The sequence below is a fragment of the Bombina bombina genome, chromosome 5 (assembly GCF_027579735.1).
Source record: "Bombina bombina isolate aBomBom1 chromosome 5, aBomBom1.pri, whole genome shotgun sequence".
Taxonomy (NCBI): Eukaryota; Metazoa; Chordata; class Amphibia; order Anura; family Bombinatoridae; genus Bombina; species Bombina bombina.
The window spans coordinates 574394433-574538611 of NC_069503.1; the positions used below are offsets into that span (position 1 = coordinate 574394433).

The following is a 144179-nucleotide window of genomic DNA, read 5'->3' on the forward strand; positions in this document are numbered from 1 at the left end:
TTCGACAAACGTCTTCCCTGTTTGTCGTTTACTCTGGTCAGAGGAGAGGTCAAAAGGCTTCTGCTACCTCTCTTTCTTTTTGGCTTCGTAGCATAATTCGTTTAGCCTATGAGACTGCTGGACAGCAGCCTCCTGAAAGAATTACAGCTCATTCTACTAGAGCTGTGGCTTCCACTTGGGCCTTTAAGAATGAGGCCTCTGTTGAACAGATTTGCAAGGCTGCAACTTGGTCTTCGCTTCATACTTTTTCCAAATTTTACAAATTCGACACTTTTGCTTCCTCGGAGGCTATTTTTGGGAGAAAGGTTCTTCAGGCAGTGGTTCCTTCTGTATAAAGAGCCTGCCTATCCCTCCCGTCATCCGTGTACTTTTGCTTTGGTATTGGTATCCCAGAAGTAATGATGACCCGTGGACTGATCACACTTAACAGAAGAAAACATAATTTATGCTTACCTGATAAATTCCTTTCTTCTGTAGTGTGATCAGTCCACGGCCCGCCCTGTTTTTTAAGGCAGGTAAATATTTTTTAAATTATACTCCAGTCACCACTACACCCTTGGTTTCTCCTTTCTCGTTGGTCCTTGGTCGAATGACTGGGAGTGACGTAGAGGGGAGGAGCTATATGCAGCTCTGCTGGGTGAATCCTCTTGCACTTCCTGTTGGGGAGGAGTAATATCCCAGAAGTAATGATGACCCGTGGACTGATCACACTACAGAAGAAAGGAATTTATCAGGTAAGCATAAATTATGTTTTTATTCGGGTATCAGCTAAATTCCTTTTGGCAAAAGAAAAGGATATGTCTACTGATAAATGAAATTTATGCTATACTGCAGGTGGCCTGGCATTCCCCAACCTTAGATTTTATAATCTGCCAGCTTTAGTAAAGTTTGTAGTGGATTGGATAATGGAAAAGGAGTATGTAACTAGTCTAAAATTAGAATCTACGATCGTGGCACCCTATGCTTTGAAGGCAAATATTAATTGCCCTAGAAATGACATCCCCAACCAAGTGGCCACATAGTCCATTTTCAAATATCCTATTCTGGTGTGGCATTATTACTGTGGGGAGTTGCAGGTTAGCTACCAGTTATCCAGATTCTTGCCTATTACAAGCAATCCAAAACTTATGCCCGGAATCACTTCCCCAGATTTCAGACAATGGGCTGATTTAGGCCTGAAATATATAATTCAAGCTAAGGAAGCGGGTTTGAAAAAATTAAATCTTTTTGGGGCACTCTGTTGTAAAGTACACTCCATAAACATGATTTATATGCATACCTACAGCTGAGACATTACTATGATAATCTAAAGAAGAAGTACACTGCCAATTGGGAGTTAGGAAATTTGGACGCAGCAATTAATCTATACAACCAAGGGAAATATTACATTTCATTTTTATATAATATTTTGATATATGGCTTAGGTCAAAACATTTGAAGCTTTGGATTGGCAAGAGAGGCTATATTGATGTTCTCATGAAGAGAATCCCATTGTAGAATTGTAAATAGGATATATGCAACCCCATTACAGATAGGCCACTGGTACTCCAATAATATTACTACTTGCTATAAATGCAGTAACATGCAGGCAGACTTGGATCATTGTTTTTGGTCCTGCCCTAAAGTCAAACAATGTTGGGCTAAAGTTAACTTTTGGCTAAACACAGTATTTGATCAAGAAATTATACTAGTATGCCAAGATATTTTCTTTCTATGTAACTCAGACAGATATGAGAAAGCTAAATCTATTTATCCGGGCAAAACGAAATATGATTTTAGCCAATTGGAAGGCTAAGAAGGTTACTTCTTTTGTGCTATTTAAGAAGGAAATAGCAAGTTTGATAACACTAGAACATTTTTTTTCTTTCCACCTGCACTGATAGTAAGATTAAAAACTACCTGCATAAGTGGGAAAGTATAATTAAAACTTTTCCTTATTTGTTCTTTGGATGCAGGAAGGGAAACTACCAGCCAAGTGGGCAATCGATAACACGGGAGGGAGGAGGGACGAGAAGTGGTGAGAGGTTAATTTAGTTCACTTTTTTTTCCTTCTCTAAGCTCTATATATACAAAAAGTATAAAGACAAAAGCCTGCTAATTATTGTGTAGCTACATTATATATACAATGAGTGGGCCATTATCTCAATTCTCAACTCTAAGATCGAGAGTGTGTAATATTACGCTTGTGCTTTAGGCATATTCTTATAAATATAATCTCACACTTTTTGTCTATTTTTTTGTGTGCCGACCAGAACTCATAAGTAAAATTGGCAGACTAGTATTGAAGTAAACCTACCAATATATTGAATCATTATGCCAACTGTAACTTTTGAATGTGCACCTACCACTACAATAATGTATTTTCTTTTGCTGTATCTACTTTGATGTCAAAAGTCATGGGGGCCAATTTATCAATAAAAGGTGCGTGATTAGCAGCGCTAAAAAAACTTGGATTAAATATATATCTTTCTCAAATTCCAGTTTATAACTGTTTTAATATATAAAATATAAAAAAAAATCTAATAACAATCTAACATTCAATATAGGGACGTCTCCCAGTATAAACAATAGTAGCAGCACAAAGTGGTTACACAAAAATGTGGCAGCGTATGCAGATAAATTTGGCAGCTCAAATGTAAAATAACACAGTGTTGCAAAACAAATATATACAGTAAAATGTCAGTATTTGACAAATGCTATATAGCAAAATGTATCAAAAGCTCCGGTTGCAACACAGTGTTGCAATACAAATATATTCAGTAAAATGTCAGTATTTGGCAAATGCTATTTAGCAAAATGTATCAAAAGCTCAGTTTTTTTAGGGAGATTAGGTTAAACTTGCTGGCAGATTTTTTAGCGCTGCTAATCACACACCTTTTCTTGTATTACTTTTGGTTTAATTGGAGGGATTAACTGTATTAGTAGCAGGATTTATTTAGGCCTTTCGGCGCTCCTATCTTATCATTTTTTCAACTTTCAGACGATTTATCAATGTCTGACAGACATGATCCACTGTAGCGGATCATGTCCGCCAGACATCACTGAATGCAGACAGCATACGCTGTTGGCATTTAATATTGCACAAGCAGTTTTGGTGAACTGCTTGTGCAATGCCGCCCCCTGCAGATTCGCGGCTGCTAGCAGAGGGTGTCAATCAACCTGAACGTACATGATCAGGCGGATTGCTGTCTGCCGCCTCAGAGGTGACAGACGTGTTAAGGAGCAGCGGGGCCAATTGATTGCTTGGTAAATCGCCCCCTAAAGCGCTACAGATATATGTGTACAAACCATATTGTTTATTACTTGTAGTAATGATATACTTATTGGTGCTTTTTTACTTTTTCCTTATTATCTGTATATATGTTACACTTTTTGGTTGTTTTTGTGTGCTGATTAGAACTCATAAGTAAAACTGGCAGTTTAGTATCAATGTAAATTTATAAATGTACTATATCATTATGCCTGTTGTAACTCTTGAATGTGCACCTATTACTACAATGATATCTTGTTTTTGCTGTATCTATTTTCATGTTAAGAGTCTTTACAACTCTATGAATATATTTGTACAAACCCCATTGTATTATTGTTTGTAGTAATGTCTTACTTATTATTTTTTTTTTCTCTTTTGTATTTGGCTTTTTTTTTTCTTTTTCCTTATTATCTGTATATATGTTAAAACCATTATGCATGTATTTTATTATCATATTTTACTGTGTTAAGTGGTCCATTAAAAACCTATTTACAACAAGCATCAGGTGTGAAGACCATTAAAGAGACAGTCTACACCAGAATATTTATTGTTTTAAAAGATAGATAATCCCTTTATTACCCATTCCCTAGTTTTGCATAACCAACAGTTATATAAATACACCATTTACCTCTGTGATTATCTTGTATCTAAGCCTCTGAAAACTGCCCCTTATTTCAGTTCTTTTGACAGACTTGCATTTTAGCCAATCAGTGGTTACTCCTAGGAACTCCACTTGCGTGAGTACAGTGTTATCTATATGAAACACATGAACTAATACCCTCTAGTGGTGAAAAACAGTCAAATGCCCTGAGCTAAGAGGCGGCCTTTAAGGGCTTAGAAATTAGCATATGAACCTCCTAGATTTAGCTTTCAACTAAGAATATCGAGAGAACAAAGCAAAATTGGTGATAGAAGTAAATTGGAAAGTTGTTTAAAATAGCATGCCTTATCTGAATAATGAAAGTTTGTTTTGGACTTTACTGTCCCTTTAACAAACAGGGCTAGATTACAAGTGGTGCAGTATTTTTTTGCAATTGCAAAAATTCTGGTATGATTAAGTTTTTTTGTGCTAGTTGGGTTGCGCTGGTATTACAGTTCCAAAAAAAACTTACATAGTTAAAATCTTTATTACATATAAATTTTGCATAAATATGTTTAATCATGTTTTCATCTACAGTACTTGATGGTAAAGGGCTCTAATGCACTTCATCATACAAATTCATCTTTAGCAATGTATCTGTAAGTATTTCTATGTAAAAGCCATTTTCCTGCCTTTTTTTTCTAACACCCATAACAAGTGAGGCGCAAAAGATCCCCTATCTTTGAGCTCTTATAACTTTTTTGTTCATTTTTTTTTTTTTTAATAATTGTTATTAGACAGTGTTAATATGAGTGTACGTGTACCTTGTAATGTATTTTTGAAGTGTTTTGTGCAACTTTTTAATTTCGAAAACAAGTTAACCACAGCTCTGAGGTTGTGGTAAGGATTAAAGCATAAAAGGTGATTGCGCTTGCTCAAAATCTTTTGCGCCTCACTTGTAATCTAGCCCATAGATATTACACTTTATTACATTAGTTTGGAAGGTAAGAGCTGATTAAAATTAATACAATGCAATACCTTTCTTTAATTGTGAATTAAAGTATAATAAAAGTGCATTTAAATAAATAATACTAGATTACAAGTAAAAGTAATTTGAAGTTTACTATTTACATTTTATTTCGTAATATTTTTATTTAATTGATAATTTTATATTATTAAATAAAAAAATAATATATATTTATATAAAAGGATAGTAAATATTATGGGGCCAAATGATCAAGCTCTGAATGGAGTTTGATGCTCCGTGTTTCTGGCAAGCCTTCAGGCTCGCCAGAAACACAAGTTATGAAGCAGCGGTCTAAAGACTGCTGCTCCATAACCTGTCTGCCTGCTCTGAGGAGGCAGACAGACATCGCCGGTAATCAACCGGATCGAATACGATCGGGTTGATTGACACCCCCTGCTAGCGGCCGATTGGCCGTGAATCTGCAGGGGGCGGCATGGTACCAGCAGTTCACAAGAACTGCTGGTGCAATGATAAATGCCGACAGCATATGCTGTCTGTCGGCATTTATCGATGTGCGGCGGACATGATCCGCAATATCGGATCATATCCGCTCGCACCTTCTTAAATATGCCCCTATGAGTATTCTGATCAATACACTCTTTAATCAACACATTTCGTTTACAATTAAAGTATGTAAGTAAAATAATATCTTCAACTTACTTTTTGAATCATGATGCTGTAAATGCCAGTGATCTTGATACCTCTTGAAAAATACAGTACATTGTACCAACCCAATATTAATGCAAAGGCCAAAACACCATCTTGATAATCCTGTCGTATCCAGTTCCATATAATGACAAATAAAACCAAGGCACCCTGAAATATACTGAAGAGAAATATATATTGTATTAGACACAGACATCATTTTTCTTCACAACTTTTACTAGATACTTTTTCTTTATTTCTGTAATAACAGAAGTGCTTTTCTGTTACATATCACAATTCAGGACAGTTTGTTTTATTTTGTAATTTAAAATGTAAATACTTACAAAAGAAAATAAAAATAGCTGTTTGCAATGTTAAAAGGAAATTGGAAGCTCCCAGAATGAAAAAACTGTGCAACCTAGAGCAGGAAAATAGAACAAATAAAGTTATTTTGCAACTGCACCACTTAGTCCATTTCTTAGACAATTTATATGCAAAATGTATATTTAAAGGGACAGTCTCTTCCAGAATTGTTATTGTTTAAAAAAATAATCCCTTTATTACCCATTTTCCATTTTCCCCAACACAGTTATATTAATATACTTTTTACCTTGTATCTAAGCCTCTGCAGACTGCCCCTTCATCTCAGTTCTTTTGACAGACTTGCATTTTAGCCAATCAGGCTAGGGAGTGAGCATAATGTTATCTATATGGCACACATGAACTAGCATTGTCTAGCTGTGAAAATCTTTAAAAAATGCAATGGGATAACAACCTGCCTTCAAGGGCTTAGAAATTTTCATATAAGCCCACCTAGGTTTAGCTTTAAACAAAGAATACCAAGAGAACAAAACACATTTTATGATAAAAGTAAACTGGAATGTTGTTCCAAATAGCATGCTCTATCTGACTCATGACAGTTTAATTTTGACTAGACTGTTCCTTTAAGTGATGATACAAAACAAATCTCAAAAGGTGATATCATTTTGAAGATACACAGTACAAACCGCTGCACAAGATACCAAACGTATATATACAGAATATATATATATATATATATATATATATATATATATATATATATATTTCAAGCGATGGTGTAAGTGCACTCTCACCAACTTTTGCAACTTGTCAGGGTGCTGTGAGATAGTAGATAAAATGTAGCAAAGAAGCACTCACTGAACGGTTCCAACTGTGACAAAAAGTTTTAATTCAAACTAGTGACGTTTCGGGACAGTAACAGTCCCTTCCTCTGACAAACTAACAATGTGAAAATGCAGGCCTTAAATAGGCACCAAACTGCCCTCCCCACGAGTTTGACCAATCATGGTCAAAGTTACATAACGTATCTTACCCAGTGACCAATAATAATCAATAATACAAATCAAGTGTATATGGTGAATCAAGTGAATAGTGAAAAGTAATTAAAACATGAGACCCCGTGTTGCCAATAAAATGGGGGGGCAATCTCAGTCCAACCACACATATAAGTCAGCTAAATAACCTTAAAACTGTAAACAAAGCAGAAAAACAACAGTGAAACAAGGGGATCGTAATTCAACCAATCGTTATAGCCCTAGCCATGGAGATCGTAATCCCACCAATCGGCAGTGATCTAACTTATAGGAATCATAGTAGCACCAATCAGCAACAATATGACACTCCGTGTCCGATACGTCATAGCTACATGCGTTCAAGTTACGCCCACCTGTCACTGGCGATGCCTGTTACATACAGCAGCAAGGGAATATCCCATCTAGCTAACTCTCACCGGATCGCTGCTTATCAATCATAAACAAATAAAGTACAAAGGCCGCCCTTAGCTTAACAGTATTAAGTCTAACTGTGTAGCTAGTTTTGATCAGAATCCATGTTAATACTACCATCTCAGGCATCTAAGGCGTTCAAATATAGACCTGACAGTGTCTTCAAAGATCAAATCTGTCACTCTATGCGCGCCGATGCAAATCAGTGTGTGAGCCCTGTTAGCAACACACTCTATTCCACAACTAAAGTAGTGCTGTCAAAGAAATGTCGAAAACTAACCTATCAAAAGTGTGTCCACGCCCATATGGGCGTGTCAAAACATCGCTAAGTATTACCTGTATCTATGTGTCACCCTAAAAAATGGTGAGCGCACCTAGTGAGTTCTTACCATTATCGCTCATCTGGTTGTGACAAGCGATATCTATCTTATCATCGATAGCACACATTGACAGACAGGGAGAGACATGGCTATAATCAGACCAGTGTTACATCACTAATATGAATGTGCTTGTTTTTTCTCATAGCGGCACCGAAATGTGATTCTAATCCATCTCTATGTTTAAGGTTCCTGAATGCAGGCTCATATCCAGTGCATCAATCACCACCCTAAAGATAAAATTTATACTAAAATAAAATAAAAAAGTGAATAAGTCAATTCTATCATAATAAAAATAAAAGTAGAAATAAAAATAAGAATAAAAATTAGCCATTCTGCACCCATAATAGATGATATCAAAGAGGTCAGATGTATATCACTGTCAGCTCATTGTGAAGGCATCGCAGGCTTGACAACTATCTATCAATAAATATAGCGCTGATTATTAGTTCGGTGTGAGACAGACCACCCAAAATGAAGGGCAACACGGGGTGTCAACAAAGTGAGACATAAAATAAAATTAAAATCAATTCGTCCATATAATGGACAGGAAAATTACAACATGATGTTAAGAGAGCCACATATGAATTTTACATAAGGGCAATATGGGACAGAGGAATCAGCATTATCATCAGTAATATTGTGCTCATAGTCCGGTCAACTGTACTCAGGATCTAGAACTGTATAAAATAAAGAGAACTCAATATAGAAAATGAATAAATATAAAAATAAAAATAAAAATAAATAAAAATAATATGAAAAAATATATAAATAAAATAATATAAATAAAATAATAATGATAATAATAAAAAAATAAATATAAATAAATAAATATATACATATATATACGCACATACACACACATACACACATACACACACACATACATATACATAAAATAAAAATAAATATAAAAATAAAAATAAAGTAGAAATAAAAAGAAGAATAAGAGAAAAAGGATGTCAGAAAGAAAGGAATGAAAAAGCTAAAGGAAGAAAAAGAAAAAAAGAGAAGAAAAGGAAAAAAGAAACGGGGGGAAGGAGAAGAAGAGCAGAAAGAGAAAAAGACCAATTATAGATAAGATAGAAACAGCCAAATAGAGAGATACTGTGATATAGAGACAACAGTAAATATAGAGGAAAAAATAGAATAAAGAAATGGAGTTAAATAAAAACAAAAAGAAGAAGAGAAAAGAATAAAGGATAAGGACTAATGGATCATGAGCTCTCAATGAAATGGACATCAGAGTTCATATAGCCTGGACCTCAAAGTTCATAGATAACATTGCCATCCTGTGTGGGTATTGAGACCCCTGGGACTGAGGGTACCCAGTTCATAGATCCACCTTGATTCTTTGCGAAGTAGCATGTTATCTCTGTCTCCACCCCTCCGTGGGGTCGGTACATGGTCGATCAGTCGAAATCTCAGATCATTGACAGTGTGGCCTGCCTCCAAGAAGTGTCTTGCCACCGGTTGGTCTGCCTTTTTATTTCTTATGGCCAAGCGGATGCTGGACCTGTGGTTGGCCATTCTCGTCCTAGCATCGTCGGTTGTTTTGCCAATATAGAATTTCCTGCAAGGGCAATTCAAAAGATATATTACGAATTGAGTAGTGCAAGTTAGATAGTACTTGATCTCGTATGTCTTGTTGCTTTCAGGATGACGAAAGTGGGAGCCAGTGATCATCCCACTGCAAGTCACACAGCTAATACAACGGTAGCACCCTTTATTTTTCGTCCTCAGCCATGTCCGTGCACCCCCTTCAGGGTTGACATCTGCTTTGACAAGATAATCTCTCAAATTCCTTCCTCGTCGAAACCCTATCCTTGGTGCCTTCCAATTCTTAAAAGGCAGAGTGGGATCTGCTTCAATCAGCTTCCATTCTTCCTTAATGGTATGGGTTAGTGGTATGATCTCTGGTGAGTATGTAGTCACAAAAGTGAGTTGATCTCCTTGTTTAGATGGGGACTCCTCTCCTGGTTCCACCGTTGATAACACACATGATTTGATCTCTAGCAAATCCTTATGCCTATATCCTCTTTCAATAAATCGCTGTGTCATGTCCCGTAGTTGTTCTTCGCACAATATCTCATTAGTATTATTTCTGATCACCCGTTGGTACTGGGCCTTGGGGATATTGTGTATAAGGCTGGGTTGGTGGCAACTTCTAGCGTGCAGTAATGAATTTCGGTCCGTGGCTTTGCAGAACAAAGTTGTACCCAATCTCCCCTCCACTTTGAAGACCCTAACATCCAGATAGTCCACCGTGGAATGGCTGATTGTGTGGGTAAATTTAATGGGACTTTCAAGGGTATTCAGATGCTCAATCCATCGTACTAGACTATCTTCTCCATCCGACCAGACCAGGAACAGGTCGTCTATATATCGACAGTAATACCTGATATTGTCGTTATTGAAGACCTTCATGATGGATGTTTCATAGAATGCCATAAACAGATTGGCCAGCGATGGGGCCACATTCGACCCCATCGCTGTCCCTGAGATTTGTAGATAAAATGTAGAGTCGAATAGAAAGTAGTTCTCCCTCAGGCATAGTGAGAGGAGACAGGTGAGTACTTCTTCTGATGGGCCAATGTATGCTGCCTTCCTGAGTGCCTGTGTAACAGCTGTAATGCCATCTTGATGGGGGATGACCGTGTAAAGGCTAGACACGTCGAGAGTGACCAAAAGGTCTCCATCAGTGATGTCCTCCAACTTCTTGATGCCCATGATGAAGTCATTTGAATCACGTATGTATGATGGCATAGATTGAACCAAAGGCTGTAGGTAATAATCGACAAACTGTGCTAGTGGTTGGAGTAGTGAACCCCTCGCTGAGACAATAGGTCTCCCTGGGGGGTTATGAGCATTTTTATGCACCTTAGGTAGAGTATATAGCAGGGGGATTATTGGATGTTTACGGCATAAGAAATTGTAATCTTGTTGTGTGATAAGTGCCCTTTCTTGGAACTCCATTAGTATGGTGTCAATTTTCAGCTTAAGCTTCACAGTTGGATCACCCCTGAGTGGCATGTATGTCTTCTTATCAGAAAGTTGTCCAAGAATTTCTTGCTTATAGTATGTAGTGTCCAGCAGGACTATCGCCCCACCCTTATCAGCTGGACGGATCACTATTGAGGTGTCATCTTTCAAGGTTTTAAGGGCTGTCCTCTCACTCTTGGTGAGGTTGTCTCTGATCCTCATTTTTGGTCTATCCTTGATGGATTTGGTGAGGAAATGTGTAAGAGTATGGATAGTGGAGTTGTTGGAGGAGGGATCAAATGAACCCTTAGCTCTAAATGTACACTCTTGTTCTTGATCATGATTAAAAAATTCTCTAAGTCTTAAGTTCCTGCCAAATCTCTGAATGTCTATATAGGCATCAAACTCATTGATCCGCATGGATGGCACGAAGGATAGACCCTTATTCAATAAGCTCACCTCAGACTCAGTCAAAGTACGTGAACTGATGTTAATTACATTATTTTCTATATTCTCCGTTGTTGGTGGCGGCGGGCAATGCCCCCCCCCGCCTCGTGTGTGGCCTCCGCCTCTTCCTAAAAAACGGTTGGCTGTTGGATGAGCCGCCAATGGAGGTAAAGCTGCTCAACTGGCACTAGAGGTCTCCCAATCACCTCTATTGCCCCTTGAGCGGGTCATAACCCCTCTTTGAGTAGAGGTGGAACTTTCCAATGGGGTCTCTGGGCCTGAACTATCACCAGAGCTAGTATCCACCATTGTCATCGATTTCTTGGTGTATCTACGTTCACGTCTCGGTCGGTATGTTCTCCTATCTTCTGGGGACAACATCCACCTATAGATAGATTTATATGTATAGTCCTGTGTGACAGTCTGTAACTTGCGGTTCTTGAAAGCTATCAGTTCCTGTTTATAACTCTTAATCTGAAGACTAAGTTTAGAGAGCCAGTTGGTATTAGTGTCAGATTCGAATATATTCAGTTTTTCCAATTCAAATGTCTGTATTTCAGCTTTGACTGTCTGGAGCAGACGACCCACTTCCCTGATGACCAGTAGCATTAGATCAAAAGAGCACTTGTTCAGAATTTTGCACCAATTGATGCAAAATTCGTTATTAGATCTTCCAATAGTCGGGATGTTTCTGATTCTAAACCCTCTTGGTATCATCCTCTTTTTATGGTAATCAGAGAGATACGAGCCATGTAGGTTTAGATCTATTTCCCTTTGTTTTAACTTAATCAATGTATTGTACAGGGACTGTGTAGATTCCTCAACTTGTTGCTCCTCAATGGAGCCAAATCTTATCATTTCTGCGTCTTCATCTGTAAAAGTGAAGATATCCTCGTATCTATCCTCTGAGGTGATGCCACTCTGATGTGTCGGGGCCTCAATGTCCATATTATCTGTATCTTCTCTGTTCATCATGTTGTAGGTAAGACAAGTGTGTCTCAAAACAAGATAGGAAGGGGGAGGATTAATCTGGCTGTAAGAACAACCCCGATGTGGGTGCACTGCACAAAAATTAGTATTTCAAGCGATGGTGTAAGTGCACTCTCACCAACTTTTGCAACTTGTCAGGGTGCTGTGAGATAGTAGATAAAATATAGCAAAGAAGCACTCACTGAACGGTTCCAACTGTGACAAAAAGTTTTAATTCAAACTAGTGACGTTTCGGGACAGTAACAGTCCCTTCCTCTGACAAACTAACAATGTGAAAATGCAGGCCTTAAATAGGCACCAAACTGCCCTCCCCACGAGTTTGACCAATCATGGTCAAAGTTACATAACGTATCTTACCCAGTGACCAATAATAATCAATAATACAAATCAAGTGTATATGGTGAATCAAGTGAATAGTGAAAAGTAATTAAAACATGAGACCCCGTGTTGCCAATAAAATGGGGGGGCAATCTCAGTCCAACCACACATATAAGTCAGCTAAATAACCTTAAAACTGTAAACAAAGCAGAAAAACAACAGTGAAACAAGGGGATCGTAATTCAACCAATCGTTATAGCCCTAGCCATGGAGATCGTAATCCCACCAATCGGCAGTGATCTAACTTATAGGAATCATAGTAGCACCAATCAGCAACAATATGACACTCCGTGTCCGATACGTCATAGCTACATGCGTTCAAGTTACGCCCACCTGTCACTGGCGATGCCTGTTACATACAGCAGCAAGGGAATATCCCATCTAGCTAACTCTCACCGGATCGCTGCTTATCAATCATAAACAAATAAAGTACAAAGACCGCCCTTAGCTTAACAGTATTAAGTCTAACTGTGTAGCTAGTTTTGATCAGAATCCATGTTAATACTACCATCTCAGGCATCTAAGGCGTTCAAATATAGACCTGACAGTGTCTTCAAAGATCAAATCTGTCACTCTATGCGCGCCGATGCAAATCAGTGTGTGAGCCCTGTTAGCAACACACTCTATTCCACAACTAAAGTAGTGCTGTCAAAGAAATGTCGAAAACTAACCTATCAAAAGTGTGTCCATGCCCATATGGGCGTGTCAAAACATCGCTAAGTATTACCTGTATCTATGTGTCACCCTAAAAAATGGTGAGCGCACCTAGTGAGTTCTTACCATTATCGCTCATCTGGTTGTGACAAGCGATATCTATCTTATCATCGATAGCACACATTGACAGACAGGGAGAGACATGGCTATAATCAGACCAGTGTTACATCACTAATATGAATGTGCTTGTTTTTTCTCATAGCGGCACCGAAATGTGATTCTAATCCATCTCTATGTTTAAGATTCCTGAATGCAGGCTCATATCCAGTGCATCAATCACCACCCTAAAGATAAAATTTATACTAAAATAAAATAAAAAAGTGAATAAGTCAATTCTATCATAATAAAAATAAAAGTAGAAATAAAAATAAGAATAAAAATTAGCCATTCTGCACCCATAATAGATGATATCAAAAAGGTCAGATGTATATCACTGTCAGCTCATTGTGAAGGCATCGCAGGCTTGACAACTATCAATAAATATAGCGCTGATTATTAGTTCGGTGTGAGACAGACCACCCAAAATGAAGGGCAACACGGGGTGTCAACAAAGTGAGACATAAAATAAAATTAAAATCAATTCGTCCATATAATGGACAGGAAAATTACAACATGATGTTAAGAGAGCCACATATGAATTTTACATAAGGGCAATATGGGACAGAGGAATCAGCATTATCATCAGTAATATTGTGCTCATAGTCCGGTCAACTGTACTCAGGATCTAGAACTGTATAAAATAAAGAGAACTCAATATAGAAAATGAATAAATATAAAAATAAAAATAAAAATAAATAAAAATAATATGAAAAAATATATAAATAAAATAATATAAATAAAATAATAATTGTCTCATCGAGGGGTTCGCTACTCCAACCACTAGCACAGTTTGTCGATTATTACCTACAGCCTTTGGTTCAATCTATGCCATCATACATACGTGATTCAAATGACTTCATCATGGGCATCAAGAAGTTGGAGGACATCACTGATGGAGACCTTTTGGTCACTCTCGACGTGTCTAGCCTTTACACGGTCATCCCCCATCAAGATGGCATTACAGCTGTTACACAGGCACTCAGGAAGGCAGCATACATTGGCCCATCAGAAGAAGTACTCACCTGTCTCCTCTCACTATGCCTGAGGGAGAACTACTTTCTATTCGACTCTACATTTTATCTACAAATCTCAGGGACAGCGATGGGGTCGAATGTGGCCCCATCGCTGGCCAATCTGTTTATGGCATTCTATGAAACATCCATCATGAAGGTCTTCAATAACGACAATATCAGGTATTACTGTCGATATATAGACGACCTGTTCCTGGTCTGGTCGGATGGAGAAGATAGTCTAGTACGATGGATTGAGCATCTGAATACCCTTGAAAGTCCCATTAAATTTACCCACACAATCAGCCATTCCACGGTGGACTATCTGGATGTTAGGGTCTTCAAAGTGGAGGGGAGATTGGGCACAACTTTGTTCTGCAAAGCCACGGACCAAAATTCATTACTGCACGCTAGAAGTTGCCACCAACCCAGCCTTATACACAATATCCCCAAGGCCCAGTACCAACGGGTGATCAGAAATAATACTAATGAGATATTGTGCGAAGAACAACTACGGGACATGACACAGCGATTTATTGAAAGAGGATATAGGCATAAGGATTTGCTAGAGATCAAATCATGTGTGTTATCAACGGTGGAACCAGGAGAGGAGTCCCCATCTAAACAAGGAGATCAACTCACTTTTGTGACTACATACTCACCAGAGATCATACCACTAACCCATACCATTAAGGAAGAATGGAAGCTGATTGAAGCAGATCCCACTCTGCCTTTTAAGAATTGGAAGGCACCAAGGATAGGGTTTCGACGAGGAAGGAATTTGAGAGATTATCTTGTCAAAGCAGATGTCAACCCTGAAGGGGGTGCACGGACATGGCTGAGGACGAAAAATAAAGGGTGCTACCGTTGTATTAGCTGTGTGACTTGCAGTGGGATGATCACTGGCTCCCACTTTCGTCATCCTGAAAGCAACAAGACATACGAGATCAAGTACTATCTAACTTGCACTACTCAATTCGTAATATATCTTTTGAATTGCCCTTGCGGGAAATTCTATATTGGCAAAACAACCGACGATGCTAGGACGAGAATGGCCAACCACAGGTCCAGCATCCGCTTGGCCATAAGAAATAAAAAGGCAGACCAACCGGTGGCAAGACACTTCTTGGAGGCAGGCCACACTGTCAATGATCTGAGATTTCGACTGATCGACCATGTACCGACCCCACGGAGGGGTGGAGACAGAGATAAAATGCTACTTCGCAAAGAATCAAGGTGGATCTATGAACTGGGTACCCTCAGTCCCAGGGGTCTCAATACCCACACAGGATGGCAATGTTATCTATGAACTTTGAGGTCCAGGCTATATGAACTCTGATGTCCATTTCATTGAGAGCTCATGATCCATTAGTCCTTATCCTTTATTCTTTTCTCTTCTTCTTTTTGTTTTTATTTAACTCCATTTCTTTATTCTATTTTTTCCTCTATATTTACTGTTGTCTCTATATCTCAGTATCTCTCTATTTGGCTGTTTCTATCTTATCTATAATTGGTCTTTTTCTCTTTCTGCTCTTCGTCTCCTTCCCCCCGTTTCTTTTTTCCTTTTCTTCTCTTTTTTTCTTTTTCTTCCTTTAGCTTTTTCATTCCTTTCTTTCTGACATCCTTTTTCTCTTATTCTTCTTTTTATTTCTACTTTATTTTGATTTTTATATTTATTTTTATTTTTATTTTATGTATATGTATGTGTGTGTGTATGTGTGTATGTGTGTATGTGTGTGTATGTGCGTATATATATGTATATATTTATTTATTTATATTTATTTTTTTATTATTATCATTATTATTTTATTTATATTATTTTATTTATATATTTTTTCATATTATTTTTATTTATTTTTATTTTTATTTTTATATTTATTCATTTTCTATATTGAGTTCTCTTTATTTTATACAGTTCTAGATCCTGAGTACAGTTGACCGGACTATGAGCACAATATTACTGATGATAATGCTGATTCCTCTGTCCCATATTGCCCTTATGTAAAATTCATATGTGGCTCTCTTAACATCATGTTGTAATTTTCCTGTCCATTATATGGACGAATTGATTTTAATTTTATTTTATGTCTCACTTTGTTGACACCCCGTGTTGCCCTTCATTTTGGGTGGTCTGTCTCACACCGAACTAATAATCAGCGCTATATTTATTGATAGATAGTTGTCAAGCCTGCGATGCCTTCACAATGAGCTGACAGTGATATACATCTGACCTTTTTGATATCATCTATTATGGGTGCAGAATGGCTAATTTTTATTCTTATTTTTATTTCTACTTTTATTTTTTTTTATTATGATAGAATTGACTTATTCACTTTTTTATTTTATTTTAGTATAAATTTTATCTTTAGGGTGGTGATTGATGCACTGGATATGAGCCTGCATTCAGGAACCTTAAACATAGAGATGGATTAGAATCACATTTCGGTGCCGCTATGAGAAAAAACAAGCACATTCATATTAGTGATGTAACACTGGTCTGATTATAGCCATGTCTCTCCCTGTCTGTCAATGTGTGCTATCGATGATAAGATAGATATCGCTTGTCACAACCAGATGAGCGATAATGGTAAGAACTCACTAGGTGCGCTCACCATTTTTTAGGGTGACACATAGATACAGGTAATACTTAGCGATGTTTTGACACGCCCATATGGGCGTGGACACACTTTTGATAGGTTAGTTTTCGACATTTCTTTGACAGCACTACTTTAGTTGTGGAATAGAGTGTGTTGCTAACAGGGCTCACACACTGATTTGCATCGGCGCGCATAGAGTGACAGATTTGATCTTTGAAGACACTGTCAGGTCTATATTTGAACGCCTTAGATGCCTGAGATGGTAGTATTAACATGGATTCTGATCAAAACTAGCTACACAGTTAGACTTAATACTGTTAAGCTAAGGGCGGTCTTTGTACTTTATTTGTTTATGATTGATAAGCAGCGATCCGGTGAGAGTTAGCTAGATGGGATATTCCCTTGCTGCTGTATGTAACAGGCATCGCCAGTGACAGGTGGGCGTAACTTGAACGCATGTAGCTATGACGTATCGGACACGGAGTGTCATATTGTTGCTGATTGGTGCTACTATGATTCCTATAAGTTAGATCACTGCCGATTGGTGGGATTACGATCTCCATGGCTAGGGCTATAACGATTGGTTGAATTACGATCCCCTTGTTTCACTGTTGTTTTTCTGCTTTGTTTACAGTTTTAAGGTTATTTAGCTGACTTATATGTGTGGTTGGACTGAGATTGCCCCCCCATTTTATTGGCAACACGGGGTCTCATGTTTTAATTACTTTTCACTATTCACTTGATTCACCATATACACTTGATTTGTATTATTGATTATTATTGGTCACTGGGTAAGATACGTTATGTAACTTTGACCATGATTGGTCAAACTCGTGGGGAGGGCAGTTTGGTGCCTATTTAAGGCCTGCATTTTCACATTGTTAGTTTGTCAGAGGAAGGGACTGTTACTGTCCCGAAACGTCACTAGTTTGAATTAAAACTTTTTGTCACAGTTGGAACCGTTCAGTGAGTGCTTCTTTGCTACATTTTATATATATATATATATATATATCTATATATATATATATATATATATATATATATATATATATATATATATATATATATATATGATAAAAGGGCAACCAGACGTGGACTCCTTGCTCATTGTGCTTAGAGGAATACTGCTACACCTCACTGACGAGAATTGTCTTCTCTGTGTTAAAAACAAACCTACTTTTTTTAATCTGTATTGAGAAACATTGTTGCAAGTATGTTTAATTGGGTTATATTTATTTAGTTTTAGTTGAAATATATACAGTTGCATTTGTATAGATTTACAGTAGCAAAGGTTGTATTATCTGTGATGACAAGGTTATAATATAAGAATAAAATGGAATTATAGTTGAATAAATTAGTGCATTAATTTATACATATATTAATATTTTTATAGAGAGAGTTTGGTTTGTTGTATAGACATAAAGATGGCAAATAGCAGTCTTGTTTGTTGCATGTTGTTGAAATATTTTTAGACCATGTGTAGTGATTCATTTAAAATATTTTTTATATTTAAAAATGTATTTTATATATTTTGTGCATGCATTTTTTATTGTAAATAATTTCATATTAACATAAGTGAACACTGATTCTTTTATACAAAATTTAAATATCATAAGTAATTGTTCTATACACACAGTCTTGCACAGACAAGATCTGCTGTAGCGGATCATGTCCGCCTGATATCACTAAATGCAGACAGCATATGCTGTTGGCATTTAACATGGCACAAGCAGTTCTGGTGAACTGCTTGTGCAATGCCGCCCCCTGCAGATTTGCGGCTAATCGTCCGCTAGCAGGTGGTGTCAATCAACTCAATCGTATGCAATTGGGCCGATTGCTGTCTGCCGCCTGAGAAGTGGCGGACGAGTTAAGGAGCATCGGTCTTAAAACTGCTGCTTCTTAACTCCTGTTCCCGTGAGCCTGAAGGCTCGTGCGGAAACAGATGTATTTAGGGGCATTCGGGGCTTGTTAAATCAGCCCCACAGAATGAAGGCGCTCTAATCCCACTGCTTGAAATGTCAAGATGCAAATCTCTGAAGAACCGAATCGCAATAGTGAAATTAACATTGAATGAGGTACTAAATGTAAACTACTTAATTTTGCAACATTTATTGCGTCCACATTCAAGAAGACAATAACCTCTCAGCAGACAAAATATGTTGGTTTAACCCCCTTAAATGGACATAAAACCCAAAATATTTCTTTCATGATTCAGATAGAGCACATAATTTTAAAGAACTTTCCAATTTACTTCTGTTATCAAATTATCTTAGTTTTCTTGTTATCCTTTGTTGAAAATGACAGATGTAAGTTTAGAAGTGTGCACGTGTCTGCAGCACTATATGGCAGCAGTTTTGCAACAATGTTATACATTTGCAGGAGCACTAGATGGCAGCATTATTTCCTGTCATGTAGTGCTTCAGGCACGTGCACGCTACCTACCTAGGTATCTCTTCAACAAAGAACATCATGAGAATGAAGCACGTTTGATAATAGAAACTAATTTGAAACTTTTTTTAAATTGTATTCTCTATCTGAATAATGAAACTAATATTTTGGGTTTAATGTCCCTTTAAGGACCAGGTATTTCAGACTAAAACTTCCCTAAAAGATTAGAGCATTTTTAGCATTTTTGCCATCACTACATGTAAACAGAAATAGAGCCTTTTTATAGTTACCTATCAAAACTATATATATATTATTTTAGTAGACAACCCAAAGTATTGATCTAGGCCCATTTTGGTATATTTCATGCCACCATTTTACCGCTAATTGCGATAAAATAAAAAAAAATGTTAACTTCCTCTTAAACTTTAGGTTTCTCACTGAAATTACTTACAAACAGCTTGTGCAATCATGGCACAAATGGTTGTAAATGCTTCTCTGGGATTGCCTTTGTTCAGAAATAGCAGACATATATGACTTTGGCATTGCTTTTTGGTAATTAGGAGGCCGCTAAATGCAGCGGCGCATCACGCTTGTATTATGCCCAGCAGTGAAGGGGTTAATTAGGTATCTTGTAGGGTTAATTTTATCTTTAGTGTATAGATTACCCTCCCATCTGACACATCCCACCTCCTGATCCCTCCCTAATCCCTCTCCAACAGCTCTCTTCCCTCCCCCACCCCACAATGGTCACCCCCATCTTAAGTGCTGGCAGAAAGTCTGCCAGTACTAAAATAAAAGGCTTTTTTAACTTAATATTTTTTTATATAAATATATTCTGCAGTGTAGGATCCCCCATTAACCCCCAACCTCCCTGATCCCCCCCCCCAAACAGCTCTGAAAGAGAAAGAGAATTTTTAAAATTTTATAAACAGTTAACCAGCACACTGATACTGCCTATTAAAAGTGCAAAAACAGTCTACACACTCAGTGCGCTAAAAATTGGAAAGCTTCCTCACAAAGGCACTCTCCAAAAGAACCCAGTAAATGGAAATGTAAAAAGAAAAAATAATTTGTGGGAAGCGCTAGAAAATCTAAATACATTTTAAGTTACATATAAGGGTTTTAAAGTTACCTATACCTCATGTATATGTGGGGGAAAAAGTATTATCACCGGATAAGTAAATAATGTATATATTTTAATAATATATGTATAAAAAAACAGATTACAGATATAGCATACCACACACAATATTAAAGGGAAATACCAGGTTTAAGGCAAGACTATGAACTCATAGCCACACTGGTAGATGGCTGCATATTGACGGAGCTCTTAAGTCCCAAGTACTCTCACGCCAAGCCTAGTGTAAACAGCTGCACTTTTTCACTCACAATTGGCTGCTAACGATGACCCGGAACAGTACTGACCACTATATGCCCTCATAGTTACGGGACACCGCATCTGAGGCTGAAAGGGCAGAGTGCTGGGTGCGGCGCAATGAGGCATACTGTAGATTGCAAGGTGGATGCATACGCTGTATAAAAGAAATAGGATAACAATGGATCCCTCAGGTACCCGACTTTATTCATGACCACTACCCTCCCTAATAGTTAAAGAGCGCTGCTTCTGGGGCTGAGGGGACCGAGTACCGGGAGCTGTGCGGCGGGGGCTGCTGCAGTTTACAAAGCAGGCGCATATGCAGTAAAAGAGAAGCAAGCAAGCTTGTGACAAAAAACTAATCAGCAAAGCATTTCCTGCACTGCTGACTCAGCGAATGAGCTATATCACCCTGCAAGCTGAAACTAACGATGGAGCAGAAAGCCTCATTCGCAGGACATATTGGCGTGTGGGGCCCAGGGGCGACACCCTGTGTAGAACTGCCACAGACTAAAACAGCGGTCCGCATGGAGTGGCTGGCCTAGCTGCGGAGTGACACCCCAGGCAGTACTAGTGCTACAGAAAACGGGCCTTGCGCAGCCCCAACATCTTCTACCATTGCCTGGACGATGTTGCCTGGAACATCGTCTGGAAACCAGCGTATTAGAGGTGTGATTTAAAGTAGGCCTGCAACTTACACCACTATTTAACATCTTCACTTTACCCTGAAAAGCCACGAGTCAATTACAAGAAGCTAACAACCTAACGCCTAGATTACGAGTTTTTGTCGGTAAGGCTGTGCGGGGCTAACAAGCCTTTTTTCTTACCGCTCACTTAAGCCAACGCTGGTATTACAGGTTTTCTTCAAGCCGGCGTTAGCCTCAGAAAAGTGAGTGTTGAGCAAAATTTAGCTCCACATCTTATTGTAATACCAGCATTGCTTACGGTAGCGGTAAACTGGCAAAACGTGCTCGTGCACGATTTCCCCATAGGAAACAATGGGGCTCAGCTGGCTGAAAAAAAACACCTGCAAAAAAGCAGCATTCAGCTTCTAACGCAGCCCCATTGTTTCCTATGGGAAAAGGAAATTTATGTCTGCACCTAACACCCTAACATGAACCCCGAGTCTAAACACCCCTAATCTTACACTTATTAACCCCTAATCTGCCGCCCCCGCTATCGCTGACACCTACATTATAATTATTAACCCCTAATCTGCCGCTCCGGACACCGCCGCCACCTACATTATACTTATGAACCCCTAATCTACTGCCCCCAACATCGCCGACACCTTTATAGTTATTAACCCCTAATCTGCCCCCCCCAATGTCGCCGCAACTATATTAAATGTATTAACCCCTAAACCTAAGTCTAACCCTAAACCTAACACCCCCCTAAATTTAAATACATCTAAATAAATTTACTACTATTAAATATATTAATCCTATTTAAAACTAAATACTTACCTATAAAATAAACCCTAAGACAGATACAATATAAATAATAATTACATTGTAGCCATCTTAGGGTTTATTTTTATTTTACAGGCAACTTTGTATTTATTTTAACTAGGTACAATAGTTATTAAATAGTTATTAACTATTTACTAACTACCTAGCTAAAATAAGTACAAAAGTACCTGTAAAATAAACCCTAACCTAAGTTACAATTACACCTAACACTACACTATAATTAAACTAATTACCTAAACTACCTACAATTAATTACAATTAAATTAAATAAACTAAATTACGGACCCCCCCCCCCCCCACTAAATTACAGGAAAAAAAAGAATTACAAGAATTTTAAACTAATTACACCTAATCTAATCCTCCTAATAAAATAAAAAAGCCCCCCAAAATAATAAAATTCCCTACCCTATACTAAATTACAAATAGCCCTTAAAAGTAATCAGCTCTTTCATCTGTAAAAAAAATACAATATCCCCCCCAACATTAAAACCCACCACCCACACACCCAACCCTACTCTAAAACCCACCCAATCCCCACTTAATAAAACCTAACACTACCCCCCTGAAGATCACCCTGCCTTGAGACGTCGTCACCCAACCGGGCAGAAGTGGTCCTCCAGAGGGTCCAAAGTCTTCAACCTATCCGGGCAGAAGAGGTCCTCCTGATGGGCAGAAGTCTTCATCCAGGCGGCATCTTCTATCTTCATCCATCCGGAGCGGATCCATCTTCAATCCAGGCAACGTGGAGCCATCCTCTTCCATTAGTTAATAATAGTAATTTTATTTAGATTTATTTAACTAATATTTAAGTTAGGTGGGTGTTAGGGTTAGGATTAGACTTAGGTTTAGGGGTTAATGACTTTATTATAGTAGCGGCGACGTTGGGAGCGGCAGATTAGGGGTTAATAATTGTAGATAGGTGGCGGTGATGTTAGAGAGGGCAGATTAGGGGTTAATCAAATTTATTTTAGTGTTTGCGAGGCGGGAGTGTGGTTTAGGGATTAATACATTTATTATAGTGGCAGCGATGTCCGGTCGGCAGATTAGGGGTTAATAAGTCTAGGTAAGTGGCGGCGACGTTGGGGGGGGCAGATTAGGGGTTAATAAATCTAATATAGGTGTCAGCGATGTTAGGGACAGCAGATTAGGGTTCATAGGTATCATGTAGGTGGTGGCGGTGTCTGGTCGGCAGATTAGGGGTTAAATAATTTTATTTTAGTTTTTGCGATGTGGGAGCGCCTCGTTTAGGGGTTCATAGGTAGTTTATGGGTGTTAGTGTACTTTGTAGCACGGTAGTTAAGAGCTTTATGTTCTGGCGTTAGCCCATGAAACTCTTAACTACTGACTTTTTTAGGCGGTAGGAGTCTTGGCGGTAGAGGGTGTACCGCTCATTTCTTCCAAGACTCGTAATACCAGCGTTAGTCAAATCCCATTAAAAAGATAGGATACGCAATTGACGTAAGGGGATTTGTGGTAGCCAAAAGTCGCGGAAGAAAAGTGAGCGGTGACCCTCTACCTCCCTGACTCGTAATACCAGCGGGCGTTAAAGAGCAGCATTAGGACTCCTTAACGCTGCTTTTTAAGGCTAACGCAGAACTCTAAATCTAGGTGTTTGAGCGGAAGAGATAGCTAACAAAAACAAAACTTTCCAAGATAAAAGTTTAATATCTACAGCATGCTTAGGCTCAAATGGAGCACTTAGAAGAACACAAAGAACCAAATTAAGACTCCTGGGAGGAGCAACACATTTAAAGACAGTCCTGATTCTGACTAGGGCCTGAACAAAGGACTGAACATCAGGAAGATTGACTAACTTCTTGTGTAACAAAACTGAAAGGGCAGAGATAACAGATAACCCTTTCTCCAAACCCTCTTAGAGAAACAAAAGAATTCAAGGAACTTTCCCATTGTGCCAAGGGAAACCTTGAAACTTGCACAATGATAGATTGGTGCACCAGACCTTATGATACATCCGTTGAGTGACAATAACCTTATCCGAGAAACCCCTTTTAGAGAGAACTAGGTGTTGAATCTCCATGCAGTCAGCCTCAGATAATCTAGATTTTGATGAAGAAATGGACCTTGAAGAAGAAGGTCCTTCCTCATTGGTAACTTCCATGAAGGGGAGGACCACATCTTCACAAGATCCGCAAACCAAGTCCTGCGAGGCCAGGATGGAGTAATTAGGATGACTGAGGCCCACTCCTGTTAGATGTGGGCTATGACTCTGGGAAGAAACAGGGAAATACATACATTAGACTGAAATCCCACAGAACCGCTAACGCATCCACCAACACTGTTTGAGGGTCCCTTGATCTGTACCCGTAGCTAGGTAACTTGGTATTAAAGCAAGAGGCCATGCGGTCTATTACCGGAACACCCCACCTGAGGGTAATTTTCCGAGAATACCTCCGGATGAAGAGCCCACTCCCATTTGTCTACTCCCGGAATGCCCACTGAAGGATGCAAGATACCTCCTTCATTGTCAGGGAACTTCGAGTTCCACCCTGATGATTGACGGAAGCTACTGATGTTATGTTGTCTGATTGAAATCTGATAAACCGGACAGAACTCAGATGAGGCCACGCTACTAGAGCACTGTAAATTGCTCTCAACTCCAGAATGTTTATTGGGAGAACAGATTCCTCTTGCAACCAGGATCAATGAGCTCTTAAGGAACCCCAAACTGCTCCCCATCCTGAAAGGCTGGCATTCGTAGTCACAATCTCCCAGAATGGTCTCAAGAAGCACATGCCTTAGACATATGATCCTGACAAAGACACCAAGAGAGAGATTCTCTCGTGTGGTAGTCTAGGATGTCTCTGAGATAGATCTGAGTGATCTGTGTTCCATTGTCTGTGCATGCATAGTTGAAGAGGTCTCAGATGGATGCGAGCAAAAGGAATAATCCCCATAGTAGCCACCATGAGACCAATTACTTCTATACACTGTGCTAGTGAAGGACATGCAGAGGATTGAAGGGAGAGACAGGTTGAGAGAAGTTTGGATTTTCTCAAATCTGTCAGGAAGGTCTTCATGGAGACTGAAACTATGATTGTCCCCAAAAAGCAAACCCTGGTATTTGGAATTAAATAACTCTTGTCTAAGTTTATAGCTGTATTTCGCTATTTCTAAGTGGTGTTATATATCTATATCTGATGATGTTAATGTAAATATATATATATTTACCTATATATCGATATGAATATATATATATATATATATAAATACAGGTATAGGTATATACTGTATACAGTATATAAATATTTCTTTAAAATACAAACAACATTTTCCGTTATGTGAAGAACATTGGAATGTGAAGTATTAATAACTTCTTTTGGGTGTAGCGCTGTGAGTATAATATGGTGTCGGATTTTTTTTTTTTAAATTGCACTCCATTAAAGTTTATGTGGACAATAGCACAATCACGATATCTAAAGTCCTTTAGTTAATGCAGGTTGGGTTATGCTCAGGCGCAACATTTTTACTTGCAACCCACACGTGCACAAACTTTTTTCTGGCGGTGTTAACGCTCAAGATAAATTGCTAGAGTGCCACTTACAAACTAACCCTATGTATTTACAAGATAAGATTTTTCTGCAGTCTTGCAATATATTAACAAAGTGGGTGAGTAAAAAACATTATAAATGAATTGCCATTTTTTTCTGCGGATATTTTTCAATAGCTAAACTCCACTCACTACTCCATTTGTCTTATTTGGAAGGGCCAATCAGAACTTAGTACTGTAGTACACAAGGCTAGCCACATCATTATGTTAGCAAAATCTTTATTGTTTTGCATTTCTTTATCAGCTGCTGAAAATATACCCATCTCAACTATAGGTGTAAAAGAGGAAAAATTTGCTTTTTAAGACCTATTTTCCATTGAAATAATGCAAGTTTTTCAATGTAGAAAAAAATTGTAATATGCAATATTTATTGTTGTCCCATATAGGAATAGTCACACCTATGTTCTAATGGAAATATCAATATGTATTTACATATAGAAATATATGCAAGCTCATAGCTACAAAATTAAGACTAGACCTACTGTATACCTAAAGCAGTAATAAATGTCACATTCTGTATATTAATAAATTAGAAAATGTAATTTTAATAAAAAGTAGTATTTGTTTATACTTAAAAAAATATGTATTATAAATAAGTGTATCTTTGTTTTTGTTTCTCTTTAGAGGTGATCACAGGTAAGGAGCGCAGATGTTAAATGTACATTAACTTGTTTTGACTCAATTTTTTGACTATATTTTCGAGAAATCCGTCGTCTGATGGAAGAGCTAACACAATGCTAACTTACACCTACATGAAAAGAGCACATTGCGCACAATATTTCAGTGGAATCCTGATACTAAAATGGAGCCGTATACTACTTTTAGCTGTTGGCAACTTTGGAAGCTGATGGCTCCATTTTTTATGGCTCAATGGAAATGCGCCCTCAGTCTAGCGCATCTGTATTAAAACTCTTTTTAATTAAAAGGTCAAATTTGGAGTGGCTCTGTCTAGCTGCAGCAAATAGTTTATGTTAACTTTTTTTTAACTGATTACGTAACCAAACTGAAAAGTATGTGTGTGCACAACTTAACCCTAGGGGACAAGATTGCTTATTTCCTGGTAAGGGAAACTACCACAGTTATATTGGTAAAGAGAGATAAGCCTGCCTTGCTCCACAAGACTCTCCCACATTTTCATACTTTCAAGTTCTCATTAAAGACTCTACTGTTCAGTGATGCATACAATATACACTAACATTTTCTTACCCCTGTTCCTCTCCTCCTTTTTTCATCCCCTGATCTCCCGTAGCATGTGAACCTATGAGCCCATCTGTTCTGTAGATTAACTTCATGAGAGCTGATTTACAACAGTGCAACTCTTGTCTCCCATAAATGCTACCTTGCATATTAGATTTTGTTTATAGTACTGCGGAATCTGTTGGCTCTGTACAATTAACTGATAATAATAATAATAAGCTTTAAGAGTATAAAAATAAAATGTATATATTTACTTACTACAGTAATAATTAGAAGTAGAGCAGAAACAGACGTGTAGATTTGTCCAGTAATGTACCATATATAACCAGATTCAAAATTGCTAGTAGTGTTGAAAATCTAATAACAAAGAAGAGAAAGATATTATGATATGATACTTTTTGAATAATCAAACTAACTCAGGCACTAATCTTCTATCAAACAGAAAATACTATCTGCCTTACCAAGGCACAAATTTGGGATTATACAATGAAGATGAGTGGTGGAGTAAATCAAGGAACTGTTCTAAGAAGAGAGGTTTTATAGCATTTATTTACTGGAAATATAGTTCAGAGCTTGTTTAATACATTTTTAACGTGGCCAGATTTCCCAGACCCAAATTCAGGATACCTCATAAATGAGGAGATCGTTAAAAATCTGTTTATTTATTATTAGCTGTGGGCAGAAATCATTATTTGTAAGGAGCAAACAAGCTGACATGCATTCCAACATACCACAGTAAACTGAATGAACAAACTAGGCAGTGACATATACAATAATATGAACAGAATGGTACATTACAGTCTGCATGAGATGGCACAAAATGAGCACTACTTATTTAGCATGAGACGGTCCAAAAAGGAGTGCTACTTATTCAAGGCCAGATTACAAGTGGAGCGTGAATATTTGCGCGTGATCGCTATGGGCTTTATTGTGGGGGTTTGCGCTTGTCAGGCTTACCGCTGGTATAATGAGTTGAAAGTTAAACATGATGGCTTGAGTGCAATTGCAATTTACACTAGAATGATTACCGTGACTTCAGAGCTCTGGTTGACTGTTTCATAAAACATAAAAATTAAACAAAACACATCAAAAATACATTACAAGTATAGTTACAATCATAATAATACTATCTAATAAAATTATTCACAAAAAATATTGCAAACAAAAATTATAAGGGCTCAAAGATATGAGGTCTCAGGCAGGCAGAATTATTGGCACCTTCTCAAAATTGTAAGAAATAATTGCATTCCAAGTTTGTGATGCTCCTGTAATTTTTTAAATTAAACTCACCTGTATCAATTAACAAGGTGCTGACAATATAGAAATCACACCGGCAACCATTTAAAAAGGTGAGAATTTGACTCAACCTTTCAGTTATGTGCCACACTGAGCATGGAGACGAGAAATAGAAGCAAAGAATTGTCTGAGGATTTGAGAACAAAAATTATGGAAAAGCATGGACAATCTTAAGGTTACAAGTCCATCTCCAGAGATCTTAATGTTCCTGTGTCCACTATGCGCAACATTGTCAAGAAGTTTAAAGCCCATGGCACTGTAGCTAATCTCCCTTGACGTGGACGAAAGAGAAAAAATCATCAAAGATTACAACAAGGGTTGTTCGAATGGTGGATAAAGAACCTCAATCAACTTCCAGACAAATTCAAGCTGACCTTCAGGCACAGGGTACAAATGTGTCAGCTCACACTATACGTCACCATCTGAATGAAACGCTATGGTAGGAGACCCAGGAGGAACCCACTGCTGACACAAAACCATAAAAAAGCCAGATTGGAGTTTGCCAAAACTTACATGAGGAAGCCAAAATCCTTTTGGGAGAATGTGCTGTGGACAGACGAAACAAAATTACAGCTTTTTGGTAAAGCCCTTGATTCTACTGTTTTCAGAAAAAGAATTGAGGCTTTTAAAGAAAAGAATACAGATCCCTACAGTCAAACATGGTGGAGGTTCACTGATGTTTTGGGGTTGCTTTGCTGCTTAAGGCACTGGATGTCTTGACTGTGTGCATAGCATTATGAAATCTAAAGACTACCAAAGAATTCTGTGGTACATTGTAGGGCCCAGTGTCAGAAAGTTGGGTCTCCATCAGAGGGCATGGGTCTAACAGCAGGACAATGATCCAAAGCACATGTCAAAAAGCACCCAGAAATGGTTTAAGACAAACCACTGGAGATAACTGTACGGGCCAGCAATGAGTCTAGATCTCAATCCCATAGAGCACCTGTGGAGAGATCTCAAAACAGCAGTTGGGAAAAGGGAACCTTCCAATTTGAGAGACCTTGAGCAGTTGGTGAAAGAAGAGTGGTCCAAAATTCCAGTAGAGAGGTGTAAGAAACTCATTGGTTACAGGAAGCGATTGATTTCAGTTATTTTTTCCAAGGGGTGTGCTACCAAATATTAAATTGAGGGTGCCAATCATATTTTCCAGTCCATTGGAGTTTTGGGTGGAATGTGTCAGATTTGTCATTTTTTCTTTTCACTTTTTTGTGTCATATCAATACGAACAAAAAAAAATAAACACAAGAATGCCTAAACATTTGTAATTGCAACAATTTTCTGGATGAAGTGGTGCATTATCTGACAGCAATGCAGGGATGCCAATATTTCTGGCCATGACTGTATATATAAATAAAAAGGAATTAAAATTTTCAGTGGTCCAGTGGTCGCGGACGACTTTGAAACTGATGTAGAAGGGTCAACTTGGCATCCCAATGAAGCCGCCAGATGATGAGCCAGGTCCTTGCTGGACCTCTTCCGGTTTCTCAATGAAGAAACTCTGAAAAGCTCATCAGATCAAGTTTTCTTGGCCTTCCAGTCCTTTTTTGTCCTTGACCTCTCCTGATTCTTCAAATTTCTTTATAACAGCTTAAATACCACATCTTGAGTATCCATTTTATTTTCTGAGTTCCCTTTGAGAGTGGCCTTGCTGATGCAATTGTATGATTTTTATGTCTGTAAAGTTATGTGATCTTTTTAAATGGAATGATATGAAACTTGGTCTTATTAGGGAAACTCCACTGAAGATTCCACTGAATTAAAAGCATACCACATGTGTATGTAATGCTCAAGCATGTTTTGTATAAACCTGGTGTAATAGACCTTTTTCACAGCAGTCATTTTGACATGAAATAGTAGGGCAAATACAGGTGTTAGCAATGACATTAATTAGGGTTCCATTCCATTTAGGTTTACGAGAGTCAGGTTTCTGCTATTGCTCAAGTGTAAGGGGAGATCACACTAAATACTTGCTACTTTAGCCTATAGAAGCTGTTTTTTTCTGAATTTATTTCTGTTTTTAATACTTCATACAAATATCCTGTATTTTCTGGTTGTATTCTAATAACGAAACTGAGAATTAATGATGTATGGTCATTTCTCCATTGCTAAAACAACAAATCTAATGGTGGCCTAAGACTTTTGCACGCTCTCCACTCGTAATCTGGCCCTTAGCATTAGAAATAATTGCTCACTATAAGGTGTGAGTGTGCACACCTTAGAGGGAATAGAGATTTATTACACTAAGGGCTAGATTACAAGTGGAGCCGTAGTTTGGGCTCCCGCTCGTGCATTAACTCCGTTAGCAGTAAGCTTTTTGCACTTGTTGGGTTGTCTCAGTTGTAGGCCAGTTACCCTATTGAAGTGGACTAGTGTGTTAGTACATTTTGCAATTTGATCCCCTTGTATGAAATATTCTTTGATATTCTTAAACACCCGAGCAGCCCTGATTTGTTTTTTTGTTCTATATAATTTTTAAATGTTTTTAATGAGGGTATGTGTATAGCCAATTTTAATATCTTGGGGAATTAAAGGTTACATTTTATTTTTTCCTCTTTTTTGGTCTCATCTACTTGTACTATTTGCACTGCTATTTAGCATTAACAAGTGTGTGCCTAAAAGGTGTTTATTTTTTCTTTTCTTTTTGATATCTTTTTCTTCTAACACCTGAGACCTCATATTATTGAGCCCTTAAATCTTTGTCTCACGTAACAAATACCCAGAGCTCTGAGGTTGCACTATCCCAACACGCATAAAATTCAGTTGAGCTAAACTTTCAACTCATAATACTAGAGCAGTGATAAACTCCTTTTTTAATTTGCGCGCGTTTGTGTTGGCCCATTTTGTGCTAAATAAGTAGATGAACACTGCAATGCAAATTTGAGGTGATCTGAGATGCCTGAAAAATTAGGAACAGACTTCCCAAAATCTGGACTGTCCCAGAAAGTTTGGTCACCTTAATATTTTGCATATGCCATGCCTTTAAAGTTAATGGTGATAAACGGAGAGCTATTACTTTATCTCAGAGTTACTTGATTTTGTGCCCTAAAAACATAATTTATGCTTACCTGATAAATTTATTTCTCTTGTAGTGTAGTCAGTCCACGGGTCATCCATTACTTATGGAATATATCTCTTCCTAACAGGAAGCTGCAAGAGGATCACCCAAGCAGAGCTGCTATATAGCTCCTCCCCTCACATGTCATATTCAGTCATTCGACCAAAGCAGACGAAAAAGGAGAAACCATAGGGTGCAGTGGTGACTGGAGTTTAATTAAAATTTAGATCTGCCTTAAAGACAGGGCGGGCCGTGGACTGACTATACTACAAGAGAAATAAATTTATCAGGTAAGCATAAATTATGTTTTCTTTTGTTAAGTGTAGTCAGTCCACGGGTCATCAATTACTTATGGAATACCAATACCAAAGCTAAAGTACACGGATGAAGGGAGGGACAAGGCAGGAACATTAAACAGAAGGAACCACTGCCTGAAGTACCTTTCTCCCAAAAATAGCCTCCGAAGAAGCAAAAGTGTCAAATTTGTAAAATTTTGAAAAGGTGTGAAGCGAAGACCAAGTCGCAGCCTTGCAAATCTGTTCAACAGAGGCCTCATTTTTAAAGGCCCAGGTGGAAGCCACAGTTCTAGTAGAATGAGCTGTAATCCTTTCAGGAGGCTGCTGTCCAGCAGTCTCATAGGCTAAACGTATTATGCTACGAAGCCAAAAAGAGAGAGAGGTAGCCGAAGCCTTTTGACCTCTTCTCTGTCCAGAGTAAACGACAAACAGGGAAGAAGTTTGACGAAAATCTTTAGTTGCCTGCAAATAGAACTTCAGGGCACGGACTACGTCCAGATTATGCAAAAGTCGTTCCTTCTTTGAAGAAGGGTTAGGACACAGTGATGGAACAACAATCTCTTGATTGATATTCCTGTTAGTAACTACCTTAGGTAAGAACCCAGGTTTAGTACGCAGAACTACCTTGTCTGAATGAAAAATCAGATAAGGAGAATCACAATGTAAGGCAGATAACTCAGAGACTCTTCGAGCCGAGGAAATAGCCATCAAAAACAAAACCTTCCAGGATAACAGCTTGATATCAATGGAATGAAGTGGTTCAAATGGAACGCCTTGAAGAACATTAAGAACTAAGTTTAAGCTCCACGGCGGAGCAACAGTCTTAAACACAGGCTTAATCCTAGTTAAAGCCTGACAAAAAGCCTGAACGTCTGGAACTTCAGCCAGACGTTTGTGTAGAAGAATAGACAGAGCAGAAATCTGTCCCTTTAACGAACTAGCAGATAAGCCCTTTTCTAAACCCTCTTGTAGAAAGGACAATATCCTAGGAATCCTAACCTTACTCCATGAGTAACTCTTGGATTTGCACCAATATAAATATTTACGCCATATCTTATGGTAAATTTTTCTGGTAACAGGCTTCCTAGCCTGTATTAAGGTATCAATAACCGACTCCGAGAAGCCACGCTTTGATAGAATCAAGCGTTCAATCTCCATGCAGTCAGCCTCAGAGAAATTAGATTTGGATGGTTGAAAGGACCCTGAATTAGAAGGTCCTGTCTCAGAGGCAGAGACCACGGTGGACAGGACGACATGTCCACTAGGTCTGCATACCAGGTCCTGCGTGGCCACGCAGGCGCTATCAGAATCACCGAAGCTCTCTCCTGTTTGATCTTGGCAATCAAACGAGGAAGCATCAGGAATGGTGGAAACACATAAGCCATGTTGAAGACCCAAGGGGCTGTCAGAGCATCTATCAGCACCGCTCCCGGGTCCCTGGACCTGGATCCGTAACAAGGAAGCTTGGCGTTCTGACGAGACGCCATGAGATCCAGATCTGGTTTGCCCCAACGATGAATCAGTTGAGCAAAGACCTCCGGATGAAGTTCCCACTCCCCCGGATGAAAAGTCTGGCGACTTAGAAAATCCGCCTCCCAGTTCTCCACGCCTGGGATGTAAATCGCTGACAGGTGGCAAGAGTGAGACTCTGCCCAGCGAATTATCTTTGAGACTTCCAACATCGCTAGGGAACTTCTGGTTCCCCCTTGATGGTTGATGTAAGCCACAGTCGTGATGTTGTCCGACTGAAATCTGATGAACCTCAGAGTTGCTAACTGAGGCCAAGCTAGGAGAGCATTGAATATTGCTCTTAATTCCAGAATATTTATTGGGAGGAGTTTCTCCTCCTGAGTCCATAATCCCTGAGCTTTCAGGGAGTTCCAGACTGCGCCCCAGCCTAGAAGGCTGGCGTCTGTTACAATCGTCCAATCTGGCCTGCGAAAGGTCATCCCCTTGGACAGATGTGGCCGAGAAAGCCACCATAGAAGAGAATCTCTGGTCTCTTGATCCAGATTTAGTAGGGGGGACAAATCTGAGTAATCCCCGTTCCACTGACTTAGCATGCACAATTGCAGCGGTCTGAGATGCAGGCGCGCAAATGGTACTATGTCCATTGCCGCTACCATTAAGCCGATTACTTCCATGCACTGAGCTACTGACGGGTGTGGAATGGAATGAAGGACACGGCAAGCATTTAGAAGTTTTAATAACCTGGCCTCTGTCAGATACATTTTCATCTCTACAGAATCAATAAGAGTCCCTAGAAAGGGAACTCTTGTAAGTGGTAATAGAGAACTCTTTTCCACGTTCACCTTCCACCCATGCGACCTCAGAAATGCCAGAACTATCTCTGTATGAGACTTGACAGTTTGAAAACTTGACGCTTGTATCAGAATGTCGTCTAGGTACAGAGTCACCGCTATGCCTCGCGGTCTTAGTACCGCCAGAAGTGAGCCCAGAACTTTTGTAAAGATTCTTGGAGCCGTAGCTAATCCGAAGGGAAGAGCTACAAACTGGTAATGCCTGTCTAGGAAAGCAAATCTTAGGTACCGATAATGATCCTTGTGAATCGGTATGTGAAGGTAGGCATCCTTTAAGTCCACTGTGGTCATGGGAAGGATGGTTCGAATAGTTTCCATTTTGAATGATGGAACTCTTAGAAATTTGTTTAGGATTTTTAAGTCCAAGATTGGTCTGAAGGTTCCCTCTTTCTTGGGAACCACAAATAGATTTGAATAGAATCCCTGCCCGTGTTCCATCCGCGGAACTGGGTGGATCACCCCCATTAGTAAGAGGTCTTGTACACAGCGTAGAAACGCCTCTTTCTTTATTTGGTTTGCTGATAACCTTGAAAGATGAACTCATGGAGGAGAAGTTTTGAAGTCCAGGAGATATCCCTGAGATATGATCTCCAACGCCCAGGGATCCTGGACATCTCTTGCCCAAGCCTGGGCGAAGAGAGAAAGTCTGCCCCCACTAGATCCGTTTCCGGATAGGGGGCCCTCTCTTCATGCTGTCTTGGGGGCAGCAGCAGGTTTCTTGGCCTGCTTGCCCTTGTTCCAGGACTGGTTAACTTTCCAGCCCTGCATGTAACGAGCAACAGCTCCTTCCTGTTTTGGAGCGGAGGAAGTTGATGCTGCTCCTGCCTTGAAGTAACGAAAGGCACGAAAATTAGACTGTTTGGCCTTTGATTTGGCCCTGTCCTGAGGTAGAGCATGGCCCTTACCTCCCGTAATGTCAGCTATAATTTCTTTCAAGCCGGGCCCGAATAAGGTCTGCCCTTTGAAAGGAATATTAAGCAATTTAGATTTAGAAGTCACGTCAGCTGACCAGGATTTAAGCCATAGCGCTCTGCGCGCTTGGATGGCGAATCCGGAGTTCTTAGCCGTAAGTTTGGTTAAATGTACGACGGCATCAGAAACAAATGCGTTAGCTAGCTTAAGTGCTTTAAGCTTGTTCATAATTTCATCCAATGGAGCTGTGCGAATGGCCTCTTCCAGAGACTCAAACCAGAATGCCGCCGCAGCAGTGACAGGCGCAATGCATGCAAGGGGCTGTAAGATAACACCTTGTTGAACAAACATTTTCTTAAGGTAACCCTCTAATTTCTTATCCATTGGATCTGAAAAGGCACAACTATCCTCCACCGGGATAGTGGTACGCTTAGCTAAAGTAGAAACTGCTCCCTCCACCTTAGGGACCGTCTGCCATAAGTCTCGTGTGGTGGCGTCTATAGGAAACATTTTCCTAAATATGGGAGGAGGGGAAAAAGGCACACCAGGTCTATCCCACTCCTTGCTAATAATCTCTGTAAGCCTTTTAGGTATAGGAAACACGTCAGTACACACCGGTACCGCATAGTATCTATCCAACCTACATAATTTTTCTGGAATTGCAACCGTGTTACAATCATTCAGAGCCGCTAATACCTCCCCTAGCAATATGCGGAGGTTCTCAAGCTTAAATTTAAAATTAGAAATCTCTGAATCCAGTCTCCCTGGATCAGATCCGTCACCCACAGAATGAAGCTCTCCGTCTTCACGTTCTGCAAACTGTGACGCAGTATCTGACATGGCTCTCACCTCATCCGCGCGCTCTGTCCTTAACCCAGAGCTATCGCGCTTGCCTCTTAATTCTGGCAATTTAGATAATACTTCTGTCATAACAGTAGCCATGTCTTGCAAAGTGATTTGTAAGGGCCTCCCTGATGTACTTGGCGCCACAAAATCACGCACCTCCTGAGCGGGAGGCGAAGGTACTGACACGTGAGGAGAGTTAGTCGGCATAACTTCCCCCTCGTTGTCTGGTGATAATTTCTTTACATGTAAAGATTGACTTTTATTTAAAGTAGCATCAATGCAATTAGTACACAAATTTCTATTGGGCTCCACATTGGCCTTTAAACATAGTGAACAAAGAGATTCATCTGTGTCAGACATGTTTAAACAGACTAGCAATGAGACTAGCAAGCTTGGAAATACTTTTCTAAATAAATTTACAAGCAATATAAAAAACGCTACTGTGCCTTTAAGAAGCACAAAAAGCTGTCACAGTTGAAATAACAATGAACCAAAATAGTTATAGCAACCAATTTTTCACAGTAAATGTATTAAGTTAGCAAAGGATTGCACCCACCAGCAAATGGATGATTAACCCCTTAATACCCAAAAACGGATAACAATTTAATAATTAACGTTTTTCTCACAGTCAAAACACACTGTCACAGGTCTGCTGTGACTGATTACCTCCCTCAAAATGAATTTTGAAGACCCCTGAGCTCTCTAGAGACGATCTGGATCATGGAGGATGAAGTAGACAGATTGTGACTGAATTTTTACTGCGCAAAAAAAGCGCTAAAATAGGCCCCTCCCACTCATATTACAACAGTGGGGAAGCTCAGAAAACTGTTTCTATGCAGAAAACAAAGATGGCCATGTGGTAAAAATCATGCCCCAATAAGTTTTATCACCAAGTACCTCACAAAAAACGATTAACATGCCAGTAAATGTTTTAAACATACATTTGAAAAGTTATGAATTGTTATTAATAAGCCTGCTACCAGTCGCTTTTACTGCAGTTAAGGCTCATACATTATTTCAGTATTAACAGTATTTTCAGAGTCAATTCCATTCCTTAGAAAAATACATTCAGTGTACACACACTCATCAGCCTAATACCAGTCGCTATCACTGCATTTAAGGCTGAACTTACGTTACATTGGTATCAGCAGTATTTTCTCAGTCAATTCCATTCCTCAGAAAAATAATTACTGCACATACCTCATTTGCAGGGGGGCCCTGCGTGCTATTCCCCTTCTCTGAAGTTACCTCACTCCTCAGATGAGAACAGCCAGTGGATCTTAGTTACGTCTGCTAAGATCATAGAAAACGCAGGCAGATTCTTCTTCTAATGCTGCCTGAGAATAAACAGCACACTCCGGTGCCATTTAAAATAACAAACTTTTGATTGTAGAAATAAACTAAGTTAAAAAACACCACAGACCTCTCACAGCGACCTATCTTTAGTTAGGCTGCAAGAGAATGACTGAATATGACATGTGAGGGGAGGAGCTATATAGCAGCTCTGCTTGGGTGAGCCTCTTGCAGCTTCCTGTTAGGAAGAGATATATTCCATAAGTAATGGATGACCCGTGGACTGACTACACTTAACAAGAGAAACAGTATTTTTTGTCCTATAATCAAATGCTTTCTTGGGAAATTTTTAAAAAACTGAAAAACATAGTAAGATGAAAACTGATTTAAAGGGACAAAATGCTTGTTTTTATAATGTATATGAAATAACAGCGGGTAAATATATGATTTTTATTTTTTTGCATGGAAAAGGTTAAGTAAAACTCCCACAGAAAAAAAAATAGTGTATTCAGCTCATTAACATGTTTTCTTGTGTTTTTTTTTTTTTACCCCAAAACAAAGTGCTGTAATACATTTTTAAACATTTTATTTTAGACAGTTCAGAGACAATTTTTGTCCTTTTTATATTTTGATTGTCAAGGTAGAAAAATGGAGTTGTGCATATTGACTAACTTCTCAATAAATATATTAAGTCTAAATGTGGTTTATAAATTGAAGAACCAATCTTTATTTCGCTAAAAAAAATTTTTTTTAAAAAATCCTAGTCCTAGTAAGGATAATGTTTTTCTCTGTGCGCAGCAATCTCAAGTATATAGTTATCTACTGTGCTAGCCTCAGATATATCATGCAAACAGTAGAATATAGGCCCATAATTTCATTCAAAAAATGCTCACTTTAATTATATAATGAATCTAGGCTGCCGTGTACATGCAGCTACACAAGTTTTACTGGAAAAAAAAGCTTTAAGAGTATCATACCTCATTGAACTGATGTTTATAGGTGGAGATGATTGTGAAAATAATTATGTAGGACAGATACAGTATTAAACTAAAATAAAACATAAAACATGCATATTTCTCCCATTTTATGTCCAAAAGCTCTTTTATAGGTTCCATGGTCAGGATTTCCTGAGATTCCTGCAGTGACAATAAAAGATAAATTACTAAAAAGTTCAGACAAATTTGATACAAATAATACTATTTGACAAATAAATAAAAATTAAATTATTTTTTTATAAGGAAACATTTATAGGGGTGGACCCAGATGCCATATCAAGGTCTCTTTATACATTGGTCCCAAACCTACAGCAATACATTCTAGCCTTCAGTTATAAACACTGAAATACAAAGAAGAGTATCACAGATATTTTAAATTCTCCCTAGACAACTATCTCTTCATTTTATGCTTCTAACTGCAGTGATTGTAATTGCTTAGAAGCCTTAAATGGATAGGAAACCCAACATTTTTATTTCATGATTCAGATAATGGGGCTGATTTATGATGACCCGAATGGGGCTATCTCGCCCTGTTTCCGCGCGAGCCTTCAGGCTCGCCGGAAACAGCAGTTAAGAAGCAGCGGTCTTAAGACCGCTGCTCCTTAACTGGTACGCCGCCTCTGATCGGCGTACAGCAATCAACCCGATCGAATATGATCAGTTGATTGACAGCCCCTGCTAGTGGCCGATTGACCGTGAATCTGCAGGGGGCGGCATTGCACAAGCTGTCCGCATTCAGCAATGTCTGTCAGACATGATACGCTACAGCGTATCATGTTGGACAGACATTGTTAAATCGGCCCCAGAGCATTTTCTAATTTATTTAAATTATCAATTTTTCTTCATCGGCGTGTTATCTTTTGTTTAAAATCAGCCACGTAAGCTTAGGAGCCAGCCTTTTTCTGGAGCACTATATGGCAGCTGTTTTGCAAGAATGTTATCCATTTGCACTAGATGGCACAACTATTTTCTGCTATGAAGTGCTCTGGATGCCTACCTAGGTATCTCTTAAACACATAATCTCATGGGAATTAAGTATATTTAATAATATAAGTAAATTGGAATTTTTTTTAAATGATATGCTCTTTCTATATCACAAAAGAATAACAAAATTTATGCTTACCTGATAAATTCATTTCTCCTGTAGTGTGGTCAGTCCACGGGTCATCATTACTTCTGGGATATTATCTCCTCCCCTACAGGAAGTGCAAGAGGATTCACCCAGCAGAGCTGCTATATAGCTCCTCCCCTCTACGTCACCTCCAGTCATTCGACCAAAGGACCAACGAGAAAGGAGAAGCCCAAGGGTGTAGTGGTGACTGGAGTATAATCCAAAAAATTTTTTAGCCTGCCATAAAAAACAGGGCGGGCCGTGGACTGACCACACTACAGGAGAAATGAATTTATCAGGTAAGCATAAATTTTGTTTTCTCCTGTTAAGTGTGGTCAGTCCACGGGTCATCATTACTTCTGGGATACCAATACCAAAGCAAAAGTACACGGATGACGGGAGGGACAGGCAGGCTCTTTATACGGAGGGAACCACTGCCTGAAGAACCTTTCTCCCAAAAACAGCCTCCGAAGAAGCAAAAGTGTCAAATTTGTAAAATTTGGAAAAAGTATGAAGAGAAGACCAAGTTGCAGCCTTGCAAATCTGTTCAACAGAGGCCTCATTCTTAAAGGCCCAAGTGGAAGCCACAGCTCTAGTAGAATGAGCTGTAATTCTTTCAGGAGGCTGCTGTCCAGCAGTCTCATAGGCTAATCGTATTATGCTACAAAGCCAAAAAGAGAGAGAGGTAGCCGAAGCTTTTTGACCTCTCCTCTGACCAGAATAAACGACAAACAGGGAAGACGTTTGACGAAAATCCTTAGTTGCCTGTAGATAAAATTTCAGGGCACGGACTACATCTAGATTGTGTAGCAGACGTTCCTTCTTCGAGGAAGGATTAGGACACAAGGATGGAACAACAATCTCTTGATTGATATTCCTGTTAGTGACCACCTTAGGTAGGAACCCAGGCTTAGTACGCAGAACTACCTTGTCTGAATGAAAAATCAGATAAGGAGAATCACAATGTAAGGCAGATAACTCAGAAACTCTTCGAGCCGAGGAAATAGCCATTAAAAACAGAACTTTCCAAGATAACAACTTGATATCAATGGAATGAAGGGGTTCAAACGGAACACCCTGTAAAACATTAAGAACTAAGTTCAAACTCCATGGCGGAGCAACAGTTTTAAACACAGGCTTGATCCTAGCTAAAGCCTGACAAAAAGCTTGAACGTCCGGAACTTCTGACAGACGTTTGTGTAAAAGAATGGACTGAGCTGAAATCTGTCCCTTTAAAGAACTAGCGGATAACCCCTTTTCTAAACCTTCTTGTAGAAAAGACAATATCCTTGGAATCCTAACCTTACTCCATGAGTAACTCTTGGATTCGCACCAATATAAGTATTTACGCCATATTTTATGGTAAATCCTTCTGGTAACAGGCTTCCTAGCCTGTATTAAGGTATCAATAACTGGCTCAGAAAAACCACGTTTTGATAAAATCAAGCGTTCAATTTCCAAGCAGTCAGCTTCAGAGAAGTTAGATTTTGATGTTTGAATGGACCCTGGATCAGAAGGTCCTGTTTCAGAGGTAGAGACCAAGGCGGACAGGATGACATGTCCACTAGATCTGCATACCAAGTCCTGCGTGGCCATGCAGGTGCTATTAGAATCACTGATGCTCTCTCCTGTTTGATTCTGGCAATCAATCGAGGAAGCATCGGGAAGGGTGGAAACACATAAGCCATCCCGAAGGTCCAAGGTGCTGTCAAAGCATCTATCAGAACCGCTCCCGGATCCCTGGATCTGGACCCGTAGCGAGGAAGCTTGGCGTTCTGACGAGACGCCATGAGATCTATCTCTGGTTTGCCCCAACGTCGAAGTATCTGGGCAAAGACCTCCGGATGAAGTTCCCACTCCCCCGGATGAAAAGTCTGACGACTTAAGAAATCCGCCTCCCAGTTCTCCACTCCCGGGATGTGGATTGCAGACAGGTGGCAAGAGTGAGACTCTGCCCAGCGAATTATCTTTGATACTTCCATCATTGCTAGGGAGCTTCTTGTCCCTCCCTGATGGTTGATGTAAGCTACAGTCGTGATGTTGTCCGACTGAAACCTGATGAACCCCCGAGTTGTTAACTGGGGCCAAGCCAGAAGGGCATTGAGAACTGCTCTCAATTCCAGAATGTTTATTGGAAGGAGACTCTCCTCCTGATTCCATAGTCCCTGAGCCTTCAGAGAATTCCAGACAGCGCCCCAACCTAGTAGGCTGGCGTCTGTTGTTACAATTGTCCAGTCTGGCCTGCTGAATGGCATCCCCCTGGACAGGTGTGGCCGATAAAGCCACCATAGAAGAGAATTTCTGGTCTCTTGATTCAGATTCAGAGTGGGGGACAAATCTGAGTAATCCCCATTCCACTGACTTAGCATGCACAATTGCAGCGGTCTGAGATGTAGGCGTGCAAAAGGTACTATGTCCATTGCCGCTACCATTAAGCCGATCACCTCCATGCATTGAGCTACTGACGGGTGTTGAATGGAAAGAAGGACACGGCATGCATTTTGAAGCTTTGTTAACCTGTCTTCTGTCAGGTAAATCTTCATTTCTACAGAATCTATGAGAGTCCCCAAGAAGGGAACTCTTGTGAGTGGAAAGAGAGAACTCTTCTTTTCGTTCACCTTCCATCCATGCGACCTTAGAAATGCCAGTACTAATTCTGTATGAGACTTGGCAGTTTGAAAGCTTGAAGCTTGTATCAGAATGTCGTCTAGGTACGGAGCTACCGAAATTCCTCGCGGTCTTAGTACCGCCAGAAGAGTACCCAGAACCTTTGTGAAGATTCTTGGAGCCGTAGCCAATCCGAATGGAAGAGCTACAAACTGGTAATGCCTGTCTAGAAAGGCAAACCTTAGATACCGGTAATGATTTCTGTGAATCGGTATGTGAAGGTAAGCATCCTTTAAATCCACTGTGGTCACGTACTGACCCTCTTGGATCATGGGCAAAATTGTTTGAATAGTTTCCATCTTGAACGATGGAACTCTTAGGAATTTGTTTAGGATCTTTAAATCCAAGATTGGCCTGAAAGTTCCCTCTTTTTTGGGAACTACAAACAGATTTGAGTAAAACCCTTGTCCTTGTTCCGACCTCGGAACTGGATGGATCACTCCCATTAATAAAAGATCTTGTACGCAGCGTAGGAACGCTTCTTTCTTTATTTGGTTTGTTGACAACCTTGACAGATGAAATCTCCCTCTTGGGGGAGAGGATTTGAAGTCCAGAAGGTATCCCTGAGATATGATCTCTAACGCCCAGGGATCCTGAACATCTCTTGCCCAAGCCTGGGCGAAGAGAGAAAGTCTGCCCCCTACTAGATCCGGTCCCGGATCGGGGGCCCTCGATTCATGCTGTCTTAGGGGCAGCAGCAGGTTTCCTGGCCTGCTTGCCCTTGTTCCAGCACTGGTTAGGTTTCCAGCCTTGTCTGTAGCGAGCAACAGCTCCTTCCTGTTTTGGTGAAGAGGAAGTTGATGCTGTTCCTGCTTTGAAATTACGAAAGGAACGAAAATTAGACTGTCTAGCCCTAGGTTTGGCTTTGTCCTGAGGCAGGGCATGGCCTTTACCTCCTGTAATGTCAGCGATAATCTCTTTCAACCCGGGCCCGAATAAGGTCTGCCCTTTGAAAGGTATATTAAGCAATTTAGATTTAGAAGTAACATCAGCTGACCAGGATTTTAGCCACAGTGCTCTGCGTGCCTGAATGGCAAATCCGGAATTCTTAGCCGTAAGCTTAGTTAAATGTACTACGGCATCTGAAATAAATGAGTTAGCTAACTTAAGGGCTTTAAGTTTGAGTGTAATCTCATCTAGTGTAGATGATTCAAGTGTCTCTTCCAGAGACTCAAACCAAAATGCTGCTGCAGCCGTGACAGGCGCAATACATGCAAGAGGTTGCAATATAAAACCTTGTTGAACAAACATTTTCTTAAGGTAACCCTCTAATTTTTTATCCATTGGATCTGAAAAAGCACAGCTATCCTCCACCGGGATAGTGGTACGCTTAGCTAAAGTAGAAACTGCTCCCTCCACCTTAGGGACCGTTTGCCATAAGTCCCGTGTGGTGGCGTCTATTGGAAACATTTTTCTAAATATCGGAGGGGGTGAGAACGGCACACCGGGTCTATCCCACTCCTTAGTAACAATTTCAGTAAGTCTCTTAGGTATAGGAAAAACATCAGTACTCGCCGGTACCGCAAAATATTTATCCAACCTACACATTTTCTCTGGTATTGCAACTGTGTTACAATCATTCAGAGCCGCTAACACCTCCCCTAGTAATACACGGAGGTTTTCCAGCTTAAATTTAAAATTTGAAATATCTGAATCCAGTCTGTTTGGATCAGAACCGTCACCCACAGAATGAAGTTCTCCGTCCTCATGTTCTGCCACCTGTGACGCAGTGTCTGACATGGCCCTAATATTATCAGCGCACTCTGTTCTCACCCCAGAGTGATCACGCTTGCCTCTAAGTTCTGGTAATTTAGCCAAAACTTCAGTCATAACAGTAGCCATATCCTGTAATGTGATTTGAAATGGCCGCCCAGATGTACTCGGCGCTACAATATCACGCACCTCCCGAGCGGGAGATGCAGGTACTGACACGTGAGGCGAGTTAGTCGGCATAACTATCCCCTCGTTGTTAGGTGAAATATGTTCAGTTTGTACAGATTGACCTTTATTTAAAGTAACATCAATACAATTAGTACATAAATTTCTATTGGGCTCCACTTTGGCATTAGCACATATAGCACATGTATCTTCCTCTGAATCAGACATGTTTAACACACTAGCAATAAACTAGCAACTTGGAAATGCTTTTCAAGTAATTTACAATAATATGAAAACGAACTGTGCCTATAAGAAGCACAGAAAAAATTATGACAGTTGAAAATAAATAAGTTATAGCATCAAATCTTTGTAAGAAATATACAATTTTAGCAAAGGATTGAGCCCATTAGCAAAGGATAACTAACCCTGGCAGCAGAAAAAATACACAAATAAACGTTTTTTATCACAGTCAACTACAATCTTCACAGCTCTGCTGTGAATGATTACCTCCCTCAAAACAAGCTTTGAAGATCACTGAGTTCTGTAGAGATGAACCAGATCATGCAGGAAGAAAATGAACCTCTGACTGAGTTTTTTGATGCGTAGTAAAAGCGCCAAAAATGGCCCCTCCCCCTCACACATAACAGTGAGAGAGATCAGTAAACTGCTTTAATTTAAACAAAACTATTGCCAAGTGGAAAAAATAGTGCCCAAAACATTTTTTCACCCAGTACCTCAGAGAAATAAACGATTTTACATGCCAGCAAAAAAACGTTTAACCTCAATAAATTAACTGTTATATAAAACCTATTGCAAGTCCCTGCAAATTAGGTTAAGTCTATGCATACAGTATAAATCCAGTGAAGTACCATTCCCCAGAATACTGAAGTGTAAAATATACATACATGACAGCCTGATACCAGCTACCTCTACTGCATTTAAGGCTGAGTTTACATTATAACGGTATGGCAGGATTTTCTCATCAATTCCATGTCAGAAAATAATAAACTGCTACATACCTCTTTGCAGATTAATCTGCCCGCTGTCCCCTGATCTGAAGTTTACCTCTCCTCAGATGGCCGAGAAACAGCAATATGATCTTAACTACTCCGGCTAAAATCATAGAAAAAACTCAGGTAGATTCTTCTTCAAATTCTACCAGAGAATGAATAACACACTCCGGTGCTATTATAAAATAACAAACTTTTGATTGAAGGTAATAAACTAATTAAAATCACCACAGTCCTCTCACACATCCTATCTATTCGTTGGGTGCAAGAGAATGACTGGAGGTGACGTAGAGGGGAGGAGCTATATAGCAGCTCTGCTGGGTGAATCCTCTTGCACTTCCTGTAGGGGAGGAGATAATATCCCAGAAGTAATGATGACCCGTGGACTGACCACACTTAACAGGAGAAATGTTGAGTTTTTATGTCCCTTTAAGGGCCACATATAAATGTCTAGCTTTGAAACACAGAAATAATCATTTAATTTACTATAAATATTAGTGGCACAGGTACAGCTTTAGCTAAGTTTTCAGTGCACCAAAAGCCTTTACTGTTCTCCTCTCCATAAGATTCTTTTTGAGTCTTGGCCATCTTGTTTGCCCACCAATACAATTCCTCAAAGCCCACATTTAGCACTTTTTCATAACTCTATGGGCTCCATTACATATGCGGCGTCACCCGCAAAAGCTGCTACCGCCGTTTTTACGCAGTTTTGGTATCCATTATACAGCGCCGCATATAAATGCGGCACGTATATTTCACCCGTCGGCTGCAATTTTTACTCCCATAAGCTAACATGGGACCATGTCGCAAATCGGTATCCAATATTCAGCGAAAGGACTTAAGTGGCGAAAATGGAGAAATTTTGCTCCATTTTCACCAACCGCGCCTCCTGGAAGAAGAAAGAAGAGATTGCCGCTTGGAAGAAGACTTCACCGCATGGAACAGGACCTTCTCCGCCGGACTTCAGGAACCGTGAGTACCATCCTGGGGTTAAGACTTAGGTTTTTAAAAAAAAAAAAAATATTTAGATTACGATGGGTAATTCGTAAAAGAGCTAAATGCCCTTTAAAGGGCAGCAAAAGAGCTAAATGCCCTTTTAAGGGCAATGCCCAAACAAATGCCCTTTTCAGGGCAATGGGTAGTTTAGGTTTTTTAGTGTTAGGTTTTTTATTTTGGGGGGTTTGGTGGGTGGGGGGTTTTACTGTTAGGGGGGACTTTGTTTATTCTTAATGTAAAAGAGCTGTTTAACTTAGGCGAATGCCCTACAAAAAGCCCTTTTAAGGGCTATTGGTAGTTTAGCATTAGATTAGGGGGTGTTTTTATTTTGGGGGCTTTTTTATTTTCATAGGGATTAGGTTTAATTTTTGATAATTTGTTTATTATTTTCTGTAATATTAGATTTTTTTATTTTCCATAATTTTAGATTAAGTTAAAATTTGTTTTTTTATTTTAAAGTAATGTTAGGTTTTTTTATTTTAATAGTTAGTAACTTTAGTATTTTTTGATGTAGGTAATTGGGTTACTTTAGGGGGGGGTTAGGTTAGGGGGCTTAGTAATTAAATTATTTATTTGCGTTGTGGGCTTTGGCGGTTTAGGGGTTAATAGACTTATTAGCATTGCATTGTGTGGGTATGGCGGGTTAGGGGTTAATACTTTAATAGGTTTATTGCGTTGTGGGTTAATGGCGGATTAGGGTTGATAGTTTTATTAGGTAGTTTGCGATGTTGGGGTTTGGCGGATTTAGGGGTTAATACTTTAGTTATTACTTGCGGTGTGGGTTTGATGGTGGATATAGGGTTAATAATTTAATTATTACTTGCGGTGTGGGTTTGATGGTGTATATAGGGGTTAATAGTAAAATTAGGCATATTGCGTTGTGGGGGGTTGTCGGTTTAGGGGTTAATACTTTTATTAGTTCCGATGTGGGTTTGATCGCAGATATAGGGGTTTTATACATGTTGTTTTTTTTTTGGGAGGCTGTTTAGTTTACGGGAGATTTTATATATATATTTTTTATTATTCCTAGGCGCCGGCAGTTTCTAAAGTGCCGTAAGTCACTAGCGGCTTCAGAAATGTGTATTTACGCTCATTTCTGGACATCACTAGTTTATCCGATTTCCGGCATTTTATGAACTGCCAGCACCCTATATGTAATACCCCGATGTGCAAGGTGAAATTACGGGCGGTGCGGGTTGCAACACTTGCGCTGAAGCCTGCGCCGTATATGTAATCTCGCCCTAGATAGAGAAATTCATATAAAGCCAATTTCTCTGTTGAATTTCAATAAACACATTGATGTTTTAGGAAAATTCCAAAGAAATGTCAAAGTGTGACAGAACGTGAAAGAACTGTGTGACATTGTTTGGCTAAAAGGCAATTTTTAGGCAACAAAACCAATTTATATTTATCTTTCCTGATTGTATTTATAACTTACATTGTGTGTTTTTCCGTACACAGCGATCTCAAGTACAGAGTTCTTCTCTACTGTGTCAACTTCAGACAAATCATACAAATAACAGAATATAGGGCCATAATTCCATTCCAAAATTCTTCTTGAAAGCTGTTTCATGCCAGATCCATCTTCATCAAAATTCCTTTGCAGAATGTGCTTCAAAATCTAATGAAATAAAGAATACAAAATCAATTTGATAAATTATGTTTTCTTTTAAAAAATAAATAAATAAATATATATATATATATATATATATATATATATATATATATATATATTATACCATAAGTTATCTATTATAGCATTACCTTGACTTTGCCATTTTTTGCAGCAAGCTGAAGAGGAGTTAACCCTTCATTATTTTTAATTGTTTCCAGTGCTTTAAGTGTGCTATCCTTTTGCATTTTTTTCACACTTTCATTGAGAATCTTATTATAGATTATCATCAAATCATCACAATGTTCCTGGGAATCATTTGCACTCAAAATCAAAGCATGTAGGACTGTATTCCCCAAATGGTCTTTATTATAAATGTTTGCACATTTAAACTTATTACAGATTAGAAATTGTACTATTGCTTGCTGTTTGGTGCATGCAGCTAATGAAAGGGGATATCCACCTGCAAAATAAAATAAAATGGTAGTATAGATAAGTTACATAAATATAGGTAACTATTTAGCATCATTGTAGGCTTAAAGGGATACTAAACCCAATTTTTTTCTTTAATGATTCAGATAGAGCATGCCATTTTAACCAACTTTCTATTTTACTCCTATTATCAATTTTTCTCCTATTATCAGTTGGTTCAGCACCTGGGTAGTGCTTGCTGATTGGTGGCTAAATGTAGCCATCAATAAGCAAGCACTATTCAGGGTACTGAACCTAAAACGGGTCAGCTCCTAAACTTTACATTCCTGCTTTTCAAATAAAGATAGCAAGAGTACGAAGAAAATTTGATAATAGGAGTGAAATAAAAAAATGCTTAAATGGCAATGCTATATCTAAATCATTAAAGAAAAAAATTGGGTTTAGTACCCCATTAAAAGTTTTGAAATATTTCAAGTTTTAAATTGAATACTGTTTAAATGTAATTAAAATGATTATCTTATTCAATAGATAGAACAACTTTAATTAGAGCCTATGTACTAATCGAGTTGGTCTATTTTTGTGTTAGAAGCAGATGATCTATCAGCACATCCAATCTTTTGAAAACTGCTTTTCCCCATTATCAGACAATTCTAAAAAGCCGTCTTGGGGCCAGATCACAAGTGGAGCGGTATTTAAGGCTCCTGCGCTAACTCCACTAGAAGTAAGCTTTTTGCGTGTGTCAGGTAGCGCTCGTATTACAAGTTGAAAGTAAAAGGTTTTCGCTCGCATGCTAACCCGATACGCGCAAAAAGCCGAAGTTAGGATATTGCACAAGTCAAATTATTAGAATTATATAGAAGTTAATGGAGCGAAAAAAGTGGGGGGGAAAAACTTCAGGTGCATCATAATAACTTTGTTGTTTTCTGATAATGGGTAAAAAGCAAATCTAAAGTCAATGTATGTGTTTATATCAAATGAGTTCTAACAGGACGTAAAGGGACCCAAAATATTTTTTTCATGATTCAGATAGAGCATACAGTTTTAAGCAACTTTCCAAATTAATTCTATGATCTAATTTGTTTCATTCTCTTGGTTTCCTTGGTTTTTCAAAAACAAACCTAGGTAGGACTCAGGAGCTTGGAGCTAGCTGCTGATTGGTAGCTGCATATTTATACCTCATATCATTGGCTTACCAATTTGTTCAGCTAGCTCCCAGTAATGAATTGCTGCTTCTTAAAAAAAAAATACCAAGAGAATGAAGCATTTATTCATAATATAAGTCAATTGGAAAGTTGTTTACAAATGTATGCTTTATCTGAATCATGAAAGAAAAAGTTTGGGTTTCATGTCCCTTTAAAATGTTATATGAATGATTTTCATGTGGATGAAAATAAGAATTTATGATGTCTGAATATTGTGTTTTTTTATTGTGTCCCATTGCCATATGAAATGCCTGAAATGCATTTCATGGATTGGTTGTGAGCATTTAGAACTTAAAAAGGCCTTAAAGGGACATGAAACCCAAAATGTTTCTTTCATGATTCAGATAAAGAATACAGTCTTAAAAAAAGTTTCCCAACTGACTTCTATGGTCAAATTTGTGTTGTTCTCATGTTTTTCTTAGTTTTTTTAGGTAGTTTGCACATCTGGAACCCTACATAACAGGACATAGTGCTGCCATTTAGTGCTCTTGCTACTGTATAACATTGAAGCAGAACTGCTGCCATATAGTTCTGCAGACACGTGCACACTCCTGAGCTGACCTTCCTGATTTTCAACAAAGGACAACAAGAAAACAAAGAAACTGATAATAGAAGTAATTTGGGAAGTTGTTTATAATTGTATGTTCTATTTGAATGATGAAATTAAAAATTGTGGTTTTATGTCTCTTTAATGCACCACCATAACACGTCTGATAATATGATGGACTGAATTTATTTTCAATATCAAACAAAGGAATGTTTTCTCTAATCATTGTGAAACTTTGCAGTAGATGTTTGTGCTTAAATCAACACCCTAAGGGGCTTATTTACTAAATGTCTGTCGGACCTGATCCGTCAGTGCGGATCAGGTCCGACAGACATCGCTGAATGCGGAGAGCAATACGCTCTCCGTATTCAGCATTGCACCAACAGCTCACAAGAGCTGCTGGTGTAACGCCGCCACCAGCAGGGGGTGTCAATCAACCCGATCATACTCAATCGGGTTGAATTCCGGCGATGTCTGACAGGGTTATAGAGCAGCGGTCTTTGTGACCGCTGCTCCATAACTTGTGTTTCTGGTGAGCCTGCAGGCTCGCCAGAAACACGGGGCCTCAAGCTCCATACCGAGCTTGATAAATAAGCTCCTATGAATGAAAGTAAAATTATGCTTGACTCACCGAAATAAAACCAGTCATTTCTATCTTTTTGTATCTGGAAAAACTGTCCATCTGCTTCAATGTCCAGATCCGCTCCGTCCTTCACAAGATGCTGAACTATGTTTTCTAGCTTTCTTTCAATTGCAATATGTAAAGCAGTTTGGCCTTTTAAAAAAAAATATATATATTAAAAATGTTTTTTTTTTTTTTTTACAAATGTCTATTTGTAACATATTTCCTGGAAGGAAGATATCTTAAACAAACAGTCTACTCCAGAATTGTTATTGTTTAAAACATTGATAATCCCTTTATTACACATTTTCCAGTTTTGCATAACCAACACTGTTATATTAATGCACTTTTCACCTCTTTGATTTACCTTGTATCTTAACCTTTGCAGACTGCCCCTTATTTCAGTTATTTTGATAGACTTGCATTTTAACCAATCAGTGCTTATTCATAAATAGCTCCACGGGAGTGAGAACAATGCTATCTATATGGCACACAAGAACTAGCACTGTCTAACTGTGAAAAAGTGTCAAAATGCACAGCGATAAGAGACTGCCATGAAGGGCTTAGAAAGTAGTATAGGAGCCTACCTAGGTTTAGCTTTCAACAAAGAATACCAAGAGAACAAAACAAATGTAATGTATGTATGGGGTACTTGTAAAGCACGGCTAATCACCCACAAGGGTCTCAAGGTGCTGTTTGTTTAAGCAACCTCGGAAGGATGAAAGGCCAGGGATTGAACCTGCAACCTTTGGATGGATACAGAGCTCAGCCACAGTGCCTTAGCTTACAGAGCTATCTATTGGAATAGGACATTTTCTTTGAAATTGCATGCCCCATCTGAATTATATAAGTTTAATTTTTACTAGACTGTCCCTTTAAACTTAGAATAATACTAAAAAACTAATATATAGGGCAGAAACAAATGATCTTAAAATAGTTTGTGACAATTAAACTGCTATTTCCATTCAATTAAAACTGTAGAACTGAATAAAAAAAAGCATAGCATGAGAATTGTGATATGCACACAGAGGTTCACAATCATATTTGTGCAAATTTGTTGTGCAAAACCATCAAGCTCAGATTGGTATTAAATTTAATTTAAATAACATTTGTATCTATAAGAAGTGTCACTCAGATTACATATACAATGATTTTCTACATTTTGGTTGGGTAACCATACAAACACCTGTAAGAACTTTTAATTTTTCAGGCTTTTGTGCATATTTTTCAAAGGGTTTTTGAAGTCTTAAATAAAGGCAAAAATATGAATGTAAAATATAGTAACTAACTGATTTAATATTGATGATGACTACCTTATTTGTTTGAAAGCAGATTTTTTTTAACTTAATCTTTAAAGACATTTTTTAAAATATCTAATATATACAGGCTTCATTAATTAAACGTTATATATGTGTGATGTAACAAATTTGAAATAAAAAAGGAATCATGGCATTTAGTCACGAAAACATAGTTAAAGGGATACTGAAGCCATTTTTTTTTCTTTCGTGATCTAGATAGAGCATGCAATTTTAAACAACTTTATAATTTACTCCTATTATCAATTTTTCTTCGTTCTCTTTCTTTTTTATTTGAAAAAGAAGGCATCTAAGCTATTTTTTGGTTCAGAACCATGGAAAGCACTTGTTTATTGGTGTATGAATTTATCCACCAATCAGCAAGAACAACCCAGGTTGTTCACCAAAAATGGGCCGGCATCTAAACTTGCATTTCAAATAAAGATACCAAGAGAATGAAGACAATTTGATAATAGGAGTAAATTAGAAAGTTGCTTAAAATTGCATGCTCTATCTGAATCCCAAAAGAAAAAAAATTGGCTTCAGTGTCCCTTTAACCCCTTAATGACCGCAGCACTTTTCCATTTTCTGTCCGTTTGGGACCAAGGCTATTTTTACATTTTTGCGGTGTTTGTGTTTAGCTGTAATTTTCCTCATACTCATTTACTGTACCCACACATATTATATACCGTTTTTCTCGCCATTAAATGGACTTTCTAAAGATACCATTATTTTCATCATATCTTATAATTTACTATAAAAAACATTATAAAATATGAGGAAAAAATGGAAAAAAACACACTTTTTCTAACTTTGACCCCCAAAATCTGTTACACATCTACAACCACCAAAAAACACCCATGCTAAATAGTTTCTAAATTTTGTCCTGAGTTTAGAAATACCCAATGTTTACATGTTCTTTGCTTTTTTTGCAAGTTATAGGGCCATAAATACAAGTAGAACTTTGCTATTTCCAAACCATTTTTTTTCAAAATTAGCGCTAGTTACATTGGGACACTAATATCTTTCAGGAATCCCTGAATATCCATTGACATGTATATATATATTTTTTTCAAAGACATCCCAAAGTATTGATCTAGGCCCATTTTGGTATATTTCATGCCACTATTTCACCGCCAAATGCGATCAAATAAAAAAAATTGTTCACTTTTTCACAATTTTTTCACAAACTTTAGGTTTCTCACTGAAATTATTTACAAACAACTTATGCAATTATAGCATAAATGGTTGTAAATGCTTCTCTGGGATCCCCTTTGTTCAGAAATAGCAGACATATATGGCTTTGGCTTTGCTTTTTGGTAATTAGAAGGCTGCTAAATGCCACTGCGCACAATACGTGTATTATGCCCAGCAGTGACGGGGTTAATTAGGGAACATGTAGGGAGTTTCTAGGGTTAATTTTAGCTTTAATTTAGTGTAGTAGACAACCCCAAGAATTGATCTAGGCCCAGCTTGGTATATTTCATGCCACCATTTCACCGCCAAATGCGATCAAAGTAAAAAAAACGTAAATTTTTTCACAATTTTAGGTTTCTCACTGAAATTATTTACAAACAGCTTGTGCAATTATGGCACAAATGGTTGTAAATGCCTCTCTGGGATGCCCTTTGTTCAGAAATAGCAGACATATATGACTTAGGCGTTGCTTTTTGGTAATTAGAAAGTCACTAAATGCTGCTGCGCATCACACGTGTATTATGGCTAGTAGTGAAGGGGTTAATTAGGTAGTTTGTAGGGAGCTTGTAGGGTTAATTTTAGCTTTAGTGTAGAGATCAGCCTCCCACCTGACACATCCCACCCCCTGATCCCTCCCAAACAGCTCCCTTCTCTCCCCCACCCCACAATTGTCCCCGCCATCTTAAGTACTGGCAGAAAGTCTGCCAGTACTAAAATAAAAGTTTTTTTGTTTTTTTTTTAAAGAAAAAAAAAGCATATTTACATATGCTGTGTTTAGGATCCCCCCTTAACCCCCAACCTCCCTGATCCCCCCCCCAAAACAGCTCTCTAAGCCTCCCTCTAAGCCTTATTGGGGGCCATCTTGGGTACTGGCAGCTGTCTGCCAGTACCCAGTTTGAACAATAAAATGTTTATTTTTTATTTTATTTTTTTATTTTCTCTGTAGTGTAGCTCAATCCCCCCCCCCCCCCACGGACCAACCCCCACCACCTAAATCACACCTAAGGGGGTTTTTTTAACATTAAATGTCCCACTTTTATTTTGGGACACATTTTTTCTGTAGTGTAGCGGTTCCCACCCGCTCCCTCCCCGTGCACGCGCCCGCCCCCGCCCCCTCGTGCACGTGCGCGTGCCCGCGCGCTCCCGCAGGCTTACCCACCCACGATCCCGCCCCCCTCCACATGACCAGGGCCATCGATGGCCGCCACCCACCTCCCACACCGGCTCCCACCCACCAACGATACCGGCCATCGATGTCCGGTGCAGAGAGGGCCACAGAGTGGCTCTCTCTGCATCGGATTGCCGTAAAAGGTTATTGCAGGATGCCTCCATATCGAGGCATCACTGCAATAACCGGAAAGCAGCTGGAAGCGAGCAGGATCGCTTCCAGCTGCTTTCCACACCGAGGACGTGCAGGGTACGTCCTCAGGCGTTAACTGCCTTTTTTCTGAGGACGTGCCCTGCACGTCCTCGGTCGTTAAGGGGTTAAGAATAAGTGGTCATCAGACTGCTGCTTTTTAACCTATACTCAAACTCTCAGCTTGCTGTTTGCAATCTTCCCAGACTTGTCCGACTGTAGTGATTGACAAACCCTTCTCAAGAGTGATTGACAGGTGAGCAGCATTGTACGGGCAAATATGCCAGTTTGTGGGAGCAAGATAATTAACCAGCCATTACAAGTGACTGGTTATTGCTACCAAAGTGCAAAAAGATATTTCAACACAAGCTCAGAAATGGTGCTGAGCTGCCACTGGGTACTATACCATAACCTAGAAATTACATCCAACAAGCAAAAGAAGGCAGCAGCACTCAAAGTATCAGCTGTTAACTGGGTTTATTCAGCATCAAACAATGAAACAGTGATAATTTGGAGATTAAGAAGACTATGGAATCAAGCATGAAAACTTTTTCATACACAGATTTGAAAGCGACTAGAATCACTAGACTAGCCTTGGGCTCATGAGACTTTTTGAAGGTACAGTTAGCTGTTGATAAAGCTAGTAGTCACTATTAGAAATTGGTTGGTTGCCTATGAACTTCATTCCACTACGCTAGCTGAATATTTTCGGGTGAAAAGAATCCCAAGGGGATTGAGGATGAGTGCACGACCAACACTGATGGTAGATAATATAGAATACTGCCAAAAGTTTGAGCTGATTTTGAACAAGTGCTCCTTCGATCTAATTGTTATGACAGTAGAATATCTGCAGAAAAAGCTTGAATTACAGCGTTCAGAAATTTCCCAATATGAAGCAGAATTAAAAGCTGCACTTAGCTTGGAGGAGGTGGAGAAAATTCTGGCATCAACTAATAATCAGATCGCATAACTATGGAGCGGTAACCAACACCGACATGGAGGAAGGAAGCACAGATGGAGAAAGCAGGAAGGTACAGCAGAGTGTACGCTCGAAGACAATGGCATCCTGCAACAAGAAGAAATAAGACCGGTATGTGTCACATCCTATGGGTAAACAGACTGTTGGTAACAATATTGTTATTAATATATCCGATCACAAGTTGAGTGATATTGAAGCACAAGTCTTGACAAAAGGACTATAATTTTTTCCTCAACAAGGATGTGATTTTTTTTAAACTTGATCAGGAACTCTATCGTTTTTTCAGTAATGTAAAATTGAAATAATTTTTTTTCTATGAATAATGATTCTACTGGCCCTGTTATGTCAACTATACCTATAATTAAAAATGAGAGTAATGTGGGTGCATTAAAATTAAAAACCTTACAACTTAAGAATAAGAAAAAATGTGTACCTCATTATTATGAGAAAAATGTGGATACCTATATGTCATTGGTATTTTTCGATGTTAACAATTTACGCAAAAAAGTTACAAAAAGCTATTTAAATAAGAAACATAGTCTAACAAATTTCTCAAAACTAGAAAAAGAAGGGCTACTTAAAATGAGAAAATATGAACATTGTGGTGAAATCTGCAGATAAGGGTGGAGCCACAGTTGTTCTTGATAAAAAATATTATTTATCTGAAATCCACCACCAATTATTGGATCAAGAGGCATATAAGTCAGTGAGCTACAATCCTATTTTTGATATACAGAGAAAAATTAGGTTTTGTATTGAGAAAACAGTCAAATGTGGTATTATTGGAATGGAGGAAAAATTATTTTTATTATGTGATCATCCGAAAACACCAGTCATATACACTTTGCCAAAACTGCACAAAATCTGTAATGCACCACCAGGTCATCCAATTGTGGCAAGTATTGGATCTGTGTTTTCGAATATTTCTATCTATTTGGATCGCATATTAAGACAGTTTGTAACACAATTTCAGTCATATATAAGAGATACTGGTGACTTCTTAAACAAATTGGAAGAAATTTCAATACCAGAATACAAGTGCATTTTGTTTAGTCTAGATGTTTCCAGGCTCTACACCTCAATCAGTCATGATTGCGTTGTGGGTGCTGTAAACAACGTAATTGCTAATTCCAAATTGTATACAGACAAAGACAGATAATTTATTATTGCCTTGCTAGAAATAATACTTAGATGTAATTATTTTTTATTTCAGGACCAATTTTATATGTGATTACAGGGGACAGCAATGGCTTGAATGTCGCCCCCACATACGCCAATATATTTATGAATATATACAGGGAAAAATTGGTGTATCAAAACGCATTGTTCCAAGAATATGGGGCCACATGGTGGCCATATATTGATGACATATTTGGTGTATGGCTGGGTGACATTGAGAACCTATTGAAATTTGTTGATATACTCAATAGTGCTACTTTCAAGATTTAGTTGAATCTAGAATATAGTGACGAGAAATTGGCTTTTCTAGACACTTTGGTGATTAAGGAAAATGGTAGATTGAATGTTGATTTGTATAAAAAGAGCACAAACAGGAACAATCTGTTATTGGCCTCTAGTGCTCATCCTCCCTCTTTGAAGGATTCCCTACAAAAAAGTCAGTTGATGCACGTTCGTCGCGTTGTGTCAGATGACAAAAAAACAGAAGAGAGACTGAAAGAAATAAGGAATCTATTTGTAGAGAGAGGATACAATAGAGGGCTGATCAATAAGGAAACAAAGGAAATACTTAATATGTCTAGAGAACAATTACTTAAAATGATTAAACAAAAAATAGTTGATAAAAATAAGGATCAGAGATTGTTTTTTGTATCTAGATATAATGAGTTAAGTCCCCAGGTAAAGAAAATTATACGCAAACACTGGTATGAGCTTACGAATGGTAACCCAGAGATGAAGGAATTCTAGGAGTATCCAATGGCACATATAAGAGAGGTACCAACATTAAAGATATTCTGGTTAAAGCTGATGTAGGCCCAGGTAGTATAGCCAAACAACAATATATTTCTAAGAAGAATAATGGCTCTTATCCATGTCCATTGTAACAAAATGATCAAGGGCTCAATTTTTGTACACCTCCAAACAGGCAAAAAATATCAAATTTCAGGCTATTTATATTGGAGAAATGACACGTAAAGTAAGTGAAAGGATAACAGAACATAAATCCAAAATAAGGAGAAAAAACATTAAATCACCAGTAGTGTTACATTTTATGCATGCAGGCCATAATGTCAGCCAGCTCAGGTTCCAGATAATAGAACAGGTATTGCCCTTTAGAGATCGGGGAGACAGTGAGCAATTACTTAAAGGGACACTGAACCCAATTTTTTTCTTTCGTGATTCAGATAGAGCATGCAATTTTAAGCAACTTTTTAATTTACTCCTATTATAATTTTTTCTTTGTTCTCTTGCTATCTTTATTTGAAAAAGAAGGCATCTAAGCTTTTTTATTAGTTCAGACCTCTGGACAGCACTTTTTTATTGGTGGATGAATTTATCCACCAATCAGCAAGAACAACCCAGGTTGTTCACAAAAAATGGGCCGGCATCTAAACTTACATTCTTGCATTTCAAATAAAGATAACAAGAGAATGAAGAAAATTTGATAATATGAGTAAATTAGAAAGTTGCTTAAAATTTCATGCTCTATCTGAATCAAGAAAGAAAAAAATTTGGGTTCAGTGTCCCTTTAAACAATCCTTTTGGATTTGTCATTTTAATTAACTAATGCCAGTGGGTATGAATAAAGATTATGGGTGGGTATGAATAAAGATTATGACTTATCAGTGTTGTAGATATGCAGAGGTTTGTGTATTTATGCTTCTAAATCATGTATATGTTGATTGTGAAAAAAATCTTATGTGCTAGTATATGATATGTGACTGGGTTAAATTAACTCATGGGGGTGTGTCCCCATTGAGTATATAAGGGTGTGTAACCTGAAACATCGCTGCTGTTTCACTGTTTCATTGTTTGATGCTGAATAAACCCAGTTAACAGCTGATTCTTTGAGTGCCGCTGCCTTCTTTTGCATCTTGGTTATTGCTAGCTTGCGGTAGCAATTAGCGCTTATAAAATTAACAAGATATGGATATCTGGTTAATTTTATAAATCTGCCCCAATTGCCCCCAAAATACTATCTAGTGCAGCACTAGGCAGTATTTTGTGGTTAAAGTAGGTGGGCGTGGGATGTTAGAAAAAACTGGCACTGAAAAGTGCCTTTACAGTTCCTGTGGCTGCGTCTCTTAGAAAAGGATCAACAGTCTCTCTCATAGCCACAGTAAGTCTGCATTGACCCCATGAACTATGATCTTTGATGCAAAATCACTAAGAACAGGGCTTATTGGGCACTGCTCAGTGAATTCCCTCTGAACTCCAAGCACGTAAGTGCTGTTACATATAACCTTTTCACCGTGAATCTGCATAGTTCATCAGACATCAATCAAGTAAACTGGTGTATATAACTATCTTTCAACTCACTAAGACTGCATTCCTTACGGACATTGCATCTAACTCTGGCAATCCTCTCTAACTGAAAAGTCGTTACATTGTATCTAGCTCAATTATTCCCTTCTGTGTTTGTAGCTGTGTGAATGCTCATGTGAGGAATGTGAAGCAAGGTTATTCCTGTTTATATCTGCACAAATATTTGATCTTTGCATGAATACTACTGAATGTCTTGCAATACATTAATCTGGATAACAATGCAGCACTTAGAACCATTTACTATTACTTGCTACTCATTTGTGCGAACTATACCTCATAATAAATTGATATCTATTACCTGTAATTGGATATTATACCTAAAGCCTTGCATATAATAATTTACTCATTATTCTTGTTACACCCGCAGGTTTCATTAACTTGAGGCCTTTCTTTTCAACTCTCAAAGTTGACCCACAGTTCATGATCAAAACAGGGGTTGTATATCATTCTGATCCTGATAACTTGTGAAAACTGTGTGGCTCACTAAAAGATTCCATCTTCCTATTTAAAACCTTACACAGATCAAAGCGCGCACTTTCAAATTTAGTGGCGCAGCTTAGAGTCGGTAGTCTGACATTCTCTGATCGGAGGATCATAAGGAGTCCGGAATTGTTAAAGCAATTTCTCCGGTGGCTGTGTCTACCCTGGTGGGTAGGAGCAGGTAGGCACCTCAGCTATACAGCTGAGGTGTAGAGGTGTTTCTGTGGCATCTTTTTACTCTGGGGGTGTTAGAATTTAAGACACTAAGTATTTAAGCTACAGGTGAACTCTTTTCTTATTTATCTTTCACTTTGTTTATCCCTGAACAGTGGGAAAAGAAATTGGGTTTTCTTTTGAAACATTTTTTTGCATACCCCTATTAGAGGCCTCTGTTTTGTTTTTTTTATTGTTTCCTAAAGGTACATAAAAAAAAAAAAGTCTATGCCTTCTGTTCTATGCACGCTTTGTTTAGATACCCAAGTGGAGCCTCCTTTACCTTTTTGTTTCTCATGTATTGAGAGGACATTAATGTATATAGTTAAGATTTTTAATTCTGAGCCACCATTCTCTCAGGTTGATGCTGTTCAGGCAAAACCACAGCTTTCTTCTCAAACATCCCAAGCCTTAACGGCGTTACAGGCAGTTCCCTGTGGTTCCTCTCAATCTCCTGGAGGAGTATATTTGTGAGCAAAGATTGCTGCCCAGGTGTCTTCTGCAGTATCTGAGGCATTAACTGCCATTCCCATGTTATAGGTTAGACGCAAGAAGAAATTTAGAGATTCAGATAGTAAGGTTTCTGATCCAGTTCTGACTAACCAAGTTGATCTTTCTCATAAGTCTGAAGAGGATACATTGGTACCTGAGGGTGAAATTTCAGATTCGGACAGTGTAAATCCTTCTTCTGATGCTGTAGTTGTATCCTTCAGATTTAAGCTTAAAAACCTTTGTGCTTTGTTTATGGAGGTTTTGGCTACTCTGAACAACTCCGATAAACCTATCATTATCAACCCTAAAAAAATCTAGTAAACTTAATAGATACTTTGATGTTCCTTCCTCTATGGAGGTGTTTCCTGTGCCAGACTGTTCTAAGGAGATTATTGCATGGGAATTGGAAAGACCTGGGATACCTTTTTCTCAGTTGCCGGTGTTTAAAAAGATGTTCCCAGTGGCTGACTCCATTAAGGAGTCATGGCAGACGGTGCCCAAGATGGAAGGGGCAATTTCTACTCTGGCTAAGAGAATTACTATTCTTATAAAGGATAGCTGCTCTTTTAAGGATCCAATGGACAAAAAGCTAGAGGCTTTTTTGAAGAAGACGTATGTTCATCAGGGTCTCCAATGGCAACCTGCAGTGTGTATTGCCACTGTGACAAGTTCATGTAATGGATGATGGATACCGCACCTGTGGGTTAATGCTTGTGAAGACCTAGGGACAAATGCCAAATCCCCAAACAACAGCAATGATGTAAGGATCGGTCCACAGCACTTATAAAATGTTCACTTTATTGGAAACAGATGAACACGAATAAAAGGTGACGTTTCGGAGTTGCCTCCTTAATCATACAAATTGTATAGTCTTTTACACACAGCTTTTAAAGTTGTAACTCCATTATTAGAGGAGATTCATTTTACCACCCACATAGTGGGAAAAGATATACCATCAATAATTTATTTACATGTGAATCCAAGTATGTGATCTATTTGATCAAATGCCCATGTTCCTTAATCTACTTGGGTGAAACTACCAGTAAGGTTAGAGATAGGATGAGCCAACACAGGTCAAACATCCGATATGGCAATCTAGAAGCACCATTATCAGCTCATTTCATAGAGAAGGGGCACAGTATCAAGTTATTGATCAGGTACGAATACAAAGAAATGGAATGGATAGGGCAAAACTCCTTAAACAGAGGGAAATGCAATGGATAAACAGGTTGGAAACACTAAGGCCTAAGGGCTTAAATAAAGATTATGATTTAGCAATATTTTTTTAATATGGTAAAATTGTGTTAATATTACGTTTTGGTAAAAGTTAACAATATCCAGTATGCATTCCTATAAGCTATGATCCAACAGTGTGTGCAAAGGTTCTAATTTGATAGCATTATTTTTAAGTATATATAAGTCTTTTAGGCATTAATTGTGTATAGGCAGTAGAAATTAAAAAGTAAATTGTGCAAGGTATTTGTATATATAGCTTGTATAGCTGCAGTCATCTATATAGTCCAGTAGATGGCAGTATAAGCTCAGAAATGAAATGTTTGGCGCCATAATGCCTTTAAAAGCTGTGTGTAAAAGACTATACAATTTGTATGATTAAGGAGGCAACTATGAAACGTCACCTTTTATTCGTGTTCATCTGTTTCCAATAAAGTGAACATTTTATAAGTGCTGTGGACCGATCCTTACCTCATTATTGTGACAAGTGCGGCAACCTATTGGTTCGATGCCTTGTCTGAGTCTCTTCAAGCAGAGACTTCTTTGGAGGATATCCAAGACAGGATTAAGGCTCTTAACTTAGCCAATTCCTTTATTACTGATGCTTCGTTAAAGGTCATTAAGTTGGAAGCCAAAATATCTGGTTTTGCGGTCCTTGCGCGCAGAGCTTTATGGTTAAAATCTTGGTCAGTGGATGTTTCATCTAAGTCCAAGCTTTTGGCAATCCTAAGACCTTGTTTGGTCCTGGTCTGGCAGAAATTATTTCCGATATTACAGGTGGTAAAGGGTCTTTTTTGCCGCAAGATAAGTAAAATAGACAGAAAGGTCATCAGAGTAATTTTCGTTCCTTTCGTAACTTCAGAGGTAAGCCTTCCTCTTCCAAGCAGAAACAGTACAAACCTTCTTAGAAATCCAATCAGTCTTGGAACAAGGGGAAACATGCTAAGAAACATATAAATCAGCATGAAGGGGTTGCCCCCAATCCGGGATCAGATCAAGTGGGGGGCAGACTTTCTAAGTTCTCTCAAGCTTGGGTACGAGATGTCCCAGGGTTACAAGTTAGAGTTCAAGACTTTTTCTCCAAGGGGCAGGTTCCACCTCTCAAGATTATCTGCAGACCAGATAAAAAGAGAGGCGTTCTTGAAATGTGTTCAGGACCTTTCCGACCTAGGAGTGATAGTTCCAGTTCCAGTTCAGGAACAAGGTATAGGTTTTTATTCCAATCTGTTCGTGGTTTCCAAGAAAGAGGGAACTTTCTGACCGATTCTAGACTTGAAGTGTCTAAACAAGTTTCTCAAAGTACCGTCCTCCAAAATGGAAACTATACGTTCCATTCTTTCCTTGGTCCAAGAGGGTCAGTTCATGACGACCATAGACCTGAAGGATGCGTACCTTCATGTTCCCATTCACAAGGATTATTACAAATTTTGAGGTTTAACTTTCTGGACAAACACTTTCAGTTTGTAAATAAAAACACAAAGAGGGCGCCTCATAGCGTGAATACTGCTTTGCAGGTGGAGGTAAGGTGTATGAAATTGTGCTTACCAGAATATGTGGCACTGTACTGTGACCAGTGCTATTCCGCTGGCTAGCACTTAACAGTGGCTAGTACACTGGAACCGGTTATCCTTGTAATGGCCGCCTCTTGATTCAGCTACCACACGGCTGTTAGAGATGTCAGTTACCTGTCTGTATCGGTAGCAACTGGTAAAAAACTGAAGCAACTTAAGGTTCTGGGGGTTCTCTTGGCAATAATTCGGTCTCAGGGAATTGCTGTAGCGCCCTATCTTGATGACATTCTGGTTCAGGCACCATCTTTACAACAAGCAAGCTCTCATACAGAGATCTTGTTGTCTTTTCTACATTCCCACGGATGGAAAGTGAATCTGGGAAAGAGTTCCCTTGTTCCAGCAACAAAGGTAGTTTTCTTAGGGGCTATAAAAGATTCTCTATCGATGAAGATTTTTCTGACGGAAGTCAGAAAAGCCAAGATTCTTTCTTCTTGCCTCTCTCTTCAGTCTGTGGTTCGGCCATCAGTGGCTCAATTTATGAAGGTAATTGGTTTGATGGTTGCGCCAATGGACATCATTCCATTCGCTTGGTTCCATCTGAGAGATCTGCAGTTATGCATGCTCAGTCAATGGAATGGGGATTATGTAGATCTGTCTCAGAGGATAGATCTGGATCAGTCAACAAGAGAATCTTTCACATGGTGGCTGTCTAAGGAGCATCTCTCTCAGGGAACATGCTTTAGAAGACCTTCCTGGGTGATTGTGACCACGGACACCAGCTTACTGGGTTGGGAAGCAGCCTGGGACTCGTTAAGGGCTCAGGGACTCTGGACTCGGGAGGAGTCTGCTCTTCCCATAAACATCTTAGAGTTGAGAGCGATTTTCAATGATCTGATGACTTGGCCTCAAATAGCTTTAGCCCAATTTATCAGGTTCCAGTCGGACAACATAACCTCAGTGGTTTAGATCAACCACCAGGGAGGGACTCAGAGTTCCTTAGGCATATAGAAGGGATGGCTCGGATTATTCAGTGAGCAGAAGCTCACGAGTGCTGTCTATCTGCCATCCACATTCCAGGAGTGGAGAACTGTGAAGCGGATTTTCTGAGCAGACAGACTTTTCATCCCGGGAAGTGTTCTCCAGCTTGACCCTCAAATGGGGGGGTGCCAGAGCTGGATTTGATGCCATCTCGGCAGAATGCCAAGCTCTCAAGATATGGTTTGAGGTCAAGGGATCCCCATGCTGCTCTGATAGATGCGCTGGTGGTCCCTTGGAATTCTGGGATGGCATACCTGTTTCCTCCATTCACACTTCTCCCACGAGTCATTGCTCGTATCAAGCAGGAGAGGGCGTTGGTGATTCTCATAGCTCCTTCGTGGCCTCGCTGGATTTGGTATGCAGACCTTGTGGAGATGTCGTCTCTTCCACCTTGGAGACTACCTCTGAAGGTAGTTTTTAAAGTTTTGCAACAGGCTCCATTTGAGTCTATGCATTCCATAGATATTAGGTTGTTATCTTGAAAAGTTTTGTTTCTTGTTGCTATTTCATTTGCTCTGAGAGTCTCTGAACTCTTTGCTTTGCAGTGTGATTTTCCTTATCTTTCATGCTGATAAGTTGGTTCTTCATACTAAGTTAGGGTGGTTCTTGGTACTAAATTAGATTTTGTTCCTAAAGTTGTTTCGGATAGAAATATTAATCAGGAAATTGTTCTTCCTTCTCTATGTTCTAATCCTTCTTCTCATAGGGAACGTTTGTTACACAATCTGGATGTTGTGCATGCGCTGAAGTTTTATCTACAGGCTACTAAGGATTTTTGCCAGTCTTCTGCCCTGTTTGTTTGTTTATCTGGGAAATGTAGAGGTCAGAAAGCTACAGCTACTTCTCTTTCTTTCTGATTGAGAAGAATTATTCGTTTGGCTTATGAGACTGCTGGACAGCTCATTCCACTAGGACTGTTTCTTCTTCTTGGGCTTTTAAAAATGAAGCTTCTGTGGAACAGATTTGTAAGGCTGCAACTTGGTCTTCTCTACATACCAAAATTTCCAAATTTGATACTTTTGCCTCGGCTGAGGCTTCTTTTGGGAGAAAGGTTCTTCAAGCAGTGCTGCCTTCTGTTTAGGTTCCCTGTCTTGTCCCTCCCTAATCATCTGTGTCCTCTGGCTTGGGTATTGATTCCCAACAGTAATTGATTATTCCGTGGACTCACCATATCTTAGGAAAGAAAACAAAATTTATGCTTAACTGATAAATGTATTTATTTTCGGAAATGGTCCACAGCCTGCCCTTTATTTAAAACAGTTATTTTTAACTTTAACCTCAGGCACCTCTGCATTTTGTGTTATTCCCTTTTCTCCATTTTCCTTTGGTCGAATGACTGGGGGATTGTGGGAAGGGAAGTGACATTTTTTTTTTTTTTGAATAATTTTTATTGAGGTTTATGATAGAACGACATACAGATATAAATACAGGTGAACTGCTATATAACAACAAGAAACAGCAGCATACTGTAAGAGCTCAGTAGCTATCAATATCAAGTCGATAACAGTATAATATGCAGTAGTCTCTAATATCAGGATAATAGTAAACAATAGTATGTCATGCGTAGAGTCCCAAGACTAGGCAAACCTCATACATTTTTTACTTTTAGGTATTGTAACATCTCATTAATGATTAATAAACAGTAGAACATGGTGCATACGCACTTATCAAATTGTATCTGAGAAAAAGACAGTGTTGAAGATAAAGAACATCGTTATTATATAATATTATTAATTGCGGTTATTCACGAGGGAACCTCGAGTTAAGTATCTGGTCTAATCCAAAGAACCAGAATACTATACAATAAGGGGGGGGGGAGGTGGTAAAATGGATGATGATATCACGGAGGAGTGGAGTATGGTTGCATTGCATAAATGTTCAAATGAATATTCAAATGAATGATGGGGGAATGAGTGAATAAATGGATGAGGAAAGGGATAAATGAATGAGTGGATAAATGAGTGGGGGGAGAGAACGTTTAGTGGGTAAGTGGATTAATGAGTGGGTGATTCTTCAAGGAACTGGGGTAATGAATGCTGAATATAAAGATGACTAACACAGTGAATAGAAGACACAGTTGAGTCTGTTCATCTGAGAAACCAGCTAAGTAAGGTGAACCAAGAGAATACTATATGCCGACTAATTATTAAATGCAATGTGAAGTAATCTACTTCTTGATGTAGGCTAGTGTGACAGACCCTTCTGTCAGGACTGAAGGAGTTAATTGTGTTTAGCTAAGAAACTAATTTCTAAAGACAGAGTTGCTGGCCTCAGCTATTGTGTGCTATAATTACATTTAAGTAATAAACAGGCCATTGTTTAATCACCCTCAGAGAGCAGACGCTAGGTGATAAGACAAGCCAAATGTGTTTAAGTTGTTATCTGCCTAAGTAAAGTATTTAAGTAATGTAATTCTACTGTTTCATAAAAGGGCGTCTTCCCCTTTTTATCTAAATGTACAAGAGTCTTTCAACCCCCCCATCTGGGGTCAAAACCTGTATAAATACTAGGCATCTAGCCTTTAATAAATGACATTCTGTTTTAAACCTGAAACTGGCTGGGTTGTGAATTGCTGATTCCCTATGCAGGACATTGTTCATCTGGTATTAACCCTTGGTACACTGTTGGTACCGTAACATTGGTGGCAAGCGACGGGATGAACCTTATCGCCCAGAAGAGCAACTACACAAGCCAGTAACCTCAGGAAGAGGGGGATTATTACAATACTGACTAAGATGGAAAGAGTACCAGGGACAGAAGGAACCAATGGGCCCAGCATAGCAGACAGAACCCCCGCAGAAGCAAGCTTTGATCGGGCGGTTAAAATAAGACTGGCACATTATGGCCCCAACCCATCTGCGGAAATTATCGACCGGGTCATAGCAGCTGTGGAGGCCAACCTACTTCGCCAAAGCGGCGCTGCAGCAAACCCAGTGGAAAAGAGAAAAGTAAATTTTGCAGCTTTTAAAAACTTCCTGGAAACAGAAGGAGAGATTGATGGGTACCTTGCGGATTTTGAGAGGCAATGTGCACTACACAAGGTACCCGCAGAGGACTGGGTCATGATATTATCCGGAAAATTATCCGGCCGGGCCAGTGAGGCTTTTCGGGCCATTCCAGATGAGGAAGTCGGGGATTATAATACTGTAAAAGAGGCTCTGCTCTCCAGGTATGCGGTTACACCGGAGGCATACCGGAGGCGGTTCAGAGACACTGTTAAATTAACTGGAGATTCCTACCTTGAGTGGGCATGTAAGGTGCACCGCACAGCAGCTCACTGGATAGCGGGGTGCCAAGCCGTGTCTGGGGAAGAGGTGCTGCAGCTATTCCTGTTGGAACATTGCTTCGACAAGTTACCCGCAGGAGTTCGAGAGTGGGTTCGGGACCGTAAACCCTCCACCCTGCATGAAGCGGCTCGCTTGGCAGATGAGTATATGGATGCCCGCAAACTGGACACTTCTACCACTAAGCCCCCTGCTAGAGTGGAGTACAGACCCCCAGTCACCCCAGCAGCTGCCAGTTACCAACCCCCGGCGCACCGCTATACCACACGGCCTCTGGCCACGAACTACCCTCAGAGAGGTGCAGCAACTCAAGGGCACCCTATGTCAGTATGAAGGGATTGTGGATACCTATAAAGAGCAGGTACAGAAAACTCGTAAAGAAGCTGATGGGATTTTGAAGGACTGTTTAGCCCTAGTCTGGGCACTGAGGAAGTTGAACCCTTCTTTGTATGGACAGGAATTCTCTCTCATAACGGGAATACAGATGGATTGTCCTGGCAAACTGACATGCCTACCACCTCCTAGTCCGGTCATCCCCAGGTTGACCCGCCAAAGGGTCAAGCCGGGTCTGCCGGAGTGTTCCACAAGGGGGGAGATATGTGACAGACCCTTCTGTCAGGACTGAAGGAGTTAATTGTGTTTAGCTAAGAAACTAATTTCTAAAGACAGAGTTGCTGGCCTCAGCTATTGTGTGCTATAATTACATTTAAGTAATAAACAGGCCATTGTTTAATCACCCTCAGAGAGCAGACGCTAGGTGATAAGACAAGCCAAATGTGTTTAAGTTGTTATCTGCCTAAGTAAAGTATTTAAGTAATGTAATTCTACTGTTTCATAAAAGGGCGTCTTCCCCTTTTTATCTAAATGTACAAAAGTCTTTCAACCCCCCCATCTGGGGTCAAAACCTGTATAAATACTAGGCATCTAGCCTTTAATAAATGACATTCTGTTTTAAACCTGAAACTGGCTGGGTTGTGAATTGCTGATTCCCTATGCAGGACATTGTTCATCTGGTATTAACCCTTGGTACACTGTTGGTACCGTAACAGCTAGTGATTGCAAAATAAGTTATAAAATGTTCATCACTTAATAATATAGCTAAACATAAAAGCCTATAGCAATTAAGTCTTCCATAGTCAGGCTAAAATGTCTACCTGGTTAGAGGGAGATAGATGCAACACCACAATTTGAGGCATATCTAATAATTAGGCATTATAGTGTAGATAGGGGGTATGGTGTTTCCCCAACCTTGGAATATTTATATCCTGCTGCCCAGGCACGGGCCCTATGTCCAAACAGCAGGTAAAGCAATTCTATGTATAGGTGTATAACTCAAATAGTTATTCACTAAACCTCCCTGAGCTATTTGTATAATATGTTTAATGCCTATTATGCTAGAAAGGAGACCTGAGTTAAAAGACCTAAGCTAAAAGACAGTCTGAGCTAAGAGAGGTGAGCTAAAGGGTCTACTAGTTTCCCCTGACAGTGGCTTATTGTTCAATATTACCTAGATAAAACATAAGCATACTCAGCTGACTAGTATAAATGAACAGTCCTGCTGACCTAATTAGATAGTGGATAGAAAACGGTACACAGACTCCACAAGGCTCCCCTACAATAACTGTGTTACAAGATAAAGGCTTTTGGGGATAAGGTAAAAGAATAATGTGTGCTTTTGCAATAGAACGCACTGTGGTAGATATAGAGTCACACAGGATAGCATCTACTCAAGATATCATCTTATGAATGCTCGCTATCTATCAGTGTTAGCCAATAGGAAAAATAATAAAAATATATAACAGGCAGGGACATGCGGTGCAGCATGGAATGGGTAATTGGACAATGTGAGAAAGAACACTGCTGACCCATATAATACTGATAAACATTGTTAGACATCACATAACACATAAACAACTAGGGGACACACAATGCAATAACACAGTAGAGGGTAGACTAATCTTATCCCAGTTACTCTATAACATACACAGCAAACATGTTATGTAAACTCATAGTAAAATGTGTCGTGCTGTCTCGGCCGCTGACCGCACGGGCACTTGGGAAGACCATGGGCACATGTCCATCATGTACAAATTCTTATCACTAAAGGGTCTAAATGTAGTCAGCGGATAATCATGCTAAAGAGGGCAGCCAGGCATCAGCCTTTACCATACTATGTATAACTAAACTGACTGTGAGTGTGCAGGTCGTGTAGTATTAACTTGTCGGCATCTGATACAGATAAGATTCCCTAGTATTCATAGGTGCAGTAACAATTGTTTGTCTGGGGAGTATTAATATCCAATATAGTGATGATTTACTGTATAAACCCTAAATTGCATAGGAGGCAGCACCTTGTTGAAAAACATAATTTATGCTTACCTGATAAATTCCTTTCTTCTGTAGTGTGATCAGTCCACGGGTCATCATTACTTGTGGGATATTATCTGCTCCCCTACAGGAAGTGCAAGAGGATTCACCCAGCAGAGTTGCTATATAGCTCCTCCCCTCTACGTCACCTCCAGTCATTCGACCAAGGACCAACGAGAAAGGAGAAGCCAAGGGTGTAGTGGTGACTGGAGTATAATTTAAAAAATATTTACCTGCCTTAAAAAACAGGGCGGGCCGTGGACTGATCACACTACAGAAGAAAGGAATTTATCAGGTAAGCATAAATTATGTTTTCTTCTGTTAAGTGTGATCAGTCCACGGGTCATCATTACTTGTGGGATACCAATACCAAAGCAAAAGTACACGGATGACGGGAGGGATAGGCAGGCTCTTTATACAGAAGGAACCACTGCCTGAAGAACCTTTCTCCCAAAAATAGCCTCCGAGGAAGCAAAAGTGTCAAATTTGTAAAATTTGGAAAAAGTATGAAGCGAAGACCAAGTTGCAGCCTTGCAAATCTGTTCAACAGAGGCCTCATTCTTAAAGGCCCAAGTGGAAGCCACAGCTCTAGTGGAATGAGCTGTAATTCTTTCAGGAGGCTGCTGTCCAGCAGTCTCATAAGCTAAACGAATTATGCTACGAAGCCAAAAAGAGAGAGAGGTAGCAGAAGCTTTTTGACCTCTCCTCTGACCAGAGTAAACGACAAACAGGGAAGACGTTTGTCGAAAATCTTTAGTTGCCTGTAAATAAAATTTAAGGGCACGAACTACATCCAGATTGTGCAAAAGACGTTCCTTCCTCGAAGAAGGATTTGGGCACAAGGATGGAACAACAATCTCCTGATTGATATTCCTGTTAGTGACTAACTTAGGTAAGAACCCAGGTTTAGTACGCAGAACTACCTTATCCGAGTGAAAAATCAAATAAGGAGAATCACAATGTAAGGCTGATAACTCAGAGACTCTTCGAGCCGAGGAAATAGCCATTAAAAATAGAACTTTCCAAGATAACAACTTTATAACAATGGAATGAAGGGGTTCAAACGGAACACCCTATAAAACGTTAAGAACAAGGTTTAAACTCCATGGTGGAGCCACAGCTTTAAACACAGGTTTAATCCTGGCCAAAGCCTGACAAAAAGCCTGAACGTCTGGAACTTCTTGACAAACGCTTGTGTAACAGAATGGACAGAGCTGAGATCTGTCCCTTTAAGGAACTAGCGGATAACCCCTTTTCTAAACCTTCTTGTAGAAAAGACAATATCCTAGGAATCCTAACCTTACTCCAAGAGTAACCTTTGGATTCGCACCAATATAGGTATTTACGCCATATTTTATGGTAAATCTTTCTGGTAACAGGCTTCCTAGCCTGTATTAAGGTATCAATAACTGACTCAGAAAAACCACGCTTTGATAAGATCAAGCGTTCAATTTCCAAGCAGTCAGCTTCAGAGAAGTTAGATTTTGATGTTTGAAAGGACCCTGAATCAGAAGGTCCTGTTTCAGAGGTAACGACCAAGGTGGACAGAATGACATGTCCACCAGATCTGCATACCAAGTCCTGCGTGGCCATGCAGGCGCTATTAGAATCACTGATGCTTTCTCCTGTTTGATTCTGGCAATCAATCGAGGAAGCATCGGGAAAGGTGGAAACACATAAGCCATCCTGAAGGTCCATGGTGCTGTCAAGGCATCTATCAGGACCGCTCCCGGATCCCTGGATCTGGACCCGTAGCGCGGAAGCTTGGCGTTCTGTCGAGACGCCATGAGATCTATCTCTGGTTTGCCCCAACGTCGAAGTATTTGGGCAAAGACCTCTGGATGAAGTTCCCACTCCCCCGGATGAAAAGTCTGACGACTTAAGAAATCCGCCTCCCAGTTCTCCACTCCCGGGATGTGGATTGCAGACAGGTGGCAAGAGTGAGACTCTGCCCAGCGAATTATCTTCGATACTTCCATCATTGCTAGGGAGCTTCTTGTCCCTCCCTGATGGTTGATATAAGCTACAGTCGTGATGTTGTCCGACTGGAACCTGATGAACCCCCGAGTTGTTAACTGGGGTCAAGCCAGAAGAGCATTGAGGACTGCTCTCAATTCCAGAATGTTTATTGGAAGAAGACTCTCCTACTGATTCCATAGTCCCTGAGCCTTCAGAGAATTCCAGACAGCGCCCCAACCTAGTAGGCTGGCGTCTGTTGTTACAATTGACCAGTCTGGCCTGCTGAATGGCATTCCCCTGGCCAGATGTGGCCGATAAAGCCACCATAGAAGAGAATTTCTGGTCTCTTGATTCAGATTTAGAGTGGGGGACAAATCTGAGTAATCCCCATTCCACTGACTTAGCATGCACAGTTGCAGTGGTCTGAGATGTAGGCGTGCAAAAGGAACTATGTCCATTGCTGCTACCATTAGTCCGATTACCTCCATGCATTGAGCTACTGACGGGTGTTGAATAGAATGAAGGACACGGCATGCACTTTGAAGTTTTGTTAACCTGTCCTCTGTCAGGTAAATCTTCATTTCTACAGAATCTATCAGAGTCCCCAGGAAGGGAACTCTTGTGAGTGGAAAGAGAGAACTTTTCTTTTCGTTCACTTTCCATCCATGCGACCTTAGAAATGCCAGTACTATCTCTGTATGAGATTTGGCAGTTTGAAGGCTTGAAGCTTGTATCAGTATGTCGTCTAAGTACGGAGCTACTGAAATTCCTCGCGGTCTTAGTACCGCCAGAAGAGTGCCCAGAACCTTTGTGAAGATTCTTGGAGCCGTAGCCAGTCCGAATGGAAGAGCTACAAACTGGTAATGCCTGTCTAAAAAGGCAAACCTTAGATACCGGTAATGGCTTTTGTGAATCGGTATGTGAAGGTAAGCATCCTTTAAATCCACTGTGGTCATGTACTGACCCTCTTGGATCATGGGCAAAAATGTTCGAATAGTTTCCATCTTGAACGATGGAACTCTTAGGAATTTGTTTAGGATCTTTAAATCCAAGATTGGCCTGAAGGTTCCCTCTTTTTTGGGAACTACAAACAGATTTGAGTAAAACCCTTGTCCTAGTTCCAACCGCGGAACTGGATGGATCACTCCCATTAATAAAAGATCTTGTACGCAGCGTAGAAACGCTTCCTTCTTTGTTAGGTTTGTTGACAACCTTGACAGATGAAATCTCCCTCTTGGGGGAGAGGATTTGAAGTCCAGAAGGTATCCCTGAGATATGATCTCTAACGCCCAGGGATCCTGAACATCTCTTGCCCAAGCCTGGGCAAAGAGGGAAAGTCTGCCCCCCACTAGATCCGGTCCCGGATCGGGGGCCCTCAATTCATGCTGTCTTAGGGGCAGCAGCAGGTTTTCTGGCCTGTTTGCCCCTGTTCCAGGACTGGTTAGGTTTCCAGCCTTGTCTGTAGCGAGCAACAGCTCCTTCCTGTTTTGGTGCAGAGGAAGTTGATGCTGCTCCTGCTTTGAAATTACGAAAGGAACGAAAATTGGACTGTCTAGCCTTGGCTTTGGCCTTGTCCTGAGGCAGGGCATGACCTTTACCTCCTGTAATGTCAGCAATAATCTCTTTCAAGCCGGGCCCGAATAAGGTCTGCCCTTTGAAAGGAATATTAAGCAATTTAGATTTAGACGTAACATCAGCTGACCAGGATTTCAGCCACAGAGCTCTGCGTGCCTGAATGGCGAATCCTGAATTTCTAGCCGCAAGTTTAGTTAAATGTACTACGGCATCTGAAATAAATGAATTAGCTAACTTAAGGAATTTAAGTTTGTGTGTGATGTCATCTAGTGTGGATGATTGAAGTGTCTCTTCCAGAGACTCAAACCAAAATGCTGCTGCAGCCGTGACAGGCGCAATACATGCAAGAGGTTGCAATATAAACCCTTGTTGAACAAACATTTTCTTAAGGTAACCCTCTAATTTTTTATCCATTGGATCTGAAAAAGCACAGCTATCCTCCACTGGGATAGTGGTACGCTTAGCTAAAGTAGAAACTGCTCCCTCCACCTTAGGGACCATTTGCCATAAGTCCCGTGTGGCGGCGTCTATTGGAAACATCTTTCTGAATATAGGAGGGGGTGAGAAAGGCACACCGGGTCTATCCCACTCCTTAGTAACAATGTCAGTAAGTCTCTTAGGTATAGGAAAAACGTCAGTACTCGTCGGTACCGCAAAATATTTATCCAACCTACACATTTTCTCTGGGATTGCAACTGTGTTACAATCATTCAGAGCCGCTAATACCTCCCCTAGTAACACACGGAGGTTCTCAAGCTTAAATTTAAAATTTGAAATGTCTGAGTCCAGTTTATTTGGATCAGAACCGTCACCCACAGAATGAAGCTCTCCGTCTTCACGTTCTGCAAACTGTGACGCAGTATCAGACATGGCCCTTGCATTATCAGCGCACTCTGTTCTCACCCCAGAGTGATCACGTTTACCTCTTAGTTCTGTTAGTTTAGCCAAAACTTCAGTCATAACAGTAGCCATATCTTGTAATGTGATTTGTAATGTGATTTGTAATGGCCGCCCAGATGTACTCGGCGCTACAATATCACGCACCTCCTGAGCGGGAGATGCAGGTACTGACACGTGAGGCGAGTTAGTCGGCATAACTCTCCCCTCGTTGTTTGGTGAAATATGTTCAATTTGTACAGATTGACTGTTTTTTAAAGTAGCATCAATACATTTAGTACATACATTTCTATTGGGCTCCACTTTGGCATTAACACATATAGCACAGAGATATTCCTCTGAATCAGACATGTTTAACACACTAGCAAATAAACAGCAACTTGAAAATACTTTTCAAAGTAATTTACAAATAATATGAAAACGAACTGTGCCTTTAAGAAGCACAGAAAAAAATTATAACAGTTAAAATAATTAAGTTATAGCATCAATCTTTGTCAGAATATACAGTTTTAGCAAAGGATTGTTCCCCTCAGCAATTAAACAACACAACTTTAGCAAAGGTTTAATCTCATTAGCAAAGATAACAATTTCTGAAAGCAGGAAACAAATTACAGAACAAACGTTTTTATCTCAGTCAAACTATAATTCTCACAGCTCTGCTGAGAGAAATTATGCTGACTGAAATATTTGATGCATAGTAAAAGCGCCCCTCCCCCACACACACAGCAGTGAGGGAGAACAGAAACTGACAGAAAAAACAGATTTAAGCAACTGCCAAGTGGAAAAATAGTGCCCAAACATTTATTCACTCAGTACCTCAGTAAATGAAAACGATTTTACATTCCAGCAAAAACATTAAACATAATCTCTAGTTATTAAACAGCTTATGTCTTTCTTACAGTGTAATTCTAGTGAAGTACCATTCTCCCAGAATACTGAAGTGTAAAGTATACATACATGACATTATATCGGTATGGCAGGATTTTCTCATCAATTCCATTGTCAGAAAATAAAAACTGCTACATACCTCTATGCAGATTCATCTGCCCGCTGTCCCCTGATCTGAAGTTTACCTCACTCCTCAGATGGCCGAGAACAGCAATATGATCTTAACTACTCCGGCTAAAATCATAGCAAAACTCTGGTAGATTCTTCCTCAAACTCTGCCAGAGAGGTAATAACACACTCCGGTGTTATTTTAAAATATCAAACTTTTGATTGAAGATATAAAACTAAGTATAATCACCATAGTCCTCTCACACGACCTATCTAGTTGCTGGGTGCAAGAGAATGACTGGAGGTGACGTAGAGGGGAGGAGCTATATAGCAACTCTGCTGGGTGAATCCTCTTGCACTTCCTGTAGGGGAGCAGATAATATCCCACAAGTAATGATGACCCGTGGACTGATCACACTTAACAGAAGAAAAATCATTTAGACATACAGTGTCTAGCACACATCCAGCACATGTTAAAAACATATATAGTAGTACTGAAAATTAAGAACCAGCATGTAAAATAAAATTAATCCCAACAGATACTGATTCTATGCGACAAATCATGATATAAGAAGGCAGTGCATAAATATTTGGTCAGAGAAAACTATGCAGAACATGTGTCACCAAACCCAATACTCAGGGAGAACAGGAAAAACATGGCAGATTTTAAATAGGTGAACCGATCTCAAGCGTAACCGTATCAATGTAGGTGCAGATTTAAGGTAATCATGTGAATATAACAAAATGTCCAGAGTGTCAATCACAAGATCTCTCATCCGATCCTCTGTTACCCCGGTAGCTGTTATGTGCCGAGTCCCAGAGCAAGCACAATTGTAGAACGTTCCGGTAAAATGCAGACATGTCTGTCTCAGGGTATTTTACCGCTGTAGGAGTCCAACTGGGAGAATATGATTTAGCCGATACCGGCCCTGGAAAAATGTGATGAATTTCCCTGCATCGCTAGCCTCTGAGCCAAAACTACCCCGCAATTACTATGGTGCTGATTACCTCTAGGTAAGTCTTTCCACGTAGTTGGTTCCATGTAAGAAAGGTTAAGCCATGGATCAATAGGGCGGCCTGAGTCACATGCCGTATGGAGAAGTTGGCGGGGTAGCTGGGAAGTGGCAGCCATGCGTGAGTCTCCCGCCCAAAGCCATCCTGTAATGCGACGAAGGGTGTCTGTCAGCGCTACCTCTTCTCCATCTTTGTAGAGCGCATCTAGTTGTGGCTCCTGTAATATGGAAGCGGAACCTAGTTCTCTGCCAGCAATCTCCTTCTTACTATAGTGCAATAAGAAATGTCCTGGTGTTAGGGTTAAAGATGGCGCCTGCCTCGGGCCAAACGTGTCTGCCGCACTCATATTTTCACAAGTAGTTAGAGCAGCCAGAGCAGTAGTATGAACAGTGAGAGGTCTGAAAGCCTCAGCTACTACCTCCAAAAGAGCTTCATTGTGCCTGTCCAGTAGGTCCTTTAGCTGAATTAGAAGGAGCGCGGCCATGTTTCATATGCCCGGTATCTCCTCAGAAGGTAGAGAGCAGGAGTTGAGAGAAAACAAGATGTTTAGCGTTGCAAAGTCCTTCCAATAATAACCACAAGATAGCTTGCAATATGGATCTCTAAGATAGAGTTATAAATGACTAGTATAGATGGTATAAACTTTATAATTATAGTGTATGGCAGGAGCTCCTAAGATATGCGACTTGCTCCGTTGATAGCTGGCTCCGCCCCGGAAGTGACATTTAACAGCTTTGCTGGGGTGCTCTTTGCCTCCTCCTGCTTGCCAGGAGTGGTATTCCCAACAGTAAATGATGATTCCGTGGACTCACCATATCCAGAGAGAAATACATTTATCAGGTAAGCATAAATTTTGTTTTTATTATTTTGAGGCATCCAAATCAATCATTTCATTTACTCACCATGGTAGGTATCATCAGTGTATTGTGCATTAAGCAGATCAGCCAAATCCCCTGTCTCTTCGGCAAACCTTAGAAGCTTTTCAGCAGTATCAGAAGTTTTTTGATTCGGCTGTAGTAAAACTTTCATCAGACAGGTTTTTCCAGTTGTTTCATCTGTAAATACAAAGTTTACATTAAAATTATGATTTTTGTTTTTGACTACAAAAACTTTAGTTTAGTTTTATGACACACAAGATAAAAATGTGAATGAAAACAATAGTTATGCCACATTTTTTATGTTTGATACTACATTTCAACATGAAAATGCCATTTTAATGCAGGGATACTGAAAAATATTATTAAAGGGATACTAAAATCATAATTAAACTTAAATGATAAGATAAAGCATGCAGTTTTAAAACACATACAAATTTACTTATTTTATCAAAAAGTGCCCAATCTTTTTATATTCACACTTTCTGAGGCACCAGCTACTACTGAGCATGTGCAAAAGTTAAGGGGGCCTGCAAAATTAAATGACATTTTAAAATTTGTCAGAAAAAAATCTACTGCTCACTTAAAAGAATAAGTACTATTGCATTGTCATTTTATTATTCCAGGACTTGTAGATATTAGACATGTGCAAGAGCCAAAAATATGTTTTGTCTGCATATGTTGGCATTCGGCTCGTCATAACAAAATTTGTACATAATGCTATTTCCAGTGGGAAGACAATAAAAAACTAATTTATAAAACGAATTTTAGAGTAAAACGTACATTATGGGATGCCAAAAATTAAAAAAAACATTTTTTACAATGCTGAGACAGGAGAACATACAAGAACTGCAATCATTTTAAGAAAGAGAATTCAAAGAATACATTTAAATTAAAAGCATCTGACATACTGGGAGTCACAATAATATCTCCCAAACCTGAGACCAGAGAAAACTGTTTAATAATTCCCTCTTCTCCCTGACTGCTTGTCACTATGAGATCATCTACTACACCTGCATCTACTACACCTGAGACAACGTTTCAGATTCTGTTAAACCCACCCGGCTGCAGCTATAAAATATGGAAAGAATGAGGACAGTTGTGGAACTAGCAGTGATAGAACTGATGGTGACACTGGGCCAAATACTGATGCAGGTGGTTTTGGGAGTAGACTGTCTAAAGAGCTGATGTGTACACAGATCTACTTGGTAACCTCCAACCTTGTTCCAATTCTACTACTAGTTATCGACCAAAACAATGCAAATTCAGGGCCTACACCTTCAGTTTCCTTCACTGTCCAGTTTAGTTTTATGGGTGGACTTAGATGACCCTTACTGCTACTAATGTGTATTCTTTTAATATGTTGGAATAAAGTATTGGATTTTACAATTTGGCACCCAGTTTTCTTATGTGCTCCCAGCTGTGTGCAGGATCAGTTGTTCTTACTTATGCTGCTGCTACTAGCCCTGGGGTGGGTCCTGCATATCTCCTGCTGTGGCCTCTTCTCTAGATATTTGAGCCAAAGCAGCAGACAAAGGCCTTGAAGATTATATATGACTCTGTGAAGCAGAGGAAACAGTGTTTAACCTACTTCTGCTCATTAGACAAGTAAAAGCAGACACTGGTAGTAACTGGGGGTAGTGGCACTACTGGTGGTTGTGAGGTCATCAGGAAACATAGTAACCTCTCAGTGACCTACAATTTAATTACAGAATAATATAATTGCTACTAGTAGTTTGTTGCTGGTCTGTCTGACATACAAAAAGGGACTTTATGGAAATTGTGTACAGTGTGTTTTGGTGAAAACTTTAAAATGTTGGCATAAACATACAGTGGGGCAAAAAAGTATTTAGTCAGCCACCAATTGTGCAAGTTCTCCCACTTAAGAAGATGAGAGAGGCCTGTAATTTTCATCATAGGTATACCTCAACGATGAGAGACAAAATGTGGAAACAAATCCAGACAATCACATTGTCTGATTTGGAAGGAATTTATTTGCAAATTATGGTGGAAAATAAGTATTTGGTCAATATCAAAAGTTCATCTCAATACTTTGTTATATATCCTTTGTTGGCAATGACAGAGGTCAAATGTTTTCTGTAAGTCTTCACAAGGTTGTCACACACTGTTGCTGGTATGTTGGCCCATTCCTGCATGCAGATCTCCTCTAGAGCAGAGATGTTTTGGGGCTGTCGCTGGGGCAACACAGACTTTCAACTCCCTCCAAATGTTTTCTATGGGGTTGAGATCTGGAGACTGGCTAGGCCACTCCAGGACCTTGAAATGCTTCTTACGAAGCCACTCCTTTGTTGCCCGGGCGGTGTGTTTGGGATCTTTGTAATGCTGAAAGACCCAGCCACGTTTCATCTTCACTGCCCTTGCTGATGGAAGGAGGTTTGCACTCAAAATCTCACGATACATGGCCCCATTCATTCTTTCATGTACACGGATCAGTCGTCCTGTTCCCTTTGCAGAGAAACAGCCCCAAAGCATTATGTTGCCACCCCCATGCTTCACAGTAGGTATGGTGTTCTTTGGTTGCAACTCAGCATTCTCTCTCCTCCAAACACTACGAGTTGTGTTTCTACCAGACAGTTCTACTTTGGTTTCATCTGACCATATGGCATTCTCCCAATCCGCTTCTGGATCATCCAAATGCTCTCTAGCATACTTCAGACGGGCCCGGATATGTACTGGCTTAAGCAGGGGGACACGCCTGGCACTGCAGGATCTGAGTCCCTGGCGGCGTAGTGTGTTACTGATGGTAGCCTTTGTTACGTTGGTCCCAGCTCTCTGCAGGTCATTCACTAGGTCCCCCCGTGTGGTTCTGGGATGTTTGCTCACCGTTCTTGTGATCATTTTGACCCCACGGGTGAGATCTTGCGTGGAGCCCCAGATCGAGGGAGATTATCAGTGGTCTTGTATGTCTTCCATTTTCTAATTATTGCTCCCACAGTTGATTTCTTCACACCAAGCTGCTTGCCTATTGCAGATTCAGTCTTCCCAGCCTGGTGCAGGTCTACAATTTTGTTTCTGGTGTACTACGACAGCTCTTTGGTCTTCACCATAGTGGAGTTTGGAGTGTGACTATTTGAGGTTGTGGACAGATGTCTTTTATACTGATAACAAGTTCAAACAGGTGCCATTAATACAGGTAATGAGTGGAGGACAGAGGAGCCTCTTAAAGAAGAAGATACAGGTCTGTGAGAGCCAGAAATCTTGCTTGTTTGTAGGTGACCAAATACTTATTTTCCTCCATAATATGCAAATAAATTCTTTCCAAATCAGACAATGTGATTGTCTGGATTTGTTTCCACATTTTGTCTCTCATAGTTGAGGTATACCTATGATGAAAATTACAGGCCTCTCTCATCTTCTTAAGTGGGAGAACTTGCACAATTGGTGTCTGACTAAATACTTTTTTGCCCCACTGTAAGTCATAGTATAATGCCCCCACAATAAACAACACTTTAATTATAGCAGTACTACTGAATATTAGCTATATGCACTGTGTGCAATAGCCAGCCATCAACTAAGAAATTATTATTATATATTTTAGCCACAAATTAAAAGGTCTGCTGCTAGATGACAAAGTCTAGTTTATAGAGCAAACTGACAGGAGCCTACCCACTGCAATAAAAAAAATTGAATTATAGTGGTAATACTATATTTAAGATATACACTAATAGTAACTAGTAAATGCATTGTGTGCAATGGCCAGCCACAAAGAAATTATTATTATATATTATAGACAAAAATTAAAAAATATGCTGCTAAACAACAAAGCCTAGCTTATAGAGCAAACTAGCAGGAGTCCACGGTTCCCCCACTGCAATAAAATGTATTTGGATTATATTAGAAGTATGCAAGCTTTATCTAATCTATATAAACTACTAACTATAGTATAGGTATGCAAATGTGTGAAATAGCCAGCAATTATTATCTATTTTATAAAGAAAAATGCAAGCTATGCATAGGTAGGACTCAGAAAGGAACCCTACCAGTCCAGTAAAATTAATGATACAACTATCTCTGCTCAACAGAGAAAAATATAATAATGTACGCACAGAATGCAGAGGCCTATATATGATTTTTCAAGAAAAAATAAAACACAGACCACACACTTTCTCTACTAGCAATAGCACTGAAAAAACTACAACAAATACAATAGATGTTAATGATTGTATTTGAGGCAATGTCAAATGTGTACAACTGCACTTTCCAAAAACTCAAGTCAAAGTGATTAAAGATGACTGAGCTTCCCCTAGTCTCCCACCTACCTATGCTAGGTTAAAAGTGGATTGGACAAGCACATAGGGTATTTAATTCATGAGTTGTTGTCCCTAACAGCCATCATTAGTAATACTCTGTCAGGATTGGAAGGGGGACGTTGGGCACATGAATGGTCAGACCACACTTTACATCAATGCAAAATAATGAGCTGATCAGTCAAACAATCTCAGCTCCGTACCATTTCCCCCTGTTTCTTGTCCCTTTATTTTGGCACAGAAACAAATGTCAATAACAAGCAACACATTATGTCATTCCTTGTTCTATTCAATACCCTGGTTCATTCAAATACTCAGGATTCTGACAAATGCATCAATAAATAAAGATTTGTCTGAGGCTGAAGGCACAGAACATTTCAGAGGGGGAGAGTGGAATCAAGGAGCAAAAAGGACAGAAATAGTGAGAGAGGGAGTAAGAAGTCAAAGGGAGGAGACAGTGAGAGGGGTATCAGAGAGTTATTCCAAGAGGAAGAGGTAGTTATGGATAAGTTAGAGAAAGTTAGAGGTGGAGGGAAAATGAGAGGGACTCAGAAAAGAGGAGAGAGAGAGAAAGGGACTCAAATAAGAGGATTGCAAGTCACTATAAGACAGTCACTAGGAATACAATCTATTTTTTCATAGCTGTTCCTTTTTTAGTGATTGGATCATACTCTCACAATTATCACTTAGAGAAAGAGCACTAAAACAGAATTTATGCTTACCTGATAAATTACTTTCTCCAATGGTGTGTCCGGTCCACGGCGTCATCCATTACTTGTGGGAAATGTTCTCCCCCACAGGGAAAGGCAAGGAGAGCACACAGCAAGAGCTGTCCATATAGCTCCCCCTCTGGCTCCGCCCCCCAGTCATTCGACCGACGGTTAGGAGAAAAAGGAGAAACTATAGGGTGCCGTGGTGACTGTAGTGTATAAAGAAAAATTTTTCAACCTGATTACAAAAAAAAAAAAAAAACCAGGGCGGGCCGTGGACCGGACACACCGTTGGAGAAAGTAATTTATCAGGTAAGCATAAATTCTGTTTTCTCCAACATTGGTGTGTCCGGTCCACGGCGTCATCCATTACTTGTGGGAACCAATACCAAAGCTTTAGGACACGGATGAAGGGAGGGAGCAAATCAGGTTACCTAAACAGAAGGCACCACGGCTTGCAAAACCTTTCTCCCAAAAACAGCCTCCGAAGAAGCAAAAATATCAAATTTGTAGAATTTGGCAAAAGTGTGCAGAGAAGACCAAGTCGCTGCCTTACATATCTGGTCAACAGAAGCCTCGTTCTTATAGGCCCATGTGGAAGCCACAGCCCTAGTAGAGTGAGCTGTGATACGGTCAGGAGGCTGCCGTCCGGCAGTCTCATAAGCCAAGCGGATAATGCTTTTCAGCCAGAAAGAGAGAGAGGTAGCAGTAGCTTTTTGACCTCTCCTCTTACCAGAGTAAACGACAAACAAGGATGAGGTTTGTCTAAAATCTTTTGTTGCTTCTAAATAGAACTTTAAAGCACGAACAACATCTAAATTGTGTAATAAACGTTCCTTCTTTGAAACTGGATTCGGACACAAAGAAGGAACAACTATTTCCTGGTTGATGTTCTCGTTGGAAACAACTTTTGGAAGAAAACCAGGCTTAGTACGCAAAACAACCTTATCTGAATGGAACACCAGATAGGGTGGATCACACTGCAAAGCAGATAATTCAGAAACTCTTCTAGCAGAAGAAATAGCAACCAAAAACAGAACTTTCCAAGATAGTAACTTAATATCTATGGAATGTAAAGGTTCAAACGGAACCCCTTGAAGAACTGAAAGAACTAAATTTAGACTCCAAGGAGGAGTCATGGGTCTGTAAACAGGCTTGATTCTAACCAAAGCCTGAACAAAAGCTTGTACATCTGGCAAAGCTGCCAGTCGTTTGTGCAACAAGACGGATAATGCAGAAATCTGTTAAGAAAAAGCAACAAGGAAGAGGCGCCAATGGTGCAGATCAATGGAGCTTTTGGTATATCAAACGTATGTGAACACTAGGTACTCACAATAAGAGGAGGCACTCAGTTGTGCCGGTAGACACAGGCTGGGTTTTAACAGCAATCCAGCTGGCTGAACACGGAAGCAGCTCTCTATCAGCATCCAAAAGGAGGAAATCTAAAAAGTGTAAGCAGGGATAGAGGCGCCAATGGTGCAGGTAAATGGTGGTACAGATGGCAATAATAGCCCAATATACACAGAGTACTCACATTACTGTGAGTGAGTGCCTTCAATAAATGTGAGTACTCTGTGTATATTGGGCTATTATTGCCATCTGTACCACCATTTACCTGCACCATTGGCGCCTCTATCCCTGCTTACACTTTTTTCAATGCAGAAATCTGTCCTTTTAGAGAACTAGCTGACAATCCTTTATCCAAACCTTCTTGGAGAAAGGAGAGAATCTTTGGAATTTTAATCTTACTCCAGGAGAATCCTTTGGATTCACACCAACAGATATATTTTTTCCATATTTGATGGTAAATCTTTCTAGTCACAGGTTTTCTGGCTTGGACCAGAGTATTTGTTCAGAGCGGCAAGGAGAATGACTGGGGGGCGGAGCCAGAGGGGGAGCTATATGGACAGCTCTTGCTGTGTGCTCTCCTTGCCTTTCCCTGTGGGGGAGAACATTTCCCACAAGTAATGGATGACGCCGTGGACCGGACACACCAATGTTGGAGAAAAGAATATCAGTGTCTGATGGCTGGTTACTACTACAAGTTGCTATGTAGTTTCTGACCCTGGTCACTGTAATGCTGGTACCTATGTTAGTGTTACCAATATTACACAGGTGCTAATGGCATCATCCATGAACATTGTTAACCTTGTTTTATTTTTAAAAGTACTAATTAGATGAATCTGAAGGAGGCACATGAAATTCCATATAACTAGTGGGAGCACACTTGGCTTCATACTCTTAATTCCCTGTGTCATGCAATTTTATCAGGAAATTCTATAAAAATAGTGACTTCCTTTAAGTAGAGTTAGTTCCTCTATAAATAGTTATGCCTGGTTGGAACTTAAAGGGACAGTCAATTACAGTCTAAGATAGATAATCCCTTTATTACCCACTCCCCAGTTTTACATAACCAACATTGTTATATTAATACACTTTTTACCCCTGTGATTACATTGCATCTAAGCCTATGCAGACTGCCACCTTATTTCAGTTATTTTGGCAGACTTGCATTTTAGCCAATCAGTGCTGACTTATAAATAACTCCAGGGGAGTGAGCACAATGTTTACTATATGGCATGGACTAGTGCTGTATAGCTGTGAAAAACTGTGAAAATTAGATAAGAGTCGGCGTTCAAGGGCTTAGAAAATATGAGGGCTTAGCATATGAGCCTACCTAGGTTTAGCTTTTAACAAAGAATACAAAAAGAAGAAAGCAAATTTGATGGTAAGAGTAATTTGGAAAGTTTTTTTTAAATTGCATTCCCTATCTGAATCATGAAAGTTTAATTTTGACTAGACTGTCCCTTTAAACATTATTTCCTTGAATTAATTAATTTACTCCATTCCCCCTAAATTGAAATAGTCTTCCTATAGGAAAATGTTCTGGAGAATATTACTTTATTCCATAATCATATATACAAGATATGTCATCCTTAGGCATGTATAATTGGACTATTCATTAGGAAACAAATACTGAATATGACCACCGTCAGCAGCATTCGGCTATTTTTAGAGCCGGATTTCTTCTTGGGAATGTGCAACATACTAAGAACTGTAAAAATCCAGATCTTGGTTTGTTGCACTTTCACAAGAAAAAATCCAGTTCTGGAAATAGCCGAATGTTGCTGGCGGTGGTGATATTCGGTATTTGTTTTCTAATTAATAGTCCGAATGCACATGCCTAGTCATCATCATGTTTATTAATCTTTATACAGAAAAGGGTTCTTCAAAATACAATTTTTTCTAAAATTCTATATAAATAGTTTATAAGCATCATATTTTATTTATTTGACCCTATGATGAGGCAGTTTAACGTTACGGGCCAGATTACAAGTGGAACGCTAAATATTGCTTTCTTGAAAGTGATATTAGAGCTCCACTTAGAAATTACCAAAGCACACTAATGTGCACTGGTATTACAAGTTGAAAGCAATGCTCGCTTACATAGGCTTGTTCTGATGCAGGGAGACACAGCAATAGAACTCGTACAGCGCAGGTTGTAAGTAGCACAGCAATTTGTAAATATATGTGTATATCATTATATACATATATATTTACGTGTTAATATGTGTATATACACATTTGAATACATAAATATATGTATATACGTGTCCCATAAAGAAAAGGAACTCACTGGTCTTCACAAAACATAACATTTATTGCATCAATAAAACAGAGACATAACGTTTCGGTCTTATCTAACACCTTTGTCAAATGTCACAGAATTGGTTAAAAAAACAGAAACTAAAAACATATAACACAGAACACCTTCACCTGCCTTATATACTTACAAAAGTCTATTAGCTCCGTTAAACTTCCTCATAGTGATGTCATCACGTATGAACGTTAACGTGGTGAGTCATCACCAATCAGCTCCTACCAGGTTGTCATGACAATGAATACACAGAAACGTCATGTACAACCCAATACGCTGATCTTCTAAAGTGGGACTATATTACCAAATCTTTAAATCAGTAGTCAGAAGTGCTCACGCATGTTATAGAATAGCAAGAGTCAAACGACAAATATTGTGCATAAGTCATTATCAGACAGTCATTTATCATGTCATATCATTATCAGACAGCCATTTGTCATGTCACTTGTTATTAACTACTTAGGACACAAGGATATCAGCCCATACACAAAAGGATATCAGCCCCTACAAAAAAAAAATCACTACCCCTATTATATACAATTCTAAAAAATATATATATTGTATATACTAGGGATAGTAATTTTTTGTATGGGCTGATATCCTTTTGTGTATGGGCTGATCGGTGATGACGCAGTTTAACAGAGCTAATAGACTTTTGTAAGTATATAAGGCAGGTAAAGGTGATCTGGGTTATATGTTTTGCTTTTTGAACCGATTCTGTGACATTTGACAAGGGTGTTAGATAACACCGAAACGTTATGTCTCTGTTTTATTGATGCAATAAATGTTATGTTTTATGAAGACAAGTGAGTGCCTTTTCTTGATGGGACTCTGAATTGATTTTTGAAGTGCACCCTGGCAGCTGTGAAGATTTGTAAGACTGTGCTTATCCTTTTCTGGGAACTTACTGTATATGTATATAAGCATATATTTACAGGGAACACACAGTTCCCATAGACCATAATGTAAAGGCACTTTTCAGTGCCTTTGTTTTCTAACACCCCACTTGCGCCATCTTTAAAGCCCCAAAACTGCCTAGTGCAGTTTTTTTATTAAAAAAAAGGTACGTTTTTTTTTAATAAATCAAAAACTATAATGCCCTATATTTTGAGGGTGTTTGGGCCACTTTTAGAAAAATAACCAGAGATCTAATCTCTGGTTAATTTTTGGAGCCATAGCATTAACCAGTCACTTATTATAATTTAGCACTCCACTTGTAATCTGATCCTACATGCTTACATTTATATCAAATGAGTATAAAGAGTGATAAGAATAAAATAAAAAAAACCTGCTCAGTTATAGTTTTAAGAAGAAATATTAGCTGGGGTGTAAATGGATGAATATCTGAGTCAAATATTTTAGGAACGAAAAGCGAAATCAACTTTCTTAGTTACGGTTCATGTAGTTTATGAACAAAAGCAACATACCTCTCACGCTGCTCAATTTCTGGTTTATTTCTTTAAACAGTTGTAGGAAATCGATGATTGTATTTTCATCAAAATTAGAAATGTTACATAAAAAATATGACGATAGCCTAAAAAATAAGAAAAAAACATTTAAAATTACACAGGATCAAATATATTTCCTTTATTCTAATATGCTGTGTTATGTTTCATTGCACATAGTTTGCAAAGAGATACATTATGCTTTTTACTTGCAAATAAAAATAAATATGTAAGTAAGAGTTGTTTTTATTTGCAGACTTCTCATAGGGTAACTTAGAAACAAAAATAAGCAGCCAATGGGGAATACAAACATTCAAATATTGGGTTTCATGTCCCTTTAATAAACAACTTTCAAATTTGCTTAATTTTCTTGGTACCTTTTTGTTAAAGCAACAGCAATGCACTACCGGGAGCTAGCTGAACACATCAGTAAGCCAATGAAAAGAGGTATATATGTGCAGCCACCAGCTCCTAAGCCGACCTAGGTATTATTTTCAAGAAAGGATACCAAGAGAATGAAGCAAATTAGATAATAAATGTAAATTGGAAGTTGTTGGAAATTGTATATTCTATCTGATTCATGAAAGATAATTCTTTAGTTTAATTTCCATTAAAAATTGATTAAATATTGTACCTTATATAAGAGCAAATATTTGTTTTTTTCTAAATATAAATATTTATTTGTGCTTAAATGTTTGAATTAAACATGAGCATTTGGATTTGAACAAGTGCAAAAAACAAAAAACTACACCTTATTTTGCAAAATTCTTTGCTTTTGAAACACAAAATAAGTGGCCAATTTCACAACGTTGGCAAAGCATAAGGTTCATTCATGTGTTACCTGAAAAATGGAACAATGAAATACCATCCACCAGTGTTCCTCTTTAATTGACTCCCCTGTAAGTCAGCTAGCAGGCAACTTTGACTTTTGTTCTTGACTAGTCCTGACCTAACAGGAGAACTCTCTACCTCTCATTTCACTCTTGCATATCTGTCTCTCTATATTTTATTACTATTATTATTATTATTATTGTCATCAGAACAGACAGAGAGAGGACTTACAGGAACAGGATATGTGAAACAGCCACAGCTTCTCACCAGAGCAGCTAAATTACCTCTTACACTCCTCTGTCAGCCCTGCAGACCAGTGAAAAAACATAATTTATGTAGGAACTTACCTGATAAATTCATTTATTTCATGGTGGCAAGAGTCCATGAGCTAGTGACGTATGGGATATACATTCCTACCAAGAGGAGGCAAAGTTTCCCAAACCTCAAATGCCTATAAATACACCTCCCACCTCATTCTTACCTCAGTTTAACATATAGCCAAATTAGTGAGGTGTAAAAGGAATAAAAGCATAAAAAGAGGAACAGGGTAAATAAAGTGCTTTATATAAAAAAATCATAACCCCCCAAAAATTGGGTGGGTCTCATGGACTCTTGCCACTATGAAAGAAATGAATTTATCAGGTAAGTTCTTACATAAATTATGTTGTCTTTCATATAGGTGGCAAGAGTCCATGAAATAGTGACGTATGGGATATAATACCCAAGATGTGGAAGTCCACGAGTCACTAGAGAGGGAGGGATACAATAAAAGCAGCTATTTCCGCTGAGAAATTAAATCCAAAAAATAATTGTTTTCTTAAAAAAAAAAAAAGAAATCTCAAATCATAGGCACTAGAATCAAACTGAGACAGCTGCCTGAAGAACCTTTCTACCAAATGCTGCTTCCAAAGAAGCAAACACATCAAAATGGTACCATTTAGTACAGTAAATGTATGCAAAGAAGGCCAAGTTGCAGCTTTGCAAATTTGATCAACTGAAGCTTCATTCTTGAAAGATCGGGAGACTGATCTAGTATAATGAGCTGTAATTCGCTGAGGCGTAGACTGCCCTGCCTCCAAATAAGCTTTGTGAATCAAAAGCTTCAATCAAGATGCCATGGAAATGACCTTTTCTGGAACCAGAAAAAAAAACAAATAGACTAGAAGTATTTCTGAAATCTTTAGTGGCCTCAACATAATATTTCAAAGCTGTTACCACATCCAAAGAATGTAAAGACCTTTCAAGAGTATTCTTAGGATTAGGACACAAGGAAGGAAAATCATTTTCCTATTGATGTTGTTAGAATTCACAACTTTAGGTAAACATTTAAATGAAGTCCGCAAAACAGCTTTATCTGGATGAAAAATCATATAAGGAGACTTACAAGAGAGAGCAGACAATTCAGAAACTCTTCTAGCAGGAGAGATAGCCAAAAGAAATAACACTTTCCAAGATAGTAGTTTAATATCTAAAGAATGCATAGGATCAAAAGGAGGAGCCTGCACAGTGTTTAAAACCAAATTGAGACTCCAGAGAGGAGTTAGATTTAATAAGAGGTTTGATACGAATCAAAATCTGAACAAAACAGTGAATATCAGGAAGCTTAGCAATCTTTCTATGAAATAAGACAGAAAGAGCAGAGATTTGTCCTTTCAAAGTATTTGCAGACAAACCTTTATTCAAACCATTCTGAAGAAACTGTAGAGTCCTAGGAATTCTAAAAGAATGCCAAGAATAATCATGAGTGGAACACTATGAAATATAAGTTTTCCAAACCCTATGATAAATCTTCCTTGAAACAGACTTATGGGTCTGTATCACAGTGTTAATTACTGAGTCAGAGAAACCTCTATGATTAAGAACTAAGCATTCAATTTCCATGCCATCATATTTGGAGATTTGAGATCCTGATAGAAAACTGGGCCTTGAGACAGAAGGGTCTGGTCTTATAGGAAGTGACCAAGGCTGGCAACTGGACATTCAGACAAGGTCCGCATACAAAAACCTGTGAGGCCATGCTGGTGCTATCAGAAACACATAAGAATGTTCCATTATGAACTTGGAAATCACCTTTGGAAGAAGAACCAGAGGCGGAAAAATGTAAGCAGGTTGGTAAAACCAGGGAACTGCATCCATCATTTCTGCCTGAGGATCCCTGGACCTGGAAAGGCATCTGGGTAGTTTCTTGTTCAGATGAGAGACCATCAGATCTATTTCTGGAAGACCTCACATCTGTACAAGTTGAAAAAAACACATCTGAATGGAGAGACCACTCCCCTAAATGCAGAGAATGAGATAATCCGGCTGAGATAATCAGCTTCTCAATTGTCTACACCTGGGATATGAATCGAAGCGATTTGACAAGAGTTAGATTCCGCAGAAAGTATCAGAGAAGCTTCTTTCATTGCTAAAGGACTGTGAGTCCCCCCTTGATGATTGATATATGCCACTGTTATGATATTGTCTGTTTGAAAATGAATGTAAAGTTCTCTCTTCAATAGAGGCCAAGCCTGAAGAGCTCTGAAAATATTGATTGGTAACCTCACCTCTTGAGGATTTCAAACTCCTTGTGCTGTCAGAGAGCCCCAGACAGCTCCCCAACCTGTAAGACTTGCATCTGTAGTGATCACAGTCCAGGAAGGACAAACAAAGGAGGCCCCTTGAACAATAAGGTGATGGTTTAACCACCAAGTCAGAGAGAGTTGAGTGTTGGGATTTAAGTATATCAACTGTGATATCTGAGTATAATCCCTGCACTACTGGTCCAGCATGCAAAGCTGTAGAGGTCTCATATGAAAATGAGCAAAGGGGATTGCGTGCAATGCTGCAATCATGAGACCTAAAACTTCCATGCACATAGCCACTGAAAGGAATGATAGAGACTGAAGGTTTAGACAAGCTTAGACCAATTTCATTCATCTCTTGTCTGTTAGATAAAGAGTCATAGACACCGAATCTATCTGGAAACCTAAGAAGGTGACCTTTGTCTGAGGAATCAATAAACTCTTTGGTAAATTGATCCTCCAACCATGTATTTGAAGAAACAACATTAGTTGTTGTGTATGAGATTCTGCTAAATGAAAAGATTGAGTTAGAACCAAGATTTCATCCAAATAAGGAAACACCACAATACCCTGCTCTCTGATTACAGATAGAAGGACACAGAGAACCTTTGAGAATATTCTTGGTGCTGTTGCAAGGCCAAATGGAAGAGCGACACATTTGGTAATGCTTGTCTAGAAAAAACAAAATTTATGCTTACCTGATAAATTTATTTCTCTTGTGGTGTATCCAGTCCACGGATTCATCCATTACTTGTGGGATATTCTCCTTCCCAACAGGAAGCTGCAAGAGGATCACCCACAGCAGAGCTGTCTATATAGCTCCTCCCCTAACTGCCACCTCCAGTCATTTGACCGAAGACAAGCAAGAGAAAGGAGAAACTATAGGGTGCAGTGGTGACTGTAGTTTAAAAATAAAAAACACCTGCCTTAAAATGACAGGGCGGGCCGTGGACTGGATACACCACAAGAGAAATAAATTTATCAGGTAAGCATACATTTTGTATTCTCTTGTAAGGTGTATCCAGTCCACGGATTCATCCATTACTTGTGGGATACCAATACCAAAGCTATAGGACACGGATGAAGGGAGGGAGCTTAAACGGAAGGCACCACTGCCTGTAAGACCTTTCTCCCAAAAATAGCCTCTGAAGACGCAAAAGTATCAAATTTGTAGAATTTAGAAAAAGTATGAAGCGAAGACCAAGTCGCCGCCTTACAAATCTGTTCAACAGAAGCCTCATTTTTAAAAGCCCAAGTGGAAGCCACCGCTCTAGTGGAATGAGCTGTAATGTTTCAGGAGGCTGCTAGCCAGCAGTCTCATAAGCTAAGCGGATTATACTTCTTAACCAAAAAGAAAGAGAAGTTGCTGAAGCCTTTTGGCCTTTCCTCTGTCCAGAGTAGACAACAAACAATGCAGATGTTTGACGAAAATCTTTAGTAGCTTGTAAATAAAACTTTAAAGCACGAACCACGTCAAGATTGTGTAAAAGACGTTCTTTCTTTGAAGAAGGATTAGGACACAGTGACGGAACAACAATCTCCTGATTAATATTCTTATTAGATACCACCTTAGGAAGAAACCCAGGTTTGGTACGCAAAACTACCTTATCTGCATGGAAGATCAGATAAGGGGAATCACACTGCAAGGCAGATAACTCTGAAACTCTTCGAGCCGAAGAGATATCTACCAGAAACAGAACTTTCCAATATAAAAGCTTGATATCTATGGAATGCAGAGGTTCAAACGGAACCCCTTGAAGAACTTTAAGAACTAAATTTAAACTCCATGGCGGAGCAACAGGTTTAAACACAGGCTTGATTCTAACTAAAGCTGGACAAAACGCCTGAACGTCTGGAACATCCGCCAGACGCTTGTGCAAAAGAATAGACAGAGCAGAAATCTGTCCCTTTAAGGAACTAGCTGACAATCCCTTCTCCAATCCTTCTTGGAGAAAAGATAATATCCTGGGAATCCTGACTTTACTCCATGAGTAACCCTTGGATTCACACCAATGAAGATATTTACACCATATGTTATGATAAATTTTCCTGGTGACAGGCTTTCGAGCCTGAATTAAGGTATCAATGACCGACTCGGAGAAACCACATTTTGATAAAATCAAGCGTTCAATCTCCAAGCAGTCAGACGCAGAGAAATTAGATTTGGATGGTTGAAAGGACCCTAAAGTAGAAGGTCCTGCCTCAGCGGTAGAGTCCATGGTGGAAGGGATGACATGTCCACCAGATCTGCATACCAAGTCCTGCGTGGCCACGCAGGTGCTATCAAAATCACCAAAGCTCTCTCCTGCTTGATCTTGGCAAACAGACGAGGGAGCAGAGGAAATGGTGGAAACACATAAGCCAGGTTGAAAGACCAAGGCGCTGCTAGAGCATCTATCAGCGCTGCCTTGGGATCCCTGGACCTGGATCCGTAACAAGGAAGTTTGGCGTTCTGACGAGACGCCATAAGATCCAGTTCTGATTTGCCCCAAAGTTGAATCAACTGTGCAAACACCTCCAGATGGAGTTCCCACTCCCCCGGATGAAAAGTCTGTCGACTTAGAAAATCTGCCTCCCAGTTCTCTACTCCTGGGATATGGATAGCTGATAGATGGCAAGAGTGAACCTCTGGATAATACAGGACAGGAAAGTAAGGGGTTAATGTAGCACTCACTCTCACTCAATATTTAGTAATAAGGTATAAAAACATTCATACTTTAATGTTAAATGGTTAAAACCAGGATAAACATCCCTGATAATCAATTTAAACTGCCCACAACCACCTATTTAACAACCGTTAAAAGAATAATGGCCGCCTATCACTCCTCTGTTTCGTGGCCGATAGCAGGAAACATCGGCATCAGGTGCCTGGAGTGAAAGGATGGCCGGTTTAGAAAGTGCTGTACAAACACGTTTCGGCTATATATTAGCCTTTCTCAATGTTAAACATTCATTATTTAAATGATTAAGCCGAGGCTTCAATGTTCAGGGCTTGATATATCTCTGAACCGGTAACCAACAACCAATCAGGAGCGTCCAAAAATCTCTGCCTATTGTTCAACCAATCGGCTTAGGGCCTACATCACGCCCACAGGAGAGTGTACTCCGATTGGAGCAATGGCAAGGAGCAAACTGATTGGAGCAATATCGGGCCATGCACGCATTGCATTCACTGTGGGTTAAACCTTGATAAATATAAAATATAAGCAGCGGTTTGCAAATGTACAACATTACTGAAATATTCACCGAACTGATACTGTGCCCCATAAGCAAATATTATTGATCAGGCAAAATATCGTCACGTATAAAAATGATTATGCAGCACAAGGTAATAAACCTATTGTATAGCAGGAATGGAATGTAGCCAGAGTTATTCATATCTGTGCATGTATCTCCCCTTATATATATTAAATACTAATACAAACAGATGTAGTCTAGTATACCATAAATGGTTACGGGACAAGTATCTTCATTCTATCCTACCAGGAACATGTATCTACACAGTTATCTTTCCCCATATACTAAGTGGAGTGATCTTTATTCAATATCTCACAGGATAAAAGTATATTGGGTATATTAGTAAACCCCAAGATATTGTAAGCAGATAAAATGTTATACTTACTTTGCCTGTCAGTATAATAAATTCTGTATTAAATGCTTAGGTGAATAATCATTGGTGCATTCCAGTAGTATGTTTGTGCACAGGTCATTATTAACTATTGAGAGTGGGAATGTGTTTAGAGCCTGGAGTGTGTAAAAACGTGTCCACCTTCCAAGACAAACAAGTAGCCACTATTTGCTGTTCAAACTTAGCCTGATTATTAGGTAATATTTTTACTATTAGTTTTTTTTAATTTATTTTTATATATGTGTAAAGGACCCAGAACATATCCCACATCAGCTCGATGCTGAGGGTTAATCAAATACATGTGGGTTATTATCCATTACAGAAAAGGATGTCAAAATTATTTTTTTATTGGTTAATAAAATCCCAAAGTGGGGTAACAAAGTATGTAATATTCGTAAACCCCAAGTAGGGAATAGCCCATTAAATATTCCTAAAACATCATGGCATATTGGGTATCAATAGTTACACAACTAAGTAATAATATAAATCATCAGTTAAAGTTACTACCCAGGACATAAAATCTGCAAGGATAATAGCCTGTATTAAGCCTTAATGGCCTGACATCTGTCAAATATTATATATCCGATAATAAATATATTGATATAAACTATGACCTGTGATTGCTTATAAATATATTAGATATACACCCAGTAATTGTTAAACTCATTCATGCCGTTAGGCATGATAGTGTTCAAGTTAAAAACCCATTTGGTTTCCATCTTTAGCAATCTCTGTTCAGTATGCCCTCCACGTATTCCAGGTTTAAGTCTTTCAAGACCCCAACACTTCATTACATTGGTATTCCCATTATGGGATTGCAGAAAGTGTTTGGCTACACTTGTAATTTGTTTTTTATTCTCCACATCCCTTTGGGCTGTCCTTATATTACTTAGATGCTCGGTCATACGTGTGCCAAGGCAGCATGTAGTCATACTAACGTAATATAAATTGCTGCTGCAAGATAGACAGTAAATCACGTTGGTGCTTTGACAATTAATGTGTTCTTTGATGGCCCACGTTTTACCAAATCTATCCACTATAGATTGTTTTTTTACCATGTGTTGGCACACTTTGCAGTGCCCGCAAGCAATAGACCCTTTATGTACAGGATTTCTCTTAGCATTCCTATCATAGGCCTAGATTTGGAGTTTGGCGGTAAAAGGGCTGTTAACGCTCCGCGGGCTTTTTTCTGGCCGCACCATAAATTTAACTCTGGTATCGAGAGTTTAAACAAATGCTGCGTTAGGCTCCAAAAAAGGAGCGTAGAGCATTTTTACAGCAAATGCAACTCTCGATACCAGAGTTGCTTACGGACGCGGCCGGCCTCAAAAACGTGCTCGTGCACGATTCTCCCATAGGAAACAATGGGGCTGTTTGAGCTGAAAAAAAGCAGCGTTCAGCTCCTAACGCAGCCCCATTGTTTCCTATGGGGAAACACTTCCTACGTCTGCACCTAACACTCTAACATGTACCCCGAGTCTAAACACCCCTAACCTTACACTTATTAACCCCTAATCTGCCGCCCCCGCTATCGCTGACACCTGCATATTTTTTTTAACCCCTAATCTGCCGCTCCGTAAACCGCCGCAACCTACGTTATCCCTATGTACCCCTAATCTGCTGCCCTAACATCGCCGACCCCTATATTATATTTATTAACCCCTAATCTGCCCCCCTCAACCGCGCCGACACCTGCCTACACTTATTAACTCCTAATCTGCCGAGCGGACCTGAGCGCTACTATAATAAAGTTATTAACCCCTAATCCGCCTCACTAACCCTATCATAAATAGTATTAACCCCTAATCTGCCCTCCCTAACATCGCCGACACCTACCTTCAATTATTAACCCCTAATCTGCCGATCGGACCTCACCGCTACTATAATAAATGTATTAACCCCTAAAGCTATGTCTAACCCTAATACTAACACCCCCCTAAGTTAAATATAATTTACATCTAACGAAATAAATTAACCCTTATTAAATAACTTATTCCTATTTAAAGCTAAATACTTACCTGTAAAATAAATCCTAATATAGCTACAATATAAATTATAATTATATTATAGCTATTTTAGGATTAATATTTATTTTACAGGCAACTTTTTAATTATTTTAACCAGGTACAATAGCTATTAAATAGTTAAGAACTATTTAATAGTTACCTAGTTAAAATAATAACAAATTTACCTGTAAAATAAATCCTAACCTAAGATATAATTAAACCTAACACTACCCTATCAATAAATTAATTAAATAAACTACCTACAATTACCTACAATTAACCTAACACTACACTATCAATAAATTAATTAAACACAATTCCTACAAATAAATACAATTAAATAAACTAGCTAAAGTACAAAAAATAAAAAAGAACTAAGTTACAAAAAATAATAAAATATTTACAAACATAAGAAAAATATTACAACAATTTTAAACTAATTACACCTACTCTAAGCCCCCTAATAAAATAACAAAGCCCCCCAAAATAAAAAATTCCCTACCCTATTCTAAATTAAAAAAGTTACAAGCTCTTTTACCTTACCAGCCCTGAACAGGGCCCTTTGCGGGGCATGCCCCAAGGATTTCAGCTCTTTTGCCTGTAAAAAAAAACATACAATACCCCCCCCCAACATTACAACCCACCACCCACATACCCCTAATCTAACCCAAACCCCCCTTAAATAAACCTAACACTAAGCCCCTGAAGATCTTCCTACCTTGTCTTCACCATACCAGGTTCACCGATCCGTCCTGGCTCCAACATCTTCATCCAACCCAAGCGGGGGTTGGCGATCCATCATCCGGTGCTGAAGAGGTCCAGAAGAGGCTCCAAAGTCTTCCTCCTATCCGTCAAGAAGAGCACATCCGGACCGGCAAACATCTTCTCCAAGCGGCATCTTCAATCTTCTTCCATCCGGTGCGGAGCGGGTCCATCTTGAAGCAGGCGACGCGGATCCATCCTCTTCTTCCGTTGTCTTCCGACGAATGACGGTTCCTTTAAGGGACGTCATCCAAGATGGCGTCCCTCGAATTCCGATTGGCTGATAAGATTCTATCAGCCAATCGGAATTAAGGTAGGAATTTTCTGATTGGCTGATGGAATCAGCCAATCAGAATCATGTTCAATCCGATTGGCTGATCCAATCAGCCAATCAGATTGAGCTCGCATTCTATTGGCTGTTCCGATCAGCCAATAGAATGCGAGCTCAATCTGATTGGCTGATTGGATCAGCCAATCGGATAGAACTTGATTCTGATTGGCTGATTCCATCAGCCAATCAGAAAATTCCTACCTTAATTCCGATTGGCTGATAGAATCCTATCAGCCAATCGGAATTCGAGGGACGCCATCTTGGATGACGTCCCTTAAAGGAACCGTCATTCGTCGGGAGACAACGGAAGAAGAGGATGGATCTGCGTCGCCTGCTTCAAGATGGACCCGCTCCGCACCGGATGGAAGAAGATTGAAGATGCCGCTTGGAGAAGATGTTTGCCGGTCCGGATGTCCTCTTCTTGCCGGATAGGAGGAAGACTTTGGAGCCTCTTCTGGACCTCTTCAGCACCGGATGATGGATCGCCAACCCCCGCTTGGGTTGGATGAAGATGTTGGAGCCAGGACGGATCGGTGAACCTGGTATGGTGAAGACAAGGTAGGAAGATCTTCAGGGGCTTAGTGTTAGGTTTATTTAAGGGGGGTTTGGGTTAGATTAGGGGTATGTGGGTGGTGGGTTGTAATGTTGGGGGGGGGGTATGGTATGTTTTTTTTTACATGCAAAAGAGCTGAAATCCTTGGGGCATGCCCCGCAAAGGGCCCTGTTCAGGGCTGGTAAGGTAAAAGAGCTTGTAACTTTTTTAATTTAGAATAGGGTAGGGAATTTTTTATTTTGGGGGTCTTTGTTATTTTATTAGGGGGCTTAGAGTAGGTGTAATTAGTTTAAAATTGTTGTAATATTTTTCTTATGTTTGTAAATATTTTATTATTTTTTGTAACTTAGTTCTTTTTTATTTTTTGTACTTTAGCTAGTTTATTTAATTGTATTTATTTGTAGGAATTGTGTTTAATTAATTTATTGATAGTGTAGTGTTAGGTTAATTGTAGGTAATTGTAGGTAGTTTATTTAATTAATTTATTGATAGGGTAGTGTTAGATTTAATTATATCTTAGGTTAGGATTTATTTTACAGGTAAATTTGTTATTATTTTAACTAGGTAACTATTAAATAGTTCTTAACTATTTAATAGCTATTGTACCTGGTTAAAATAATTAAAAAGTTGCCTGTAAAATAAATATTAATCCTAAAATAGCTATAATATAATTATAATTTATATTGTAGCTATATTAGGATTTATTTTACAGGTAAGTATTTAGCTTTAAATAGGAATCATTTATTTAATAAGAGTTAATTAATTTCGTTAGATGTAAATTATATTTAAGTTAGGGGGGTGTTAGGGTTAGACTTAGCTTTAGGGGTTAATCAATTTATTAGAATAGCGGCGAGCTCCGGTCGTCAGATTAGGGGTTAATAATTGAAGTTAGGTGTCGGCGATGTTAGGGAGGGCAGATTAGGGGTTAATACTATTTATGATAGGGTTAGTGAGGCGGGTTAGGGGTTAATAACTTTATTATAGTAGCGCTCAGGTCCGCTCGGCAGATTAGGGGTTAATAAGTGTAGGCAGGTGTCGGCGACGTTGAGGGGGGCAGATTAGGGGTTAATAAATATAATATAGGGGTCGGCGGTGTTAGGGGTAGCAGATTAGTGGTACATAGGGATAACGTAGGTGGCGGCGCTTTGCGGTCAGAAGATTAGGGGTTAATTATTTTAAGTAGCTGGCGGCGACGTTGTGGGGGGCAGGTTAGGGGTTAATAAATGTAATACAGGGGTCGGCGGGGTTAGGGGCAGCAGATTAGGGGTACATAAGTATAACGTAGGTGGCGGTCGGCAGATTAGGGGTTAAAAATTTTAATCGAGTGGCGGCGATGTGGGGGGAGCTCGGTTTAGGGGTACATAGGTAGTTTATGGGTGTTAGTGTACTTTAGGGTACAGTAGTTAAGAGCTTTATGAACCGGCGTTAGCCAGAAAGCTCTTAACTCCTGCTATTTTCAGGCGGCTGGAATTTTGTCGTTAGAGCTCTAACGCTCACTTCAGAAACGACTCTAAATACCGGCGTTAGAAAGATCCCATTGAAAAGATAGGATACGCAAATGGCGTAGGGGGATCTGCGGTATTGAAAAGTCGCGGCTGAAAAGTGAGCGTTAGACCCTTTAATCACTGACTCCAAATACCAGCGGGCGGCCAAAACCAGCGTTAGGAGCCTCTAACGCTGGTTTTGACGGCTACCGCCGAACTCCAAATCTAGGCCATAATAGTGACTAGTCACCAACTTGTCACTAAGGTTGCTTGCTCTCCTATACGTTACTAAAGGCCTATCAGGCAACAATGGTTTTAATAGGGTGTCTTGGGTAAGGAGTACATGCCAATGTGTTTTTAGAATTTAAGTAATCTCATTGCTTAGTGGTGAATAGGTAGTAATAAACCTGAGGGGGGTGTTACTTGCTTTCAGTCTAGGGGTAAGTAACTCCTTTCTGTCTTTGCGCAAAGCATTATTATATGCCTTGGCAAGTAGTTTCCTTGAATACCCACGTTCGAGTAGTCTCTGTCTGAGATCTCTTGCTGACTCTTTGAAATTCTCAATGGTACTACAATTGCGTCTTAAGCGTATATACTCGCCCATAGGTAGCCCCCTAATGGTGTTCGGGTGGTGGTAGCTACTGGCATGCAGGATGTTGTTAGTTGATGTGGGTTTCCTCTATACATTAGACACAATAGAGTTGTCAGACTTCTGGATATAAAGATCTAGAAATTCCACCTTAGACCTTTCTATAGTAGAAGTCAGATACAATCCAAAAGGATTAACATTGAGAATACTTATGAATTCTGTCAGGAGGTGTTCAGGGCCATCCCATACAAAGAATATATCATCTATATATCTGGACCAGTTGGATACGTATTTGGTAAGGTGTTTAAGGTTCTCATGGAATACCACCGCAAGAGATCTCAGACAGAGACTACTCGAACGTGGGTATTCAAGGAAACTACTTGCCAAGGCATATAATAATGCTTTGCGCAAAGACAGAAAGGAGTTACTTACCCCTAGACTGAAAGCAAGTAACACCCCCCTCAGGTTTATTACTACCTATTCACCACTAAGCAATGAGATTACTTAAATTCTAAAAACACATTGGCATGTACTCCTTACCCAAGACACCCTATTAAAACCATTGTTGCCTGATAGGCCTTTAGTAACATATAGGAGAGCAAGCAACCTTAGTGACAAGTTGGTGACTAGTCACTATGATAGGAATGCTAAGAGAAATCCTGTACATAAAGGGTCTATTGCTTGCGGGCACTGCAAAGTGTGCCAACACATGGTAAAAAAACAATCTATAGTGGATAGACTTGGTAAAACGTGGGCCATCAAAGAACACATTAATTGTCAAAGCACCAACGTGATTTACTGTCTATCTTGCAGCTGCAATTTATATTACGTTAGTATGACTACATGCTGCCTTGGCACACGTATGACCGAGCATCTAAGTAATATAAGGACAGCCCAAAGGGATGTGGAGAATAAAAAACAAATTACAAGTGTAGCCAAACACTTTCTGCAATCCCATAAAGGGAATACCAATGTAATGAAGTGTTGGGGTATATCTAATATATTTATAAGCAATCACAGGTCATAGTTTATATCAATATATTTATCATCGGATATATAATATTTGACAGATGTCAGGCCATTAAGGCTTAATACAGGCTATTATCCTTGCAGATTTTATGTCCTGGGTAGTAACTTTAACTGATGATTTATATTATTACTTTATAACTTTTATTACCCAATATGCCATGATGTTTTAGGAATATTTAATGGGCTATTCCCTACTTGGGGTTTACAAATATTACATACTTTGTTACCCCACTTTGGGATTTTATTAACCAATAAAAAATTAATTTTGACATCCTTTTCTGTAATGGATAATAACCCACATGTATTTGATTAACCCTCAGCATCGAGCTGATGTGGGATATGTTCTGGGTCCTTTACACATATATAAAAATAAAAAAAAAACCTAATAGTAAAAATATTACCTAATAATCAGGCTAAGTTTGAACAGCAAATAGTGGCTACTTGTTTGTCTTGGAAGGTGGACACATTTTTACACACTCCAGGCTCTAAACACATTGCCACTCTCAATAGTTAATAATGACCTGTGCACAAACATACTACTGGAATGCACCAATGATTATTCACCTAAGCATTTAATACAGAATTTATGATACTGACAGGCAAAGTAAGTATAACATTTTATCTGCTTACAATATCTTGGGGTTTACTAATATACCCAATATACTTTTATCCTGTGAGATATTGAATAAAGATCACTCCACTTAGTATATGGGGAAAGATAACTGTGTAGATACATGTTCCTGGTAGGATAGAATGAAGATACTTGTCCCGTAACCATTTATGGTATACTAGACTACATCTGTTTGTATTAGTATTTAATATATATAAGGGGAGATACATGCACAGATATGAATAACTCTGGCTACATTCCGTTCCTGCTATACAATAGGTTTATTACCTTGTGCTGCATAATCATTTTTATACGTGACAATATTTTGCCTGATCAATAATATTTGCTTATGGGGCACAGTATCAGTTCAGTGAATATTTCAGTAATGTTGTACATTTGCAAACCGCTGCTTGTATTTTATATTTATCAAGGTTTAAACCACAGTGAATGCAATGCGTGCATGACCCGATATTGCTCCAATCAGTTTGCTCCTTGCCATTGCTCCAATCGGAGTACACTCTCCTGTGGGCGTGAAGTAGGCCCTAAGCCGATTGGTTGAACAATAGGCGGAGATTTTTGGACGCTCCTGATTGGTTGTTGGTTACCGGTTCAGAGATACATCAAGCCCTGAACACTGAAGCCTCGGCTTAATCATTTGAATAATGAATGTGTAACATTGAGAAAGGCTAATATATAGCCGAAACGCGCTTGTACAGCACTTTCTAAACCGGCCATCCTTTCACTCCAGCCACCTGATGCCGATGTTTCCTGCTATCGGCCACGAAACAGAGGAGTGATAGGCGGCCATTATTCTTTTAACGGTTGTTAAAAAGGTGGTTGTGGTTAGTTTAAATTGATTATCAGGGATGTTTATCCTGGTTTTAACCATTTAACATTAAAGTATGAATGTTTTTATACCTTATTACTAAATATTGAGTGAGAGTGAGTGCTACATTAACCCCTTACTTTCCTGTCCTGTATTATCCAATCTTGTTACCTTTAAGGGGCAGCACCGGAATTATATATTATTCCTATCTCACCAACATTTACAGTGTAGTGCCAGTTTTTTCTTTTTGGTTCCTATAAGAGTGAACCTCTGCCCATAGAATTATTTTTGAAACCTCCAACATTGCTAGGGAACTCCTTGTTCCCCCTTGATGGTTGATGTAGGCTACAGTCGTGATATTGTCCGACTGAAATCTGATGAACCTGACCACAGCTAGCTGAGGCCAAGCCTGAAGAGCATTGAATATCGCTCTTAGTTCCAGAATGTTTATCGGAAGGAGTGTCTCCTCCTGAGTCCACAAGCCCTGAGCTTTCAGGGAGTTCCAGACTGCACCCCAGCCCAGAAGGTTGGCATCTGTCGTTACTATTGTCCAATCTGGCCTGCGGAAGGTCATACCCTTGGACAGATGGACCCGAGATAGCCACCAGAGAAGAGAATCCCTGGTCTCTTGATCCAGATTTAGTAGAGGGGACAAATCTGTGTAATCCCCATTCCACTGACTGAGCATGCAGAGTTGCAGCGGTCTGAGATGTAGGCGGGCAAACGGCACTATGTCCATTGCCGCTACCATTAAGCCGATTACTTCCATACACTGAGCCACTGAAGGGCGAGAAGTAGAATAAAGAACACGGCAGGAATTTAGAAGTTTTCAAAACCTGGCCTCTGACAGGTAAATCTTTATTTCTACAGAATCTATCAGAGTTCCTAGGAAGGAAACTCTTGTGAGAGGGGATAGAGAACTCTTTTCTTCGTTCACTTTCCACCCATGCGACCTCAGGAATGCCAGAACAATGTCTGTATGGGACCTGGCGATTTGAAAATTCGACGCCTGTATTAGAATGTCGTCTAGGTAAGGGGCTACTGCTATACCCCGCGGCCTTAGGACTGCTAGGAGTGACCCCAGAACCTTCGTAAAGATTCTTGGTGCCGTAGCTAACCCAAAGGGAAGAGCCACAAACTGGTAATGCCTGTCTAGGAAGGCGAACCTGAGAAACCGATGATGATCTCTGTGTATCGGAATGTGCAGATAAGCATCCTTTAAGTCCACGGTAGTCATATATTAACCCTCCTGGATCATAGGTAGGATGGTTCGAATAGTCTCCATCTTGAAGGATGGGACCCTGAGAAATTTGTTTAGGATCTTGAGATCTAAGATTGGTCTAAAGGTTCCCTCTTTCTTGGGAACCACAAACAGATTTGAATAGAAGCCTTGCCCCTGTTCCTCCTTTGGAACTGGGTGGATCACTCCCATAACTAGGAGGTCTTGAACACAATGTAAGAATGCCTCTCTCTTTATCTGGTTTGCAGATAATTGTGAGAGGTGAAATCTTCCATTTGGGGAAGAAGCTTTGAAGCCCAGAAGATATCCCTGGGACACGATTTCCAATGCCCAGGGATCCTGGACATCTCTTGCCCAAGCCTGGGCGAAGAAAGTCTGCCCCCTACTAGATCTGTTACCGGATCGGGGGCTGATCTTTCATGCTGTTTTTTGGCTTGCTTCCCTTTGTTCCAAACCTGGTTAGGTCTCCAGACCGGCTTGGACTGGGCAAAATTTCCCTCTTGTTTTGTATTAGAGGAAGTTGAAGCTGCGCCACTCTTGACGTTTCGAAAGGCACGAAAATTAGGCTGTTTGGTCCTTAATTTGTTGGACCGATCCTGAGGAAGGGCGTGACCTTTTCCTCCAGTAATATCAGAAATGATCTCCTTCAGTCCAGGCCCGAATAGGGTCTGCCCCTTGAAGGGAATGTTGAGAAGCTTAGACTTTGAAGTAATGTCAGCTGACCAGGATTTAAGCCATAGCGCTCTACGCGCCTGAATAGCAAAACCTGAGTTCTTAGCCGTTAGTTTGGTTAAATGAACAACGGCGTCAGAAACAAATGAATTGGCTAGCTTTAGAGCTTTAAGCTTGTCAAGGATATCATCCAATGGGATTTCTACCTGTAGAGCCTCTTCTAGAGACTCAAAACAGAAGGCCGCAGCAGCAGTGACAGGAGCAATGCATGCAAGGGGCTGGAGAATAAAACCTTGTTGAATAAAAATTTTCTTAAGGTAACCCTCTAAATTTTTGTCCATTGGATCTAGAAAAGCACAACTGTCCTCGACAGGTATAGTTGTACGCTTCGCTAGAATAGAGACTGCTCCCTCCACCTTAGGGACCGTTTGCCACAAGTCCCGTGTAGCGGCATCTATGGGAAACATCTTTTTTAAAAACAGGAGGGGGAGAGAACGGTACACCTGGTCTATCCCATTCCTTAGTAATAATTTCTGAAAACCTCTTAGGTATTGGAAAAACATCAGTGTAAACAGGCACTGCGTAGTATTTATCCAATTTACACAATTTCTCTGGGACTACAATGGTGTCACAGTCATCCAGAGTTGCTAAAACCTCCCTGAGCAACATGCGGAGGTGTTCAAGCTTAAATTTAAATGTAGACATATCAGAATCAGGTTGAAGTGTCTTCCCTGAGTCAGAAAAATCACCCACAGATAGAAGCTCTCCTTCTTCGGCTTCTGCACATTATGAGGGTATATCGGACATAGCTACTAAAGCGTCAGAGAGCTCTGTATTTGTTCTAGCCCCAGCGCTGTCTCGCTTTCCTTGTAACCCTGGCAGTTTGGACAATACTTCTGTAAGAGTATGATTCATAACTGCCGCCATGTCTTGTAAAGTATACGCAATGGGCGCGCTAGATGTACTTGGCGCCCCTTGAGCGGGAGTTATAGGCTCTGACACGTGGGGAGAGTTAGTCGGCATAACTTCCCCCTTGTCAATTTTCTCTGGTGATAAATCTTTTAAAGCCAGAATATGGTCTTTATAACTTATAGAAAGATCAGTGCATTTGGTACACATTCTAAGAGGGGGTTCCACAATAGCTTCTAAACATAATGAACAAGGAGTTTCCTCTATGTCAGACATGTTTAACAGACTAGTAATGAGACCAGCAAGCTTGGAAAACACTTTAATTAATGTGAAAAAGCAGATTATAAAAAAACGGTACTGTGCCTTTAAGGGAAAAAAACCCCCACAAAAACTGCAAAACAGTGAAAAAAGCAGTTAACTCTATGAGGCCTAGTTATCAACGTGTCAACTTTCCTGCCTTCGTCGGCCCAATACGCCCGCTTAAGTTCGCCTACCATCGCCGCCGCGGACCTGAAAAAATTCACCTAAGTTATCAATAAATCTGTCAAAAAGCTGCGCACCAAGTACGGGGCGATGAGCAGCGGACTGTGAGAGTTATTACTCATCAGATCTCGCTGCTCTTCGGCTTTTTTTACAGCTTTATTGCTAGCCTGTCACTAAGCACCCACACTAACTACACTGTTCTACCCCCTTACCGGCGCCCCGGAGCCCCCCGCAACTCAATAAAGTTAGTAACCCCTAAACCGCCGCTCCTAGACCCCCCCGCAACTCTTATAAATGTATTAACCCCTAAACCGCCGCTCCTGGACACCGCCGCCACCTACATTATACCTAGTAACCCCTATCCTGCCCCCCTATACCGTCGCCCTCTATAATAAAGTTATTAACCCCTATCCTGCTGATCCCGCACCTCGCCGCAACTAAATAAATAGTTTAACCCCTAAACCGCCGCTTCCGGACCCTGCCGCAACCTATATTAAACTTATTAACCCCTAATCTGCCCCCCCTACACCGTCGCCACCTATAATACATTTATTAACTCCTATCCTGCCCCCCAACACCGCCGCCACTGTAATAAATTTATTAACCCCTAAACCTAAGTCTAACACTAACCCTAACACCCCCCCTAACTTAAATATTAATTAAATAAATCTAAATAATATTTCTATTATTAACTAAATTTATCCTATTTAAAACTAAATACTTACCTTTAAAATAAACCCTAATATAGCTACAATATAAATAATAATTATATTGTAGCTATCTTAGCATTTATTTTTATTTTACAGGCAACTTTCAATTTATTTTAACTAGGTACAATAGCTATTAAATAGTTATTAACTATTTAATAGCTTACCTAGCTAAAATAAAGAGAAATTTACCTGTAAAATAAATCCTAACCTAAGTTACAATTACACCTAACACTACACTATACTTTAATAAATTATTCCTATTTAAAACTAAATACTTACCTGTAAAATAAACCCTAAGATAGCAACAATGTAATTAATAATTACATTGTAGCTATCTTAGGATTTATATTTATTTTACAGGTAACTTTGTATTTATTTTAGCTAGTTAGAATAGTTATTAAATAGTTATTAACTATTTAATAAGTACCTAGCTAAAAGAAATACAAAATTACCTGTAAAATAAATCCTAACCTAAGTTACAATTAAACATAACACTACACTATCATTACATTAATTAAATAAATTAACTACAAATAACTACAATTAAATACAATTACATAAACTAATTAAAGTACAAAAAATAAAAAAAGCTAAGTTACAAAAAATAAAAAAATACGATACAAACATTTAAAAAATATTACAACAATTTTAAGCTAATTACACCTAATCTAAGCCCCCTAATAAAATAACAAAGCCCCCCAAAATAAAAAAAATTACCTACCCTATTCTACATTAAAAAAGTTCAAAAGCTCTTTTACCTTACCAGCCCTTAAAAGGGCCTTTTGTGGGGCCATGCCCCAAAGAAAACTGCTCTTTTGCCTGTAAAAGAAAAATACAACCCCCCAACATTAAAACCCACCACCCACATACCCCTAATCTAACGCAAACCCCCCTTAAAAAAAACCTAACACTACCCCCCTGAAGATCATCCTACCTTGAGTCGTCTTCACTCAGCCGAGCCACCGATGGAACCGAAGAGGAGATCCGGAGCGGCAGAAGTGATCCTCCAAGGGGCGCTGAAGAAGTCTTCCATCCGATGAAGTGATCCTCCAGGCGGCGCTGAAGAAGTCTTCCATCCAGGCGATGTCATCTTCCAAGCGGCGCTGAAGAAGTCTTCCATCCGGGCGATGTCATCTTCCAAGCGGGGTCTTCAATCTTCTTTCTTCAGGATCCATCTTCATCCCGCCGACGCGGAACATCCTTCTTTCCCGACGGACTACCGATGAATGAAGGCTCCTTTAAGGGACGTCATCCAAGATGGCGTCCCTTCAATTCCGATTGGCTGATAGGATTCTATCAGCCAATCGCAATTAAGGTAGGAAAAATCTGATTGGCTGATTGAATCAGCCAATCAGATTGAAGTTCAATCCGATTGGCTGATCCAATCAGCCAATCAGATTGAGCTCAGCATTCTATTGGCTGATCGGAACAGCCAATAGAATGCGAGCTCAATCTGATTGGCTGATTGGATCAGCCAATCGGAATTGAACTTCAATCTGATTGGCTGATTCAATCAGCCAATCAGATTTTTCCTACCTTAATTCCGATTGGCTGATAGAATCCAATCAGCCAATCAGAATTGAAGGGACGCCATCTTGGATGACGTCCCTTAAAGGAGCCTTCATTCATCGGTAGTCCGTCGGGAAAGAAGTATGTTCCGCGTCGGCGGGATGAAGATGGATCCTGAAGAAAGAAGATTGAAGACCCCGCTTGGAAGATGACATCGCCCGGATGGAAGACTTCTTCAGCGCCGCTTGGAAGATGACATCGCACGGATGGAAGACTTCTTCAGCGCCGCCTGGAGGATCACTTCATCGGATGGAAGACTTCTTCAGCGCCCCTTGGAGGATCACTTCTGCCGCTCCGGATCTCCTCTTCGGTTCCATCGGTGGCTCGGCTGAGTGAAGACGACTTAAGGTAGGATGATCTTCAGGGGGGTAGTGTTAGGTTTTTTTAAGGGGGGTTTGGGTTAGATTAGGGGTATGTGGGTGGTGGGTTTTAATGTTGGGGGGGTTTGTATTTTTCTTTTACGGGCAAAAGAGCAGTTTTTCTTTGGGGCATGCCCCACAAAAGGCCCTTTTAAGGGTGGTAAGGTAAAAGAGCTTTGAACTTTTTTAATGTAGAATAGGGTAGGGATTTTTTTTTATTTTGGGGGGCTTTGTTATTTTATTAGGGGGCTTAGATTAGGTGTAATTAGCGTAAAATTGTTGTAATATTTTTTTAAATGTTTGTAACGTATTTTTTTTATTTTTTGTAACTTAGCTTTTTATTATTTTTTGTACTTTAGTTAGTTTATGTAATTGTATTTAATTGTAGTTATTTGTAGTTCATTTATTTAATTAATGTAATGATAGTGTAGTGTTAGTGTTTAATTGTAACTTAGGTTAGGATTTATTTTACAGGTATTTTGTATTTCTTTTAGCTAGGGTAGTTATTAAATAGTTAATAACTATTAATAACTATTTAATAACTATTCTAAACTAGCTAAAATAAATACAAAGTTACCTGTAAAATAAATATAAATCCTAAAATAGCTACAATGTAATTATTAATTACATTGTAGCTATCTTAGGGTTTATTTTACAGGTAAGTATTTAGTTTTAAATAGAAATAATTTATTAAAGTATAGTGTAGTGTTAGGTGTAATTGTAACTTAGGTTAGGATTTATTTTACAGGTAAATTTCAGTTTATTTTAGCTAGGTAAGATATTAATTAGTTAATAACTATTTAATAGCTATTGTACCTAGTTAAAATAAATTGAAAGTTGCCTGTAAAATAAAAATAAATCCTAAGATAGCTACAATATAATTATTATTTATATTGTAGCCATCTTAGGGTTTATTTTAAAGGTAAGTATTTAGTTTTAAATAGGATTAATTTAGTTAATAATAGAAATATTATTTAGATTTATTTAATTAATATTTAAGTTGGGGGGGTGTTAGGGTTAGGGTTAGACTTAGGTTTAGGGGTTAATAATTTTATTACAGTGGCGGCGGTGTAGGGGGGCAGGATAGGAGTTAATAAATGTATTATAGGTGGCGACGGTGTAGGGGGGGCAGATTAGGGGTTAATAAGTTTAATATAGGTTGCGGCGGGGTCCGGGAGCGGCGGTTTAGGGGTTAAACTATTTATTTAGTTGCGGCGAGGTGCGGGATCGGCAGGATAGGGGTTAATAACTTTATTATAGAGGGCGGCGGTATAGGGGGGGCAGGATAGGGGTTACTAGGTATAATGTAGGTTGCGGCGGTGTCCGGGAGCGGCGGTTTAGGGGTTAATACATTTATTATAGTTGCGGCGGGTCAGGGAGCGGCGGTTTAGGGGTTAATATGTATAGAGTAGCTTGCGGTGGGCTCCGGGAGCAGCGGTTTAGGGGTAATAACTTTATTTAGTTGCGGCGGTGTAGGGGGGACAGCTTAGGGGTGTTTAGACTCGGGGTACATGTTAGGGTGTTAAGTGCAGACATCTCCCATAGAAATCAATGGGATGTCTGGCAGCAGCGAACATGAACTTTCGCTATGGTCAGACTCCCATTGATTCCTATGGGATCCGCCGCCTCCAGGTACGCTGGGCCGGAAAAGTGCCGAGCGTACCTGCAAGTTTTTTGATAACTAGCAAAAGTAGTCAGATAGTGCCGCACTTGTGTGCGGAACATCTGGAGTGACGTAAGAATCGATCTGTGTTGGACTGAGTCCGGCAGATTCAAGCTTACGTCACAAAATTCTACTTTTGCCGGTCTCTAGCCTTTGATAACTAAGGCGAATCAGCCTCGCCACAAATACGCTGCGGAATTCCATCGTATTTGAGGTTGACGGCTTGATAACTAGGCCTCTATGAAATTTTTTCAGTGTATATAATAGACTAAAATAGCATTGCACCCACTTGCAAATGGATGATTAACCCCTCAGGTTCAAAACGAAGCAAAAAAACAGTAAAAAACGTTAAAACAGTCACAAGCAAACTGCCACAGCTCTACTGTGGCTCCTACCTTCCCATAAAACGACTTTTGTAGGCACAAAAACCCTTTACAGAGGCCCAATATGTGAGGGGACTCCTTCAGGGAAGCTGGATGTCTCAGAATGTAAAAACAACTGCGCAATTAGAGCGTGAAAAACATAATTTATGCTTACCTGATAAATTTATTTCTCTTGTGGTGTATCCAGTCCACAGATCATCCATTACTTGTGGGATATTCTCATTCCCAACAGGAAGTTGCAAGAGGACACCCACAGCAGAGCTGTCTATATAGCTCCTCCCCTAACTGCCATATCCAGTCATTCGACCGAAAACAAACCGAGAAAGGAGAAATCATAGGGTGCAGTGGTGACTGTAGTTTAAAAATTAAAAAATACCTGCCTTAAAATGACAGGGAGGGCCGTGGACTGGATACACCACAAGAGAAATAAATTTATCAGGTAAGCATAAATTATGTTTTCTCTTGTAAGGTGTATCCAGTCCACGGATCATCCATTACTTGTGGGATACCAATACCAAAGCTAAAGTACACGGATGAAGGGAGGGACAAGGCAGGTACTTAAACGGAAGGTACTACTGCCTGTAAAACCTTTCTCCCAAAAATAGCCTCCGAAGAAGCAAAAGTATCAAATTTGTAGAATTTTGAAAAAGTATGAAGCGAAGACCAAGTCGCTGCCTTGCAGATCTGTTTAACAGAAGCCTCATTTTTAAAGGCCCATGTGGAAGCCACAGCTCTAGTAGAATGAGCTGTAATCCTTTCTGGAGGCTGCTGGCCAGCAGTCTCATAAGCTAAGCGGATTATGCTTTTTAGCCAAAAAGAAAGAGAGGTTGCCGAAGCCTTTTGACCTCTCCTCTGTCCAGAGTAGACAACAAACAAAGCAGATGTTTGACGAAAATCTTTAGTAGCTTGTAAGTAAAACTTTAAAGCACGAACCACGTCCAGATTGTGTAATAGACGTTCCTTCTTTGAAGAAGGATTAGGACACAAAGACAGAACAACAATCTCTTGATTGATATTCTTATTAGATACCACCTTAGGTAAAAACCCTGGTTTGGTACGCAGAACTACCTTATCTGCATGGAAGATCAGATAAGGAGAATCACATTGTAAGGCAGATAACTCGGAAACTCTACGAGCCGAGGAAATAGCTACCCAAAAAAGAACTTTCCAAGATAAAAGTTTGATATCTATGGAATGAAGAACTTTAAGAACCAAATTTAAACTCCATGGTGGAGCAACAGGTTTAAACACAGGCTTGATTCTAACTAAAGCCTAACAAAATGCCTGAACGTCTGGGACATCCGCCAGATGCTTGTGCAAAAGAATAGATAGCACAGAAATCTGTCCCTTTAAGGAACTAGCTGACAATCCTTTCTCCAATCCTTCTTGGAGAAAAGATAATATCCTGGGAATCCTGACTTTACTCCATGAGTAGCCCTTGGATTCAGACCAATAAAGATATTTCCGCCATATCTTATGATAGATTTTCCTGGTGACAGGCTTTCGTGCCTGAATTAAGGTATCAATGACTGACTCGGAGAAACCACGCTTTGATAAAATCAAGCGTTCAATCTCCAGGCAGTCAGCCTCAGAGAAATTAGATTTGGATGGTTGAAAGGACCTTGAAGTAGAAGGTCCTGTCTCAGCTGCAGAGTCCATGGTGGAAAGGATGACATGTCCACCAGATCTGCATACCAATTCCTGCGTGGCCACGCAGGCGCTATCAAGATCACCGATGCTCTCTCCTGCTTGATTTTGGCAATCAGACGAGGGAGCAGAGGAAACGGTGGAAACACATAAGCCAGGTTGAAGGACCAAGGCACTGCTAGAGCATCTATCAGAGTTGCCTTGGGGTCCCTGGACTTGGATCCGTAACAAGGAAGCTTGACATTCTGGCGAGACGCCATGAGATCCAGTTCTGGTTTGCCCCAACGATGAACCAATTGAGCAAACACCTCCGGATGGAGATCCCACTCCCCCGGATGAAAAGTCTGACGACTTAGAAAATCCGCCTCCCAGTTCTCTACACCTGGGATATGGATAGCTGATAGGTGGCAAGAGTGAATCTCTGCCCATCGAATTATCTTTGAGACTTCTAACATCGCTAGGGAACTCCTTGTTCCCCCTTGATGGTTGATGTAAGCCACAGTCGTGATGTTGTCCGACTGAAATCTGATGAACCTCATTGTCGCTAAATGAGGCCAAGCCTGAAGAGCATTGAATATCGCTCTTAGTTCCAGAATGTTTATTGGAAGGAGTGACTCCTCCTGAGTCCACAATCCCTGAGCCTTCAGGGAGTTCCAGACTGCACCCCAACCTAGAAGGCTGGCATCTGTCATCACAATTGTCCAATCTGGCCTGCGAAAGGTCATACCTTTGGACAGATGGACCCGAGATAGCCACCAGAGAAGAGAATCCCTGGTCTCTTGATCCAGATTTAGTAGAGGGGACAAATCTGTGTAATCCCCATTCCACTGACTGAGCATGCAGAGTTGCAGCGGTCTGAGATGTGGGCGTGCAAACGGCACTATGTCCATTGCCGCTACCATTAAGCCGATTACTTCCATGCACTGAGCCACCGAAGGGCGAGGGATGGAATAAAGAACACGGCAGGAATTTAGAAGTTTTGATAACCTGGACTCCGTCAGGTAAATTTTCATTTCTACAGAATCTATCAGAGTCCCTAGGAAGGAAACTCTTGTAAGGGGGGATAGAGAACTATTTTCCTCGTTCACCTTCCACCCATGTGACCTCAGAAATGCCAACACTATGTCCGTATGAGACTTGGCAATTTGGAAGTTTGACGCCTGAATTAGGATGTCGTCTAAATAAGGGGCCACTGCTATGCCCCGCGGCCTTAGGACCACCAGAAGCAACCCCAAAACCTTTGTAAAAATTCTTGGGGCTATAGCTAGCCCAAAGAGAAGAGCTACAAACTGGTAATGCCTGTCTAGGAAGGCAAACCTGAGAAACGGATGATGATCTTTGTGTATCGGAATGTGAAGATAAGCATCCTTTAAATCCACTGTAGTCATGTATTGACCCTCCTGGATCATAGGTAGGATGGTACGAATAGTCTCCATCTTGAATGATGGAACTCTGAGGAATTTGTTTAAGATCTTTAGATCCAAAATTGGTCTGAAGGTTCCCTCTTTTTTGGGAACTACAAACAGATTTGAGTAAAATCCCTGTCCCTGTACCTCCTTTGGAACTGGATGGATCACTCCCATAACTAGGAGGTCTTGTACACAGTGTAAGAATGCCTCTCTCTTTATCTGGTTTGCAGATAATTGTGAAAGGTGAAATCTCCCTTTTGGGGGGGAAGCCTTGAAGTCCAGAAGATATCCCTGGGATATAATTTCCAACGCCCAGGGATCCTGAACATCTCTTGCCCATGCCTGGGCAAAGAGCAAAAGTCTGCCCCCTACTAGATCCGTTATCGGATAGGGGGCCATTCCTTCATGCTGTCTTAGAGGCAGCAGCAGGCTTTTTGGCCTGCTTACCCTTATTCCAGGTCTGGTTAGGTCTCCAGACCGTCTTGGACTGAGCAAAAGTTCCCTCTTGTTTTGCATTAGAGGAAGTTGATGCCGCACTTGCCTTGAAGTTTCGAAAGGCACGAAAATTAGACTGTTTGGCCCTTGATTTGGACCTATCCTGAGGAAGGGCATGACCTTTTCCTCCAGTGATATCAGCAATAATCTCCTTCAAACCAGGCCCAAATAGGGTCTGCCCCTTGAAGGGAATGTTAAGCAGCTTAGACTTTGAAGTAACGTCAGCTGACCATGATTTAAGCCATAGCGCTCTGCGCGCATGGATAGCAAAACCATAATTCTTAGACGTTAGTTTAGTCAAATGAACAATGGCATCAGAAACAAAAGAATTGGCTAGCTTAAGTGCTCTAAGCTTGTCAAGTATGTCATCCAATGGAGTCGCTACCTGTAGAGCCTCTTCCTGAGACTCAAACCAGAACGCCGCAGCAGCAGTGACAGGAGCAATGCATGCAAGGGGCTGTAGGATAAAACCTTGTTGAATAAACATTTTCTCAAGGTAACCCTCTAACTTTTTATCCATTGGATCTAAGAAAGCACAACTGTCCTCGACAGGGATAGTAGTACGCTTTGCTAGAGTAGAAACTGCTCCCTCCACCTTAGGAACTGTCTGCCATAAGTCCCGTGTGGTGGCGTCTATTGGAAACATTTTTCTAAAAATAGGAGGGGGAGAGAACGGCACACCTGGTCTATCCCATTCCTTAGTAATAATTTCTGTAAACCTTTTAGGTATTGGAAAAACATCAGTACACACCAGCACTGCATAGTATTTATCCAGTCTACACAATTTATCTGGCACTGCAATTGTATCACAGTCATTCAGAGCAGCTAAAACCTCCCTGAGTAACACGCGGAGGTGCTCAAGCTTTAATTTAAATGTAGAAATATCAGAATCAGGTTGCATCATCTTCCCTGAGTCAGAAATATCACCCACAGAAAGAAGCTCTCCTTCTTCAGCTTCTGCATATTGTGAGGCATTATCAGACATAGCTCTTAAAGCGTCAGTATGCTCTGTATTTCGTCTAACTCCAGAGCTATCTCGCTTTCTTCTAAATTCAGGTAGTCTGGCTAATACCGCTGACAGTGTATTATCCATGACTGCCGCCATGTCTTGTAAAGTAAACGCTATGGGTGCCCTAGATGTACTTGGCGCCATTTGAGCGTGAGTCCCTTGAGCGGGAGTCAAAGGATCTGACACGTGGGGAGAGTTAGTCGGCATAACTTCCCCCTCGTCAGATTCCTCTGGTGATAATTTTTTTAAAGACAGAATATGATCTTTATCGCTTAAAGTGAAATCAGTACATTTGGTACACATTCTAAGAGGGGGCTCCACAATGGCTTTTAAACATTATGAACAAGGAGTTTCCTCTATGTCAGACATGTTTATACAGACTAGCAATGAGACTAGCAAGCTTGGAAAACACTTTAAATCAAGTTAACAAGCAAATATAATAAACGGTACTGTGCCTTTAAGAGAAACAAATTTTGTCAGAATTTGAAAAACAGTGAAAAAAGGCAGTAAATCAAACAAAATTTTTACAGTGTGTATAATAGGCTAACAGAGCATTGCACCCACTTGCAAATGGATGATTAACCCCTTAGTTCAAAAACCGGATCAAAAAAATGATCTAGACATTTTTAAACAGTCACACCAAACTGCCACAGTCTTGCTGTGGGCCTTAACACAGTGGAAAGCCTCAGGAAACTGTTTCTAGGCAAATTTAAGCCAGCCATGTGGAAAAAACTAGGTCCCAATAAAGTTTTATCACCAAAGTATATATAAAAATGTTTAAACATGCCAGCAAACGTTTTATATTGCAAATATAAAAGAGTATTACCTCAGAAAATAAGCATGATACCAGTCGCTATTAAATCACTGTATTCAGGCTTACCTTACATAAATTTGGCATCAGCAGCATTTTCTAGCCTTCACATCTTCTAGAAAAATCTTAACTGCACATACCTCATAGCAGGATAACCTGCACGCCATTCCCCCGCTGAAGTTATCTCTCTCTTCAGTCATGTGTGAGAACAGCAATGGATCTTAGTTACAACCTGCTAAGATCATAGAAATCACAGGCAGATTCTTCTATTTTTCTGCCTGGAACAAAATAGTACAACTCCGGTACCATTTAAAAATAATAAACTTTTGATTGAAGTAAAATAACAGCTACATTTCACCACTTCTCTCTTACTACATCTATGTTTGTTGAGAGTTGCAAGAGAATGACTGGATATGGTAGTTAGGGGAGGAGCTATATAGACAGCTCTGCTGTGGGTGTCCTCTTGCAACTTCCTGTTGGGAATGAGAATATCCCACAAGTAATGGATGATCCGTGGACTGGATACACCTTACAAGAGAAATAGGCCTCTCCCACCATGCACTCTAAGTCAGAGGGCCTTAAAAAACTATTCCTAGGAGTAAAATAACAGCCATGTGAAAAACTAGGCCCCAAACAAAGATTTATCACCTCAGTAAAAAACGTTCTTTATATAAATGCAAACATTTTACATACTAAGCCATAATAGTAAGTAATATGAAAATTACTTTTTACTGCAAGCATGATGCCAGTCGTTTATTAAATCACTGCAATCAGGCTTACCTTAACTATATCAGGCACTGTCAGCATTTTCTAGTTCTTATCTCTAGAAAATAATATACTGAACATACCTCAGGGCAGTCAATTCTGCAGGCCGTTCTCCCAGCTGAAGTTTACTCATACTCTTCAGTTATGTGTGAGAACAGCAGTGGACCTTAGTTACAACCTGCTAAGATCATCAAAAACCTCAGGCAAATTCTTCTTCTAATTTCTGCCTGAGGTGAAAAACAGTACAACGCCGGCACCGTTTAAAAATAACAAACTTTTGATTGAAGATAAACTACACTAATTCACCACATCTCTCTAGCTACTTCCCTTGTCCAGAGCTGCAAGAGAATGACTGGAGGTGGCAGTTAGGGGAGGAGCTATATAGACAGCTCTGCTGTGGGTGATCCTCTTGCAGCTTCCTGTTGGGAATGAGAATATCCCACAAGAAATGGATGAATCCGTGGACTGGATACACCTTAGAAGAGAAAGAGAATCTCAGAAAACGATAGTGGTCTGGATGAATTGGAATGTGAAGATAAGCTTCCTGTAAGTCTATTGTGGACATAAATTGACCTTGATGAACAAAAGGCAGAATAGTCCTTATAGTCACCATCTTGAAAGCTGAGGCACTTACAAAACAATTTCAAGTTTTCAGACCTAGGATTGGTCTGAAAGAATCTTCCTTCTTTGGGACAATGAATAGATTTGATTCGAAACCCTATCCCTGTTCCTGATGAGAAACTGGTACAATAACCCCTGAAAGCTCTAGGTCTGAAACACACTTCAGAAAAGCCTGAGCCTTCACAGGGATTGTTGGAACATGAGTATGAAAGAATCTTCCCATGGAAGGTCTTATTCTGAAACCTATTCAATACCCTAAATCCACTGATTTTTGACAGAATCTATCCAAATGTCTTGAAATAACTTTAGTCTGCCCCTCACCAGATGAACTGGTTTGAGGGTTGCACCTTCATGCAGTCTTAGGGGCTGGATTTGGTTTCTTATAAGATTTGGATTTATTCCAATTCTGAGATAGTCTCCAATTAGAGCCAGAGGCCTTAGGGGAAGGAGAGGTTTTCTGTTCTGTATTCTGATGAAAGGAACAAAAATGATTGGGAGCTTTAAATTTACTTTTAGGTTTCTTGTCTTTGGGCAGAAAAACTCCCTTACCCCCAGTGATAGTGGAGATAATAGAATCCAATTGAGAACCAAACAAATTTTTACACTGAAAAGATAGAGATAATAATCTAGATTTAGACACCATGACATTATTCCAAGATTTAAGCCATAAATCTCCTCTAGTTAGAATAGTTAAAGAAATAAATTTGACATTAATCTTAATTACATCAAATATAGCATCACAAAGAAATTATTTGCATGTTGAAGTAGAAGAACAATGCTAGATAGTTTAGGATCTAATAACTGCTGCCCTAAACAGAGCAACCAAAAAGTTGAAGCAGAAGCAACATCAGCCATAGAAATAGCTGGTCTAAGAATATAGCCAGTATGTAAATATGCTCTTCTAAGGTAAGATTCAAGCTTCCTATCTAAAGGATCCTTAAAAGAAGTACCATCTTCCATAGGAATAGTAGTATGTTTGGCAAGAGTGGAAATAGTCCCATCAAACTTAGGGACCTTCACGCAAACACTAGACTAGCCACAGGTAAAGGATACAACTTCTTAAACCTAGAAGAAGGGTTAAAAGAGGTACCAGGTTTAGACCATTCTTTAGCAATCATAATGGAGATAGCATCTGTAATAGAAAAAACCTCAGGAGTAACCTCAGAAGTCTTAAATACAGAATTTAAATGATTATTAGCTTTGCTATCAGGAGGGCTAGACTCCTCAATACCCAAAGTAAACAATACTTAATTTATTGGAGAACAAATATGTATCTGATGCAGGATCCTCTGAGTCAGAGGAACCCTCATCAGCAGAGGATATTTCAGTATGCTGTCAGACAGTTCAAAATTCATTAGATCTATGACAAGTTTGGAAAGACCTTTTACGTTTATTTAAATTCAGAATAGCAGTCATAGCCTTCTCTATTGCTGCAGCAATCAAAAAAATCATATCTGCAGGATATCAGGTACATTAGACTGAGAAGGAATAACAGTAGATGTATTTGTACTCATAGAAACATTATCAGCATGAAATAATTTGTCATAACAAATTCCACATAATTGAGCTGAAGAAATAAGATCAGCTTGTTTACAACAAACACACTTAGCTTTGGTAGAATTGTGTCCAGGCAGTTCCTACAGTAACATCAGAGGCAGGATCAGTTTGAGACATCTTGCAAAATGTAACAAAAAAGAAAAAATAACATTTAAACAAAATATCCAATTTCCTCAATATAGCAGTTTCAGGAATGGGAAGAAATGCTTATGATAAAATTCTTATACAAGAAGTAAAATCAAAAGCAAGAATCATAGCTCTCTATGATATAATGAGAGCAGCAAGCATTAGAGGGAGAGGCTTAATATAACAAATTTTGGTGCTGCACTGAAAAGATGCAACTCACATCATAACAGGCACGACCTCGTGCCAAAAATGACTCAACTTGCGTCATATTATACGCAACCTTGCGCCAAAAATGATGCAATGAAATGATGCAATAAAAATATTCACAGCAAAAATGACGCAATAAAATGAAGCAATTTGCTTCATCGCGAGCCTAATTTGCCTGTGAAAATTTAAAAAACAGACTCCATGTTAACAGCTAACCGGAACCCCAGGTAAGAAAAAAATACCTAAATTCTCCCATAAACATAATTTCCATTCTGAAACTGTGTGACTGCAAAGGAAAATATTAATAGTCCTGACTCATGGCTAATATATGCAATATTCATTAAGAACTTTATAATATAAAGTGCCTTCCAAAGCCGTTTTAACTTAGTATCAAAAAGTTCAGTTTTGGCCTTATCCAGTATATATCATAATACTTGGTTTATACAGCTTAGTTTAACACTATATTATCCCCATTTCATCTGTATGTATACTAATTAAGGACCCATGAGTGGCCCAAAATGTTGTTAATTGGGACAAAAATGAGGATAGTTGTCTAAGATATATGTATAATTTCATGAAGCATTGCTTGTGTTTTTGCCAAATGCATTTTTGTCTATGTCAATATTAAATTTGTCCTGTGCAACTTCTCAATAAAAAAAACACAATTTATGCTTACCTGATAAATTTATTTCTCTTGTGGTGTATCCAGTCCACGGATCATCCATTACTTGTGGGATATTCTCATTCCCAACAGGAAGTTGCAAGAGGACACCCACAGCAGAGCTGTTATATAGCTCCTCCCCTAACTGCCATATCCAGTCATTCAACAGAAAACAAGCCGAGAAAGGAAAAACCATAGGGTGCAGTGGTGACTGTAGTTTCAATTTAAAAATTACCTGCCTTAAAATCACAGGGCGGGACAGTGGACTGGATACACCACAAGAGAAATAAATTTATCAGGTAAGCATAAATTGTGTTTTCCCTTGTAAGGTGTATACAGTCCACGGATCATCCATTAGTTGTGGGATACCAATACCAAAGCTAAAGTACACGGATGAAGGGAGGGACAAGGCAGGTACTCAAACGGAAGGTACCACTGCCTGTAAAACCTTTCTCCCAAAAATAGCCTCCGAAGAAGCAAAAGTATCAAATTTGTAGAATTTTGAAAAAGTATGAAGCGAAGACCAAGTCCCCGCCTTGCAAATCTGTTCAACAGAAGCCTCATTTTTAAAGGCCCAAGTGGAAGCCACAGCTCTAGTAGAATGAGCTGTAATCCTTTCAGGAGGCTGCTGTCCAGCAGTCTCATATGCTAAGCGGATTATGCTTCTTAGCCAAAAAGAAAGAGAGGTTGCCGAAGCCTTTTGACCTCTCCTCTGTCCAGAGTAGACAACAAACAAAGCAGATGTTTGACGAAAATCTTTAGTAGCTTGTAAGTAAAACTTTAAAGCTCGAACCACGTCCAGATTGTGTAATAGACTTTCCTTCTTTGAAGAAGGATTAGGACACAAGGATGGAACAACAATCTCTTGATTGATATTCTTGTTAGATACCACCTTAGGTAAAAACCCAGGTTTGGTACGCAGAACTACCTTATCCGTATGGAAAAACAGAATTTATGTTTACCTGATAAATTTCTTTCTCCTACGGTGTATCCGGTCCACGGCTTCATCCTTACTTGTGGGATATTCTCTTCCCCTACAGGAAGTGGCAAAGAGAGCACACAGCAGAGCTGTCCATATAGCTCCCCTCAGGCTCCGCCCCCCCAGTCATTCGACCGACGGTTAGGAGAAAAAGGAGAACCATAAGGTGCAGTGGTGACTGTAGTTTACAAAAAATAAATTTAAACCTGACCAAAATGCCAGGGCGGATGAAGCCGTGGACCGGATACACCGTAGGAGAAAGAAATTTATCAGGTAAACATAAATTCTGTTTTCTCCTACATTGGTGTATCCGGTCCACGGCTTCATCCTTACTTGTGGGAACCAATACCAAAGCTTTAGGACACGGATGAAGGGAGGGAACAAGTCAGGTAACCTAAACGGAAGGCACCACTGCTTGCAAAACCTTTCTCCCAAAAATAGCCTCCGAAGAAGCAAAAGTAATGAATTTGTAAAATTTGGCAAACGTATGTAGTGAAGACCAAGTCGCTGCCTTACAAATCTGTTCAACAGAAGCCTCATTCTTGGAAGCCCATGTGGAAGCCACAGCTCTAGTAGAGTGAGCTGTAATTTGTTCAGGAGGCTGCCTTCCAGCAGTCTCATAAGCCAACCGGATGATGCTTTTCAGCCAGAAAGACAGAGAGGTCGCCTTTTGACTTCTCCTCTTGCCAGAATAGACGACAAACAAGGACGATGTTTGTTTGAAGTCTTTAGTTGCTTTTAGATAAAACTTTAAAGCACGAACCCCATCAAGATGGTGTAACAGACGTTCCTTGTTAGAAACTGGATTAGGACACAGAGAAGGAACAACTATTTCCTGGTTGATATTCTTATTGGAAACCACTTTTGGAAGAAAACCAGGTTTGGTACGTAAAACGACCTTATCTGTATGAAACACCAGATGGGGTGAATTACACTGCAAAGCAGACAATTCAGAAACTCTTCTAGCAGAAGAAATAGCTACAAAAAAACAAAACTTTCCAAGATAGAAACTTAATATCTATGGAATGTAGAGGTTCAAACGGAACCCCTTGAAGAACTGAAAGAACTAAATTTAGACTCCATGGAGGAGCCACAGGTCTGTAGACAGGCTTGATTCTGACTAAAGCCTGTACAAACCCTGAATACCTGGCATGGCTGCCAGACGCGTGTGTAACCAAACAGACAGAGCAGATATCTGTCCCTTAAAAGAACTAGCTGACAGACCTTTCTCCAATCCTTCTTGGAGAAAAGATAGTATCCTTGGAATCCTAATCTTAGTCCATGAGTAACCCTTGGATTCGCACCAGCAAAGATGTTTCCGCCATATCTTATGGTAAATTTTCCTGGTGACAGGCTTTCTAGCCTGGATCAGAGTATCTATAACTGATTCTGAAAACCCACGCTTAGCTAGAATCAAGCGTTCAATCTCCAAGCAGTCAGTTGCAGAGAAACTAGGTTTGGATGTTCGAATCGACCTTGAATTAGAAGGTCCAGCCTCAAAGGCAGCTTCCATGGTGGAACCGATGACATATTCACCAGGTCTGCATATCAAGTCCTGCGTGGCCACGCAGGAGCTATTAGAATTACCAAAGCCTTCTCCTGCTTGATCCTGGCTACTAGCCGGGAGAGAAGGGGAAACGGTGGAAAGACATAAGCTAGATTGAACGACCAAGGCGCTACTAAGGTATCTACCAATGTCGCCTTGGGATCCCTGGACCTGGACCCGTAACATGTAACTTTGAAGTTCTGACATGACGCCATCAGATCCAGATCTGTAATGCCCCATAGCTGGGTCAGCTGAGCAAAAAAACCTCCGGGTGGAGTTCCCACTCCCCCGGATGGAAAGTCTGAAGACTCAGATAATCCGCTTCCCAGTTGTCCACTCCTGGGATGTGAATTGCTGATAGATGGCAGGAATGATCCTCTGCCCATTTGATGATCTTGGATACCTCCCTCATCGCCAGGGAACTCTTTGTTCCCCCCTGATGATTGATGTACGCAACAGTCGTCAAGTTGTCTGACTGAAAACTGATGAATTTGGCCTCCGCTAGTTGAGGCCATGCCTGGAGCGCATTGAATATCGCTCTCAATTCCAAAATGTTTATCGGGAGAAGAAATTCTTCCCGAGACCATAGACCCTGAACCTTCAGGGACTTCCAGACCGCGCCCCAGCCTAAGAGGCTGGCGTCGGTCGTGACAATGATCCACTTCGGTCTTCGGAAACTCATTCCCTGAGACAGGTGATCCTGAGACAACCACCAGAGGAGTGAGTCTCTGGTTTGCTGGTCCATCTGAATCTGGGGAGAAAAATCTGCATAATCCCCATTTCATTGTTTGAGCATGCACAGTTGCAATGGTCTTAAATGAATTCGAGCAAAAGGAACCACGTCCATTGCCGCAACCATTAGTCCTGTTACCTCCATGCACTGAGCTATGGAGGGTTAAGGAATGGATTGAAGAACTCGACAAGTGTTCAAAAGTTTTAGTTTCCTGACCTCTGTCAGAAAGATTTCCATTTCTACCGAGTCTATTATTGTTCCCAGGAAGGGAACCCTTGTGAACGGGGACAGAGAACTTTTTTCTATGTTCACCTTCCACCCGTGAGACCTTAGAAAGGCTAGAACAATGTCCGTATGAGCCCTTGCTTTGTGAAAAGACGACGCCTGTATTAAATGTCATCTAGTTAAGGTGCTACTGCAATGCCCCTTGGCCTTAGCACCGCTAGAAGGGACCCTAGCACCTTTGTGAAAATTCTCGGAGCAGTGGCCAATCCGAAGGGAAGAGCCACGAACTGGTAATCCGAATGGTTTCCATTTGGAATGATGGAACTCTGAGTAATTGGTCTAGGATCTTTAAATCCAGAATTGGCCTGAAAGTTCCTTCCTTTTTGGGAACTACAAACAGGTTTGAGTAAAATCCCAGTCCTTGTTCTGCTGTTGGAACTGGGTTTATCACTCCCATTTTTAAAAGGTACTCTACGCAATGTAAGAATGCCTGTCTCTCTATCTGGTCTAAAGATAAGCGAGACAAGTGGAACCTTCCCCTTGGAGGAAGGTCCTTGAATTCTAGAAGAAACCCCTGAGAGACAATTTCTAGTGCCCAGGGGTCCGGAACATCTCTTGCCCAGGCCTGAGCAAAGAGAGAAAATCTGCCCCCTACTAGATCCGGTCCCGGATCGGGGGCTACCCCTTCATGCTGTCTTGGTAGCAGCAGCTGGTCTTTTGGCCTGTTTACCCTTGTTCCAGCCTTGCAATGGTTTCCATGCTGGTTTGGGCTGGGGTGCGTTACCCTCTTGCCTAGTGGCTGTAGAGGTAGAAGCCGGTCCGTTCCTGAAATTGCGAAAGGAACGAAAATTAGACTTATTTTTAACTTTGAAAGGTCTATCCTGTGGAAGGGCATGGCCCTTTCCCCCAGTGATATCTGAAATAATTTCTTTCAACTCTGGCCCGAATAGGGTCTTACCTTGAAAGGAATATTAAACAATTTTGTTTTGGACGACACATCCGCCGACCATGATTTTAGTCAAAGCGCTCTACGCGCCACTATTGCGAAACCAGAATTTTTCGCCGCTAATTTAGCTAACTGAAAAGCGGCATCTGTAATGAAAGAATTAGCCAACTTCAGGACGTGAATTCTATCCATGACTTCATCCTAAGAAGTCTCCTTCTGGAGCGAGTTTTCTAATTCCTCAAACCAAAAAGCAGCTGCAGTGGTTACAGGAATAATGCAAGAAATTGGTTGAAGAAGAAAACCTTGTTGAACAAAAATTTTCTTAAATAAACCTTCTAATTTTTTATCCATAGGATCTTTGAAAGCGCCACTGTCTTCTATTGGTATAGTTGTGCGCTTAGCTAGCTTTGAAACTGCCCCCTCTACCTTAGGGACCGTCTGCCACGCGTCCCTTCCGGGGTCAACAATGGGGAACATTTTCTTAAATATAGGAGGGGGAACAAAAGGTACACCTGGTTTCTCCCACTCCTTATTCACTATATCCGCCACCCTCTTAGGTATCGGAGATGCATCAGTGTGTACTGGGACCTCTAAGAATTTATCCATTTTACACAATTTTTCTGGGACCACCAAAGGGTCACAATCATCAAGAGTAGCCAGGACCTCCTTAAGTAGAGTGCGGAGGTGTTCTAGCTTAAATTTAAATGCTATGGTATCAGGCTCTGCCTGCTGTGAAACTTTTCCTGTGTCAGAAATTTCTCCCTCAGACAAGCGCTCCCTCACCGCCAAGTCAGATTGATGTGAGGGCACTACAGATAAATTATCCTCTGTGTCTACTTGCTCATTTTCTATATTTAAAACTGAGCAATCACGCTTCCTAGGAAAGCTGGCAGTTTGGATAAAAATGCTGCGATAGAATTATCCATTACTGCTGCTAACTGTTGCATAGTAATCGCAAATGGTGCGCTAGATGTACTGGGCATCACCTGCGCGGGCATAGCTGGTGTTGACACAGAAGGAGAGGAAAGCAAGCTATTTTCACTACCTTCAGCTAAAGAATCATCTTGGGCTATATTTTTAAGTGTGATTGTACTGTCCTTAAGCTGTTTGGACGCTATGGCACACTTCACACATAAATTTAATGGGGGAACCACCTTGGCCTTTGGACATACAGAACATAGGCTATCTGAAGACTCAGACATGTTTAACAGACTTAAACAGAACTATAATGCAATAAAAATTATTTTTGACAAAAACATTACTGTCTCTTTAAATAATAAAAAAACAAAAAAAACTTTTTTACTGAAATATGAAAAAAACATGAAACAAACATCCGATTTTAATGAAATTTTCACCACAGAGTCTTAATGCTTTGAAAAGATTGCACACAAATTTTCAGATCAATTAACCCCTTAATGCACACTTTTTTTACTGAAACATCAAAAAAAACCATGAAATAAACATCCGATTTTAATGAAATTTTCACCACAGAGTCTTAATGCTTTGAAAAGATTGCACACAAATTTTCATATCAATTAACCCCTTAATGCCCAAACCGGAGTTAATAACAGTTATTAACCAGTTAACACACTACAGTACTAGCCACAGATTTCACTGTAGCCTTTTTCCTTCATTAGGGATTATTTTAGCAGGAAATAAGCCTCCCTGGAGTCTTTTATGATGCCTCTTGACTCCCCACATGAAGCTGCATGGATTGCCTAGGCAAAAACAACTGCACAATTTAGGCCTAAAAATTAGGCCTCCTCCCTCTTCATTCTAGAGTGGAGGGGCCTTTCTGACTAGATTTAGGTGTCCAAATAAGTGCAAGGCCGAAATTAAACCCCAAAAGTGTTTTAAAGTCTGAAAAAACACCTTATTTATAGTGAAAAACATGCTAAAAAGCAATCGATTTTAAAGCCCACAATAGTGTCAACCAGCATAGAGCCCTAAATATAAGCCATCATTTTATACAGAGTCTATTAGAAAAAAATGGCTCACCAATCCCAGAGGGAATTTCTGACAGTCTTCTAGCATTACATGGTCTTGTTAGAAAAATGACTGATCATACCTGAAGCAGTTAAGCCTGTTAACTGTTCCCCCCAACTGATGTTCTCTGGTTAACAGTCCTGCGTGGGAACAGCAATGGATTTTAGTTACTGGTGCTAAAATCATATTCCTCTTAGCAGAAATCTTCATCACTTTCTGCTGTAGAGTAAATAGTACAAACCGGCACTATTTTAAAATAACAAACTCTTGATAGAAGAAATAAAAAACTACAACTAACACCACATACTCTTTACCACCCCTGTGGAGATGCTACTTGTTCAGAGCGGCAAAGAGAATGACTGGGGGGGCGGAGCCTGAAGGGAGCTATATGGACAGCTCTGCTATGTGCTCTCTTTGCCACTTCCTGTAGGGGAAGAGAATATCCCACAAGTAAGGATGAAGCCGTGGACCGGATACACCAATGTAGGTGAAATCAGATAAGGAGAATCACAATGTAAGGCAGATAACTTGGAGACTCTACGAGCCGAGGAAATAGCTACCAAAAAAAGAACTTTCCAAGATAAAAGTTTGATACCTATGGAATGAAGGGGTTCAAACGGAACTCCTTGAAGAACCTTAAGAACCAAATTTAAGCTCCATGGCGGAGCAACAGGTTTAAACACAGGCTTGATTCTAACTAAAGCCTGACAAAATGCCTGAACGTCTGGAACATCTGCCAGATGCTTGTGCAAAAGAATAGACAGAGCAGAAATCTGTCCCTTTAAGGAACTAGCTGACAATCCTTTTTCCAAACCTTCTTGGAGAAAGGATAATATCCTGGGAATCCTGACCTTACTCCATGAGTAACCCTTGGATTCACACCAACAAAGATATTCACGCCATATCTTATGGTAAATTTTCCTGGTGACAGGCTATCATGCCTGTATTAAGGTATCAATGACTGACTCGGAGAAGCCACGCTTTGATAAAATCAAGCGTTCAATCTCCAGGCAGTCAGTCTCAGAGAAATTAGATTTGGATGGTTGAAAGGACCCTGAATTAGAAGGTCATGTCTCAGAGGCAGAGTCCATGGTGGAAAGGATGACATGTCCACTAGATCTGCATACCAGGTCCTGCGTGGCCACGCAGGTGCTATCAAAATCACCAATGCTCTCTCCTGCTTGATCTTGGCAATCAGTCGAGGGAGCAGAGGAAACAGTGGAAACACATAAGCCAGGTTGAAAGACCAGGGCGCTGCTAGAGCATCTATCAGCGTCGCCTTGGGATCCCTGGACCTGGATCCGTAGCAAGGAAGCTTGGCATTCTGGCGAGACGCCATGAGATCCAGTTCTGGTTTGCCCCAACGATGAATCAATTGTGCAAACACCTCCGGATGGAGTTCCCACTCCCCCGAATGAAAAGTCTGATGACTTAGAAAATCCGCCTCCCAGTTCTCTACACCTGGGATATGGATAGCTGATAGGTGGCAAGAGTAAATCTCTGCCCAGCGAATTATTTTTGAAACTTCTAACATCGCTAGGGAACTTCTTGTTCCTCCTTGATGGTTGATGTAAGCCACAGTCGTGATGTTGTCCGACTGAAATCTGATGTACCTCAGACTTGCTAACTGAGGCCAAGCCTGAAGAGCATTGAATATCGCTCTCAGTTCCAGCATATTTATTGGAAGGAGTGTCTCCTCCTGAGTCCACGATCCCTGAGCCTTCAGGGAGTTCCAGACTGCACCCCAACCTAAAAGGCTGGCATCTGTTGTTACAATTGTCCAATCTGGCCTGCGAAAGGTCATACCTTTGGACAGATGGACCCGAGATAGCCACCAGAGAATCCCTGATCTCTTGATCCAGATTTAGTAGAGGGGACAAATCTGTGTAATCCCTGTTCCACTGATTGAGCATGCATAGTTGCAGCGGTCTGAGATGTAAGCGTGCAAACGGCACTATGTCCATTGCCGCTACCATTAAGCCAATTACTTCCATGCACTGAGCCACCGAAGGGCGCTGAATGGAATGAAGAACACAGCAGGAATTTAGAAGCTTTGATAACCTGGACTCCGTCAGGTAAATTTTCATTTCTACAGAATCTATCAGAGTCCCTAGGAAGGAAACTCTTGTGAGTGGGAGAACTCTTTTCCTCGTTCACTTTCCACCCATGCGACCTCAGAAATGCCAGTACTACGTCCGTATGAGACTTGGCAATTTGGAAGTTTGACGCCTGTATCAGGATGTCGTCTAAATAAGGGGCCACTGCTATGCCCCGCGGCCTTAGGACCGCCAGAAGCGACCCTAGAACCTTTGTAAAGATTCTTGGGGCTGTAGCTAATCCAAAGGGAAGAGCTACGAACTGGTAATGCCTGTCTAGAAAGGCAAACCTGAGAAACCGATGATGATCATTGTGTATCAGAATGTGAAGATAAGCATCCTTTAAATCCACTGTAGTCATATATTGACCCTCCTGGATCATAGGTAGGATGGTACGAATAGTTTCCATCTTGAATGATGGAACTCTGAGGAATTTGTTTAAGATCTTTAGATCCAAAATTGGTCTGAAGGTTTTCTCTTTTTTGGGAACCACAAACAGATTTGAGTAAAAACCCTGTTCCTGTTCCTCCTTTGGAACAGGATGGATCACTCCCATAACTAGGAGGTCTCGTACACAGTGTAAGAATGCCTCTCTCTTTATCTGGTTTGCAGATAATTGTGAAAGGTGAAATCTCCCTTTTGGGGGGGAAGCTTTGAAGTCCAGAAGATATCCCTGGGAAATAATTTCCAATGCGCAGGGATCCTGGACATCTCTTGCCCACGCCTGGGCGAAGAGCGAAAGTCTGCCCCCTACTAGATCCGTTATCGGATAAAAGCCTTTTCCTTCATGCTGTCTTAGAGGCAGCAGCAGGCTTTTTGGCCTGTTTACCTTTGTTCCAGGTCTGGTTTGGTCTCCAGACCGTCTTGGACTGAGCAAAAGTTCCCTCTTGTTTTGCATTAGAGGAAGTTGATGCCGCACCTGCCTTGAAGTTTCGAAAAGGCACGAAAATTAGACTGTTTGGCCCTTGATTTGGACCTGTCCTGAGGAAGGGCATGACCTTTCCTCCAGTGATATCAGCAATAATCTCCTTCAAACCAGGCCCGAATAGGGTCTGCCCCTTGAAGGGAATGTTAAGCAGCTTAGATTTTGAAGTCACGTCAGCTGACCATGATTTAAGCCATAGCGCCCTGCGCGCCTGTATAGCAAAACCAGAATTCTTAGCCGTTAGTTTAGTCAAATGAACAATGGCATCAGAATAAAAGAATTGGCTAGCTTAAGTGCTCTAAGTTTGCCAAGTATGTCATCCAATGGAGTCGCTACCTGTAAAGCCTCTTCCAGAGACTCAAACCAGAACGCTGCAGCAGCAGTGACAGGAGCAATGCATGCAAGGGGCTGTAGGATAAAACCTTGTTGAATAAACATTTTCTTAAGGTAACCTCCTAATTTTTTATCCATGGGATCTAAAAAAGCACAACTGTCCTCGACAGGGATAGTAGTACGCTTTGCTAGAGTAGAAACTGCTCCCGCCACCTTAGGGACTGTCTGCCATAAGTCCCATGTGGTGGCGTCTATTGGAAACATTTTTCTAAAAATAGGAGGGGGGAGAGAACGGCATACCTGGTCTATCCCATTCCTTATTAATAATTTCTGCAAACCTTTTAGGTATTGGAAAAACATCAGTACACACCGGCACTGCATAGTATTTATCCAGTCTACACAATTTCTCTGGCACTGCAATTGTATCACAGTCATTCAGAGCAGCTAAAACCTCCCTGAGCAACACGCGGAGGTGTTCAAGCTTAAATTTAAATGTAGAAATATCAGAATCAGGTTGCTTTCCTGAGTCAGAAACATCACCCACAGACTGAAGCTCTCCTTCCTCAGCTTCTGCATATTGTGAGGCAGTATCAGACATGGTTCTTAAAGCGTCAGTATGCTCTGCATTTTGTCTAACCCCAGAGCTATCTCGCTTACCTCTAAATTCAGGTAGTCTGGCTAATACCGCTGACAGTGTAGTATCCATGACTGCCGCCATGTCTTGTAAAGTAATCGCTATGGGCGCCCTAGATGTACTTGGTGCCATTTGAGCGTGAGTCCCTTGAGCGGGAGTCAAAGGATCTGACATATGGGGAGAGTTAGTCGGCATAACTTCCCCCTCATCAGATTCCTCTGGTGATAAACTTTTTTAAAGACAGAATATGATCTTTATTGCTTAAAGTGAAATCAGTACATTTGGTACACATTCTAAGAGGGGGTTCCACCATGGCTTTTAAACATAATGAACAAGGAGTTTCCTCTATGTCAGACATGTTTGTACAGACTAGCAATGAGACTAGCAAGCTTGGAAAACACTTTAAATCAAGTTAACAAGCAAATATAAAAAACGGTACTGTGCCTTTAAGAGAAACAAATTTTGTCAAAATTTGAAAAACAGTGAAAAAAGGCAATAAATCAAACTAAATTTTTACAGTGTATGTAATAAGCTAACAGAGCATTGCACCCACTTGCAAATGGATGATTAACCCCTTAGTTAAAAAAACGGATCAAAAAAACGATATAGACATTTTTTAACAGTCACAACAAACTGCCACAGCCTGCTGTGGCCCTACCTTCCCCAATAAATGACTTTGGAAAGCCTTTGAGCCCTTTAGAGATGTCCTATAGCATACAGGGGACTCCTGAGAGAAGCTGGATGTCACAGTTTGTAATTTTAACTGCGCAAAAAAGCGCTAAAATAGGCCCTCAGGAAACTGTTTCTAGGCAAAATTTAAGCCAGCCATGTGGAAAAAACTATGCCCCAATAAATTTTTATCACCAAAGCATATATAAAAACGATTAAACATGCCAGCAAACGTTTTATATTGCAATATTATAAGGGTATTACCCCTGAGAGTAAGCATGATACCAGTCACTATTAAATCACTGTATTCAGGCTTAACTTACATTAATCCGGTATCAGCAGCATTTTCTAGCATTTCCATTTCTAGAAAAAATTGTAACTGCACATACCTCATAGCAGAGTAACCTGCACGCTATTCTCCCGCTGAAGTTACCTCTCTCCTCAGACATATGTGAGAACAGCAATGGATCTTAGTTACAACCTGCTAAGATCATAGAAAAGGCAGATTCTTCTTCTATTTACTGCCTGGGATAAAATAGTACACTCCGGTACCATTTAAAAATAACAAACTTTTGATTGAAGAAAAAAAAAAAAACTAACTATTTTTCACCACTCTCTCTTACTACCTCCATGCTTGTTGAGAGTTGCAAGAGAATGACTGGGTATGGCAGTTAGGGGAAGAGCTATATAACAGCTCTGCTATGGGTGTCCTCTTGCAACTTCCTGTTGGGGATGAGAATATCCAACAAGTAATGGATGATCCATGGACTGGATACACCTTACAAGAGAAAAAGAGATGTGATAATGGAAATCTGTTTTTCATAACTTTAATCTCCTTCCTACTTATGGCACAATTGTGCATAAGCATGGGTGGCATGCAAGTATGCTTAGTACGGGGGTGATATGTTAGTCAGTAATTGTACTATGGGGGGGGCATCATTTCATTCTCAGACCCAGGCAGCACAATGTCTTGAGCCAGCCCTGCTGAGAGTGTCTTAGAAAAATGACATATACTTACCAGAAGACACCCATCCACATATAGCAGACAGCAAAACCAGTAATGAAACATATCAGCAGAGGTAATGGTAGAAGAGTATAATGTTGATCTGTAAAGGGAGGCAGCAGATGAATCCCCATGACCGAATTTACAGAGAGCCCATAAGCGAAAATATGGTATCATCAGGCAATACTCCCTTCACATCCCTCAGACAAACACTGCACTTAGAGAGGAACTGGGCTTCAATATGCTTAAAATCGCCTTTCACCGAAGAAATCAAGCACATCATGCTTCGCCACCTACTAAGGAGGCAAAGTTTGTAAAACTGAGGTATGAGTGAGGTGGGAGGTGTAATTATAGGCATTTGAGTTTTGGAAAACTTTGCCCCCTCCTGGTAGGAATGTATATCCCATACGTCACTAGCTCATGGACTCTTGCCACCTATATGAAAGAAATATGCAGTAGCAGAGGGACACTTTATAATGGTTTTATAATCTGTGAATTACACACCTGTCCTTTTTCTTGTTCAGCAATAATCTGAGAGAAAAAAAATACTCTTTTTTTTCATCCATTCTGGCTGCACAGACCACCTGCCTACTGATACTCACCCTCTGACCCCCAAAGAAAGTAACAATCATGTAGACGTTACAAAGGCAAGAGCCAGAACTCTGATGACTCAATGTTGCATCATTGCAGTAAATTGAGACAATGTATTAAAAAAAAAAAGTAACAGCTATTGTAAACCAGTTCTGTCTACTCTGGTCTCCCAAGATGCCACCTGTCCCCACTGCAATCCACCATGAATGCCTCTGCCAGGCTCTTTTTCCTTAAGCATCGATCCACATCTGCTGTACCTCTTTACCAACGCCTCTACTTTCTTCCCTCAAGAATAAAATTCAAAATTTTGACCCTAACATACAAGGCTCTTACCAAAATTGCACCCTCATATATCTCTGCCCTTGTCTGCAAATACTCTCCAACTCCGCTCTGCCCAAGACCTACTTCTCATCTCTCATTACTTCTTCACACTCTTGTCTGCAAGACTTTTCAAGAACTGCACCTATCATATGGAACACCTTGTATCAAAAACTTCAAGTGTTAGGGGCGGCAGATTAGGGGTTAATAATATTTAACTAATGTTTGCGAGGCGGGAGTGTGGCGGTTTAGGGGTTAATATGTTTATTATAGTGGTGGCGATGTTGAGGGCGGCAGATTAGGGGTCAATAAATGTAGGTAAGGTGGTGGCGATGTTAGGGACAGCAGATTATGGGCTAATAATATTTAACTAGTGTTTGCGAGGCGGGAGTATGGCGGTTTAGGGGTTAATATGTTTATTCTAGTGGTGGCGATGTCCGGAGCGGCAGATTAGGAGTTAATAATTTTATTTTAGTGTTTGTGATGCGGGAGGGCCTCCGTTTAGGGGTTAATAGGTAGTTTATGGGTGTTAGTGTACTTTTTAGTACTTTAGTTATGAGTTTTATGCTACAGCAGTATAGTGTAAAACTCATAACTACTGACTTTAAAATGCGGTACGAATCTTGACGGGATAGGGTGTACCGCTCACTTTTTGGTCTCCCAATGGAAGTCCCATAGAAAAAAGACTATACGCAATTTGCGTAAGTTGATTTGCGGTAAGGCCAAAAAAGTGTGCGGTGCCCCTAAACCTGCAAGATTCATAATACCAGCGGTAGTAAAAAAGGAGCATTATGAGCCTTAACGCTGCTTTTTTACTCATAACGCAAGACTCGTAATCTAGCCGAGTGAGTTTAATAATTGTTAGTAATATTTTTTTGTTTATCAAAGTTTATATGTAATATTTCAATAATAATAATGTGCCTTAAGAATACTAAGTTTTCATGTGCGCCAACCCAACCACGTTTAAATCTAAATCGCGAAACATGATGTGCAAAATGCATATTTTCCATTCCTATGTTCTTCACATAAAAAATGTACTAATGTACTTTTCTATCAAATATATATGATACTGTTAATGTAAAATACATATATATGCCTATATATCTATAGGAATATATATATATATATATATATATATATACATACACAGGGCTCAACATTTTCACGAGTGGAAATATAATGGTGGCGAGTAAAAGTTAGTGAGTAAAAAAATATACACTCCTATTGCAGCATTGCCAAACACACATTTTGGGCTATGTGCTAAATATATTATCTGATGGAATATTATTTATCCTAGAAAGGACAAGGATAAGTTATTCCTCTAGGGCTGTAGGAACACTATTAGTGCTTAGATTGCTACTTATGAGAGGGTAAACGGGGGCAGAGAGAGAGAGAGAATGGAGACGAAAAGTAAAAGTGGAGAAGAAGATAGCTTCACGAGAGAGTGGAGAAAAAAAGAAAGAGTAATGAGTTATGAAAAAGGGGGAATAAAGATGTTACGGTTACCCTTAGTCTCGCTGAGAGATGGACCGCTTAGTAGCCTGGATCCCTATTGCTAAAGAGGGGAGAAGCTGCTTTCCATAGTATTCTATATGAGTCTCGCAAATATAGAATAATCTCCCTTAGCTGCAGTACAGCTTGGATACCCTTCTGCCCACAAAACGAGTCAACGCTCGCGATTGGAGGGTCAAACAAGAACTCAGGGGACTGGATGCCAGCCTGCTTTTTATTAAGGTTACATGCACACAGGGCACTCCCAGGGGGAGAGGGGGGGGAACGCACAAAATCCCCCATCACACATTTAGATAGAGAACACTGTCCTTGGACAGGCCACAATAGGATTACAGTACTTAAGATAACAAGTTTACAAGTTCATCTTATCAATTAGCAGTCTGGCTCCAGAGTGATTAGACAATAGTTTCTAAAAGCTGAAAAAAAAAGAGTTAACTCTTTATGAAATGATACTTGTTACGGTTTTTCTTGGAGCCCTTCTTAGGCGCTGGCTTGCTGGTTCAGCATTGCTGCTGGGAAATAAGCTCTTCACAACAAAATAACTAATGCTTCTGTAACAGTGCTCCCTTTTCTGTGGAACACTCTGGCAGACACGGTCTGACCCCTTTTCGGGGCAGACTAGGAGCTGTCCAAGACCGCTGGTTATGCGGGGCTGAGGTCGGTTTGTCTGGACAACCCGTCGGCGTTGCCATTCTGTTTCCCCAGGTCTGTAAGTAATGGTGGAAATTGAAGGGTTGCAACGATAAGCTCCATCGTAATAGCCTGCCGTTATCTCCAGAGACCCGGTTCAGCCACACCAACGGGTTTATGGGTCGGTGACCAGAGTGAACTCCTGACCATATAAATAGGGAGTCAATTTCTTTAATGCCCACACCAAAGCCAAACACTCCTTTTCGACCGCTGCATAGCTGACTTCGCGGGGCAGGAGCTTCCGGCTTGATGTAGGCAACTGGATGCTCCCCTCCATCTTCCGCCTACTTGGCTGAGGACGGCTCCCAGCCCGAACATGGAAGCATCTGTATGGACGATAAAACGTTTGTTGAGGGCTGGGGCCGCCAAGACAGGAGGGCGTTAATTAGAGCATTTTTGAGAGCCTCGGAAAGCCGTTTCACAGTGGGAGACCACAGGACCTGCGAGGTAAGTTCTTCTTGGTCAAGTCATTCAGGGTTTGGCAAGTGTGCTGTATGTCTGGTACGAACCGTCTATAGTACCCTGCCGTGCCCAGGAAGGCTAGGACCTGAGTCTTAGTGATGGGGGTGGGCCAATTGCGACAGCTTCTATTTTGGCCGGCTCTGGTCGCTGCTTTCACACACCCCACCCGGTGACTCCAGGTACTGTAACCTCGGCCATCCAAAGTGGCAATTTTTCTGGCTTCAGAGTCAGGCCAGCAGCCCGGATCTGATCCAGAACCATTCCCCACATGAGCTAAGTGGTCCTCCCAGGACTCACTGTGGATCGCTATGTCGTCAGGTAGGCGCAAGCAAAACTCTGGAAGCCATCCAGGAGCCTATCCACCACCAAGCGCTGGAATGTAGCTGGGGCATTCTTCATCCCAAAACGGCATTACCCCTAAACTGATATAAGCCGAATGGGGTGACGAATGCCGACTTGGGGATAGCCTCCGGGGCCAGGGGAATCTGCCAGTAACCTTTGCAGAGGTCAAATAGTGGTCAGGTAATTTCCCCTGGGCTATACGGATCGAGTAGCTCGGTCTACCCTGGGCATAGGGTAAGCGTCCGTCCACGGTATTTTCATTGAGCCTCCGATTGCTCTACGCAGAACCGGGTGGTCCCATCTTTCTTGGGAACCAAGACAACTGGGAGGCCCAGGGTGACTATCGGAGGGCTCAATTACCCCCTGAGCTGGAGCATCTCAGTCGATCTCCTTCTTCATTCCTGTCCTAACTGCTTCGGGATTCGGTATGGAGCCTGGCGCAAGGGAGCTTGTCCCGGAGTATCTACCTGGGTGGGTGGTTAAAGTAGTGTACCCTGGCTTCAGGGGAAGAAGGTGAGGTGTTTGGACTGGAGGAGTTGGTTGAGCTGCTCCCTTCAGTGGGGCTAAGTCGGTCCCCTATCTGAACCTGCGCCACTATACCTGTGGGGAGGCTCTTTTCTAATTAGGTCTGGAATGGGTAAAACTGTCGGGGTCTTCCTGAGGGGAACAACATACAGCCGTCACGTTCTCTGGTCGCTCAAAATATTCCTTGAGCATGTTTACATGGAATGTCTTTCTAAGATTGTTGTCGGTGGCAGCTAGCTATCACATAAGTGGTGTCTCCCCTTTTCTCTACGATCTGGTAGGGACCCTGCCAGGACGCCTGCAATTTGTCTGTCTTCACCGGGCTTAAGTACTAACACCTTTTGTCCTATGGTGGAAGATTCTCTTTCGGGCCCCCCGATCGTACCATACTTTCTGTCTTCCTCTGGGCCAACTGTGAGATTAGCCCGCACGGTATTTGGCTAATTGCTCCATTCGGTCCCTGAGTTCCAGCACGTATGGCACAATTGGGACACCGTCAGCCTCCATCTCTCCCTCCCATGGCTCCCGGATCCAGGTTTAGGGGTCCCGTACCTTTCTTCCGTAGAGCAACTCGAAGGGAGAGAACCCTGTCGTTTCCTGGGGCAGCCTCCCGATAAGCAAATAGGGAGGTGCGGCAGGAAGCGTTCCCAGTCTCGGTATTCCTGAGTGAACGTCTTGAGCATTTGCTTGAGGGTCCCATTGAACCTCTCACCACAGCCCGTTCGTCTTGGGGGTGGTATGGGGGAGCTCAGGAGGGACTTAATTTTGCAAACCTGCCAGAGTTGTTGGGTCAATTCAGCCGTAAATTGGGTGCCTCGGTCGGAATAGATTTCTTTGGAAATCCTACCCGGGAGAACACCTGTACTAGTGCATTCGCTACCGTATCCGCTTGTAGTTGGATAGGGCGACAGCCTCTGGGTACCTGGTAGCGTAGTCCACTACGGTAAGAAATGTAATCGCTTACCGGGAGGGGTACTAGGGGTAGCCAGTGGTCCCACTAGGTCAATTAGCAACCCGGCTGAAGGGTTCCTCTACAATGGGCATATTTACTAGCTGGGCTTTAGGGTGATCGCCTCGCCTTCCTAACTCGTTGACACACATCGCAGGTGTTACAGTAAGTTCTAACGTCAGCGTGCACCCCTGGCCAAAAGAACTGTGTGGGAGTAATGCGGTGTAGGGTACGGGTAACGGCTAGGTGGCCTGCTAAGGGGATGTCGGGGCCTATTTGAGGGATTTCTTGACGTATTTGTGGGGCACTACCAGCTGTCGCCTACGCTGTCCCCTTTTCTCTGTCCAGCGGTATAGTTTCCCTTTTTCCCATAAGAATGTTTCGTTATCTGCCCGCCCCCTCCGGTTTCTGCTCGTTCCCGGTACTTTTGTAAGGTCGGGTCAGTCTTAGACTCTGCCTCGAAAGCATCTGGGGTGTCCCGGTATGGGGCCTAACCTGTCAGGCAAGGTCGGGGTAGGTCTTACCTGTGTCTCCCGCACTGGTGAGAGCTCCTCGGCCCGTCCGGGCTTGGGCCCGTGTAGTCACTGGGTCCGCCTCGTTGTTGCATACTGGAGCATAGGCAGAAGTCATGGGGCCCAAATCGTTGCCCAGTTAGTACTTCGGCAGGTAAATTATCCATTAGGCCCACGTTCACAGCCCCCTTTCCCCCGTCCCCAATCAAGATGCACTTTAGCTGTTGGAATTTTGTACACATCCCCCCCACCGAAACTCTAACGGCCACAGGTCTGTCCGGATCGCTTGTGCTCTGGCAACCAAATGACTCTGTACCAGCGTGATAGTAGCCCCTGTGTCTCGCAATCCTCGTAGATCGCCCCTCAGGACATACCCTCTGCCGATGGTGCTGGCGGTTATCTGAGGCAGCTATAACAGGGTCTGCCTCGTGAAGCGGCCCCCACATATCCCTCCATAGGGGCCTCTTGGTTAACACAGAGGGCCCGGGCCGGACGATAGGGACCCAGAGGGGTAATTGTAATTCCTGGTGTCTGGTGCGTATTAAGGGGGCAGCTAGCCATGAAATGCCCTGGTTGCTTGCATTCGGTGGCAAGTCTGGTCTGGGACGCTCAGAGCTGTTATTGGGTGGTCCTGAGTGGTCGGACGGGCCCTGTGGGCACCGGGGCTCGGGAATTCAGGCACGAGTGGGGGGTGCACGGTAAACCTCTCTGGGTTCGATCCGTGCTGGAGCTCGGTAGTTCATGGGTGCGTGAAGACGGAGGCAGTTAATGTTCATCGGCCAATGTTGGGCTGCTTCTTCAAGGTAGAAGGCCGCCTGTCTCGCAGCCATTCCTTCCCTTGCTGTTCCATGCCATTGTAAAAAATGTTCTAGAGAGAAACAATTGTAAAATTTTCCTCCCCAGTCACCGCTTTACTTCCGCTCAGCCAGTGATTTGCCGCTCTCCGCATTCGGTGCGCCCATTCCATATGGGTATCGTTAGGCTCTTTTTCCCGTGCCCCGAAACTGTCGGCGATACGTGTCCTGAGTTACAGCGTACCGTTGCAACAGTGTCTCCTTAACTAGCTCATACTGTGTCACTTCCTCAGCACCCAGAGTACGAAAGGCTTCCAGGGCTCGCCCGGGATAGTTTCCCAGACAATATCGTGGGCCACTCTCTGTGGGAATGGTGCAGGGCACATTGCCTTTCGTAGTCCGCCAAATATTCATCAATCCCTGTCTCGCCTCTCTAGGAAGGGTCGAAATGCACGCATAGGTAACTTGGGCCTCCACAGCATGTTTCGACAGGGGGATGATTACCTGCGGGCTTCAGCATTGCGGTGTGCGTTCGCTAGGTTGAGTTCGTGGGCTCGAGTCTCTCGTATATCCTCGTCCGCCTCCGCCATCAACTGCTGTACCAATTCCATGGAGGTGTTCGGGCCAGTATAATGAGAGCCTTTCCCGAACAATCCTGGTTTTTTTCGTCACTAATCGTGGTCGGTGTTTCCGCCATTGTGAAGCTCTGATCCAGTTCGGTCAATTCTGCGATCAGCTCTCTCCTTGGCCGGTTTGCTGGCGTACCCCCCTCTGCTTTCAAGTAAATCCTTAGGGTTGTACGTCCTTCAATTTTTCTTGGTAAGCGCTCTCCTCCGTTCTGTACCTCTCCTAGGAAATCCAGGAAAATCCCCCGCCGCTGCCCGCCAAATGTTACGGGTTACCCTTAGTCTCGCTGAGAGATGGACCGCTTAGTAGCCTGGATCCCTATTGCTAAAGAAGGGGAGAAGCTGCTTTCCAAGTATTCTATATGAGTCTCGCAAATATAGAATTAATCTCCTAGCTGCAGTACAGCTAGGATACCCCTTCTGCCCACAAAAAACGATCAACGCATGCGATTGAGGGTCAAACAAGAACTCAGGACTTGGGATGCCCAGCCTGCTTTTTATTAAGGTTACATGCACAGCAGGGCACTCCCAGGGGGATGAGGGGGGGGAAGCACAATATCCCCCATCACAGCACTCATTAGATATGAGAAACACTGTCCTTTGACAGGCCACAATAGGATTACAGTACTTAAAGATAACAAGTTTACAAGTTCATCTTATCAATTAGCAGTCTGGCTCCAGAGTTGATTAGACAATAGTTTCTAAAAGCTGAAAAAAAAAAGAGTTACTCTTTATGAAATGATACTTGTTACGGTTTTCTTGGAGCCCTTCTTAGGCGCTGGCTTGCTGGTTCAGGCATTGCTGCTGGGAAATAAGCTCTTCACAACAAAATAACTAATGCTTCTGTAACAAAAGAGTGTAAAGAGAAGATATGGCCTGAGAGATAAGGGAGAGGCGAAAAAGAGAGACTGAAGAGAGGAGGTAGGAGGAAAGATAGTTAAGAGATAGAAGGGAGAGATGATAATTATTAAAATAAAATCTTCAACTTTCCTCCTTAAGCTAGACTACCGGCCTCTCAGTGCTGTTCCAACTTTAGAATCAATTACCAGCATCAACACCTGTATACAATTTACCACCTGACCTCCATTCCTTGCCGGTTTATTGTAGAAGCCTGACTAATACTCAAGGTCTCCGCTCTTATTTCAGCCTTTCTTTCACTCCTCACATTCAGTCATTGGCTAAAGCCTGCCGCTTCCACCTTAAAAACATCTCTAAAATTAGACACTTCCTTACACAAGACACAACTAAGATTTTAATCCACTCTCTCATTCTTTCCCACCTCCATTACTGCAACTCTGTCCTCTCTGGTCTCCCCACCTGCCGTCTAGCTCCTTTACAATCCATAATGAATGCCTCTGCCAGACTCATCTTCCTTACACATCGCTCTTCATCTGCTGCACCTCTCTGCCAATCCTTTCACTGGCTTCCTCTTGCCTCTAGGATCAAACACAGAATTCTCATTCTGACATACAAAGCCCTCAACTGCACTGCTCCCCCCTATATCTCAGACCTTGTCTCCAGATACTCTCCCTCCCGTCCCCTTCGCTCTGCTCACGACCTCCTACTCTCCTCCTCTCTTGTCACCTCATCACACTCCCGTTTACAGGACTTCTCCAAACTGGCTCCCATCTTGTGGAACTCTCTGCCTCGCTCCACATGACTCTCTTCTAGTTTTAAAAGCTTCAAGTGCTCCCTAAAGACTCTACTGTTCAGGGATGCATACAACCTACGCTAACATTTATTTATACCAGTTCCTCTCCTCCTTTGCTATCCCCTGAACCCCCTTAGCATGTAAGCCTAAGAGTCCAGCTGTTTGTAGATGACCTTCTTAAGAACTGACTACAACAGTGCAACTCTTGGCAGGGCCCTCTACCCATTTGATCCCTATAATTGTTTTGTTGTACACCAAATTTGTTTATAGCACTGCGGAATCTTTTGGCACTCTACAAATAACCGATAATAATAATAATAAGTGATCTCTCATTTCACCTACTGACTTACTCTGCACATTCCTGTGGATTCTGCTACCAAACGTACAACCTCAAGTGGTTCTCCGTTAAGCAGTTTACATTTGTTGTAATTATTCTTTAACTGCTCTTGGAAACTGCCTTGCCCTGTCCTCTTACTCTTAGTGATCCGCTCTGTGACGCCATCAGGCGCTGTCACTCTGGATCCCTGTAACACACCGCAACAAGTCCTCAGAGCTCCGTAGAAGCCTAACCACAGCCGTTACAGATCTCAGCCTGAATTCAGAGGTTGCGAGTAACTGATAGCTTAACTTACTCCTGCATCTTATTACTGCTTACATGGTATTGTCTCCTGTATTCCATCTGATAATTGTAACTTATATTGTTAGCAGTAATATTGCTTTTTACAAACATATGCCTTTTTGAGTAAATTGTGATATAATTTTCTGGTGTTTATTGACAATATATTCTATAGGCTAAATAAAGTAATTTATAATAAACGTACCTACTCATAAGCAGGTAGCTTATTACAATTGACACAATAACATAATACTTAAAGTGAGACCCACCATATTCAGTACTTATTACATAATAAACGAGTCTTACCAAAATGGATCCTGTAGATCTCACACTTAGCTGCATAACCTCAATCAAGTTTAGATAATTTGACACAGGCATTCAGAGACTTACAAATTAAGAATCAAAGTGTCAAGGCATGCTTGAGAGAGGTATTATCTGCTAAGACTGCTGGTGGAGACCATCACCCAGAACCACAGGTCTCTACTCCAGAAAAGTTTTCTGGTGATCGTTCCTCCTATAGACAATTAAAAAACATATGTTTACTTACGTTTGAGTTAAAACCCAAAACTTATTCCACTGATAGACCAAGGGTTCTTAATTTAATTTCATAATTAAGAGGGGAGCCCCTAACGTAGGCTGATACATTTTATGAATCTCACGCCCCATTTTAAATTCTCTTGATTCTTTCAGGCTATGTCCACATGATATCATGACCCATACAGACAAATCTCAGCAAAAACCAAACTACATTCTTTAAAGCAGTTAAATAATTCTGTGGAAGATTACATTGCTCAATTTAAGATCTGGCCTAGGGATTCCCTCTGGAATGAGGTATCCTTAAAGAATCAGTTCCGCCTGGGATTGTCTGAGGAAATTAAGGATGAGCTATCCAGAACAGCTATACCTGAGAACTTTGAAGACTTGTATTCTCTATCCATTCCCATCAATAGAAGACTCCGTGAAAGGAGATTGGAAAAAGGCACTACGATTCCTTCCTTTAGGAAACATCTCCCTATACACGCTACTAACAAAGATGCTAAACAGCCTGTCAGGATTAGCTTCCTAAAAGGTTCCCCTTATTTCTTAAGAGAAAAACAGAAGACATACTCTAAATTTATGCATGTATTGTGCTGCTAAGGACCATGTAATGAAATATTGTACTATTCTCTCTAAACAAAAATCTGGTAAGTGCTCTTCCCAGATTCATTGTTTCTATTCAAAAACTAAACCATCCACTTATTTCATTTTACCATTATCTCTGCAGTGGGATCAGCACAGACTCACATCTGAAGCCATAATCGACACAGCCACATGTGGCAACTTTATTGATTTTGAATTGGTTAAAACAAATAAAATACCTTTTATTTTAAAATGCAACCCTTTTCCTCTCAAAGCTATTGATGGCTTTTATTTATTTTTTGGTCCTGTTTCCCAACAAACTATTCCCCTTCTAGTCACCACAGTAACAGGGCACAGATACATCTTAAGCTTTGACATCATATCTTCATCATTATACCCTATTGTTCTAGGAATCTCTTGGCGTAAATTACACCAGCCTACTTTACATTGGGATACTCTGTCTCTATATATAAAACCTAGAGAAGGGTCAAACCCTCCACCTCACCAGCAAGTGCGGGTATTTTTTTTGTAAAAAAACAAGGACGGTTTCTTACGCCCTATAATTGATTATAGGGAGCTAAATAAGCACATGAGAAAAAAACAGGTTCCCCTTGTCTTTAATTTCAGAGTTGATTAAAAGGTTACGCAGTGCAAAGGTTTTTTTACTAAACTAGACCTTAGAGGAGCCTACAACTTTATTAGAATAAGAACAGGTGATGAATGGCTGACTGCATTCAGGACCCGTTATGGCCTGTTCGAATTTACAGTTATGCCATTCGGCTTCTGTAATTCCCCGGCAACATTCCAAAATTAAATCAATGACATTTTCCGAGATAGCCTCTACATTTTCATAGTGGTTTACTTAGATGACATCCTCATTTTCTCCAGTAATATAACAGATCATATCACTCATGTCAGACTTGTATTATCTAGGTTAAGAACACATAGGCTCTACGCAAAACTTGAAAATTTAATTTCGCCTCCTAGAGCTCTCCTTCTTAGGATACCACATATCCCAAACTGGTATCCAAATGGAAGATGCTAAAATCTCAGCCATCAGAGATTGGCCACAACCCACTTCAAGAAAGGAGGATCAACGCTTCCTTGGGTTCGCTAATTTTGATAGGAGATTCATTAACAATTTTGCTGGTACAGCCAAGACATTAACAGATTTAACTAAGCACCACAAAACTTTTGTCTGGTCCTCACATAGTCAACAAGCCTTTAACCTTCTCAAGGATAAATTTACGACAGCACCTATTCTGCAAATACCTGACGCAAACTGTCAATTTGTGCTAGATGTTGATGCCTCCAATTATGCTGTAGCTTCTGTGATCTCCCAGAAAAAATCTTTCAAGTATCCTCTGCATCCAGTTTCCAATTTCTCCAGGGTAATGACTCCTGCAGAGATTAATTACCCTGTTGGCAAGAAAGAGCTTTTGGCCATTATGTGTTCATTCGATCAATGGTGTCACCTGCTCAAAGGTGCAGTACACCCTATCATCATCCTTACTGACCACAAAAACTTACAGTATCTCCAAAGCAATCGTACACTTTCAGCTTGACAACTTCGCTGGAGTCTATACTTCTCTCGGTTCCAATTTGATATAACCTACCGGCCTGGCAATAAAAATGGTAAGTCAGACGCTCTTTCCAGGAAAGCCCTCAGACCTATCTCATGTATTGAACCATCCACAGTAATTCCAAGAAACCATTTAATTGTACTTTTTCATCCTGATCATGAAGGTATTCTACATTTTGGAACTCGATTATACATACCTCCTACTCTCTGTGAAGCCATCTTGTACAGTACCCATGACTCCACCTTAGCAGGACATTTAGGTTTTTGCAAGACTTTCACCCTCCTACAACTGTCTTTTTGGTGGCCTTCCATGAGCAAATCTGTTAAAACATATGTTTCTTCCTGTGCAACTTGTGCCACATCTAAGCATTCCCATCTATGACCAGTTGGTTTGTTACAACCTTTGCCAGTAGCTGATAGGCCTTGGACCAATGTTTTTATGGATTTTATAGTAGACCTTCCAAATCCTCCAATCACACTGAGTTTCGTTGTGGTCGATTTATTCTCCAAATTTGCCCACTTTATACCTGTCAAGTCGATTCCAACAGCCCACGAAACTTCCAAATTGTTCATCAAAGAAATTGTTCATCTTCACGGACTTCCAACCCCTGTTATTAGCGACAGAGGGTCTCACTTCACCTCAAAATTCTGGAGACAACTTTGTAAATGTCTACACATCCATAAAAAACTAAACACATCTTACCACCCACAAACTAATGGCCAGTCTGAAAGGACTAACCAGTGGTTAGAGCAGTTCCTCAGATGCTATTGCTCCCACCAACAAAACTTCTGGTCTTCATATCTGGCTTTCGCTGAATTTGCATATAACAATACTACAAATTCCACTACTGCCCATTCTCCCTTCTTTATTAACTATGGCTACCACCCCAGATTTCATCTCCTACTTACATTGGATCCTACCTGCCCACAAATCACTGATCTTATCAACTCCATCAAACAAAACCTCCAGATTGTCCAGGATAATATCAAACATGCGCAGGCCACT

At 40.3% G+C, this 144179-nt stretch overlaps 1 protein-coding gene across 1 annotated transcript; it reads right to left on the reverse strand.

Moving 5' to 3' along the window:
* Positions 1-15164: 15164 nt before the first annotated feature.
* On the reverse strand, positions 15165-75828 carry LOC128661562 (transient receptor potential cation channel subfamily V member 1-like). The gene is made up of 5 exons (XM_053715805.1): positions 75339-75828; positions 49963-50121; positions 47303-47613; positions 46977-47159; positions 15165-15188 (listed from the first exon to the last, which is right to left on the reverse strand). Exons 1-5 carry the CDS (start codon positions 75826-75828, stop codon positions 15165-15167), a joined length of 1167 nt encoding a protein of 388 aa, XP_053571780.1.
* Positions 75829-144179: the final 68351 nt, after the last annotated feature.

Bases quoted from the DNA above. Each gene is read 5' to 3' on its own strand.
- LOC128661562 (XM_053715805.1), bottom strand. From the start codon at position 75,828: ATGGCCGCGCTCCTTCTAATTCAGCTAAAGGACCTACTGGACAGGCAC. The intron at 50,122-75,338 runs GTAATCAGCACC...TTTAATATATAT, and splicing joins GTGGAAAGACTTACCTAGAG to ATTTTTTTTTAAAAGGCCAA. The intron at 15,189-46,976 runs GTAAGTTATAAA...TGTTGCTTTCAG, and splicing joins TGTACGGAAAAACACACAAT to GATGACGAAAGTGGGAGCCA.